Source organism: Myxocyprinus asiaticus, chromosome 38, assembly GCF_019703515.2.
Source record: "Myxocyprinus asiaticus isolate MX2 ecotype Aquarium Trade chromosome 38, UBuf_Myxa_2, whole genome shotgun sequence".
Taxonomy (NCBI): domain Eukaryota; kingdom Metazoa; phylum Chordata; class Actinopteri; order Cypriniformes; family Catostomidae; genus Myxocyprinus; species Myxocyprinus asiaticus.
Genome location: NC_059381.1, coordinates 25723761 through 25867939, shown reverse-complemented (window position 1 = coordinate 25867939; position 144179 = coordinate 25723761). Strand labels below are relative to the sequence as shown.

The 144179-nt window shown below is 39.5% G+C and overlaps 5 protein-coding genes and 1 long non-coding RNA gene across 9 annotated transcripts in view; 4 read left to right on the top strand and 2 right to left on the bottom strand.

The window, feature by feature from the left end:
* The window catches only part of LOC127429404 (pre-mRNA-splicing factor RBM22-like), a 12142-nt gene extending 10279 nt beyond the window's left edge, over nt 1-1863 (top strand). Inside the window, exons 8-11 of the mRNA XM_051678430.1 lie at nt 118-282; nt 378-466; nt 644-775; nt 883-1863. Of these exons, the coding sequence (XP_051534390.1) occupies nt 118-282; nt 378-466; nt 644-775; nt 883-1031 (535 nt within the window). The 3' untranslated portion in view covers nt 1032-1863. The remainder of the gene's footprint in view (nt 1-117; nt 283-377; nt 467-643; nt 776-882) is intronic.
* Nucleotides 1864-2017: 154 nt separating this feature from the next.
* LOC127429406 (myozenin-2) lies at nt 2018-9476 on the bottom strand. Of its 2 annotated transcripts, XM_051678437.1 has the most exons (6): nt 8698-9476; nt 8376-8490; nt 7469-7623; nt 5805-5967; nt 4957-5140; nt 2018-2280 (listed from the first exon to the last, which is right to left on the bottom strand). In XM_051678437.1, the coding sequence occupies exons 2-6, from the start codon at nt 8449-8451 to the stop codon at nt 2097-2099; spliced, it is 762 nt and encodes a 253-aa protein (XP_051534397.1). In that variant the 5' UTR covers nt 8452-8490; nt 8698-9476; the 3' UTR covers nt 2018-2096. The 2 variants fall into 2 exon arrangements, with proteins under 2 accessions (XP_051534397.1, XP_051534398.1); XM_051678438.1 differs by lacking the exon at nt 8376-8490.
* A 460-nt stretch (nt 9477-9936) lies between these two features.
* LOC127429408 (ADP-ribosylation factor-like protein 3) lies at nt 9937-17075 on the bottom strand. The gene is made up of 6 exons (XM_051678440.1): nt 16768-17075; nt 16237-16380; nt 13858-13974; nt 13448-13498; nt 11000-11185; nt 9937-10671 (listed from the first exon to the last, which is right to left on the bottom strand). The coding sequence occupies exons 1-6, from the start codon at nt 16783-16785 to the stop codon at nt 10624-10626; spliced, it is 564 nt and encodes a 187-aa protein (XP_051534400.1). The 5' UTR covers nt 16786-17075; the 3' UTR covers nt 9937-10623.
* A 14373-nt stretch (nt 17076-31448) lies between these two features.
* On the top strand, nt 31449-57986 carry LOC127429400 (regulator of G-protein signaling 14-like). Of its 3 annotated transcripts, none has more exons than XM_051678422.1 (15): nt 31449-31594; nt 33809-33830; nt 41239-41408; nt 42569-42661; nt 42848-42991; nt 46864-47058; nt 51325-51442; nt 51897-51931; nt 52014-52205; nt 52899-52975; nt 53843-53969; nt 55160-55235; nt 56621-56673; nt 56957-57059; nt 57157-57986. In XM_051678422.1, the coding sequence occupies exons 1-15, from the start codon at nt 31550-31552 to the stop codon at nt 57420-57422; spliced, it is 1716 nt and encodes a 571-aa protein (XP_051534382.1). In that variant the 5' UTR covers nt 31449-31549; the 3' UTR covers nt 57423-57986. The 3 variants fall into 3 exon arrangements, with proteins under 3 accessions (XP_051534382.1, XP_051534383.1, XP_051534381.1); XM_051678423.1 differs by lacking the exon at nt 31449-31594 and adding an exon at nt 33259-33372 and having other exon boundaries at nt 56957-57064; nt 57157-57306; XM_051678421.1 differs by lacking the exon at nt 31449-31594 and adding an exon at nt 33264-33372.
* A 2526-nt stretch (nt 57987-60512) lies between these two features.
* Nucleotides 60513-71038, top strand: LOC127429411 (uncharacterized). Its single transcript, XR_007895275.1, has 5 exons — nt 60513-60660; nt 68070-68162; nt 68290-68367; nt 69786-69842; nt 70031-71038. It is a non-coding gene; the product is annotated as an uncharacterized LOC127429411 (long non-coding RNA).
* Nucleotides 71039-78497: 7459 nt separating this feature from the next.
* Nucleotides 78498-95577, top strand: slc34a1b (solute carrier family 34 member 1b). The gene is made up of 10 exons (XM_051677010.1): nt 78498-78612; nt 78888-79031; nt 82291-82402; nt 82490-82685; nt 83317-83409; nt 83490-83568; nt 84379-84546; nt 86805-86921; nt 89141-89265; nt 94785-95577. The coding sequence occupies exons 1-10, from the start codon at nt 78498-78500 to the stop codon at nt 95349-95351; spliced, it is 1716 nt and encodes a 571-aa protein (XP_051532970.1). The 3' UTR covers nt 95352-95577.
* Nucleotides 95578-144179: the final 48602 nt, after the last annotated feature.

Here is a 144179-nt window from a genome sequence, read left to right as displayed (position 1 = left end):
GGAGCAACCCTAGAACCAAGCTATAGTTTCCCCCAGACTAATGTGTAATTTCCTGATGGAAGAGGCCGAATGCTCAACAGTTATGGGTTCTGAATTGGCTTTTGTTTTTCTATGTAGAAATCACTTCTACCAGTTTGGAGAGATTCGTACCATCACCATTGTTCAAAAGCAGCAGTGTGCTTTCATCCAGTTTGCCACACGGCAGGCCGCAGAGACAGCAGCAGAGAAATCCTTTAACAAACTCATCGTCAATGGACGGCGCCTTAATGTAAAATGGGGCAGGTTAGTGAATGGTTATAATAAACCTGAAATTTTGAAAGGTTAATATTTGTTTCACTCTATGAGTTGATTACTGAATGTTTCCATTTGTGGTTCAGGTCGCAGGCAGCTCGAGGGAAAGAGAGAGAGAAGGATGGGGTGACAGAGAGTGGAATTAGGCTGGAGCCAGTGCCAGGTCTCCCTGGAGGTAAGTGACAGAGCTTAGTTCAAATCTCTCACACACTGACTTACCATAAAGTTTGAGTAAAACAATATGGACGTGTATTTGAGAAGTGGATAATTCTTCTTGACTGTTGTGTTCACTAATACTGTATAGTTTAATTAGATTAGCATGTGATTTTGTCTTGCCATATCTTTCCAACAGCTCTGCCTCCACCCCCTATGTCTGATGACAATGCACCAGCCAACTACTTTAACCTGGTTCCTACCAGCTCTCCTGCTGTTGTAAACCTGGGATTGCCTCCTCCACCCGGGGTTGCCATGCCGCCACCACCTGGTTAGTCTCACCCAACTTACTTCCTCCTGTCCCTGCTTGTTTGGCTTTCTGTAACCCAAAGTCAAGTACTCGTTTATCCCATTAAATGTCCCTTCTATTCTCTCCAGGTTTTGGTCCTCCTATGTTCCATGCCATGGATCCCATGGCTCCGCCCATGCCCCTTCCAATGGCCATGAGGCCCCCTGGACAGGTCCACTACCCATCCCAGGATCCTCAGCGAATGGGTGCCCATGCAAGTCGCCATGGAGGCCCTTAAAAAGTCATGCTGCTTAAATACGAACAACTGAACCCGAAGTGATGTTGACATTGCCCTCATTTTTTAAATTGTTTGTGTCAATCACTTGTTAGAATGGTAATTTAGTAAGATGGAATGTGAATATGTAATGGATAAGAAAACCATTATAGCAAGTTCCAGACACTAGGAATAATGCCAGCATCTTAAAATATAAACCATGAGATTTTTTTTTAATGTTGTTTATGCTTTTGATTGACAAGTTACTGCAAACTGTCTTCTTAAAATTTTGAAAGAGCTTGCTGATTTGGCACAGACTTTTGTGTATTTTGTGTTTTATAATATGAAACGTGGATGTCTTGCATTTCTAGAATCTAGGTAAAAGGCAAGTAGGGTATTGCTGCAGCCTGGAGATCTCCAAACGGGAGCAGAAATTTCAAAAGAGGGCAGGAAAACCCCAGAAGGGGCGGTGTTACTCTAGATGGGGTTTGGGCCAACTCCAAAAAGGGTCGGCACTTCCACCCACTAAAAGGGTTAGGGTCAAATTTGGGGGCTCTGTATGTCTTTGCTGGCAGTTTGGAGGTTCTGCCCCTGTTTGGAGCTCATCCTGAAGCTATATCCTTGGCCAGATGACAGAAGAATTGGTTGCAGTGACCAATATTAACCAAATGGGGGCACTATTGGCCATTTCAGTAGTCTGAAGGCTTAATTTTTGTTTTTCATATTTTTTTGTCCTAAACCTCTGAAATATTCCAGGCTTTGCTTTGAATTCTTCACCAGTTTCCATCTGAACATCACTGTAAGGTTTAGCATGTATCTGTTTTTATAAATATAAAGAACAACGTGTTCTCTTGAACTGTTTAAATTTTTTTAATGTAAAGCTGTCTTCTTTGTGGTTACATTTAGTCCAATTCACATTTTTAAATGTTGTGGCATAATCATTTAAGTACATAACAGGATCATAGCATGTTAATAGACAATATATGTAAACTTTAATATAATTAATATAATTAGCATTTGATGGCTCAGTTCACACTTTAAATTAATGGCTCAGGCTGAGTTTATTCCTCACAGATCAGTATCTAGGCTCTACAGATCAAGAGATTCACTAGTGTACTGATTGCTCCAGCCCTGTGGCGTACGGTTGAAGTTGGGGCGGTGGCATATCCTGTCCCAGGTTAGGTTTGGCTCGGTGTGAGCTTGAAGTAGCTCAAAGCCAGGTAACGGTAGAGTCTTCACAGTTCCTGCTGTCCCACCAAACGGCATTGGAGCTCTGTAAAGATTGACAATGATTCCTTTTTATGTCCCATTTCATTGCCAAAAAAAAAACAGTCTGAACTTCCATAATGGTTAAGTGGAACTATCCATCTTTTTGTCACCCACATACTGATACATTAGCCAGGATTAGAGTGAGGTTTCATAACCCAAACCACAAATTCTGATTTAAGGCCTTACCTTAAAGGGATGGTTCACCCAAAAATGCAAATTTTCTCATAATTTACTCACTTTCGTGCCATCACAGATGTGTATGACTTCCTTTCTTTTGCTGAACACAAAGATTTTTAGAAGAATTTCAAGCTCCAAAAATCATATAAAGGCAGCATAAAAGTAATCCATATGACTCCAGTGGTTAAATCTATATCTTCAGAAGCTATACGATAGGTGTGGGTGAGAAACAGATCAATATTTAAGTCCTTTTTTACTATAAATCTTCACTTTCACATTGTGATTGAAATATTGATCTGTTTCTCACCCGAATTTATTGCATCGCTTCAGAAAAAATACACTGATGAGCCAAAACATTACGACCACTCACAGGTAAAGCGAATAACAGTGATCATCTAACAAGGCTGCATGTCAAGTTCCGGGTAGATAAGATGGTAAGCGAACAATCAGTTCTCATAGGCAACATGTTTAATGCAGGAGTAAAGACCTGAGCGACTTTGACAAGGGCCAAATTGTTATGGCCAGACATCTGGGTCACCTCTGAAACGGCAAGGCTTGTGGGGTTCTCCCGGTCAGCAGTGGTGAGTATCTACTGACAGTGGTCCGATGAGGGACAAACCACAAACCGGGTGTTGGGCGCCCAAGGCACATCGATGCGCAAGTGCAACAAAGGCTATCCTGTCTGGTCCAAACCAACAGAAGGTCTACTGTGGAAAAATTCACAGAAAATATTAATGATAGTTATGGGAGGACTGTGTCACAACACAGTTCATCGCACCCTGCTGCTTTTGGGGCTGCTTAGCTGCAGACCGATCAGAGTGCCCTTGATGACCCCTGTCCACCATCGAAAGCGCCTACAATGGGCACGCGAGTGTCGGAACTGGACCTTAGAGCAGTGGAAGAAGGTCGCCTGGTCCAATTAGTCCCATTTTCTTTTACATCACGTGGACGGCGTGTACGTGTGCACCATTTACCTGGGAAGTGATGGCACCAGGATGCACTGTGGGAAGACAACAAGCCGGTGTAGGGAGTGTGATGCTCTAGGCAATGTTCTGCTGGGAAACCCTGGGTCTGGCCATTCATGTGGATTGACACTTTCCACCTACCTAAACATCGTTGCAGACCAGGTACACCCCTTCATGGCAATGGTATTTCCTGATGGCAATGGTCTCTTTCAGCAGAATAATGCGCCCTGCCACACTACACATTGTTCTGGAATGGTTTGAGGAACATGATGAAGAGTTCAAGGTGCTGCCCTGGCCTTCAAATTCCCCAGCTCTCAATCCAGTTGAGCATCTGTGGGGTGTGCTGGACCAACAAGTCCGATCCATGATGGCTCCACCTCTGCTGCTAATGTCTTGGTGCCAGATACTACAGGACAAATTCAGGGGTCTTGCAGAGTCCATGCTTCAGTGGGTCGGCGCTCTTTTGTGGAGCACCAACAGCATGTTAGGCAGGTGGTCATAATGTGGTGGTGGCATAGTGGACTAAAGCACATAGCTGGTAATCAGAAGGTTGCCAGTTCAATCCCCACAGCCACCACCACTGTGTCCTTGAGCAAGGCACTTAACTCCAGATGCTCCCTGTAATAAGTGCACTGTAAGTCGCTTTGGATAAAAGCGTCTGCCAAATGCGTAAATGTAATGTTTTGGATCATCAGTGTATATTAAACCACTGGAGTCTTATGGATTACTTTTATGTGGCCTTTATGTGCCCTTTGGAGCTTTAAAGGTCTAGTCACCATTCACTTGCATTGAAAGGACCTACAGAGCTGAGATTTTCTTCTAAAAATCTTTGTTTGTGTTCAGCAAACAAATTAAGTCATACACATCTGGGATGGCATGAAAGTGACAATTTTTTTCGGTGAACTCTTCCTTTGAAACTGACAGTTTATATCAGGCATACGTCCTGTGACAAACATGCAAAATGTGTTAATTGATTTAAAGCTGAAGTGTGTTTATATATATATATATTGAAGTACTTTATTCAATCCCATCTTAATATGGAGAGACAACTATAAGTAAGCCATATGTGAATTCCCTTCCACAAAAAGTGTAAACTGTGTGGTGCTCAAAAAATTGCTCTGTTTGAGCATCCCAACTAGCCCAGCACAGCAACATTGGCTCAACCAGTGGTGTGAGTTGGGGGTGGGTCTATCTGTTTTTCTGTCCAATAGCAGACAGGGGGAGTGTTCAGGAAATGTGTATTATTTTTGCTGTTTTTAAAACAGCTTTCTGAATACACCCCCGTCTTGTGTTGATAGAACAAACAGATAGTCCGGCCCCCAACTCACGGCATTGGTCGAGTCAGTGTTGTTGTGTAGACCTAGACGGGTCGTTTCAAACAAACGGGAATTGTCATAGTACCACAGAGACCCTGTGTTTACAGTTTTCAAGGAAAATTAACCTACGAATTGCATCTCTGCATATTAAGCTGGGATAGGAGAAAGTATTTTAACACAGAAAAATTTAAAGCATTGGTTTCACTGGTGGTCAATGGGTACCTGTTGAAACATTTGTAGTTGGTGGGGGTGAGTTTGTAAGGTGGCTCAGGCAGCCGGTTGCTGATATTGGCCAGTAGTATCTCACTGTCAATGGGCTCTTCCTCCCAGGGTGATTGGTAAGACTTTGGGATCACAGTGACATTGAACTTCTCATGGGGAACCTCTTTCAGAGGCCCACCATAACCTGGGTCAGAGATAAGTGAGTGACCTTCCTTTAGGCTTTGGGGAGCAAATGCAGTGCTAAAGAACAACACAAACCACTGTAAGCAAGCTTCTCTCCTAATGCTCATAAACACACAACGGATTTAATAAAAAACTACAAAAATTCTGGGTTGTTTCTCACCAAAACTTATCGTATGCCTTCAGAAAAATTTGGAATATAATGCATGGACTACGTTTATGGTACTTTTGAGGCTTGAAAGTGATTCACTATCCATTGCCATTGCATTGAAAAGACTGTTATTTATTAAAAATTACATTTACATTTACATTTATTCATTTGGCAGATGCTTTTATCCAAAGCGACTTACAAAAGAGGAACACATAAGCAAATCATCTTAAGGAGACAGTGGTACGAAAAAGTGCCATATTACAAAGTTTCACTAGCATCAGAATAGTAGTATTCAAAACAGATTAAAGTGCAACGATTTGAACACAATTTATTTTTTGTGTTCTTCAGAAGAAAGATAGGTTTGGAAATATATGGGGGTGAATAAATTATAACAGAATTTTCATTTTTCGGTGAACTATTCCTTTAATCTACTCATACCGATTTATGGATTTAGCTTTATTGGGATATCCTTTACAATATAAAAGCACTCTAAAAACACACCTTATTACATATTTACCTGGTGCAAGCACACTTGGGTTTCCTTTCTTAGCGACTGTATGTTTGAGTGTGGTGACCAGGTTGTTCTTTCCACCCTCTGTGATGTAGACTTCAGATGTGAAGTGCTCTCTTCCTTTCTCTTCTTGTGTAGTGTTCTGGCCTTGAAGGGTTTCCTCTAAGAGCTGGGAGGTGTTAAAACATCATCCATTATTACTGAACCTTTTAACTTGGATTAACAGTTGCTTACTGGTAGATATGCTTCAGTGAACCTTATTAGTTGAGCTGATCAGTATGGTGTACTGCTTTACAGTCAACATGAAATGGCAACCACAACCTATTTACTTCCATAATGTGGCACATTTCTAAGTGAAACAGGGCAGAACTGGCTTTTATCCATCTGGAATTGTTTGGCCATTTCATATCAGAACGGAGCCAGACCTGAATGCAAGTTTACAGTGGATTTTTGAAGAACTAGTCCCGCTTGGAACACTGCTGGAACTCACTTTTCAGGAGGCTTTTTTACTGGGACGTGGAGGATGCCTTTGAGTTGTAGTTAATTCATTAATTATATTATGACTAAATTAAGTGAGAGTTTTCCTGTGTTTTAGGTCACTAATGTACCACATGTATTTACTGACACAAATGCATTCTTAGCATTTGTAATTCAAAGTATATTTCAGCCTATCTTTGCTCTGTTGCATTTGGACATATTGTTCTCTTGTCATGTTTGTATAAACTGGATAAGGTCTGTGTTCCAGTGAGGTTTGCCTGTTTTGTTTTGTCAAATGATGTCATTACAGGGATTGTTTGGAGTTTTGAGAGTCATGTGACTAAGTCAGAGGAACTGGATGCCAAGGGTATCTAAAAGGAGAAGAGTCCTCTTGATTTATGACTTACCTCTGACCCTTATCGGCTGACCAGTTTGACTTTGTGCTTTAAAAATATAATCTTTGAATGACTGCATTGATGTAGTTGAACAGAACACCATGTTTGGACATTTCAAGAATTATCGGTATACTGTTTACCTACCATAAGTCTGTACTTGTATGGGATGATGTCAATTCCATTAATTCCATTAACTGGCTCTATCGGTCTATTCTCTCCTCTCTACCAATAGCTGGTGTGTGGTGAGCGTACTGGTGCACTATGGCTGCCAAATCGTGTCCCGTATTGATTTGGGATGCACAATTTTTTCTTTAAATACGGGACGATCCCGTATTTTACGGGACAGGTGGCAACCCTAGTCCCAAGTGTGGAAAACTGGAATGACCCTCTTTCATCAGGCACATTTAGACAGGAAATGCTTCTATATTTAAAACCTATCTGCAATAAGTTGAATGTTAAAACAAAACAATTTTACATCAAAAATGTTTACATTTTATTTCAAATATTTTAAAATTATTTTATCTCAAATTTGAGATATATCTGAAACATAATTCAATTAAATATAGTTTACTCATTACATTTTCTTTAAATATATTAAAACACAGAATCAGCCAGAAAGGAAAGCAGTTTTTGAGGTGGAGCAAGTTTCATTTTGGTGAAAGATTACAAGTACAAAAATGTTTTTCTTTGAACATGCACTGATGAATCTAAAGACCAGGTTTGTATATTAAGAAAGTAAATAGGGTCAATTCTGATTTCATGTTGACTTTAACATGCTGAATAGAATAAGAGTCTTACATTCCCGTTTACTACATTCTCCAAGGTGAACCTCTCCACTCTTTTAAGTCTCTCCTGAAACATTCTAGATCCTCTGTTGGACAGCAGTTTGAGCTCCTCCATCATTAGGTCTTGAGGAACACTGATCTTCTTCCCCAGATCCAGATGTGCACGTGCTGATTAACACACACACACACACACACACACACACACACACACACACACACACACACACACACACACACACATATTGACATACATTTTTATAATCACTGAACTGCTAACCATTTTTGCTTTACAACGTGTTATACACTAGCAATTACAATACTATAACTAAGTACTTACATGCAGTTCTTTTGAAAGTTAGAAAATGTGAAATTTTGTGTTTTTATAGACACGAGTTCTCTTTAATACTCTTTGATCATTCATAATTAACATCATCAAAGGCATGTCTAACATGCTCTGCCGCTGTCTTGACTCTCCAAGCATGAGAGTAAAATAAGTAATTGAGTGATTAAATCATTTCATTTGACACAGGCATCTGGGTGTAACCTAAGCCTGCTGTTTGTTCTGTAACATTTAGAAAGGTTCAGCTCTCTCCCAATCAGGCGTGAATGAGTCATGATCTCCCAGAGGAAAGCATTTAGTCTCCTGCTGTCATATTACATTGCAAATTCCCCCACTGTTACGGGCACTGTGTCAAAGCGGATAAGACACACCAGTGCAGAAAGTGACATTTGGCTCTATTTTCACTTTGATGGCTGTTTTGCTTTTTTCCTCACATGTCATACTGCCATTGCTCTCAAACTGATTTTATTGAATCAGTCTTTTCCATTGAGAAGGCATGCTGTTTAAAGAAAGTGAGAATGGATCATGCTTTTTCTTTGCCGATGATTGATGCTGTCATGCTGCTTCGAATGTGTCTTACCTCCACTTGTATCTGAGCACAGTTCTACCACCTCTCGCTCTTTCTCCTTAGATACTTCATTGTAATGCACAGGCATGGTGATATAAAGTGTGTCCAACTTTCAATAAAACCGGTCCTATAAGAATAAGACTTTGTTTTGATAGTATCCCTAATAAAGAATCATACAATTTTACTCCTTCGGGTTTCATACAGTGTGGATTTGGCAGCAAAATGTATGACTCATTCTTTGTGTATAAGCACTTAAATTTATTTAAACTCTTCTTTGACCTCAAATAATGCCTGAAAAGACCTTAAATCAAGCAGCACAGATCGCAGAACTTACCAATTTAAAAATTCAGAGACTTTTCTTCAAGTAATGTCAGTCTAGTTGCTGTATCCTCTCCCAAGGCACAAGCACATGTGAGCCCATGTCAGACAAACTTTGGACCCTCTTTCTTGCCCTGGTTAGATCACAGTCTTATTATAGTGAGGGAGGCATGTAAGTAATGGACTTGGATTAGTACAGTGGACCTTTGGTATCCAGATTAATTAAAACTTGATCCACTGGTCATAACACAAAGCATGTACACTGCTGACCCGAGAAGAAGGCTGGGCTCTGAGTCATGCCTAAGTCTGTCTGCCTCCCAGGTTCAGCCCCTTCTGAGAGGATGTTAGGGGGCTGAGGAGGGACTTCATGTGGAGACCGTCCTTTACTATTTGGTGAAAATGTAATAGACTATTTGCCCTTAAATATGCTACATCTCTTTTCATAGGGTTCAATACAAGTTAAGTTCAATCAGCAGCATTTCTAGCTTAATGCTGATTAATATAAAAAATCATTTTGACTTGTTCCTCGTTTATTTAAAAAGAAAAAGAAAAGTAAAAATGCCAGTTCCAGTAAGGCACATACAGTGAAAAGGAATGGGGCCAGTCCATAAACATTAAAATACACATGGTTTCAAAAGAATAGCCTCAAGACATAAACATTATGCATGTTAATGTGATTCTAGTTTGACATCATTTCTGTTCTACAGGATTTTGTGTGATAAAATCGCTTACAGGGTTTACTGGCGTTGCTTCAAGGCAAAAAAGTTGTAATATTGGATATAACTTTGCACAGATAAGGCCAGTAAGTGATTTTATCACACTAAAATCATGTTAACACGTATACTGTTTACATATTGTGGCTATACTTTTGAAACATTGTGTATTTTAATGTTTATACTCTGGCCCCATTCACTTCCACTGTAAGTGCTTTACGGTTTAAATGTTTTATTTATTAAACAAGGGATAAGCTGAAATTATTTTTTGTGGTAATCAGCATAATGCCACAAAATGCTGTTGATTTACCTTTCTACATTATAAAGTTGCCTGTGTATACTGTTCACAGTATGCACATTTTCTGTATGCAGAGAATACCCAGATGACCTACATTTGCAAAAAATATGTACAGTTCACAGTACAGAGTTTTATAATAAAGTTCATGCAATATTATACTGTTTGACATATTATTACACACTGCATACTGTTTCACATACTTACTGAAAAAAATAATAGGCAGAATACAATGGAGTACTCATTGAGTACTAAGATAGTTTTCCATTATAAACATTGCTAGCCCTTGCTCTTGTGTGAATTAAAAAATTAATATCTTGTTAAAATCTTTAAAAACTACAGAAAATGTAATGTCACAATTCATTTGACATAATCACGTGCATGATGCACACACAGGATAAACATAGTGACTAATATCCAGTCATACAGAGACAAAAACATGGGTTTCACATATCTTCTTAGACAAAGTAAGAGAGTTTAAACTTTTGAAATGTTCCATTAGTGAGAACTCTTTGGTGTGGCAACTAGAACAGCTGAGGAAAACTCTAAGTACTTTTGATAGTTACGTGAATGAATCATCCTTGTTTTAGGCAGCTAGTGCTGCTTTTTTTTTTTTTTTTTTTTTGCATTATTTATGCCCCAGTATTTCATATCTCTCAAAACAGTGACAGGAACAGCATTGTTTATAGATTGTTAGTGAGCTTGTCTTGTCAGAGAACAACACAAATTCTCTGTGAGTAAAGATAAGAGAGGGGGAAATTATTTATGTATTTTTCAGTCTCTGTTGGCAGCCAAATTACATTACATAACATGAAAAAAGCTTGTTCATATTAGTACAAAAAGAGTGTCCCAAGGAAAATATCTACATTTTTTATATTAATACAGATGAAGAATCAGTGTGTTTGTTTAAAATAAAACTTGGAAGTAAACAGGTTCATTTCTTCTTATTTACAATGTTGTTGCTGATCCAGTTCATGCCCTCCTGAAAGAAAAGACAGTGGAACAAAAAACAGAATGGCAACTTTAATGTCTTAATTTATTCCTTACCCTGCGCTTGGCTTACTTATAGTTGTCTCTGCATATTAAACTGTGGTAGGATAAAGTATTTTAACATCCAAAAAATGACACACTTCACCTTTAAACCACCAACCGTGATATGCTAATTCCCTCTTGTCAAACAAAATGTTCTGTTACATCTTATCATTTTCCCACATTGTCATATAACTTAATGAAACTTTAATGTACGGCTAACACAAAGTAGAATTTCATATTTTCAAAGGTCCACCTATGCCACTCTTTTCTTTACTCACCTGTACACCTTCCCCAGATACAGCAGAGCAGGCCTGGATCTGCCACTCTCTGTCCCGGTATGTATGCAGGTTGAGGCCCTCAGCGATCTCACTGGCCGGGGAGGCTGTGACCAGGTCCTGTTTATTGGCAAAGATGAGCAATGGCACACCCTTCAAGTTCTCCTCATCAATGAGTTCTGAGAGCTCCTGTGGAAGACCAGGTGAGCAAGTGAACAGAAGGGAGTAAAGTGTTGTGTAATCAGCACAACATAGAGATTAAGATAATGTGAAGCCCAATTCATATACTCTATAGTATGCCAGATGAGGATTAGTACATTCATAGTAAATCATATCAGTGGAAATAGTGTCAAAATAATAGTGCATTGAAAATGGTAAAGAGTGCATGGAAGGCATTTTTTTTTTTGTTGTCTTGCCTACAACCCCTCTAAGATTACAGAAGAGGAGGGTTTCTGATGGTTCTCCATTGACTTTTCAAGAACACTTTACAATTAATGTTGTATTCGATAACATTAGTTAACACAGTAGTAAACATGAATTCACATTGAAAAATACTGTAAATTTCTACATGTATACTATTAAATTTTTATTTATTATGATAACATTAGTTAAGGGAATATTCCGAGTTTAATACAAGTTATGATCAACTGACAGCATTTGTGGTATAATGATTATAACAAAATATAATTTTGACTCATCCCTTCTTAAAAAAAGAAAAAACTTAAGTTACAGTGAGGCACTTACAATGGAAGTAAATGGGGCCAATTTTTGGAGGGTTTAAAGGCAGAAATGTGAAGCTTATAATTTTATAAAAGCACTTACATTAATTCTTCTGTTATAACTCATGTATTATTTGAGCTGTAAAGTTGTTTAAATTGTCATTTTGGCAGCCATTTTAGGATTTTAGGGTTTGTTAACATTACATCGTCATGGCAACGTTTTAAAAAGTTTTAAAATTGGCTATAATTTTTCACAGAAAATGTCTGTGAGTGATTTTATCACACTAAAATCAAGTTAACATGCATATTTTTTTTTACGTCTTGTGGCTATACTTTTGAAAAACTGATTATTTTAATGTTTACAAACTGGCCCCATTCATTTCCATTGTAAGTGCCTCACTGGAACAAAGATTTTTGCTTCTTTTAAAGGTGCACTCAGTAATTTTTTCCTCATTAAAAAAGTTGAACTCCTAAAGACATGAATTTTGCAATATATGTAGGAAATCATGAGCACTCACATTAAAATGAAATATCAGTAACCTGGTAAGGGTCTCCTCATAGGGGCTGCCATGTTAGAATCACATGACCAGCTGAATACTACTCGCTTAATCTCAGTAACCGTCCTGTTATTTGACACTTTCACTCATTGATTAAAGTAATCATGGCTGACGGTGTATATGAATTTTCAACAAAGGCCTCTGAAACTGAAAACTATTGATGTTAAATGATGCTGCATCCAAGCCGCTAGGTGTCACCGTAAGCCCAAGATGACACAAAGACAAAAGTTACTGAGTGCACCTTCAAAGAAAAGGAGGGACGAGTAGAATTCATTTTAAGGTAATCAACATTGTGGCACAAATGCTGTCGATTTAGCTTAACTTGAACCCGGATTATTCCTTTAATGCATTATGAGCTAACATGAACATACAATGAACAACAGTATTTGGTATGAAAATAAATAAATGCTGTAGAAAGTTATTGTTCATTGTTAATTCGTGATACCTAATGTATTAACTAATGTTAACAAATAGAGCCTTATTGTAAAGTGTCACTGACTTTTCTGAAGCAGAAAAGTGGCAGATAAATGCAAGACTCAAGCAGCCTCAGCAGTTTTTCAATATATAAACCTGAAGTTAAAGTAATAATGCATTTCACAGGAATGAACTGTCAAATGTCTATTTGAACTGAATTAATATTCAGAGTTTTTTTTTTTTTTTTTTACTTTATAAGTACTTATTTTTCTATTACACACTTTGTGTTGTGTATTCATAATAAATACTTAAAATTATTCAATTAACTGAAGATTGGTCACAATGGTGTCTATACCAAGAATTAGACATGCCTAGAATGGAATATAATGAAATATATCAAATGTTAGATAAAAGATTTAAAAACAGAGGAATTCAGTACAGGTGCATTTTTGCCCCCACATTTAAAATATCTGTGGCATTCACAATACTGCTATATATTTCTGTACATACTTTCCCATCACTAGTGAAGTACGTACTTTTCATATTTAGGACCCAAATTTTGGTCAGAGGTATTACACCTGAGCTTATCTTTCATTTGTAATGACAGCTACCTTTGTGACAAAATGTATCTTGCCTATGTGTGCTACAAATGAGTTAAATTAGGGGAGTTTATTTGATATGCATGAGATAAAGAGTGTTTAGGCAATGACAAATCAACAGAGGAGCTGTCACTGTCACAGATCAATTGTGTGTCCTCTTACCAGTCCTGTTTCCTCAAATCTCTTTTTGTCTGCACTGTCAATCACATAGATCTAAAAGAAAGTAAGAGAAAATGGAGACTATTATATAACAAAATGATTTTTGACTGATAGGCCTATCTCTTCCACTACAAAAGAAAATTACATGCAGTAGACATCAAAAATCTGAGTCCACTTGTGAAAATGCTTCCATTTTGCATTTGCATTTTGAGTTTTTCTTTTTATTACAAATTATTTTATTATTATAACAAGCACACACACACACACACACACACACACACACACACACACACACACACACACACACTATATATATATATATATATATATATATATATGTTAGTGCAGAGATAAACTTCATACTTTTCTGCAAAAAAAAAAAAAAAAAAAAAAAAGAAATACGCTGATCATACCAATAAATCTGTGTTCTCCAGGTATTTTTTCCAGAAGGGTCGAATCTTCCTTTGTCCTCCAATGTCCCACACATTCAGCTTCATGCCATCACAGGTCACACTTTTAATATTGAAACCCTGTAAATCACCACAGTGCAGAATTAGCGGATGATACAAAAGAAGATGCACTCTGTAGATTTTCTTTGGCAAGCCAAACTCTTGTGAAGGGCTTTTTAGACCATAAACTGTTTGGCTTAATTGGGTCAAAATCCTGACAAGACCACTGAAAGAAGCATAATGTATTTAAACTCGAAATAAACCCTGGCCTGCCTTCGAGTCTGAGCAGCCTCCAACTTCTGAGACTTTATGGTTAAGTAATCTTTAACCGTGGGATTAAAGACACTGTTGTAGCACTATTCTTAGAGAGGATCTTCTCTCCCCACATGCTTCGCTTCTTTACAGCATATAATGGCTGCTAAAAAAACACATAATGAACAACAAATTGTTTCTTATTAGAAGTGTTAGCTAGTAGTGAATTTAGCAATAGTAGATGTGCACAGCATAATGCAAAAGGATGTTGTGCATTGTGAAAATAAATCCTGTTAAATGTATACAGCTATGGCAGCTGTGGTGGCCAAAACATATGGTGACAATCATTACAAAATGTTTCACATTTCACCATATATACTATATATATATATATATATATATATATATATATATATATATATATATATATATATATATATATATATATATATATATATATACAAACTGATCAAATGTATGCCGCCCTGAATGGACTGTAAGTCGCTTTGGATAAAAGCGTTTGCCAAATGCATAAATGTAATGCTTACATGTGACTTATTAAATAGATTTTATTTAAATTTTACTTCCCATTAACTTGATGAATTTAAATTCATGCTGCAGTTCTTAGCATGCATTAGCATGTGGCTTTAACAAATCAATGGATATTAAGGAGGTGTTGAGCAAAATGTATTATTATTTTTTGTTATGCCTTTAATTGCCCACAGGATAGTCACTGCCATTAAAGTTTCTTTATAGTATTGTTGTTTTCTAAGTGCTTTCTTGTTTGTCTATGAGGATAGTAGATGAGAACCTCAACAGGCTTCTTGTTGAAAAATCTTTTTACTTTCGCCACACTATTGCATGTCAGACTGATTGCACTGTGAATTCGGTGACAATAGGTCGAAAGTTCTGCTGCTGAAATCAGTCTATTCCTGAAATGTCCACAGAGTGGCGCCAAAAGAGAGTTGTATTTTTAGTTGTTAATAAAGTAATACAGTCAACAACATTGCATTTTTTACTAACCCTACGCACTAACCCAAGCCCCAAATGTAAATCGTACTCACAATTGTTTATGTAAACATGTTTCTTCCTGGTTTCCATGGGAACATAACCCGTGTCTCGGAGGTTGCATTCGCTATCAGTAGCACCAGAAGGAAAGTTGATTACATTTTGACTGATGACAAAATGTCTGATAGGGGATGGTTCTTCTAAGTAATTCATTAGAATCGGGTTGATTTCAGGGTACATAAACATTCGGAAGCAACAGGTCGATTTCCTGAGTGATCATGTTGTGAATGCATAGTCTTATATGAGACAGATACAGTCTAAAAAATTGTGAATACCATTTCAGGTGTCAAGGGGCAAGATTTGATGCTTAGCCTCCCACAATGACAACATGACAAAAGTAACTAACATTTAGCCATCAGTTGAAAGTCTTAGTCTCAGGCCAGACAGTTAGCCCCATAGATCTGATTATGTCACGCCTGAAAGGGGCTTTTCACTATACTTCTCATCCACAGTCTGCCATCTTCCCCTCCAGGAGAGATGAACCTGATTCAGCCATTTTGGTTTTACAGTCTAGCATTACCTAAGATGCAACTAAAGATACATATTGGCTTTATGCCAGTGAATGACTTTAGCGTGATAATTTTAGAAGCTAATTTCCAATTCAAAACATTACAGCGTCACTGTGGTATTTCAACTGACTTGAAGTGCAACTGTTACACACTAATAACCAATGGCTTTGAGAATTTATCTCCTGAACTTGCTGAGGAGGAGGAGGACAGTGACAAAAAGCACAAGACATGTGTTAGCGTACTACACAAACTAATAACTTCACACCTTTCGGCAGCCTTAGCAAATTAGGCAGAATTACTCATCAGACATACTTTTAATACTGCCAGTATTAACACATCATAAGAGTTGGACAAGCAGTAAATGTACATTCTGTGATGGCAGAGGGCCATGCTGCTTTCATAACCAAATGTATCCTGATTACCATGTTTGTAACACTTTTTTGCAATAGTATGTTAATAAATGAAAATGCAAACTGCTCAAATGCTCTGATTCCTTCGTAAATGCATTTCTCACCTGAGTAGGTGTGATGGTGTTTACATCTTCAGAAGCAAGTTGTTTTAGCAAAGTGGTTTTCCCAGCATTATCCAGACCGAGAAGGACTATCCGAAGTTCTTGCTCTGTAGTGCCCTTTAGCTTCTCAATGACTGAAAACAAACCCTTGAAAACAAACATTTGTGCTTACAAGACCTGATTAAATACAGTTCATGTAGACAACATTGTGATTATTGTGGGCAATAAAGGGAAAATTAGCAAAAATCCAGTTATTTCAGGCACACAAGACCTAACCCATCACAATTAATGCATATAACATAACCAATTAGACTCAAGTGGCATTGCTAACACTCACTGTAAGGTGTTTCACAACATACGTAAAACCACAAGTCAATGAGCTTACACTGAAAGCTCCTCATAAATTTCACTCTAAAGTCAGTATGTATTATTGACACATCAGACACTGTTATTATAGTCTCTGATTAAGGAAGTCTTTTATCCAAAAAGGTCTTGACTCTCCAAACAGGCCCTTCAAACAGATCTTTAGCTTACCTTTTGGACTTCTCCCATAGTGGCGTGGATTTTGTAGTAGGCAGAGGATGCAGAGAGAGATTAAAGGGCACAGTTACATTCTATGCAGGGAATATCTGAGTGAGCGATGGGTTTCCCAGATTTGTCCAGTTGTACTAACACCTATCTCGGTCCCACTTCCACCTAAATACTTAACAGGGTGTAGTTCCTTACCTTTTCCCTTGTCTTTGAGTCTTTATGTGCCTGGCCTTTTTCGTATGTGACATAGGGGAGGATGTGGAGGTGGGTGAAGATGGGGGAAGGGGCGGATTAGCAGGCCACAATTAGCAATCTCTCCGCCAGCCTCCCCTCCACTCATCTCCTCCAGCACATCTCTTGCATTAAAGACTTACCTGGATTATCCTTAGCCACCACCTGCTTCGGCAAAGGCTTCTGAGAGTCTCCTCTCTCTGCACTCTCCTCTCTCTTTCACGGAAATCCACAGATATTCTATCAAACTTTTAGTCTTCACCATATTGTCATCCTACCTTCCCTTTTTCCCCCTTGAAATACATGTAGCTCTACGAGCTTGATTGGCTTTCACATCAACATAAGCCTATGCAAACAACCTCACTAGTTGCTTTCTCGGCCAACACAACACAAAGCACAAACAAAGTCAAGCATATACTGTGATCTATAACTCTGCATAAAATTGAATGACATCTACGCTAATATCATTCTATTTGTTTCCATGTCTCAACCTCGGGATTCATATCCTGAGGTTACCAGAGCCAGCCAGATCCAGCTCTGTTCCTGCTTGGTGTCGGAATCCACTGCTATGTATCTCTGAGTAATGATGACTAAATGTAGCTGGTGCTAGCCAGACATCACTTTAGTCTTTAATGATGGACTTCAGAGGATGAATTGATGCCAACTCCAACTGTAAGGCATCGGATAATTCATATGCCACTGCCTGCACCTGGGACTTAGGATGGACCACACCGAACCTCACCGAAATGACCTGCCAATTGAACGGCGATGCACCTCATTGATCTCTGGCTGCGTCACCTTTGTCTATTGATGGACTACACTCTTGAAATGGAATACATAGACGATCATTTAATTGCCAACAAAAGCTTTAATCAGCCAACTAACAATGGACAATGCATCTATGTGAACTTTTGCAGTTAATCCAGGATAGACTTCAAAGACATTAGTCATTAATCTTACAGTTCAGAAAAAGTATTGTTTTTTTGTTTTGTTTTTTTAACACTGGACCTTAACACTTACTTAGTCTACTAATCTTAAACCATGACCTGCACTGCACATAAATAACTAATATTGCCATTATATTCATGCTGGTTGGCCAGAGGGGAACTGACCCCCACAGTGAGCCTGGTTTCTCCCAAGATTATTTTTCTCCATTAACCAGTGGTGTTCCTTGCCACAGTCGCCTTCAGCTTGCTCACAGGGGTTCTAAATACAATTATTATTTAATTATTTAATTTTTATACACAATTTACAATCATATTTAATCAAACTACACAATGATCACTCTAAGACTTTATAGATATTACAGTTTCATTTTTTTGTTAATGCATGATTTTCTGTAAAGCTGCTTTGAAACGATGTGTGTTGTGAAAAGCGCTATACAGATAAAAATGACGACTTGTAGTTTGAGAAAGTGGTCATTCTGAATGCAACCATGCAATGCCTCTCCCATGCAGCAGAGGGCGATAGTGTCCATATTGAACGTTTATCATCCTCACTCTGCTGGAAAATCCAGCTTAAGCTGGTAGCTTTGTTTTGGAACATGATAGCTGGGTTCTAGCTGGTCAAAGCTGCTCATTAGCTGGTCCAAGCTCGTCTTTAGCTGGTCCAGGCTGGGCTTTGGCTGGTCCAAGCTGGGAGACCATCTTGTGCAACATCACAAAATTTTTCCTGTCCAGAGTTGCATTAATGTTTGGCTGAGATCTTGTATTGATGACGGGAGAGTCGAACAACTCTGTAAAGTCTTCTCCAGCACATCCCAAAGACTGTCAATGGGGTTAAGGTCAGATCTCTGTAGTGGCCAATTCATGTGTGAAAATGATTCCTCATACCCCCTGAACCACTTTTTCACAATTTGAGCCTGATGAATCTTGGCATTGTCATCCTGGAATATGCCCATGCCATTAGAAAAGAAAAAAATCCATTGATGGGATAACCTGGTCATTCAGTACATTCAGTTAGTTGACTTCATTTTATTGTCGTATGACGTTGCTGAGCCTAGACCTGACCAACTGAAGCAACCCCAGATCATAACACTGCCTCCAGAGGCTTGTACAGTGGGCACTATGCATGACAGTTGCATCGGTTCATGTGCTTCCCTTATTACCCTGATGTGCCCTCACTTTAGAATAGGGTAAATCTGGACTCATCCCTAGCAAACTGAAGTCATTTTTTCCGATTAGCCTTACTAACAAGTGGCTTTCTTGTGGCCACACAGCTGTTTAGTCCCAATCCTGTAAGTTCTCATTGCATTGTGCATGTGTAAATGCTCTTACTTTCACTGTTAAACATAGCCATGAGTTCTACTGTCGATTTTTTATGATGTGACTTCACCATGCGTTTTATTGATCTCCGATTTATGATCATTCAAGATTTTTTTCCAACCACATTTCTTCTGCGAAGCTGACAGTTCTGACACTATCCTTCCAGGTTTTAATAATGTGTTGGATATTTCTTAACCCAATTCCAGTGATTTCAGCAATCAATTTTCTTTGCTTGATGCAGGCCAATAATTTGCCTTTTCTGAAACACAGTACATCTTTTCCACGACCACGGGATATGTCTTCAGACATGGTTGTTTAAGAAATGAGAAGCTACACACTGCATCATTTAGGGTTAAAATAATTGTTGCCATCTGAAACATATTAATCATTGCAATAATGATCCAATCATAGGCTCTTAAGTATCTGCTTATTGAAATCCAAACAGTGACTTTTTTTTTTTTTGGCCAGGCAGTGTAGTATAGGTATATCATATAATAACTTGTTTTTGGAGGCCTCTTAAAAGCGTGAGATAGACTTTAACTTAACAACTCACACACTGGCAGTGGTGGAAAGAGTACTGATTTTTTTTTTTTTTTTTTTTTACTGAAGTAAAAGTACTGCTACTGAAGAAGTAATTCACTTGAGTACTAGAAGTACTGAGAAATATTATGACTCAAGTAAGAGTAAATAAGTAGTTTGCCAAAAAACTACTCAAGTAATTACGTTACAATTTACTTTATGAAAATTATATTATATATAGTATATATGCTTCCATTTTTAGAACACAAAGACATTTTTGTTCTTGAAAGAAATTGATGCTTCCTTTCACCAAGGATGCATTAACTGATCAAAAATACTGCCAAAATCATTAATTGCAAATTATTATTACGGTTTTAAATAATTGTGTTAAGTGGTATTTATTCCATTTTATTATTACCCATGATTGCAAACATATACTGTGTCACCTATTCTTTACAAAAGCATTCTAAAGTGCTAATTTGGTATTCAAGAAAATGTTCTTATTATTAGAACAATTGAAAATTGTTGCGCTACCATGCGGAAATCACAATACAGTGGGCTTTTTCCCCATTTGCTGAGGTACTGAGTTCTTACAATTTGCTTTAAACTTGCAAGTCAAATTTTAGTTTTAAAATTAGGCAAAAAGAAACACATTTCTCCCAAAATAAAATGTTCTCCTAAAGTCTATTGTTATAGAGAGATAGGTTATTCCATGCATTACTGTTTTGAAAAAAAAAAATCTCTAACCAGGGTAGAGAAGGAAGTGAACGGCCAGGTGCACAACAAAAAGACAAGTAAATCACAGTCTCTAGTTTGAGAAACAGACTCCTCACAGGTCCTAAACTAGCAGCTTCTAAATGCCAAAGACCTGCATTGCTGCAAGAGGATACTTGGACAAACTGAACTTTTTAAGAATACATTTATTTAAATAGAAAAAGCCATTTGTAACATTTTATTTGTCTCTAAATCATCTCTAAACTACATAATGTACATTGTGACTGAAACACATTCCTATTTCAGTTTTATTCTCATTCATGTATGTCCAAGTATTTTATTAAGTTAACATACTGTACAAAACTAATATAATGCAAAATCATAGAGGAGGAAATTTATCCTCTATGATACTGCAGCAATTATCCAGATATGGAATGAGATTATTAAACAAACTGTTATCAACTCCTACATGCCAATTGAATAAAATAAGGCAAAAATAAACATTTCACACAGTGTTTATTGAGAGATATGATTGATTCAAGCACTAACAGTGGTTGTTCTGTATATGTATTATTGTATTACAGTTGTAATAATAGTCTTAAATAACATTATGGCTATTTAACATATTGAGATATTATAATTAAGTACATTGTAGCATTTGGTTACATTATGTTTTGTGATTTCTCATATATTCTTTATGTAACATCCATCCCTTACGTACTTATGGCTACTAGCGGGTGTGGCTTTTCAGACAGATAAACAGCAGCACAAGGCAGTTAAGTACAGTACAGCACCGTAAGCGAGAGTGTTACCCACTAGGACAGTTTATTTTGAACAAGAGGGGCGAACGGTTACGGAATTTAACGCAGGAGTACAATATCGAACTGATGCGGATGGATAGAAGCGGAGAGCCTGTCTGTGTGCGTGATGGTACGAGGAACCGGACGGCAGGGGGAAATATATGTTTGTCAAAAGAAGATTGCAATATATATAATTGTAACTATATCAAATATTTTTAGTAAAACATGGGAACTCATTGCGTGGCCATTTTTTTGCCTCCATATTTTGAATATCATTTTGATATTTTTGTTAATTTCGGTGGCATTTTTGCCCTGAATCCCCGTTAATTTCCGACACTATAGGCATTGTATCTTTCTAACATTTTTAAAAGTTAGTTTTAATCATATAAGTAGCAAATAAACAAGGTATCCCTGCATATATGTCAAACTACATTCTGTTAATGCTTGACACAGTGAAGTTTGATCAGTGGTTAAATGTGTTCAGACAGTTCCCACATACCTGAATGAATGGCTTCTTTCCAGAATAAAATGAAATATGCAGAAAATCACAGTATTAAATTTCTTGTCTTGAAAGTCTTGAAGAAGCTAGAGAAGAGAGGACACCGGCGGCAATTTATAAGAGCTGCTGTGCCCTGTGGGCTTACGTCGTGCCGCGCACATCGCGTTTTAGTTTGTAAACAGATTTAGCGCTTAGAACCATAATCATAAATATTATGGATTTTTTTGAAAAAATAAATAAATAAACTGTAGCGAAGTTGAATACTTATCATTTTTAAACTCAAGTAAAAGTACTATTATATATTTATACTTAAAAAAGTAGAAACATTTGAAAAATGTACTCAAGCACTGTAACGAGAGTAGTTGCAATTCATTACTGTCCACCTCTGCACACTGGTATAATAGTTACTAATGGCACAAGGTGTGCTCTTTTCATGCCATTATTTTGGGAACATTTTCTTGTCTCTAGTAACAGTGCATTTAAGTAAACAACAAACATTTCTGCTACTTTATTGTTACGTAATATGAAGAATGATTCTTATCCTTTCAGAATATGTTATTTTTCTATTTTTATTTCTCTTTGCAAAAGAAGGTCTGTACAATATGTCTGTGTACTATTCAACTTTATACTGAATCTTTAAAGCTACTTTACTTTTGTACTTACGCCCCAGCCTAGTAGAGGGGGGCTTAGAGTAAGACTACACTTTTCCATAGCAGTAAAATGGAAACATGCCAACATCAGGACTTCATCTATCCCTTGCAGGAAGACTTTCTGTGGATTAAAAACAGGCCTTCCCTCCTTTTGTATTACACCAAAGAGCCACAGTGTTCCATCAGCCTGTTAATGAGAAGCAATGGTGAGTATCTCTGTCCACAGACCTGTCACAATCCAGACCCACAATGGAGCTGCTCTCTGGTGCATCTCTAGTGGCCTTATCACTGCTCTGCAGACTAACTAGACTCTATTGTTGAGCGATTGCTCCTGTAGGGATTTCATAATATTCTGGGGGATAAGAAGCCAATCTCAGACAATTACTGAAAGACGAACTAACTCCTCCATAGATAGTTAACCTACTATGGTGCAGTTGCTCATGGTGCTTCCCCTTACTGCCAGTCATCTTTTTGAAAACTTTGGTGAAACCTTGCCAGCATTGAGATATTAATCATTCTCTGACATCACGACGATAGTCCATGTGAAGCAAACACTAAATATGGTTAGACAGCGACACTGACATTTCCAACACTGCCTACTGTTAATTATAATTACATTACTTTGAGCATTCATGATTACGCTAGCCTATTAGTTGCACATATGTGATTACTCATTGATATTGATTAATCCCACAGGAAATTTAAAAAAAAAGAATCACAAATGAGATCTCATTAATTTCAAATTTTTCCTGGAGCACAATTAGATTAGATCGAAAGGAGACATGCTTCACATATTTCTTTCCTAAGCTAAAGACCCTTGTAATCTCAACAATGTCACACACAGTGCCAAAAGATACCAAAGTCTGCAAAAAAAAAAATAAAAAATAAAAAATCAGAGAATTTTAGGCCAATAATTTTTCATCCAATATATCCAACACCAAATTATATTTAGTTAGTTTAGTTAATTAGTTATGTTATCCAGTTTAATTTTATATGTTGTAAAAAAAAAGAAGTTTTTTACATTTACGGTAAAATACCGGCAGCTGTGGTTGCCAGAAATTTACCGTAAAAAATATGGTGACCATGTTTTAGGCTTTACAGGATGTAATTTTGATGTCTTTATATTTTACGGTCCAATATCATTTATTTTATTAAATGATATAAACTTGATATACTAAACTTCTGGAACAATAAATGTCTGCTTTCACTTTAAAACATATTAATAATCACAGTAGTAAATAAAAAAGGCCATATGATGACACAAGGAATAACATTTTCCTTGATCTTTTGACATATTGGTCAGAGGTAGAGGTCATAGAGGTCATTATACTGTAGATGAAATTAATCTGACATCACACTGCAGGAAACCCCGCTGCCGGGTTCTTTCGAGCAGCAGATTTCAAAGGTGGAAATAGACAGCACTGCAGTTTTAATAATCTTTTAAGCTTTATAGCGTGTAATGATGTCTTTTAAGTTATTATAAAGGAATATCTATGGTTTACAGTTAAAGTATGTGGGTTATTTTCTGAAATATCGGCAAAACAAATTTAAACTTAGTTTAATGAGCCTGTATGATATGTCAGACATGTAACAGGTTGATAAATACACATCCTCACACGTTTAACACACTTCTAAAGCCTAACAATTTGGGTGCTTAGAAATGAAAACTACCATCAGACATCAAATCAAATCAAAATCAAAAATCAAATCACTTAATTGTCACACAGCCATATACACAAGTGCAATGGTGTGTGAAATTCTTGGGTGCAGTTCCGAGCAACATAGCAGTCGTGACAGTGATGAGACATATACCAATTTACAATAACATCAAATTAACACAGCGCAATTTAAACGTCTGATATACACAAAATTACACTCAACAATATACAAATAATAACATACACTGTGCAGTATACAATATGCACAATATAGTTACACATTATTCAATAAAAATAAAAAATATATAAAAAAGTATATATAGTAGTATATATAATATGTACAGTAGGTTGTACATACAATATGTGTCTTAATTGCTTAAATTATTAACCCACATACAATAAATAATTATAGCCTATTTTATTTCAATATGAAAACTTAATAACAGCCATTTTTGATTGAACAATATTATTTACTGCATTCAAAATTAATGCAAAGACATCATTTTCGCAGTATGACATTATTTTTATTCACTTATCCTTTCACAAACAGTTGTCCATGCGCTGCGGTGGTGGAGACAGGTCCCGTTCCTCCCGTTATATCGTATATGGTGGTCTTGATCATATAAAATCGTCGTTAGATCATATTTGACTTCAAATCTGTCACAGCGACAGCACTTTGGAAATAAAAAACAGCTGTTTGCGTTTGGTGATTTCTTTGTAAAATAAAGTTAATATCCACCAATGCGATGACATGAGACGTGATGACATTGAAGGTGACCTGTGAATTATCATCATTTATGTAAAATCCTGAGTTATTCCTGATGCAACAATCTGGTGGAAATTTAAAGAAGCCCTAATCTCCAATAATCTGTGGGAAACGAGATGTTTCAACACCACAAACAACACTTTTTGGGCAGTTTCATTGCAATTTGAATGAAGCGCCTATAGACAGCAGTTCTTTTTTAGGCTACTAAAAGAACCCGGAAGGGGTTGGGTGGAGTGTTTGTTTGTAAACAGTAACTTCATCCATAAAAACATACTGTAAGTTTCAGAACTGAAAACTTCCTTCATTTTTAACCAAGCTGCAAAAATGGCTTGTTTGGAATATGGCTCTATTGGAAGGGATGCATGATAAGTCCTGGGTTCGTGTCCTGTCTCAACTGGGCCTTTCTGTGTGGAGTTTGCATGTTCTCCCTGTGTTCACGTGGGTTTCCTCCGGGTGATCCAGTTTCCCTCACAAGTCCAAAAACATGCAGGTTAAGGGAATTGGAGACTCTAAAATTGCCCCGCAAGTGTGAGTGAGAGTTCCCCAGCCACTGAGGGTTGCGTCAGGAAGGGCATCCGGTGTAAAACCTGTGCCAATTCAAATATGCGGATCACGGATGGTCCGCTGTGGCGACCTCTAACGGGACCAGCCAAATGAAGAAGAAGAAGAAGGAAGGGCTGCATGATGTTAGCCAATCAAAACAGTGGGTGTTTATATTGAAGTCTTAAAGGGCCAGACAAAAGGGCTTAAAATGAGTGTTTCAGACAGAGGGACAGAGACAGGGTGGAAAATTATTATATGACCAAATTATGACTGTTTTGTGCAAAAAAAACTATACTAACATTATAAGTGGATCTCAGGGAAGTCAATAATAAAGAAATGGAAAAAGTATGGTACAGCAGTAAATCTGCCTAGAGCAGGCCGTCCTCAAAATCTGAGTGACCGTGCAAGAAGGGGACTAGCGAGGAAGGCCAACAAAAGACCTATGATTCCTCATAAAAACTCGGCTAGAGTTTGCCAGAAGGCATGTGGGAGACTCTGAAGTCAGCTGGCAGAAGATTCTACGGTCTGATAAAAACAAAATGGAGCTTTTTGGCCATCAAACCAGACGCTATGTTTTGCGTGAACCAAACACAGCACATAATCAAAAATACACCGTCCCCACGTGAAGCATGGTGGTGGTGGCATCATGCATCAGACCCTGGAAGGCTTGTAAAGGTGGAGGGTAAAATAAATGCTCCAAAATGCAGGGAAATCCTGGAGGAAAACCTGAAGCAGTCTGCGAGATCACTGAGACTTGGGAGAAGATTTGTTTTCCAGCAAGACTACGATCCCAAGCATAAAGCCAAAGCTACACAAGAATTGCTTCAAAACAACAATGTTAATGTCCTAAAGTGGCCGAGTCAGAGTCAAGACCTCATGTGTCCAGATGTGCCAAGTTGATAGAGACCTATCCACATAGGCTCAAGGCTGTAATTGCTGCCTAAGGTGCATCTACTAAATACTGACTTGAATGGGGTGAATACTTATGCAGCCAAGTATTTTGTGTTTAATATTTGTTATAAATTTAGACTAATTGGTAGAAATGATTTTTGAATTTGATATGAAAGAGTCTTTTTCTGTTGATCAGTGTTAAAAAAGCCAAATTAATTTCACTATGATTTAATATTTAAAAACAATAAATTATAAAAACATCCAAGGGGGGTGAAAACCTTTTTATAGGCACTGTATATCACAGAACAGCCCAATGTACATAACTGATATTAAAAATAAGAAGAACCATATCTACAGTATTCCCATAAAATATAATGAAATATGATGGGTTACGCAGGGACTTCTTGGAACGCCCGATTGTTATTTTTCACCATAATTTTAACAATAGTTTACCGTAAATAGTACATGTGCACTGATGAGCCAAAACATTATGACCATTCACAGGTGAAGTGAATAATGTTGATCATCTCCTAACAAGGCCAAATGATAAGGTCTAGGTAGATTAGATGGTAAGTGAACTATCAGGTCTCATAGTCAACGTGTTGAATGCAGGAGAAATGGGCAGGAGTAAAGACCTGAGTGACTTTGACAAGGGCCAGATTGTTATGACCAGACGACTGGGTCAGAGCATCTCTGAAACAGCAGGGCTTGTGGGATGCTCCCGGTCAGCAGTGGTGAGTACCTACTGTGGTCCGAGGAGGAACAAACCACAAACCGGCGACAGGGTGTTGGGCGCCCAAGGCTCATCGATGCGCAAGGGCAAAAAAGGCTATCCCGTCTGGTCCGAACTGACAGAAAGTCTACTGTGGCACAAGTCACAGAAAATCTTAATGATGGTAACTGGAGGAATGTGTCACAACACACAGTACATCACACCCTGCTGTGTATGGGGCTGTGTAGCCACAGACCGGTCCCTTGATGACCCCTTTCCACCATCCAAGTACCTACAAAGGGCACGCGAGTGTTGGAACTGGACCTTGGAGCAGTGAAAGAAGGTTGCTTGGTCCGATGAGTCCCGTTTTCTTTTACACCATACGTCGTTTACCTGGGGAAGTGATGGCACCAGGATGCACTGTGGGAAGACGACAAGCCAGTAGAGGGAGTGTGATGCTCTGTGCAATGTTCTGCTGGGAAACCCTGGGTTTTCAATTTGACACGTCCCACCTACCTAAACATCATTGCAGACCAGGTACACCCCTTCATGACAATGGTATTCCCTGATGGTAGTGGCCTCTTTCAGCAGGATAATGATCCCTGCCACACTGCACACATTGTTCGGGAATGGTTTGAGAACATGATGAAGAGTTCAAGGTGTTGCCCTGGCCTCCAAATTTCCCAGATCTCAATCCAACTGAGCATCTGTGGGATGTGCTGGACCAACAAGTATGATCCACAGCAGCTCCACCTCGCAACTTACAGGACTTGAAGGATCTGCTGCTAATGTCTTGGTGCCAAATACTACAGGAAAACTTTAGGGATCTTGTAGAGTCCATGCCTCGGTGGGTCAGTGCTGTTTTGGTGGCATACGGCGCACCAACAGCATATTAGGCAGGTGGTCATTATGTTTTGGCTCAATAATTTTTTTTTTTTTTTTTTTACAATATTTTACCATAAAATTACATGTATTTTCTTGTTAAGTATATTATCATTTTTAACGTATATGTTAAGGTAACTACCCGTTAACCAATTAAAATGTTTTTACTGTATAATTTTAACATTCTTTTACTGTTAATGTTATGGAAAATGTTTACAACTTTGTACCTTTACTGTGTCAACAATTGTCTCATTGGTGTCAGTTGTTATTTTGTGCTAAAGAATGTTACAAGAAACATCTGTGACAAAACGAATACTTAAATGAAACATAATTTTTTCCTTTCAGAGCAATATTTGTCTCTGAATCGACATAATAATTCCCTGTTTGCCCGACCATTTCTTTCAATTTTGTTAGGGGTTAATAATTACCACATTTACTCTTTCCTCAAATGCCTTTGTTGCTGGCTGAGCTCATCTCTCCAGCTGTGTGAGAGAGTGGAATGGTGAAATGGCTTATGGCTGCACAGGCTGCTGCACTGATGAATTAAGAGGAACAGGTGTCAGCCATCACAGAACAGAAGGGGCTTTAGTGACACAAAACAAAACTGGTTCTGGTTGGTTCTCTAGCCTGGACCTGCTTTGGGCAGTTTGCAGTATTAACTGGCCTGAAATGTTGCTTTTTAAACCTATTTTCGTACAAAGCACAGCCTTCATTTTGACAGCAATTCTTGTGCAATGTCCACAGCACTGATCAAAATCTAATTACAATCAGAAGCATTATGAGACTAGAAGCCTTCCATTTAGAAAGCTTAAAGTTAAAAAAGTATTATTTTTCAATGTTATGCTACATTCTCCTATTTCCTATCTTAATGCTGATGTGTGTAATATAACTAAAATTTAATAAGATAACTAAAAGTAGGTTGATTTCCCCAAAAAGTGCAAACACTGGCTGTGTAGCCCTTTCCAAAATGCATCGGTTTATTTGAGCAGCCCGGCCAGCTTGACACGGCAACATCGGCATAACCAGTGGGGAAAGTTTGGGGCGGAACTCAGTTTTTTTTTCCTGACCAATTGCAGATGGAGGGTGTATTCGGAAATCTGTTAAAAACAATGCTGTAAGTAAGCCATTTTTAAGTTGATTTTCCCCCAAAGTGTAAACGATTTGAACCAATGGCATGAGTTTGTGGCAGGACTATCTGTTTGATCAACCAGTAGTAGATTGAAAACAGTCTATATCTGTAATCCCAAGACGACTGGTGATGCTATTGGCACAGAAATTACACACTTAAATATTTTGTATACAAAAGTAAATCAAGGCCCATGGTTGCATGACCAGTACATTTAATTAAGAAATTATTATTCACAAAATAGTCTGTGTCTGTCATATGAAGGAACATCAGTTATCCTCAAGCTTTCTAAGGTTTCTCTGGATGCTTGTTGATGTGCGTCAGCACGTTTTCCTCCTCAGTTACTTTTATGTCCAGTAGTGTTGTGTTTTATTATGTTGACACAGTGACACATTGTTTCTGTGAGCAGAAGTTTTACCACAGATTTTGCATTACCTCACTGGTCTCCAGCACACCGCCAGCTTTGTCTATCATCATGGAGACCTCTGTGTCTCACCACCAACAGAAACCAACTGTCCAGTCTCAGGAAAAGGTACTAAATTTCCTCTACACTTTTTACCTGTGGCATTCCTTCTGATATTCTGACATTAACATTGATGGGACTGTACAGCAAAGTATTTATTTATTTTTTGGGAGGCCATCAATGCCTTACCAGAATAAGAAGGAACATTTTGAACATCTACTGTGTGATAACTGTGATGGTATTTTTACTTCTTATATTTGTGTGTGTGGAATGAATCAGAGGACCTTGAGTTTTCAAGAAATTACTAGAGGGTTCTCAAACCTTGCTCGACGCAACTCTTTACGAAGAACTCTTGGGAGAAACAACACCTTGTCAGACAGTCAACCACACCTCCTCAATAAGGTAAAACCTTTGACTAATTTCAGAAGAGCTTTCATCTTTCTACAGTTGCTAAGTTACTTCCAAGCTATCATTAGCTGTAATTCTGGTAATGACATTTAAATGTTGGGATGAAACATGTCAAAACAGTAGATTTAATTGTATTTGGGAAACCAGCATAATTTATTTTCACCAATAGATGTGCAGTGTGTGTATTTGGTGTTCTGGTCATGATGGCTTGAGTGGTAATGTTGTCAAATAGCATTTCCTGTACTTCAGCAGTATTCTGTGTACCTCCTTTTAATATAATTTATTTTTATTTTTATTGGCATTTAGTTTTTGCATCAGGATAGTACCAAAAACATTACAAACTCTAGATTTTTAAATTTTATTAATAAAATGTGAGGTGAGCTTGCCTATGCAAAACTTGCTTCAATTGATTTTTCTTTATTGGGTTAAGGTCATAAACGGTTTAAACAAACTGATCGGCACACATATATTTTTCACTATTAACCTGATCTCGCTCTGCATGTGAACACTTTTACAAACGTTCCTACTGGCTTATCCAATGTGCACAAATGTTGTGCAGTGTCCGTTTTGTCATCAGAAGCAGAGAATAACTGGATTATTTCAAGTCTCATGTAAACGTGGTTTTCTTGCGTTGTCAAATTTTTTGAATAAGCTGATTTTTTTTATTGTTATCAGCGTATTGGAGTGCATGTAAATATGCTCACTGTATAAGGTCATGTAAACACCTTAAATGACAATCCTTTAGCAGGGTAATTTTAGAATTGCTTTAGAAAAACCGATTGGCACATGCAGATTTTTGCCCATTTTCTCGATTTCACGTTGCATGTAAACACCTTTGCCTGCTTACCGGCTTAGCCAATGTAGCAAGTGTTATGTGCATGACTATTTATGTTTTGATGTCACAAGCATAAAATAATCCAATGATCTCAAATTATGTGTTTTATTGTCAGATTCTTTGAATAAGATGATTTTGATGGTTATCAGCATATTGCTGTGAATGTAAACAAGCTCTACGATATTCTGGTGCCTAGATATGTCTAGAATCCCCCCACAGGGCCACTGTACATTGCCACAAGTCAAAAAAAGCACCCACCTTTATATATTGCTATGATATTCTGTTTTTAGATATGCCTGGGGTACAACTGGGTTTATGTAAGTCAAAGTAAGTCTGTGGGTCTATACTTGTAAGTTTGATCAATTTAAAAAGTAATAGCACACCTCTCTTCACTGAGCCGAACTATTTGAGGTATCATTCATTTCATGTATCATTCATACTTAGGGTTAGGGGTTTATTTAAATCCCTCACCTTAGGTATGAGCAATAGTAATAGTGATGCTTGAACTTAGCAAGCACTACTAAAAACCAAATATTACATTATTTCATTTAATTCCTGCAAACTTTTTTCTACGTAAACTACTTACTTCATTCATTATGTAATGATGGAAGAATTGTAGCCATGGGTTCACTGTAAAAACGTTCAAAGAATAAAAAAGGACTGTCTGAAATATGCCCACACTTCCTCTTGCGGCATGTTACCATGGTAAGACTTCCTGTTCGAGCAGGAAGTTATAATGTGTTCAAAGCACATCTCAAACGCACATCAGAAACAACTCACTCATGCGCTCATTAATATTCTAAAGTGTATGTGATTCCAAGGATATGTCTCTGAAAGGCAATATTACTGGAATATCCAACGGACTTAAGGTAAGTTCGAAGGGCTTCTGTCTGTGAATGTGTGTGTACAGGCCTGTTTGTGTGTATGAGTATTGTCTCTATCTTGTATTATATGATAGCATTGCCACAGATGTCTACTGAAAATGAAAATAAAAATACTGTCAAAGAGCAACTGCCAAAAATTGACACACTTGATACCAAATAGATGGAAAAAAATTCTCATAAGAAGGAAATTGAAATACTTTCTTGAATCTTATCTGCTGAAGTTATCAGGAGACGAGTAGCCTTGTGCTTCTGACTCATGTCGGGGCGGAAAATGTAAAAAAAAAAAAAAGTCTTGCCATTTCTGCTTAATTATTTCTTGCAGATCATTTAAAATATACACCTTACCACATTTCCCTCTGGAATGAGATGATCTGAGAACAATTAAATCAGTTAATATGCAACCGAAGAAAATAATTATCTATCTATCTATCTATCTATCTATCTATCTATCTATCTATCTATCTAGAGTTGAAGTCAGACGTTTACATACACCTTAGACAAATACATTTAAACTCAGTTTTTCACAATTCCTGACATTTAATCGTAGAAAACATTCCCTGTCTTAGGTCAGTTAGGATCACTACTTTATTTTAAGAATGTGAAATGTCAGAATAATAGTAGAGACAATGATTTATTTCAGCTTTTATATCTTTCATCACATTCCCAGTGGGTCAGAAGTTTACATGCACTTTGTTAGTATTTGGTAGCATTGCCTTTAAATTGTTTAACTTGGGTCAAATATTTTGGGTAGCTTTCCACAAGCTTCTCACAATAAGTTGCTGGAATTTTGGTCCATTCCTCCAGACAGAACTGGTGTAACTGAGATAGGTTGGTAGGCCTCCTTGCTCGCTCATGCTTTTTCAGTTCTGCCCACTAATTTTCTGTCGGATTGAGGACAGGGCTTTGTGATGGCCACTCCAATACCTTGACTTTGTTGTCCTTAAACCATTTTGCCACAACTTTGGAGGTATGCTTGTGGTAATTGTCCATTTGGAAGACCCATTTGCGACCGAGCTTTAACTTCCTGGCTTATGTCTTGGGCTATTGCTTCAATATATCCACATAATTTTCCTTCCTCATGATGCCATCTATTTTGTGATGTGCACCAGTCCCTCCTGCAGCAAATCACCCCCACAACATGATGCTGCCACCCCCATGATTCATGGCTGGGATGGTGTTCTTCAGCGTGCAAGCCTCACCCTTTTTCCTCCAAACATAACAATGGTCATTATGGCCAAACAGTTAAATTTCTGTTTCATCAGACCAGTGGACATTTCCCCAAAAAGTAAGATCTTTGTCCCCATGTGCACTTGCAAACTGTAGTCTGGCTTTTTTATGGTGGTTTTGGAGCAGTGGCTTGTTCCTTGATGAGCAGCCTTTCAGGTTATGTTGATACAGGACTAGTTTTTATAGATACTTGTCTTCCCGTTTCCTCCATCATCTTCACAAGGTCCTTTTCTGTTGTTCTGGGATTGATTTGCACTTTTCGCACCAAACTATGTTCATCACCAGGAGACAGAATGCGTCTCCATCCTAAGCAGTATGATGGCTGTGTGGTCCCATGGTGTTTATACTTGCTTACTATTGTTTGTACAGATGAACATGGTACCTTCAGGCGTTTGGAAATTGCTCCCAAGGATGAACCAGACTTGTGGAGGTCCACAATTCTTTTTCTGAGGTCTTGGCTGATTTCTTTTGATTTTCCCATGATGTCAAGCAAAGAGGCACTGAGTTTGAAGGTAGACCTTAAAATACATCCACAGGTACACCTCCAAATCAGTACACCTCCTATCAGAAGCTAATTGACTAACTGTCTAAAGGCTTGACATAATTTTCTGGAATTTTCCAAGCTGCTTAAAGGAACAGTTAACAGTGTATGTAAACTTCTGACCCACTGGAATTGTGATATAGTCAATTAAAAGTGAAACAATCTGTCTGTATACAATTGTTGGAAAAATTACTCATGTCATGCACAAAGTAGATGTCCTAAACGACTTGCCAAAACTATAGTTTGCTCATTTTAAATCTGTGGAGTGGTTGAAAAAATGAGTTTTAATGACTTCAACCTAAGTGTATGTAAACTTCTGACTTCAACTGTATATATCTGTCTGTCTGTCTCTATATTTTTTAATAAGTATATTTTATGACTAATCCAGCAGATTACAGCTCTGACTGATATCATTTCATTTTCACCCACAGACACTGGCTGTTTCAGATGGCGGTGAGTAATAAATTACTAATGATTTTTGAGAATAGAGAGAGGATGAATGATATGTTCCCTTCCACTGTATATCTTCAAAGAGACTAGGGGAAAAACTGTTTTCATGCTTTATCCAATTGGCTTTTGAACGGCTATTATGCAGTTACACATCTGAGTCTATCACTATCATTGACCTGTTTACATCCTGTTTTGGGCACAGGTGTAACCACATACATTTCCTCACTCTCTTCAAGTGTCATTGTGAGACAGAGAGCAGGAGAGAAAAAAGAAACAGGTAGACAGGCAAACAGACAGGCAGACAGAGGTATAGAAAATCATGTGACTGTCTAGAAATGAATGTATCAGTACAGTAGACAACCATAAGTAGCACCAGCAAATCAAGGCCACTTTGACCTCACTTTACTGCCAATTATCTGTGAAGTGTTGATGCTAATCATTCATAAAATGTGACTTTAACCCATTCTTGGGGATTACCTTTCATTATTACATATCAATGCCACTAAGCAGCTGTTGAGGTTAGCAGGGGGCATTTATTCTTTTATAAGTACTGGGACACAAGTCCCCCATCATGTAAAAAATTGTAGTATATGAATTATAGATATCAACATTTAAATTTTCACAAATGTAAATGATAATTCTTGATATCAGGAATGGAATTACTACTAGTGAAAATGCTAATGTTTAATAACAGTTAATACATTTGCTCTAGTAAATATTCTTGTAAAAACGTTAATCACAGGAACACACATTCTTGATATTAAAAATGGAATTAAAGTTTTGAATTAACATTTTTATTTGTGCAAATGTATTTACTGATATCGTCCTGGTTAATTTCGTAACCTCCGTTCCCTGATGGAGGGAATGAGACATTGTGTCGATGTAGTGGCACTAGGGGTCGCCCTTGGGAGCCCCAAACACTTCTGATCTTTGAGAAAAGGCCAATGGGAATTGACGAGTGGAATTTGCATGCCACTCCCCCGGACATACGGGTATAAAAGGAGCTGGCTCGCAGCCACTCATTCAGGTTTTGTGCTGAGGAGCCGAGACAGGGTCCTGGCCATTTCATCGGGTAGTTCAGAGTTGTGGGAGGAGGGACACAACGTCTCATTCCCTCCATCAGGGAACGGAGGTTACGAAAGTAATCAGGATGTTCCCTATCTGTCACTCACTCGACGTTGTATCGATGAAGTGACACTAGGGGTCCCTATACGAAACGCCACAACTAGCTGAACTGTGTTACGTGGACTGGCGGTGTGAGACGGGCAAACCATTGTGTGCCTCATAGCCAGCACAGCTGGCCGTAACGTAACCTCCCCCAACACTCTTATGAGCGTCGTACAGTTCCCCGCACCTCGGGGACAATTCGACTGCCCAAAATGAGGACAGGCCGCCCCAGCCATGGCCGCTTCTCTTCTTTTTTTCTCCCCAAAAAAGAATGGAAATCTTTCAGCTGGAGGCCATAAATGTCCACGTCGGGGGAGGGGGGGTCCATTTCCAAGGGGAAGACACCGCGGAGACCACATCCTGCCCAAAGGGGAGGCAATTGTGTTGAAATACGTCACATGGTCTTACCGAGTCTTGTCGGCAGTGTCGCATGTGGAGAAGTCCCCGTAGTAGGTCCTACCCTGAGGAGATGGAGCTCTACAAACACAGCGACCGGTGGCAGAAACTATGCCCAAGGAAGATGCGGGTTTACCAACAGGGAAACCGTCTCATGGAAGACACATCGCATGGGGTTACAAACAGGCAACCAGTGCATGTGGAGCACATACCCCAGTACAGGGCCTAATAGCATACGTACTGGGCCGGCATTGAGTTTCACTGTGAACTCGCCTTCCACAGGGCTAAGGAGGAAGGACATCCAGGGTCCATGATCTCGTGAACACAGCTGGGGGGTAACAAGTGCATGTCTCCCCCTCCAGGAGGGGAAAGGCGCTATACGCAAGTGGTACACCTGGCCAGTTGTCCGCCAAATTACCTGTTCGTACCTAACAACACACGGGACAAACCAGCTCAACCTGGAGATTGAGGAACCTCGCAAAGATATTGGGTGTTGCCCAGCCCGCTGTTCTACAGATGTCTGCTAAAGAGGCGCCATTGGTCAGGGCCCAGGAGGCCACCACACTCCTGGTAGAGTGTGCTAGTAGCCCCAAGGGGGCGGCACATCCTGGGCGTGATGTGCCAAGGTGATGGTGTCAATGACCCACTGGGCGATCCTCTGTTTGGAGACAGCGCTCCCTTTCCGCTGTCCTCCAAAGCAGACAAAGAGCTGCTCAGAGTGTCTAAAGCTCTGCGTGCGATCCAGCTAGGTGCGCAAAGCGCGCACCAGACACAGCAATGAAAAGGCTGGGTCTGCCTTCTCCTGGGGCAGCTTCGCTTGCAGTTTCACCACCTGATCCCTAAACGGGGTTGTGGGAACCTTGGGCATATAGCTCGGTCGGGGCCTCAGGACCACGTGAGAGTATTCCGGACCGAACTCCAGGCACGTGTTGCTGACAGACAACTCCCGCAGGTCCCCTACCCTCTTGATGGACGTGAGCTCAGTCAGGAGGGTAGTCTTCAAAAGAAGTGAGTGACTCGCAACGACTTGAGTCACTGCTGACTCCAGAAGAGGCGGCGGCGGGCAAGTTGCGACATGCGACGCAAGCGCACTGTACCCTACCATCGCCGTGTTGTCCGTCTGGACCAACACGTGCTTGCCCTGGATCAACAGACGAAACCTCCGAAGGGTGAGCAATATTGCGAGCAACTCGAGGCAGTTAACATGCCAACGCAGTCGCGGCCCTGTCCCAGAACCCGTGGCTGCATGCCCATTGCACACATTGCCCCAGCCACGCTCTGAGGCGTCTGTCGTAACCACGATGCGCCTGGGGTACTTGCACTAAGGGGACTCCTGCCCGCAGGAATGCAAGGCCCATCCAAGGGCTGAACAGGTAGCAGCAGATCGGCGTGATGCCCACCTCATGACTCGAGTCTCATTCGCATCGACCCGAGAGGCGTCACCACCGTCGAGGATGCCATATGCCCCAGGAGCCTCTGAAAATGCTTCAGTGGGACTGCCGTGCTCGGTTCAGTCAGTTCAGCACTGAGTGCATGCGCTCGTGAGGCGTGCCATCATAGAGACTGAGTCTAACTCTAACCTGAGAAAAGAAATGCTCTGTACTGGGGAGAGCTGCTCTTTCCCCAGTTGACCCGAAGCCCCAACCGGCTGAGGTGCCTGAGCACCAGGTCCCTGTGTGCACACAACAAGTCTCAAGAGTGAGCTAGAGACAGCCAGTCATCGAGACAGTTGAGGATGTGGATGCCCATTTCCCTTAGCGGGGCAAGGGCTGCCTCTGCGACTTCCGTGAAGACGTGAGGCGACAGGAACCGACCCAAGGGGAGGACCTTGTACTGGTGCGCCCAGCCCTCGAAGGCGAACCGAAGAAAGGGCCTGTGCCAAAGAGAAACCGAGATGTTGAAGTACGCGTCCTTCAGATCTACCGCCGTGAACCAATCCTGATGCCGGACTCTCGCTAAAATGCATTTCCACGTCAGCATCTTGAACAGGAGTCTGTGCAAGGCCCGGTTCAGAACTCGCAGGTCCGGGATTGGCCGCAACCCACCGCCTTTCCTTGGTACGATGAAGTAGGGGCTGTAGAACCCCTTCATCTGAGCTGGAGGGACAGCAAGGAAATATACTCTTTTAGACTATCGAAGTGCCCAGGGGCGTTCTCTGCACTCCACCGATGCACAAGGGGGAGAAGCTGCTGTAATGCGCCATAAATCCAACAGTTTTTTTTAGAGGTGAATGGAACGGCAGAGGATTCAGCTTGCTGAACACAACCGCTCGGCTCCGAAGAAAAAATCTGAATGAGTGGTTGCGAGCCAGCTCCTTTTATATCCGTATTTCCAGGGGAGTGGCATGCAAATTCCACTCGCCAATTCCCATTGGCCTTTTCTCAAAGATTTTGAGAATTCAAACGCCCTTGGGAGCCCCCAAAAAAGATTTTGGGGCTCCCAAGGGCGACCCCTAGTGTCACTACATCGACACAACGTCAAGTGAATGATAGATAGGGAACAAGAATTAGCATTATCTAATTAGGATTAACTCCCCTATGAGAATTATAGCAAAAACAACACTAAAGCATACTAAATGATGTGTGACTAAGTGTTTTAATGTACTGTTAGGGTTTTGAAACTCTTTTGGGTGGAAAATATTTCTACCTCAAGTCGTTCAAAAGCTGTGTATGCAAGCATTGACCTCATTCATTGCTGGCAAAGATAGGATTCATTTGGAGGTTTTGTTCGGAAAATATCAATTTTATTCAGCGCTTTGTTTGTTCTCAAAAGAGTGATTCAGTCGTTAATCTGGCATCACTAGTTATTCTAAACAGCCAGTAAATCATTATTGAGATATTGTCCGTGAAAATGTTTCTCGGGTTGGTATATGGTAATCTTCCCATTTAAAGGATTTATTAAAAAAAAATTACTAGGGCACAGTGCGGCGCCCCTGGAGTGTAGTTTTGGAAAAGTAGTATTGGAAATAGTTGTAGATGCCTAATACATTCAAACTTATTTTTTTTGGTGTACCCTGAGGAGACAGATTAACAGTGCAGAAAAATGAATGGTAAAAAAATAAAATGTTTGCTGACAAGCTGACATGAAAGTCGATCTCAAAAATCCCCACTGCCAAAGTAAGAAAAAAACGCTAAGCTGAATCAGTTCATTGATACTTGACAAAAGACAGAGGCACTTGAGATTCACCGACTGACATGTTTGTACACTGGATTTTATATGCACTGTGATATGTGAAGCACCTTTGTAGTGACTTGCATTGAAATGGTAAACATTGCTATAAAGGCCCTTCACTTTTAGAGCCTAAAATAAATACATAGTATATTAGTAAATATACAGTGGCCAAAATGTATTTGGACAGTTTTGGACTCTTAAGCCACACTTAAAATGTACAGTATGAATGTCATTGCATTAGACAACAAAATTCCAAAGAAACTGGCATCTGCTTGTTTAAGACTTAAAGGAATATTCCAGGTTCAATACAAATGACAGTTTTTACAATTGTTTTCACACATTTCTCAATACTGAGAATGCATTTTCAAAACTCTTCACACAATCATCTCTACCAACATTCATACTAGCACAACAGTTAATCTTTCATCCAAAATGCTCTACAACCATCACAACACTTCATGCATATCTCAAAATAAATTCATTTTACCTAAACACTGGCAAACTGTTTCTCCTAATAGAAATACTCTGTCACTCAAAAACACATGACCTAATAAACACAAACAACAGGAATCATTACAAGAAGTTTAATTTAGGCTTACTGTAGGGTATGCTTGTCTTTTTACATATGTAAACCAATATTCTGTTACAAAGCAAGATAGGCACTTCACTGTGTAGAATGTACTCCATTCTACACTAACAGTATGGAATGAATCTCAAATGCTGCAATTTTCTTCAATTTGCTTTACTATATTGTCACGTTTGCATGTGGCACAATAATTCCAAAATAACAAAAAAGCTCAAACTGAAAAAAGTTACATGTAAGTAGTTCTGCAATTTCAATTTACAGTACATCATACTGTCCACTGTAATGTAGGTCTGTTAGGTTCACTTGCAGAATGCATATTTTACCTGTTTGTTGAAATATTCGCACAATTGTTGCCACTGTTAAGCATGGGAGATTTGGCTGCAGTCTAAGGCAAGCTTCTCTCAAAGATAGACCATGGTTTATCACATGATCAATAATAGTAGCCCTTATCTCATCAGAGACTACAGTTCTTGGTCTTGCCCTCATTGGTCTTCGACCACACATTTGCACTCCTCTCCTTCTCCTGCCAACTCCTCTTTCTCTGTTACCTACTTGTTGATCCATGCTTGCAAAAGGAACTGTTCCAAAAACTTATTTTGTAGAGATGGTAATGGCATAGAAGACAAAACACCTGGGTAGGTCTTCAGCTGAAACGGAAAAGTTTTTTTTTTATTATTATTATTATTATTTATTTATTTATATCATGGATATAAGTATAGTATTATTATAGAAATATAGAAAATTCTTTAAAATTTAGATTTGTGTGAGGTTTTGAACTGTAGTTTAACAGTATTGAAAACAGAACGCAAACAAGTGCAAAAAAGCTTCTTTTGTATAAAGTTTGCTGGTTGTTGTGAGTGAGTGACAAAAGATTTCATGATTTTTTAAAGATGTGGTCACTGAATGGATTTTGTGTTAAAGCAATGAAAACTGATCCACAGTTTAGTCCACATAGACTGATGTTTTGCAGATTGTATCGAGTTTTGAAAATGTGTTCTCAGTATTGAGAAATGTGTGAAAATTATTGTAAAAAATTGTAAGCTTAACCGACAGCTTTGTAGCATAATATTGATTCCCACAAAAATATATTTTGACTTGCCCCTCCTTTTCTTAAAAAATAAAAATAAAAAAAGCAAAAATCTGGGTTCCAGTGAGGCACTTACAATGGAAGTGAATGGGGCCAATTTGTAAATATTAAAATACTCATAAGTATTTCATAAGTGTATCCACAATACATAATATGCGTGTTAACATGATTTTAGTGTGATAAAATCACTTATTAAACTTTTCTGTGTAGAGTTATAGCCAATTTTACAACTCCGTTGCCATGATGATCTAATGTTAACACTTAAACCCTAAAATGACTGTAAAAATGACAATTTTATAGCTGAAATATTACGTTTTAACAGAAGAATTAATGTAAGTGCTTTTGTAAAATGATAAGCTTCACATTTCTACCTTTAAACCCTCCAAAAATTGGCCACATTCACTTCCATTGTTAGTGCCTCACTGTAACATTGACGTTTGCTTTTTTTTTTTTAAAGAAAAGGATTGACGAGTCCAAATAATTTTTTGTGGTAATCAACTTTATGCCACAAAATGCTGTCGATTCAGTTCAACTTGTATTGAACCCGTAAAATTCCTTTAAGAACAAACCTAACATTTTAAAGCCATTTTTGCAATGACTTTTGAGCAGCTGGTCCCCAGGTGATTTAGTGGTTGTATGAAGTCATTTCCCCTCTGGTTCACACAGGTGTCCTAGCAGAGTAACTACATGTGTAGTTCATCATATTAACTATATACATGTTCAACTAAGATTGACAACTAGAAAGCATCCAAATACTTTTATCTTAATTATGAACAATATATCTATTGTTTTATAGTTTTAAACCTAACAAAAAAAATGCCATTTAGTTTTTGTAGTTGGCTTGGGATATTGTGTTATATAGTACAAAAACATGCCTACATTTCTAAGTGTGGCTGCAGTGTCCACTGTATAGCTAAACAAAACAAATAAAAATGGATTTTACTGCATCAAAATGTTTCGAGTTCACCTGTCAGTGCCATTCAACATCGTCTCATGGGTGTTAGAACTGAATATGCTGGAGATCGATGAGCGTACAGCTACACAGTACTCCAGCAGTAACTCCAGCCTGCCCACTGTACCTGGCGAGGGGGCGAGAGGGGTGGGTCAGGTGGCCAGCTGGGCCGTCAGCTTTGAGAGACTGCTGGAAGACCCCACAGGCGTGCGCTATTTCACAGTGAGTAAACAAGCACCATTCATACCCACAGTCACATTGAGAGTATGCATCGAAAATTAATGGATAACTGGGGAAGGTATTGATTTACTTTGTTGATTGCAGTGTAGGTCTATCTCACTAATGGTTCTTCAAATACTATATAGAGTTTACTGGGTGGAATATTTGCTGTAATGAATTATATATTACTTCACATTGCTTTACAATGGTATTATCACATTAACCTTCATGTTCTGCTGAGACTGACTTTTGACTTTTTATGTTTGGGGTCCCAATGATGTATGTAGGTATAAAAATATTGCAAGTCCTTTCAAAATTAACATCGTTTCTGGGGTCTCTGAGACCCCAAACATAAGTAATGTAATATATTTTATTGAGGACAATTGAAGTCTATTACAGTGTCAAGTTTATTTTTCTATTTAACTCATTCTCATAAGATTAGTAAAAGTCAAGAAGTATCAAACAGATACAAAGTTCAGACTTCAAAGAACATAAGTTAAAAATAAACCATTGCTTGGTTATATTCCAGCAGATTCCAGACAGGCTAGCTGTCTTTCTGTGCTTTTATATGAAAAAAGCAGAAGCGGTTTCCTAAAAATAAGCCAGTTTTTACGCACACGTCATATCCTTCTGCACTTACTGACTTCTTAATAAACAGAGTGCTTAGGAGAGCTGTTAACATATTGCTTGGCTCTCACCTGCAGCTCTTTTAGAACAATGTTTCATGTTTGTTTACCAACCACGCAACACAAGTAATTCAATGCCAATTCATTGTGAAATGAGTAAAACCAGAAAAAAAGTGGGGAGGAGAAAAACAACCCACGGTATGAGTCACTGTAATTATAGGGAAATGAAGAGGTGTGGAGCTTGTTTTATCAGGGGGGCTGAAATGGTGGAACAGTTTGCAGGGAAAAAGAAAACTGGCATTTGACTATTTAGGTGAGAATGCTCTGAGACTGATAAAACTGTGAATTCCTGATTTGGTGGCCAATGGAGATGCCAGCCAGAACACCCAAAAGAAATTGTCTTTATTTGATTTTAATAATGATGCAGCTGTGTATGTCCATGGACTCTAGTAAATTCAGGCTTGGCACATATTCTGGTATCAGTGCAGATGGTGCAGATGAGAATCTGAAATGTGAACTGATCTGTATTCAACACAGGCGTTTCTGAAATCTGAGGTCAGTGCTGAGAACATCTTATTCTGGCTAGCATGTGAAAAGTTTCGCAAGATACCTGCCAATCAAACTGAGCAGGTAAGTCACCACAAATAATGATGGTCCCATTCTACTTTAACATTATAGTTCCTTATCTTTCTTTATTTCTGCAGAAAAAATTAATTATACACATATTTGTGACTTGCATTTGTACCAACATGTACCGGTACATACAAGTGACAATTATCATGTGTTGGTATAAAATTGTGCCTTTTCTTACCATAGTTGAAGAGAGAGGCTCTCTCAATTTACAACAGCTTCCTGTCCAGCAGCGCGACGAGTCCCATCAATATAGATGACAGGGTACGAGTGGAGGAGAAAGACATACAAAACCCCCATTCTGACATCTTTCAAAAGGCCCAACAACAGGTATGTGACATAATACCCTAACATAGAGTTTCCAAATAGTGGGTTCACATATCCCTATAGATTGTGATAGAAATGACAATGGCAATTAAATAATAACAAAAAGATTTTTCAAATAAAATGAAAACTATACTCTGATTTAAAAAAGATTTTAGTGTTTTAAGCTTCTGCCAGACTTAAAGGGATAGTTCACCCAAAAAGGATCATTTACTCACCCTCATGCCATCCCAGGTGTGTGTGAATTTCTTTCTTCTGTAGAACACAGGGATTTTTAGAAGAATCTCTCAAATCTGTTTGTCCATACAATGCAAGTGAATGGTGACCAGAACTTTGAAGCTCCAAACATTTGATATAAAAAGTCACATCCTTGCACATACATGCATCAACATATTTCAAAATACAACAAAATGGTTTTATTTACTGTATATGTTCATGACCATATATAAGGGTTCTGTACGGAAAGGCATATAGCATATTAGCGTAAGGGTTGGGGTAGGGCTAGGGTTAACAGTGTACTTACAGAGTAGCTACAGATGTAATTTAATGCAGGTACTTTAAATGCAAGTACAATGCAACAACACTTATTTACATAAAAAGTACATTGTATCAAATGTTTAAAGCATGATTTTTTTCATGGAAAGGTAAGCAAAAAAATTGTCCTACACCCTGAGAGATATTAATGAAATAAGTATCGTAAGATATCTCACCTGTCTCTGTGACAGCTCTAGACTCTGTAAACAGCAAACAAAAATGTGTCCGCGGACAATAATGCTCTCGACCTGTCAATCATTTTGCACGTTCTCATAATGTTGTAGTTGCAGCGAATTATTGAGACTTGCTGCCATTTTTAAGGCATGTTGTTCATAACAGTTGTCAGTTGAGGGCGCTATTTTGCTGTTGTTGTTTTTTAACAACCGTTTCTGCACGATGTCTGTCTCAAAGCTCGTTTGGTATCTCTGGAGTGCGGGTTTTGGAAAGAGGGGGCGTGGCTAATCCAAAGGCTCAGTCTCTTGTAAGTAGAACGGCTGAAATCGCTTACAGCACCTTTAAGTACATCGTAGTTAAAGACACCATATAAGTGGGTTCCATTATTTCAAAAATAATACCTACGATACAGCAACAAACATATTTCATGTATCTTTTATCTGTTTATATTTTATTTATTTTTTATAGGTCACCTTATTTTTGGATCATTGGTCATCTACTCTGTAAACACTGCTGCAGGTGTCATGATGGCATTGAGATGGCTTACATGATGGCTCATTCACAGACTATTTAATGTTTTAAGATTAAGTTCGTTTTGATTTGGATGTGACCAAAAGTGGTGATATCGGAGTCAGTTAGTTGTTTACACTATAATCAGACCATCCACTTTCTTTAGCTCATCCCAATCATAGCGATCTGCAGAGACCTGCTGCAAGCATGAGAGGTGGGCAAAATGGGCATTATCGTATTGATAGAATGATAGCCTAATGAGTGAATCAGAACTTAGTGGAGCCAATGCCTCCTCTCCTGTGATGTTTTGCCTATATTTTGAGGTTACCCCCTTGCATTCACGCCATGCTTTTAGGAGTTTAATGAGAGACACTGGCTCCCTCAGAAACTTTTTCCGCTGATGTGAAAAGGGTCTGTCTGTGTCCTGCAAGACTACTACAAGACATACACGGCACGCCCCTTACGACAAGTTACGGCCCCTGTAAATAACAGGTGAAATGCTAAAGTTTTGCAACAGCTGAATGCCACATTCATACACTGTATTTGCTGTGTTTGAGTATCCCTACCCCTAATCTTTACCCTAACCCAGTGGTTCTAAATTTTTTTGGGTCACGCCCCCCTTTGAAACAAGAAAAACGTTCACGTCTGACGCAGGACCTTTTCTAGGTTTAGGCGAACTAGGCGGTCACCTAGGGTGCCACCAACAGCTGGGACCCCCCCCCCTCCAAATAATCTAATCAAAAATAATTTTGTTTTTACTGAAAAAACTACTTTTAAAAGAATAAATTACATTTTCTTTCATCTTCATTTGACAAAAAAGGTTTTATTTACAAATACAATGAAAACTGAATGAAAAGTTACACTTCACTCCAGGGAGCGCTTGGCCACTCAGAAAACAGAATCCATCATTCATCCGCATTTTACTACCAGAAAGTTTTATATCTCATTGGAGACAATTTTACTCAAGAATAGTTATTTTTTTAATAAAAACTGGTAATCGCAAGGATTCATACCTATGAATGGAAATAAGCTTCAGCATTCTCTATAAAATAATTTTTTTAATCCTCATCCAGTAATAATAAATGACTGTGATTGTCGCATCCTAGCCAGCGCTGAAAAAAGTAACAAGTATCACGTGACAGCGCCGTCTACGCGCTGTTTCGGTAGCGGTCAGGACCTCTGGATAATAATTTGCACCTGATTAATGATACTGATAAACTTGAATAAAAACAGACCTTTCCGCCGTCATTTACTCACCCTCGTCGTTCAAAATCAGTTGATTACTTTTTCATCCGTGAAACACAAGATTATGGAAGAGAGGATTGTGAAAGTACACATAAAAACGCCATTAAAGTTGTCCATAACACTCGTGCCTTAGATTTAAATTCTTCTGAAACCAAATGATAGTGTTGTGTGAGAAACGGTCCGAAATTTAAATGTTAATTCACCTCGTCACTCATTTGAAACTGGCACGAATGCAAGAATGACCTTGTTTACATGAACGCACCTGACATCAACGCTTTGGGCTGTTGAGAGCTGCGCGCGCAGAACGCACTGCGGTACCAGGTGAAAGTTTATACAAGGCAGGAGAAAAGGCAGAGGAAAAGAAATTGCGCACATCAGTTCTTATGTGTATTTTCACTATTTTTGTTGAATGTGTGAAAGTGAACGAGATTTGAGGGCAGGTCAGTCTTCCGTGCACCACTCGCCTACGGGGCAAGCCCCACACTTTGAGAACCACTGCCCTAACCACAGATATTAAGACAATGAAAAGTTTATAGCTAAAATGCTAACCGGTTAGCTTGTGAGCAAACTGGAGAAAACAGAACAGAGAAATGTTTAATGTCACCATTTATATCTTCGGTTTAATAATATGATATGTGACATATAATTTAAAAGTTATTCTGTGGTTGTTCCTTGTCATGCCGGATGCAGACAGATACATTGGTGCTGTTGGACAGTGTTGCTTTGGATATATGACTGTTATATACACTATCTGAGCTCACATTTCATAATAATGTATTTGTTTTATTTATGTATAGTCAAATTTTTACCGAAACCTTTTTAAAGGAGGCACTACCTCCCTTGCCTCCTCTAAGAAAACGACACTGCTGCATCTCAAAAGCAAGCAAGTTACTCTCTTTCTACACTGCTAGTGATGTGGTGTGAAAAACCAGACCACTCCTATTACCATTAACAAATTGGTCTTCACTGCAAGCGAGCAATATCGTGAGCACCATTTTAAGTGTGCTGTACAATCAATGTCAAATGCTTTCATCCTTGACAACGCGACAACAAATCAGTAGAGACTGAGATTTTGCATCACTCTGGCAAGCAAAATAAGATCAAAAGCCAAGGAAAAATTATATGAAAGCAGATGCTGTCGTAGTTGCGCTATTTAGTGAAGCTTAAGGACAAAGAAATGTATATTACTGGGTATATCTTTTCATTCTACGCTCAAAAGTGACAAAGAAGCTTTTGTAATGTTGTATGCATTGAGGCAAACCACTTTAGTTTGAGAGAGACAGCAATCACGACTCAATTATCCAGTGCTACTAAAGGCAATTAAATCAAGAGCCCACACTCTTTTGACTCCCTCTTGAGAAGTGTCCTAACATATCTTCTCATTTCCCTTCCACCCTCCCTCTCTCCCCCTACAGATCTTCAAGCTGATGAAGTTTGACAGCTATACTCGCTTTGTGCGCTCTCAGCTCTATCAGAGCTGCATGCTGGCTAATGTGGAGGGCAGGCCTCTGCCCGGGCTGGACTCTCGTGGCAAACCCCTCACTTCAACAAAATACACCAGCAGTACTTCACCCAGACAGCAAGCCAAGACCGACAACAGAAATAAGGAGGTATGGAACCCATGAAGGTGCTAAGTCAAGGTTGCACTCATGCCCTGCAGATGGATAGGGTAGACTGCTGAAAAACAAAACTTAAACCAGGTTAAGATGGTTTTCTGGTCTTAGCTGGTTTACAGTAAGATGAACAAGCTGGTCTTCTGCTGGTTTAGCCAACTGTCCAGTTGGACTCTCAAAAGTACACAGAAGTGCCAAAATTTTTGGCACTTACAACCAGCAAACCGACCAGCCTAACCCGCAAACCAGCTCAGGCTGGTTTAACCATTAAATGGATACCTCGGATCTTTAGAGACACGGGACCTCATTTCACCCCCTGTGCCTCATCCATTTTTTGGTGTTGTGCCCACACCTCTTTAGTATTCCTCAATCTATCTCTTATAAATAGTGTGACACAAAAAAAAAAAAATTTGCAAAAAATAAATAAAATAAAAATAATAATGGTTTAAGTACCAAAAATGTATAGGGACCCAAGGTATATAAGAGTATAGTTTTTTGTTTTTGCGCTTCCATAAATTATATTGTTTTATAATTATTACATATATATAAGTTTACTATCACAGGATATCTATTTCTTTGTGTATTACAAGAGAAATTGATACTATATTCATACATATAAATACTATATCATGTTGACTTTCTGTGCAACAATGAACTATCAACAATGGTGAAATATCAGTATTTTATATGAATATACACATACATAATATACAGTTGTGCTCAAAAGTTTGCATACCCTGGCAGAAAGTGTGAAATTTTGGCATTGATTTTGAAAATATGACTGATCATGCAAAAAAAAAAACAGTCTTTTTATTTAAGGATAGTGATCATATGAAGCCATTTATTATCACATAGTTGTTTGGCTCCTTTTTAAATCATAATGATAACATAAATCACCCAAATGGCCCTGATCAAAAGTTTATATACCCTTGAATGTTTGACCTTGTTACAGACCACACACAGGTTTACATGGCAATTAAAAGGTTAATTTCACACACCTGTGGCTTTTTAAATTGCAGTTAGTGTCTGTGTTTAAATAGTCAATGAGTTTGATAGCTCTCATGTGGATGTACTGAGCAGGCTAGATACTGAGCCATGGGGAACAGAAAAGAACTGTCAAAAGACCTGCATAACAAGGTAATGGAACTTTATAAAGATGGAAAAGGATATAAAAAGATATCCAAAGCCTTGAAAATGCCAGTCAGTACTGTTCAATCACTTAAGAAGTGGAAAATTTGGGGATCTCTTGATACCAAACCAAGGTCAGGTAGACCAAGAAAGATTTCAGCCACAACTGCCAGAAGAATTGTTCGGGATGCACAAGGAGCACAATACTTGTTGACCCTCTCCAAACATAGTGCTTATGGTTGTGACCATAAAGCTCTATTTTGGTCTCGTCACTCCAAATTACAGTGTGCCAGAAGCTCGGCGGTGTGTCAAGGTGTTCTCGGGCATATTGTAACCTGGCTTTTTTGTGGCATTGGCTTCTTTCTGGCAACTCGACCATACAGCTCATTTTTGTTCAAGTATCGTCGTATTGTGCTCCTTGAAACAACCACACCGTCTTTTTCCAGAGCAGCCTGTATTTCTCCTGAGGTTACCTATGGGTTTTTATCCCGAACAATTCTTCTGGCAGTTGTGGCTGAAATCTTTCTTGGTCTACCTGACCTTGGCTTGGTATCAAGAGATCCCCGAATTTTCCACTTCTTAATAAGTGATTGAACAGTACTGACTGGCATTTTCAAGGCTTTGGATATCTTTTTATATCCTTTTCCATCTTTAAAGTTTCATTAACTTGTTACACAGGTCTTTTGACAGTTCTTTTCTGCTCCCTATGGCTCAGTATCTAGCCTGCTCAGTGCATCCATGTGAGAGCTAACAAACTCATTGACTATTTATACATGGGCACTAACTGCAATTTAAAAAGCCACAGGTGTGGGAAATTAACCTTTAATTGCCATTTAAACCTGTGTGTGTCACCTTGTGTGTCTGAAACAAGGCCAAACATTCAAGGGTATGTAAACTTTTGATCAGGGCCATTTGGGTGATTTCTGTTATCATTATGATTTAAAAAGGAACCAAACAACTATGTGATAATAAATGGCTGCATATGATCACTATCCTTAAATAAAAGACAGTTTTTTGCATGATCAGTCCTATTTTCAAAATCAATGCCAAAATTTCACACTTTCTGCCAGGGTATGTTATTTCTTACTCAAGGTGGCACTGATGTTTCAGTGATTGATTTGATTTACATTTGACATTGCTATTTGACGAAGAAACAACATCGAAGTAAACTTATAGCAAGTGTAACACATGAAAAGTATATGACTGTTGTCATTTGGGTTTATTACTGAAATAATGTAAGTTGTGCATATATTTAGACTCCATGAGTGCCTGAGAAAATACACATAAGTTACACATACATTACACATGTGTAGATTATTTGTTATGTGTAGCTCAATATGTGTTTAACAGCCAGCATCTCATGAAATTTCAGTGTGAAATTAATGAATCCTGTTCTTCATTTGCCCTAATTTGTTGCCCTAATTTGTTGCAAATATATCAAAATATATTTTATTTTATTGTTTTCTAATTGTCTTCAAAATATTGTTACAGTTTACACTATCTGGATATTTTGTACATCCATTTTTGATAGATATATGTGCCGGGTCTCTAAAGACCCGAATATTTAAGATTGTTTGGGTTAAGATACATTGTTCAGCAGGGCAAGGCCTGGGGATTAGTTCAATCTCTCATTAATTAATGTTTAAAAAGTAGGGCTGTCAATCGATTAACAAGGCTTCCGATTTGGCAACCCCCCCCCCCCCCCCAGCTGGTGGTGGCGCTCTAGGTGACCGCCTAGTTCGCCCATGCCTAGAAACGGCCATGCGTCAGACGGACACTTTTGGAGCATTTCACTTTGGATGCGTCACATCATAAACAGCGTTTTTAGGATGCTGTATCAAATATAACGTGGTTTGAAACTTAGAAAAACACATCTCGAGATACCTGCATTCGGAGTTGCGCTCCCTCCAGCTGTGTTTGAACACAAGAATTCTTCTGTAATGGGAGCCAGCTGGTAGGTAGCTGTGCAGTATGTAAACCTCACTCCCCTGGCCTCAAGAGGTGCACTAGCGACTGACACTAGAGACTGTAGCCTTTAGCCTCCTCGTAATCATGCCCACTTCGCATGCTGGACACGGCAGTTCTAGTCCTGTTCGGAGCGAGTCGAGTAGCACCAGTTACAGTGGTGCCATGACCCGGATGGGAGTGAGGTTTAGGGGGGTGAGTGTGACGGTGGCCAGTTGGTAGGTAGCTGTGCAGTATGTAAACCTCACTCCCCTGGCCTCAAGAGGCGCAATAGTGACTGACGCTAGAGGCTGTAGCCTTAAGCCTCCTCGTAAGCGTGCCCACTTCCCATGCCGGAGACGCCGGTTCGAGTCCCATTCGGAGCGGGTCGATTAGGACTGGTTACACTTCCATATCTTCAGCTGTCTGCTGTGGTTTGTCATCTGTACAGCTACATGTTGCCTGTAGAGCTGGAGTTGCGCCTACTGCCCCCTGCTGACTGAGACTCGTAAAAACACGAAGGAGGTACTACAACGTAGGATTGCTCTAAATGATAGGAAAATTCAGGGGGATGATTAATTGTGTTAATTTTTTGAACACGTTTTTTATACAGTTAATCACAATGAATTAATGCATTAAATCAACAGCCCTGGTAAAAACATAAAATAATGGCAACTTAAAGGTGCTGTTAGCGATTTTAGCCGTTTTGGAACTTTTACGAGACTGAGCCGTTAAATTAGACATCACCCTCCAAAGATAGCATCGAGACAGAGTGCATCTTCTTATGGTTGTATAACACACCAGTAACAAAATAGTGCCCTCAACTGACAACTTTTATGAATATGACAAGAAACCTGAATGTTCAACTACTACACTATGAGAACGTGCAAAATGATTGACAGGCAGAAAGCAAATCAAAATCTTCTAATTGGCTTATCAAAGAATGTGTCCGTGGCCCGCACACATTTTTTATGTGGTTTAAACAGTCTAAAGCTGTCACAGAGTCTGGTGAGATATCTCAGGACACTTATTTCTGTGATATTTTTCAGGGAGAAGAAACATTTTCTGCATACCATTCCATAATAAAATCGCTTACAGCTCTTTTAATTTATGGACTCTATTTCATTGTTCCAATTTCTAGCACAGAATAATTTCATAATAGGAGATTAAAATTAATTTGTTCTTTTCCAGAGGTTAAAGGTCAAGTCAGGAACAGCAGAGTCTGATGATGGGGTAGAGAGGAGAAAGGTCAGTCTGCAAGGCTTGACTGGAAAGGACAAGCGGAAAGAGAAGAGAAGCTCCTGGGGAGGTGATTTTATAATGTCAGAACACAAATGACAGTTTTTACATCAAATTAAATCACTTTTATTGTCACACAACCATATACACAAGTGCAATGGTGTGTGAAATTCTTGGGTGCAGTTCCGAGCAACATAGCAGTCGTGACAGTGATGAGACATATACCAATCTACAACAAACATCAGATTAACACAACACAATTTAAAGTCTAATAGTACACATAATTACACACAACAATATACAAATAATAACATACACTGTACAGTATACAATATACACAATATAGATACACATTATTCAATAAAAAAAAAGTATATATAGTATATATAGAATGTACAGTAGGTTGTAAATGGGACGAACTGAACTATTAAGACTAAATAAATGTAGACATTTTCTACATTAGCCTCAGACTCTGATTTAGATCATGTATTAAATTATCTGTTCTCTGTTGTTCGCACACCCAGAATCCCCAAACGCGTGTGGATTGAAGAGTTTAGAGGTAATTTGCCACTAAGTCTGCCAATACAAGTGTGATACTGTACCTGCCATTCCAGTATGTTAATAAATATCTGTTGTTGCAGGTTGAGAAATTAGTAGCACACTCTGCAGAAGGAAGGGCTGATAAGTACTGCTGTGTCTTCCTGCCTGATGGCACGGCCTCTCTGACCCCGGCCCGACCTGGCCTCACTGTCCGCAGCATGCTCACCGGCTTGTGTGAGAAAAGAGGCCTTCCTTTGAAAGACATCATCATCTATCTGCAAGGCAAAGACAAGGTAAGACCAATTAGACAATAAGTTCTTGACATAGAGTTTCTGATTTACCCATATGCTATATGCCAAAACCTAGTGAGCTTCCAATGGAGGCATTTTAAGGCATCATAGGTACACTTTGATGCTAAGACTGTTCCAAAAGTTAGGCAACTTAAATATGCTGCCTCCTAATCCTTTTAGCCAAATTCTAAGGCAGCATTACATGTTTCCTTTACAGAGAAGGAAATCCAAGCATTGCGACAAGCTCAGTTAAAAAAATCAAAATGGCGGACAGAGCAGGTAGATAGATATATCATTAAATAAACATTTATTTCATTCAGTACTGAAAAGCATGAATAAATATTGTTCATTTTAATGAAAAATTGACAATTTTACACAATATTGTGATTGCTGTGTATTTTTATCCTTATTAGAATATTGTATCTTTAGCTTAGCAACATGCTAGCATCAAACACTTTTGGAATCAATTGCGAATTCATTCTCCCGTGCACTTCGCTTTAGGAACATTATTTGTGTTCCAAATCAGTCACTTACTGTCACACAGTTGAGGGTGACAGTTAAGATGGTACCTTAGGCAGCTGCCTATGTAGACAATAGGCTGCGAAGTAGCCCATTAGGTTTTGGAACAGAACTACTGTCTCTTCATCCTTTTTTTACATTTTTATTACTTTTTATCCATATCATGTCATGGTATAGAAACCCCTGTCTTTGGACCAGGACAGCTCTTTGCTGAAGGACCAGCAGGTGTTTTTAGAACTGAGGGTTACTTTTGCGTGAGTACTGTGCAAACAGAAATACTATTTTTGTCAGCAAACCTTCCTTGGTTCTGTTTAAAGTGTAAACAGTCTGTTTTATCTGTTGTCATCAGATAAAAACAGCTGTTGTCCGTTACTCACCCTAATGTTGCTACAATCCCGAAAGACTTTCTTTCTCCCATGGAACACAAAAGGTGAATTTTGAAGAATATTTTGGCCACTCTTAATTAGGACAGTTTTAAAACACCATAAAGTATCATAAAAGTGGTTGATGCAACTTGTGCACTATTTTGTGCATTATGTTCCAAGACATCTGAAGTAATACAATAGCTTTGTGTGAGGAAAACACAAAGCTCAAGTGAGCTCTTAACTACTGCCTTGATAAACTCGAGAACAGATCAATTTGATTAGAAAACGTATAAAACAGATCTTCCAGTTTTGTGAACTGAATCAAGCAATTCAAAAGAACAATTCATTTATGAAGTAGGCTTTGCTACCTCTCTCAAGAAAATCTTAGAGCTTAGGAGAGCTAGTGTGGATGTCAAGATTTTCTTTAAAAGACAACAAATGTTGGGTCTGTTCCTCACACAAAGCTATCATATGGCTTCAGAAGACTTGGAATGGAATGCACAAGTTGTTTGAACTACTTTTATGATACTTCTTTTTTTTTTTTTTTTGTCACTTTACAGCTCAAGTCCAAATTCACTTTCATTAAATGCAAAGAGTGGCCATGATATTCTTTTTCAAAAAATTATCTTTTGTGTTCCATGGAAAAAAGAAAGTCATAAGGGTTTAACATGACATGAGGGAGAATAAATGATGATATCATTTAAATTTTTAGGTAAACTATATCTTCAATGTGTGTGAGTTGTGTGTCTTGTTCAGTGTGAAGGTAGCATTTGCAGGTAAGACAGTGGCTGTTGTGGTGAAGTCCAATAAGACCCTGCAGGACGCACTTGCCACAATGCTTCAAAAATACCGCCTCAGGTCACAGGACGCCACTGTCACTATGGTGAGTGATGCTCTAGAGCGACCAGAACAAATGCTTCATTTTGTTCTTTGTTAAACAGTTTGACATTTTTTGATGGACCACAGTTGTATACAAGCAGAGATTTTTTTTTCTTTCTGGTTATTAAATTGCTGCTGAAAATCTAGGACACTGCCAGTTTTCAACATCTTAGTGTCTTTCAAAGCCCCTAGAAAACTCAATTTGGTTGATATGCAAAAGATAACTCTTCTTGTGATAGGGTATAGAGCGCAACAGTGACCACCCACTTTTCCAGCAGACTGGGATCTGGGAGTATATTTCTCATTCATTTTCTTCATAAGCATTTCAAAAAATTCTTCAATGAAGACTTTTTAGCCTTGAACCAAACCAAAGCAATAAAGAATGTGTACTTTATGTGTTTTGTGAAGGAATTAACTACTCATCTCATAAAGCATTACACCTGAAATAGCCTAATCAACAACGGTATAATATAAGTAATTGAATATAACTATAAAATACCATATATTCGAAGTTTATTACACTATATACAAAAGTTGCTTGATATTGTAGCGAGACTCGATTACGTCTTTTTCAGTGCTTTATGGGAGTAGACGGTCATGGTTGAGTTGTTTTGTCATAATTCCTGTTTCCATGTTAAAGGTGCTTTAAGCGATTTTAGCCGTTCTGTAATTTCCACAAACTGAGCCATTGGATTAGCCAAGCACCCTCTTTCTAAAACCCAGCACTCCAAAAATACCAAATGAGTTGAGACCCACATGAGCAGAAGCAGTTGTCAAAAGCAACAGCAGCAAAATAGCGCCCTCAACTGACAACTGTTATGAACAACATGGCAAAAAAATTGAAGTAAGCCTCAATAATTTGCTGAAACTACAATAATATGAGAATGTGCAATATGATTGACAGGTAGAAAGTGTCAGAGACAATTTATCTATGTAGAAAATAAAAAGGAACCATACTGCTGCGCTCTGTTTAGAATTACTATAGTAATACTGCGCACTAAATGCTAGTAAGAGAACCGGTCATTTAATATAATCCTGATTACTTCTTATTTATAGTTCTTGGAAGGCAAAAGTGTATTGATATTCCTTAAATATTATATTTTTCTTCTTCTTCTTGAAGGTGCCTAAATCCAACACTTCTGTTACGTGATCATATTCTCACACCACTTTAATCATTGTGTTCTTTATTCTCAGAGTGGAAGTGGACAGATCGTAAATATGAACACAGCTGTCACCTCTCTGGCCAATAAGACACTAATTCTTGATAGAGGTATGGATATTAGGTCATGCTTTGCATCTTATGGGTTGCACCTCAGCAATACTAAGCATCCAGATTTACCAGAGAACTAATACTTGCCATAACTACATGTCCCTGAATGAACAAAGATCTAAGGCATTGCCTAGAGCCACTGAATTGACTGAATGGGAACATTAGTATCCATTCATCTAGGGTTAGATGTACACACAGTAAAGATGTACTATAACAAACTAATACTTCTATGAGCAAAAGTTAATTATAAATCTGAAATTATTTTGGGAGGGATTCTCATAAAAACTTAACCACTAAATCAATAAACAGGTTGAGTTTCAAAGATGTATAAAAAAACAATATAACAGACAATTGATTTTCTTAATGCGAGTATATTATAGAGCTATATAAACCAAAAGTGCAATATCAGAATCACAAACTCAGAATAACATATCCCATAAACCAATCATACAAACTGAACCCCAAATGTATACAAAACAAAATTAAAAATGCAAAGAAAATATAGTTCTGATCAGAGTCTGGAGAGTTGCATACTTTGAAAGTGATGAAAACTTCTCTGAATTAGTCCGTAGATGAATGATGAAAATTTGTATTCGATGTTGATGCAATCAGTTCTTTAACATCATTAACGGTCTGAACCAAAATCCTCTTATCCACACGATAACTCCAGAAACAAACAGTAAATAGTCCCCTCTTCGTGAGTAATATCCATTTTAGATGTCACAAAGTTAAGAGACATAAAGCAGGCAAAGTCGTTTCTTTCAGTCTTTAAAATATGCTAGGCAATAGCAAATGCATCATTAGGTACAAAAAAAGGTAGAAACAGGAAAGCCTTTTTAATAGAGCGTGAAGCAGTATGTTTCTCAATCAAAATATCAGTCACGTTGGTTTGTATCCACGTGCATCCATACTTTTCTCTTTCCAACAACCTCACTTCCTCTACTACATCCCTGTATTTAAACCTAACCCACAGCAACATTAGATTTTTTGCAACATTATAACAACAGAGGTAACGCTTAACTGTTACAGTACTTTAAAATATATTGTGTTGTGCTTTTGGCAATTTTCTTTGAGCTTTTGCTTGAATGGATCAGAAATTATCTAAGTGATTTGCGAGAGCCTCAAGAGTTCTGGCCACTGTGGAAAACATGTCAGAATACATTTGTGATGTTGTGGGGCCCTTCACTGTTTCCATGTGCAGCATTAAACCTTTCACACTGGACAGCGTTCTGAGCCACTGTAACTGAATGCATAGCTAGTTTGGTTTTTAAATTTGATAAATATGCAGTAGGTAGGTGAAATGTATATATCATATTTCTACATTGGAAAATGATTGTTCCTTCTTGCTTTCTGGAATCAGTCTTCTTAATTAATCTATCTCACAGGTGTTGATCAGGCCAGCAGCTCAAAGGGCACCTTCTCACCTTCTTCATTACAAGTGAGTATGGCTTTACTGCTTTAGGACGATAGAACTTAATTGCTCTGTTCCAAAATCTAGTGATCTGCCTACCTAGACAGCATTTTAGGACATCATAAGTGTGCTTCCTACACAAAAACTTTTCCAAAAGGTACCTTCTTTTGGCAAATTCTAAGGCAGCATCACATTTACCCTTTGCAGAGAAGGCAATTCCAGAATTACATGATCAAATGAAAAATTAGTTGCTGAAAATGTAGAATGTTCCAAATCATTCACTTATGAAGTTCTATGTATCCATCACCAGGATCGAAGAGGTGCTGTGGATGCAAACATGTTCCCTCCAGGAATTTCCAGATCAACTGCCAGACAGAGGAACCCTGGATTGAGGAGAACATATGACATGGAGGGTGAAGTATAAAATTGCTAATACTTGCTAGTCTGTTTCTTATATTCCAACACATCTGTTTACTTAAAAGTGTATTTCTGCACTGGTGGAATGTTTAGGTTTGGTGGAGTTGTTAAACCGAGCTCAGTGTTGCAGTGCTGATGATCAGAGAGGTCTCCTGAAGAAAGAACATCTGATGATACCTCAGTTTCTCCAGTTAGGGGATGAAGTGGAGGAAACAGAGACAAGCAGATCACTGGAGTCCTGCTCCAGCATGGGGTCTTTCGAAGCGAGTGCTCCTGCTGCTTCAATACAAGCAGACCCATTAGAGGAGAGACTGTCTGAAAGTGGGAGCTCTAATCCAGCTCGAGAAACTGTGGTGTGAGCTATAGCTGAATGGTCGTGTTGCATCACTTGCTTCAGTGATAAGTCACACAACATAATACAGGATGTTTGAGTAATGTGAACATGTGATGGTATTTAAAGTCAACATGAAACCAAAATTGACCCAATTCACTTACTTAATACACAGTCCTGGTCTTATTGTGCATAATTCATTGGTACATGTTATTCAAAAGAGAAAAAAGTTTGTCTTCATATTCTTTTATCAAAATGTAAGAACTGGCTTCGCCCCTAAAACAGCATTTTGGTATAAAACCACTTTTCATGATCCAATCAATTCCGAATGGATAAAATGAAGTCCCCCCATTCTCTTTGAATATCCGATGTTCTCGGAAGTACATTATATTTTGGAAGTAAAATGGGTTGCGAATGCCATTTCATTTAGACTTTAATTATGGACACTTGTCGTTGGGACTTTTTTGATAACAGGAAATGCTATGAAATATTGTTTACAGTAGATGTGATTCTGCACAATGTTAATGCCCAGCTGCTTGTATTTATTTCAAATTGATTGACCTAACAACAATACAGTTTGTTTTCATGAAGACATGGCTTGCATTGTATACTTGCTTTAAAGGTTTCATCGAGGTTGTTGAAACCTAAACCACAAGTTCGAGGTTGACAAATGGTGTAAATCAGTGGTAAAAAAAGAATAGGTCTGTTCTTATAGGGTTTTGGACAGCAAAGACAAAAACAATGCTAAATGCAAGTAATTAAATGCGACTTAACATATAAGTAAGGGACAATCCATGGCTAGTTGTGCGTTAAATGATTTTAATGTGGAGGAAAAGAACCTCCTGATGCGAAGCGTGTGCATTAATCATTTAACGCACACATAGCCGTGGATTATCCCACTTATACCATGGTCACTTGCCAGCATTGATTAGTTATAGCTGTTATTGATTTTCAAAGCACAAATTTTGACATGCTGAATAAAAATAATGGTTAACTTTATGTAAAGGTCATTAAATTTAGAGTTCTGCCTGTTCTAAATCGGTCACAGAGGTAAAGTAGTGTGATAATATTACATTTATTTGAATGAATTAAATAAAAAGCTGTACGAATAATTGGAAAAATGGACGTGAGTTCTTTCAAAACTGTGATTTTAAATACTCAATCCAAAAATAATAATAGCCACATAATGTAGAAGAGTTGGCACTCCTCCTTATAGGTACACATGTTGAGCAGTACAGCAATAGTAGATGATTTTTTATCATATTACAATTTAAATCATCTTGCCTCCTCTTACTGGACGGTGAAAGACACATTTAAAAGGTCCTGGTTACCTTCTGTCCCCCTCATTGCAAGACAGCTTAATGTCAAACCATACTTTCCTTACAAGCGCTTTTGGAGAGTAATACGGGGGCTGATGAACACTGTTGTCTTTTCCGTGTTTCCTGTAACACTTCACATTTGATATAAAGACGGCACTGCATGACTTCATGATGTTGTTTTGTGATGTGACGTGTCATGTAATCCCAGTTATGAGACTATATTAGCGTCCAGAGGTTGTTTGAACAGGGGCATAAAACTCTCGCACACATGGTAAACAATGTGTCATTACAGAGGACAGCAGAGAAGGTGCATTCATATAGAATGGTGAATACAACTGACTGGAACTACCAGTGCATTAAACAGTTTTAACGCACACATTCCAGCCAGTCAGAATGGAGGATTCGAACCATGGTATAATAATGCGTAATAGAATGGCAAAACTAATAGGCTTTTTTCCTTTTAAAAGGAAGGAGAAAACGCTTCCTGTACTTTGATGATCTCCCATAAAATGGTCTACCCGTGAAATCGCCATGTTGCTTCCGAAAGTTCATGAACCCAGAAATCGACCCCATTTATCCAAACTATTGACAAGTGCCATCGCCCATCAGACATTTTTGCATCAATTCAAGCATGAACATACTTCTCACTAGTGCTACTGATAGCGCATTGTGCAAGAAACCTCAGAGACACGGGTTCTGGAAACCAGGAAAGTAATGTGGAAACCAGGAAGTAACTGCGTTCACATAAACAATAGTCAGTGTGATTCGGAGGTTGCATTTTGGCTCTAAAATTACATTTTTACTCCACTGATGGTTAGGCTTATGGTTGTGATTTGGTTGATAAAATATGCATTCCTGTTGACTGTATTACATCATTTACAACTACTCTCTTTTAGAACCCCTTTGTGGATATTTCCCCCAGCAGAATTTTTGTCCTTCTGTTACCAAATTCACATTGTGATCAGTTAGATCAATCTTTTGTCATTGATGTAAATGGCCTTGCATGCAATTCTACTTTCAGGTATTTGGGGACAAATTTATATTTTACTTAGTAGAAACTAACTAAATGAGGTAGACAGGTTGCATGACATGCCCTCATCCTCGAAAACCAAGAACAAGACAAAGCAAGATTAAATACAACCCAGACTACATTAAATACAGGTTATGGGTTTGTTTCTGTGTTGGGTTGCCACTTAATGTTCAACGCAAAATCTGGGTCATAAAGCAAAGCCAGTTCAAACCACATTGGTATTTCTGGAGATCTATAAAGTGGGTCATAATAACTTCAAAGTAGCTATTAAGTATTAAGCAGCTTGTGAGGACAATAATGGCAGGGCTGTAAGAAGCTCTATATATGCTATACAGTGTATTCTGTCTCGCTCAGCCTGGGCGTCTATTCCAAAGACATGTAATTGTCCTGAAGGTGAACAAAGAGAGAATGACAATAATGGAAGGAGGTAAAATAGGAGGGAGGGAGAAGTTAGTAAGGAGCTAATGCATGTTGTTTAGTCAGCAAAGAAAACACACACACACACACACACAGTCTTCCTCTTTCTTTTATGAACCTTGTCCTCATGAAACTCTTCATCAGAGGTTATTTGCTCTAAATCATTTTGGTTTCTGAATAGACACTGGCAAAAATGTAATTGGTCGGTTTTAGAATCCAACTTAATCAGGACTGCCTCAGAGGACCAGCCCCACAGTTACAGAAATAATAGAGAGAGAGAGAGAGAGAGAGAGAGAGAGAGAGAGAGAGAGAGAGAGAGAGAGAGAGAGGAATCTGGAAGGTGAGGATTCTGCCTTACATCACTGAGCATCTCTGAGGATACGGCTGTTACATTTCCAACTGGTTTGCAAAGGGCCATTTTCTGTTGTTTCAAGCAGTACCTATACAAGTGTGTGTCTCTCCTCAATGAGTATACACTGAAATAACAACACGTTTGCAAGGTAAGACCACTTTAACAAACTCCAATATACAATGGATCTAATATTTCATGTTTTATTTGTGTTCAATTGTTTAAACATAGTTTAGTATGTTTAATAAGCCATTTCCCTCATGGGGACCGCTGGCTGGTCCCCACAAGGTAGGTTTTCACAGGTTATACAATGTAGTATAAACATGGTTACACACACACACACACACACACACACACACACACTACTTTCTTTCCACGCAGGTAAACACTTAATGTTATTTAATATATAAAATGCTATTAAACCGTAGCTAATAAATGGATGTTTTTAAAACATTTTTCCAACATTACGTTGTGGTTGTGGGAATTTTAAAATGTCCAGTTTTCAATGCGAGTAGGCCTTTATTTAGGTTAACTTTGCTAAACAATTTGAAAACTTCCAAAAAACTTAATTTGCCAACCTCATAATCAGCTTTTACAATTTGGCATGGACTTTTTCAAAGGAACTTAATTTGAATTCAAGGTATACATTTTTATCAGTATGTTTGTTCCCTTGATGAACCCATTGGTGTTGCTAACACCATGCTGTCCAGTTGAGCAACAATAGTTACATATTGCTAATATTATACAACAAAACATGCTATATATTATATTAATTAAGCTTGGATGACAAACACACACATGTTGGTGCAGCTATCATTATGAGGACTCTCCATAGACATAATGATTTTTATACTGTACGAACTATAGATTCTATCCCCTAACCCTCACAAAAAACTTTCTGCATTTTTACATTTTCAATAAAACATAGTTTAGTATGTTTTGTAAGCAATTTAAATTATGAGGACACTAGAAATGTCCTCATAAACCACATTTATAGCATAATACACTTGTAATTACCAGTTTGTAACCTAAAAAAAAATTCCTTGTAAACCACCTTAACCCACCCCACACACACACACACATACTGTGTGTATATAATATCTGATATTATAACATATGACTGAAATTCTACTTACAAACTGAATTGACACAAAGTGAAAGGTTACTTTTTTTAAGCTTTTTAATGCTATGAATCTCTAAGAAATTTAATTTTTCTATAACGTGCGTCATATGATCATACGGTCAATTATATGTATGAATTAAGATGTCACTTGATATCTGCCTTCTTACCTGACAGATTGCACAATGACAACTACATTCTAAGATAACATTCAAGATAAAACTACTCTCATTAAATGAATGTCCTGTGGTCTATTAGATTTTGTTAGAGCGTTCAGGTTCCTTCCTGACCAAAACTATGATAAAAATCTCCTGTAATTTCCTCTTAAACATTTAAAAGTTTTCAAAGTTTTTGCACAACATGCTCAAACCAGATCGGAGATGAATCAACAGATTGTATTTGACATGGTTTACTGTATGCAACGTCATTGTCTTTCTTGACTCATCTGTGATAGCTTACTTGCCTTGCCTTTGAATTACTCATTAAATAAGATGCAAACTACAAGAAAAAGGGTAAAGTCAGATAATGCTAATTATTTAATTTAATCACAAAGGTTCAGGCAATATGAATGAGTCATGGTAATCATTTTCCATTACTTATATGAATAAACTCAGTAGCTTGTTTGTTTACACTGTAGCATTGGGCATTCTTAATGTTTTCTTGCACACTGTGCACAAGCATGAAGTTTCACTATTCTCTCTTATTAAAAGATGAAAAATCACATTTTGAGACAGAGATCCTTGTAATCTAAATCCACCCGGAGGGACACCGCCCATCAGTCTCATTCGTTCCTTCATCTGTCAGGCTCCTGGTACGGGCATGTTGCCATGGTAATACTGTCTGGTGATGCAGTCGGGAGAGATGTAGAGTCCTAATTTGCTTCAATCCTGGGTTGGATTTTTAATGGCTGCTTCCACATCACGCACTTGTTTGAAATGACTATTGGATGCTGATTATGGATGCTTTTTTTGTGGTCACTTAAGTGCAGGGTTGAAAATAGAGTGCATTTTTTTTCTATATGTTTTCTCACTCGATTTTCCACTTGCATTTCTTTTAGAAACCTTTCTTGCTCTCTCACCCTCTCTATCTATCTATCTATCTATCTATCTATCTATCTATCCATCCATCCATCCATCTCTCCCTCATAGTCTCTCTCCAGCAAATGCACACACCTTTCATATGCTAACCATCTGCCATCTGCTACTGTAGGTGCTGACATTTGCACCAAACTCATATTTAAGGTCAGACTTTCCTCAGTTTGTAGAGTGCTGCTTAAACAAGGAGAGCATTTGGAAGATCGCATAAACTCCATTTTCATGTTTCTAGATCATATTTCAAAAGAACTTAACCTCCCTTCCACTATTATGTAGAGTGTTGCATGGTCTATATCTAGTAGACTATCTAGTGCTTCTCAGCTGGTTTTGCTTCAGGACCCTGATTTTGCATTAGATATCAAGAGGTGGCCAAAGAACCAAACATTTTTTATTGTACAAAAGTAAACAAAAAGTCCTTAAAAATCAAACTGCATGAACTGCACAAAACCAACAATATACTAAATTATTTACATGACATACAGTAGGCTGAATAGGCAAGTTGACATTTTTGCAAATGCATAAAAACTGCAGAAGTGGGATTTACAATTCTGTACAGTACTTGATACTGTAGTTGGAATGTTTGGTTCCTAAATGCCTAAATGTTTTTAGCAGACAATAATTCACCACACAAAACACATTGTGGTCAACACAATGTTATTGTTATTGTTGTCTGAAATTAACCTGGATAAATTTGGCAACAGGAGGTTGAAAGTTGCTGATGATAAAATTGGTCTGTACTTACATAAATTCTAACCACTGCCCCCAAAGGCCAAAGTTGGAAGTGATGTTGACTAGTTTTGTAGGCAATAAGTCCACAGGGGCACAGCAAAAATGAGTTGCAATTTTATTGTAAATGAAGTAATAGTCAATAGTCAACATATTTTGTAAATTGTACTCTCTAACCCAAACCCCAAAACTAAACCTAACCCTAAGTGAAGTAAAAATGTAATTTTAAAGCGAAAATGCAACTTCCGAATCACACTCTCCATTGTTTAAACTATTGGAACCAGAACCCACATCTCGCAGATTGCTCACACAATGCACTATTCAGGAGCGTCGCAGGGAAATGTGAACATTTTTGAAATACAAAAATGTCTGAAGGGGGAAGGCGCTTGTCAGTAATTTGGTAGAAAAGGGTTGATTACAGGACATTTGGAAACAGAATGTCAATTTAACATGTGACCATGTTGTAGTTAATGTAGGTTGTAAAGTAGGTTGTTCATGGTTTTCGATGGAGAGAAAAATGTATAATTGTTATATTATGTTTTATAATGTTATAACATTGTAAAACATCATCATGTTCTAAAATGTCCAGTGCTTTGATGCGGTACTTTACCTATCCTTTATTAGCAATTTAAGAACTTTCAAAGGTGTTGATGACTGATATCAGTAGAAGGAAATACTAAAGACCCGATTCACACTTTTGAGCACACAAAATTACTTCGGACTTTGCAACGGATCAGAATATGATGTCATACGCGAGGGCTTTTGGTTTTTAATAAATAATAAATCACAAATAATAAATAATATTACATTCAAAATATTAGAATATACTGTCTACTTACTTTCCAGCAACAATAAAAACACATTGCTGTGAAATATGTGTCCTCTGAATTGAGCCAAGAGGTCATGAGCTCGCGTTTCCGGTCTCCTGCATTTGAAAGCATTTGAATGGGAGTGAATGGAGCGTGAAGTGGTGTGTGACTGCCACTCAAGCACAAAGCTCAAAGAAGCTGCTGTGAGGCAAAGTTTGTCAAAGCCTGAGAATATTAAAGAAAAGGCATTTTTGCAGTCAAGGTTCCAAACAGTCAACAATAATGGAAGTTCAAACTGGCTGAAACAGAATGAGCCCGGAGATTGGTTATTTGAAGCGGCGTGCACTCGGCTTTAGTTGCATTATGATGTGCATCTGGTCTAATACTTCATTGTGTGTGTGCGCGCATATTTGCATTGCTTTAACCCCTCTTTGTAAGTCCCGCCTTCTCGCACACCAATTGGTCGATTATAAGAGGCTTGCAGCAACTATTGGCCAAATCCCTGCCTATCAATCTCTCTGCGAACATGCAAAGCGCTGTTGTGTTCAGCATCAAACAGTTGCTTGACAGTAGCAGCAAATGACAGCAGAGTGGAAACAATGCCCAAACAAAAGTGCAAATTTACAGAAGATTTGCACAAAATTCCCATGCTTTCGTCCAGGTCGAGATCCGTGGAAGCAGAATGTATGGCAAAGCTGGCACTTATGTATCAGTTGCTAATAAATGTGCAAGTGATTTAGAAGCACACATTAGCTCTGCGAAGCATAAAGGGTCAGCAAAATGTGAATGTGCATCAGATAAATTAACGGACTACTTTTTGTGACCAGGTAAAATTGTTATCACTTTGCTTAATTTTCCATGGCCATTCAAAATAATAGTAATAGTAGATGAAGGTACACTCATGGCATCAAATATTTTATTTTAGTACACGGACATTCAAAAGAATGTTGGAATTTTTTATTTATTTATATATATTTATGTTATGCTAATAGAGTGTCTTTTTCACTGTATTAAAATTTGAAACATGGTTTTGAACCATATTATTCCACCCTACCCCCGGCGAAAAAAAAGGTGCCCTCTTTTTGGAAAACCAGAATATGGTCACCCTATTTCTACAAAAGCATTTTCAGATATGATGAGTGGAAAATGAAAAAAGACAAGTCAAAGGCTTATTTCCACTTCAAAATATTGGTGCTTTGGTAAAGTGGGCCCTTTGTGCTGAGATGATTCAGTGGAATACAGGTTGAAGGACGTGCAGTCTACTGTTCCAGAATGTTCTTGGACGTATAGCACAAATGGAAAGTTTAAAAATACTTTTATTATGAGAAAAGAAAGAGACCATGGAGCAACACTAAAGACATGAAACTACAGCTATGTAGGAAATCGGTTGTAATGGTAAGTTTAAACAATTAGCCACAGGAGGCAATGCGTTAAACATGATCACATGGTAAATCGACATGTTGTTTCCGGAAGTGAGCAACTTGTGAGAAACAGGTTCTGGACCTGTGGGAACCAGGAAGTAATTGTGTTTACATAACCAATGGTAAGCGCGTTTCGGAGGTTGTATTTTCGCTCTAAAATTTCATTTGTACTCCACTGAGGGTTCGGTTTAGAGTTGAGGTTTGGGTTAGAGGGTAGAGTTAATCAAATATGCATTCCTGTTGACTATATTACATAATTTAAACAAAAATACAAGTTTAGGTGCCACTCTGTGGACATTTGACTTAGAAACTTAAACTCACACGTGCCTCACTGACTTGTCATCTTCCCACAATGCAACCTGGTGCCATCACTTCCCCAGGTAAACGGTGCACACGTACACAGCCGTCCATATGATGTAAAAAAAAAAAACGGGACTCATTGGACCAGGTGACCTTCTTCCACTGCTCCAAGGTCCAGTTCCGGCGCTTGCGTGCCCATTGTAGGTGCTTTTGACAGTGGACAGGGGTCATCATGGGCACTCTGACCGGTCTGCGGCTACACAGCTCCATATACAGCAGGGTGCGATGCACTTTGTGTTGTGACACATTCCACCCGTAAACATCATTGAAAGTTTCGGTGATTTGTGCCACAGTAGACCTTATGTCAGTTCAGACCAGACGGGATAGCCTTCGTTGTCCTCCCACATTGATGTGCCTTGGGCACCCAACACCCTGTCGCCGGTTTGTTGTTTGTCCCTCCTTGGACCACTGTCGGTAGGTACTCACCACTGCTGACCAGGAGTACCCCACAAGCCTTGCCGTTTCAGAGATGCTCTGACCCAGTCGTCAGGCCATAACAATTTGGCTCTTGTCAAAGTCGCTCAGGTCTTTAATCCTACCCTTTTCTCCACATGTTGACTACAAGAATTATTTGCTTACCATCTAATCTATCCAGACCTTGACTTGTGGCCTTGCTAGGAGATGATCAACGTTATTCGCTTCACTTGTGAGTGGTCATAATGTTTTGGCTTATCTGTGTAATTCATAATCCTAAATGTAGGAGTTTGCAGTTGCCAAGCAACATAAAAACTGTCCACATTAATATAGAATGTGCATCCAATTGTTTGGCAGCAGTGCAATGCATAAAATCAGGAATATATGGCTCAGGAGCTTCAGTTAATGTTCACATCTACCATCAGAATGGGGAAAAAGTGTGATCTCAGTGATTTGGACTGTGGCATAATTGCTGGTGCCAGACAGGCTGATTTGAGTATTTTTGTAACTGCTGATCTCCTGGAAATTTCATGTACAACAGTCTCTAGAGTTTACTCAGAATGGTGGCAAAAACAAAAAACATCCAGTGAGCAACAGTTCTGCAGATGGAAATGCCTTGTTGATGAGAGAGGTTAACAGAGAATGGCCAGACTGGTTCGAGCTGACAGAAAGTCTACGGTAACTCAGATAACCACTCTGTACAATTGTAGTGAGCAGAAGAGCATCAGAATACACAACACATTGAACCTTGAAGCGGATGCGCTACTGCAGAAGACACCACGTTGGGCACTTTATTATGTTTATGTTTATGTTTATTTTATTTTAAAAAAGGGACAATGTACAATAATTAACATGAGAACTTATGCCCATCATGTAAATGCACCAGATTTAGCCATACAGGCTAATTTTCATCTGCAGTCCCTGGCAGGTTGATGGCATAGAAAACATACAACATATTAGGATCATAATGTTACTAATAAAGAGCTCAGTGAGTGTATATCTGACCACAGAATGCCTTGATTGACCAATCAGAGTCAAGTATTCGAGAGAGCTGTGTAATAACAGTAAATATTTTGACACTTTTCTGTAATAACACCCCATTCCCCTAAAAACCTAGAGGCATTTGAGTCGATAGGGATTTTAGTTTTGCCTAAATATTGCTTCATTTTAATGTTAAGAGAACTATCTGCCACTTTGCTGTTTTTGGGATATGTAAATTCTGCCTTGTGTTGACATGCAGTTTCCAGGGAGCCATATCATGCATTTGCAATGTGTCTTTCCTGCTTCACTTTTGCCTTGCAAATAGTGTCTTAATCTCATCTACGCCTACCTTTTTTCCCGCCAGGAGCAATTTAGAATCATTTTGTTCAGTGACAAATATTCTACAGACATGGCTGAAAATGTGGAGAAAATGAACCGGCATCTCTAACAAAGACCCTTGCTTTACTGAGCAGCCCATAATCTCTATGGGCCAATTATTGATACATTTTGACACAATAACTTCCTATCAAATAACTGAGAGACAGTCTGAAAAGAAATGCTTCTTTCTGCATTTTTATCATTGTTAGCTTTGATTAAAAAATTAATTATGTTGTTCTTCTCTGTTATATTTGCAGGGAACCTATAGTGTTGACTACATTGCCCAGGGAAACAGCTGATTTACCATCTTAAGGGATCAGAGCTAAGACATGGAGAGGACAGAGAATAAAGTGAGTGGAGAATGAGCCAATTGTTCAAAGAATCCCCCAATACAGTGAAAATAATCTTAATAAAAGGCATAGATATTTAAATGCTACATACAGCACCTTTATCTAACAGTATGTTTATTCCCTCAAGGAATCCACCATCTCTCCACAAAAACAGACAGTCAAAAATAGATCCAAGTCCACAGATGAGGTACAGCAAGCCAAAAAGGTAATGGACTCAGTTCAGATCCATTGTAATTGCCTGTAGTGAACAGCACAAACTGCATCCAATGAATAACACTTCAAATGGAACAACCCACAGACAGCTACTTTGACCCACACATTTCACACTTACACCTTTGAGATCTTAATGACATAACATCACTAGTGCTTCAAAGAGGGCGATGTTTCAATTGGTAAGAGCAGCAGGAGTCTTCGTGTCACTCGACATTTTCTACAGCTGTCCAGCACCATCTAGTGATGTGGTCAAATAATGTGTGTGTGTGTGTGTGTGTGTGTGTGTGTACTTTACTTGGTGACAAATTTGTCCCATATAGTGAGCTAAATTTGAAAACCCTTCCTTTGGGGACATTTTGAGACATCTTCATTTGGAAAAAATATATAAATTATATATTTTAAACAATATATATATATACAAATTATATTATAAAATTATATTTAGGTTTTGCAAATATATTTGGTCCCTGCCATGTAGGCAAAACCTGAAATCACCTATCAACAGACCCCATGAGGAAACCAGCTTAAAGGGATAGTTCACCCATTTACTCACCCTCATGCCATCCCAGATGTGTATGACTTTCTATCTTCTGCAGAACACAAATGAACGTTTAGAAGAATATATTAGCTTTTTAGGTCCATATAATGCAAATGTATGGTGACCAACATTTTGAAGCACCAAACAAATCACAGAAAGGCAGCATAAAAGAAATCCATAAGACTCCAGTGGTTTAATCCATGTCTTCTTAAGATAGCTAATCGATTTTGAGTAAGAACAGACTAAAATATAACTCCTTTTTCACTGTACATTTTGCCTTTAGGCATGATCATGATTGCAAGCTCAATTACATTTCCTAGTACTTGACGCATGCGCAGAGCACTAGATAGCACTGGGAAGTGTAATCAAGCAAGGAAGTGTAATTTGGTCCAAAACCGATTGGATCACTACAGAAGACATGGATTAAACCACTGAAATCTAATGGATTACTTTTATGCAGACTTTATGTGCTTTTTGGAGCTTCAATGTTTTGGTCACCATTCACTTGCATTGCATGGATCTAAAGAGCTGAGATATTCTTCTAAAATATTAATTTGTGTTTTGCAGCAGAAAGAAAGTCATACACACCTGGGATGGCATGAATGTGAGTAAATGAGAGAATTTCCATTTTTGGGTGAACTATTCCTTTATTAAACATACTAAATAATGTGTTAAATAAAATCAAAGGTTTCTATGAAGGTTAGGTTTAAATGTAGGGGTAAGCATTATGACATAGAAAATATCAATAGCTCAGTATAAAAACTATAGAAGCCAATGGAAGTCCCCACCATAGAAGACAAAATGTATGTGTTTGTTTGTGTTAAGAAATCCTCTTACTGATTCTGATGTCTCTTTTTGTCCTCCCGCCACAGGCCTTTCAAACACCACAGAAATCTCTCCCGGCTAAACCAGAGGCTGAAAAACTACAGGTAAACATGAAATGATTGATTATGGACTGCTTTTACAGCTACACTTTTAAACAATAGATCAAAGATTAGACCAAAGACGAGAGAGTGACACTTTTGCTGTCAGAGTCTCTTTATTATGTGATGCATGCTTTTGTTTGCTGTTTGATGTCTTTGATTATTTTGTGTCTAAAGATTTGTGTATTTTATAGGAGACCTCAGAACTGAGTGCCTCGTCGGAGGAGTTCAAATGATTGCTGGATTCTAACTTTTGGGGTTTTGAGATTTAGATCAACTGGAATTATGAGTAACAAGGGATTGTTCAGTGCGTCTGTGCATACCATTTTGACTTAGTTTTACTCAGTTTAGTTGGCACAGTCTCAAGTGATTTGAAGGAAAACCAACAATAATCATGTGTAGCTCATTTGATTTGTAGGAGTCTGATAATGTTTGTGAAATAAGTGCAGAACTGGATATCACAGTGAATTGAATCTATAGATGTTGTGAGCCAATGTCTAATTTAGAGTGACATGTTTCTTTGTGTTAGATGTTTGTGAATGGTATTGAGCCAAAACCCTTCTCCAGGCACCTTTGTGTCCCTAGTGCAACACACTCTCATGGAGAAATCATACAGATTTGTACAAGTTGGCTAAATCATATGAAATGGTAAGAGTTGGGTCATATGAAGAATTCATATGACTTTGCAACAGCCAATCAAGTAACATACTCTTTATACTTCAAATCATCCTTAAAGGCTCTACTCTATAGTTAGGTTTAGATATGGAGTTTGGGCATAAAATTAATTAGCATGTACACAATGTCTAACGTGGAACTTTCGCTTACTCCCACATTACACATCCAGGTATTTGCACATCTAGAATATGTATGAATTCACACAAAACTAACTTGTACAATTTCATACGATTTAGATAACTTGTAGCCAACTCATATGACTTGAAGGCCATTTTCTTTTTTCCTCTGTAATAATTTTTCCACTGTTTTTGAAATTAGTTAAGGAGTTAGGTAAGTTTCTTTGTATTTTGGTTTAATTTTATTTTCTTGATTAGGGAATTCATATTCTTCTTGGGAATTACATGGTCTATTGTTTGTTATTTTGGCCATACTCAACTCTGAAATGGTTTACTATCTCTGAAGTTAAGACCAACGGCTTTGAGTGTCACGTTTATGTTGCCCCTAGACGGGACATAACATAATTAATAGACAGATACAAATAAACAAACAGTTAAATAGTGATGTTGGTGATTAATCTCTGAATCATTCACATTTCCACAATTAAATCGCAGTCAGCATGTCTATTCTAAGCACCAAATGTTACTGGCTTTGTATTTCCAAATGTATCCAATGCCAACAATGGCAGTGTTCCTTCTTGACTGGTAACAGACAGATGCCGAGAGTTCACATCATGAGCTTTCACTTCGAAACTATTTTAGCTTATTTTTAACTCAAAATTACTGCCGCTTGGATCATAAGAACTTTTTCTCCATTGTCATTTCACCACAGTCTGCTCACTGCATGGGAACTGATTAATTTTAAAGGCCAGATTCCCACAGATTCAGCCCCAGAGCAAAATGCAGGGTACCAAGGCTAATTTGAGTTTCAGAAAATAATGTGCTCACAGTGACACTTTATTAGGAAATGAATCAACTCTGTCAACCTATAATGTCCTTGTTATTGAGTGCACATGTTTGCCAACTGGCCAAGTTGCCACCAGGCACAAATATATGAAAAGCTATTTTTATTAAATTCACACTGTTGAAAGTTATTTAAAAAAAAAAAAAAAACAATAAAAAAACATCTGGAGAGGATAAATGAGAATTATAATGATGTATTAGGTACATAAAGGTTTTGCAAAAGCTTTAGAGCATTATAAGCATTAAAGTATTATAAGAATTTTCTGTCAGGTCAGTGAGAGAGTTTGTAAACAAGATAAATTGTGTGCGTGCATACATGCTCTACATGTGTTTATTTCTTAATTTGATGCTTCTTTGAATTGCACAAGCAAGTTGATGGGGAAGAAATCATCGGGATGACAAGCAACAAGGTCCATGTGAGATCATCTAATTGCTGGGGCTGTCATTAAAATCAGAATCTGAAATTCTTGAAAAAAGAAATGTTGGCCTAAATAGTCTGGAATAATCTTTTATTATTGTTTCTTTAAAAAAAAAATTAGCAATGAAACAATTTTGTTTTATAATGCGATTAATATTTGAAAAACTTTTTAGGTGAGTCAGGTGTTGTAACCAACATGCAGGTAGCCATTCTGTTGACATATGGGGAAAAAAATGACTCTTTTAGACCCTCATGACTGTGTGTGAAGTTAATTCAGTTTTTTATGTAATACAATTTATGTATTTTTTTTGCAGAAAATGCTATATCTTTGTGACAAGTGGCAAGAAAAAGTATGTGAACCCTTTGGATTTACCTGCATACAGTCATGTGAAAATATAAGTGCACCCAATGGAAATTGTTGGCTTTTTTTTTTTTTTTTTTTTTTTTTACATATTTGTACAAGTAAACATTTGATCCTCTTTGAAACAGTGCTTATTAATAAAGTTGATATACTTGAACAAAACCACAAGGAAAATTGGCATTTTCAGTAATTTATTCAGCAGAAATATCAATAGATCTGATATTCTTCTGTGGAAGCTAGTATTGCCCCCTTTAGCAGAAATAACTTCTTGTAGGCATTTTGCACAATTGTCCACCAGTCTCTGACACTGGCTTGCTGAAATGTTTGACCACTCTTCCTTGCAAAATTCTTTCAGTTGCAAGACGTTTGAGGGTTTTCTTGCATGTACTGCCCGTTTCAAATCCTCCCACAGCATTTCAGTGGGATTCAAATCTGGGCTTTGACTAGGCCATTCCATAACCCGCCATTTCTTCTTTTTGAGCCATTCCTAGGTGGATTTGCTAATGTGTTTAAGATCATTATCATGTTGAAAGGTCCACTTTCGGTTCAACTTCAACTTTCGGACAGATGGCCTCACATTATCTTCAAGCACTCTTTGATATGATGCAGAATTCATAGTTGAATCAATGACTGCAAGCTGTCAAGTACTTGAGGCAGTGAAGCAACCCCAAACATTTCCACCACCGTGCTTCACAGTTGGTATGAGGTTCTTCTCCTGAAAAGCTGTCTTTGGTCTGCGCCAAACATTTGTATTGTTACTGTGGCCAAACCACTCTATCTTTGATTCGTCTGTCCAGAGCACATTATTCCAAAAGGCCCGGACTTTGCCTATGTGTTCATTGGCAAACTGTATTCTTGCTCTAATGTTCTTTTTAGACAGCAAAGGCTTTTTCCGGGCACGCCTCCCATGCACGTCAAATTTGTGCAATCTCTTCTGATTGTAGATGCATGCAGCTTGACACCAACAGTTGCAAAAGTTACCTGCAGATCCTGTGATGAAATTTTGGGGTTCTTGGAGACTTCTTTTTTTATCAAACGGTCTGCTCTTGGGCTGAATTTGTTGGGACGGCCAGTCCTGGACAAATTGGCAGTCATTTGATATCTATGCCACTTGTAGATGATTTTCCTTACAGTGGAATTATTTATTTCAAATAATTTGGAGATCTTTTTAAATCCCTTGCCAGACTCATAGTCATTCACAACCTTTTTTATGAAGGCCTCACAGAACTCTTTAGATCTTGGAATGATGACACCACACACCTCAATAGCAAAGAGAACACCAGACACTAGATATGAGAGGTTTAATTAAGACAGGTTCCACCTGCACTCCCTAAGGAGGTTCTAATCATTGGCACCCAATCTTAAAAACACCTGATTCTAATTTTATGGATTTGAAGGTGTGATAAATGTAGGGGTGTACTTACTTTTTCCACAGAAGAATATCACATCTATTAATATTTTTGTTGAATAAATTATTGAAAAAGTAAATTTTCCTTGTGGTTTTGTTCAAGTATACCAACTTTATTAATTGGCACTCTTTCAAAGAGGATCAAATGTTTGTTTGTCCAAATATGTCAAAAAAGCCAGCAATTTCCATGGGGTGTACTTATTTTTTCACATAACTGTACACTACCGGGGAAAAGTTTTGAAACACTTACTCATTCTTTATTATAGTTTTTTTTTTCTTCACATTTTAGAATAATAGTAAAGTCATCAAAACTATGGAATAACATAAATGGAACTATGGGAATTATATTGTGACTAAACAAAATCCAAAATAAATCAAAACTGTGTTATATTTTAGCATCTTCATAGTCACCCTTTGCCTAGAATTTGCAGACATGTACTCTTGACATTTTCTCAACCAACTTCTTGAGGTATCACCCTGGGATGCTTTTTAAACAGTATTGAAGGAGTTCCCATCTATGTTGGGCACTTATTGGCTGCTTTTCTTTATTATTTGGTCCAAGTCATCAATTTCAAAAACTTTTTTTTTAAATTACATTTTAGTTTTATAATGAAATAAATTAATATGGTGGCACAATTATATTTTTGTCTACAAAACTAATTTAAACATTTAAGCATATGCCTTCAGATCAAAAGATTTTTAAGATCATGAGAAACATTTCAGTCAAGTGTTTCAAAACTTTTGACCGGTAGTGTATATGTATACATTTGTCTTAAAATCGGGTTTGATTTTCATCTAAGTTACAATAATGAATAAACACAATCTGTCTTAACTAGTAACACACAAAATACTGTATTATTCTTGTACATATTGAATCCATCATTCAAACATTCACACTGTAGGTAGGCTAATGACGTCAACAAAAGCTAATTAGTGTCAGGAGTTGGCAAACCTGGAATACTATTAATGAAATGAGATTGGAGGTGTGAGTTAGAGCTACTATGACTTATAAAAAACACCAAAAAAAATTGAGTTTTCTATTCACAAGAAGCATTTGCTGACGTGGACCATGCCTCACAAAAAAGAAATCTCAGAAGACCTATGATCAAGAATTGTTGCTTTGCATAAAGCTGGAAAGGGTTACAAAGTTATCTCGAAGAGCTTAGATATTCACCTGTACACAGTTAGACAAATTGCCTATAAATGGAGACGATTTAGTACTGTGGCTACTCTCCCTAGAAGTGGCCGTCCAGCCAATATGACTCAAAGGGCACACCACAGAGTGCTCAATGAGGTAAAAAAAGAACCCCAGAGCGACAGCTAAAGACTTGAAGGAATCATTGGAACTGGTTAACATCTCTGTTCATAAATCTACTATACAGAAAACATTAGACTAATAGGCATTGTGTCCATAGCAGGACACCACGAAGGAAGCCACTGCTTTCCCACAAAAGCATTTCTGCATGCCTGAAGTTCACTAAAGACCACCTTGACACTCCACAATGCTACTGGGAAAATGTATTGTGGACTGATGAAACTAAGGTTGAATTGTTTGGAAAGAACATGCAGCACTACATATGGTGTAAAAAGGGCACCACATATCAACATGAAAACATAATCCCAACGGTGAAGTATGGTGGAGGGAGAATCGTGTTTGGGGCTGCTTTGCTGCTTCGGGGCCTGGACCCTTTGCCATCATCGAGGGAAAAATGAAATCCCAAGTTTATCAAGATATCGTACAGGTTAATGTCAGGGTGGCTGTGTGCCAGCTGATGCTCAGTAGAAGTTGGGTGATGCAGCAGGACAATGACCCTAAACACTGAAGTAAATCCAATACAGAATGGCTTTGAAAAAAAAAGAAAACCCACCTTTTGGCCCAGACCTTAACCACTAGAGATGCTGTGGAATGACCTCAAGAGATCTGTTCACACCAGACATCCTAAGAATATGGCTGAGTTGAAGCAGTTCTGTAAGGAAGAATGGTCCAAAATTTCTTCTAAACATTGTGCAGGTCAAATCCGCAGCTACCGGAAACACTTGGTTGAGGTTATTGCTGCCAAACGAGGATCGACCAGTTATTAAATCCAAGGGTTCACTTACTTTTTCCATAGCACTGTGAATGTGTAATGGGATGTGTTCAATAGAGACATGAACGATTATAATTGTTTGTGTGTTTTTAGCTTAAGCACATTGTGTTAGTCTAGACTTGTGACTTTGATGAAGATGAGATCATATTTTATGACCAATTAATGCAGAAAACCAGCTTATTCCAAAGGGTTTACATACTTTTTCTTTCCACTGTATATATATATATATATATATATATATATAATGTATGAAACCAACATGGACACTAATATTGCATTTCTACAAACATGATACACATGTTTAAAATAGATTTTAAAAGGATTTCTGATTTTTATAGAAATCTCAGACAGTCTTATTTGTCAATGACCATTGTCTATTTATGCACTATGCACAAGTTATGTATGTGTGTGTCTGAAACTAGAAGATATAATTGCAAAGCACAGCAGTTGTTTCTCTGAAAGTAAATTACCATTAATCAATGTCTTAAATAATCCCACCACTTGGTGTCCCACTGTCCATTCCCTAGACCTCTCAGAGTGACACGACATGAGCAAAGCTATATTGAAGATCACAAAGTGCTCTGTCACAGTTAAATCATTCTGAATGCTTCAGATCATCTGAGGCTTTAGGAAATATCAGCAAATAAACAACTTTGACTTCCCCACGTTTTTCTATTTACAATTTAACTATGCAGTGCATAACGAGTGACTTTGACCACAGACTGAGATGCCATGTATAAATGAAGCCAGATAAAAGCATAGGCCTACACACACAGCCAGATAAGAAGAACATCATTACTATATCACAAGGTACGTATTAAGAAAAATGAATCAGTCTGCACTATTGTGCACTATTCTGATTAACAACCATGCAGTTTTCTTGTTATCACATACGCTGCATTTGATTTTGCTCCCCGATTGTTCTGAGAATCAAAACTGTGATTGTCAAGACTGTTATTTTTAATCAGGAGGATGGAGAGAGAGAGAGAGAGAGGGAGAGAGAGAGAGAGAGAGAGTTGCAACTAGCAATTCAGGGTTATGGGATTCTCAGTTTAAATGTTCAGGGATAAAGAATTAACTTTATAGTTCTTAATGTTCAGTTCTTTTAACAGCATTGATAACACTGTGTAACAATCTTTTTTTTTTCTTTTTTTTTTCTGGGTAGTAAGTGTTATTTCCTAATTGCTTATGCCTCAAAAGTATAGAAAATGGCTATTATTCCCCACAAACTTTCCTTTTGTGACCAAGACAGTGATTTATTGAAATTTACCTATTTCCAATGAGAAAACGGGCGAATGTGTGTCTTTTCGTTCACATAAAAGATAAAAAAGTTGTCAGAAAAAAAGCAACATATGAATCCAAATTAACATGTATTTATACTAAAGTAATATTCAAAGCCGTCTCTTCCCCTGCCTCACTCGGTGCACCTCAAAGAGGATTACAACAGCATCAAGACCTTGCTGGACACCTTGAAGTATGATGAGTACGGCTGGGAGGTCATAGGAGACTTCAAAATGGTGGCATTCCTGATGGGTCTACAAGGTGCCTTTGGGACAGCAGGGACACCAAGGCGCACTACGACAGGTGGGACTGGCCACAGCGGACCGAGTTCTCTGTGGGGAGGAACAACATCAAGTGGGAGCCACTGGTGGACCCCCGGAAGGTGCCGATGCCACCACTGCACATCAAATTGGGCCTTATGAAACAATTTGACAGAGCTCTAGATAAGGAGTCGGCAGCCTTCTAGTACCTTCAAGACTTCTTCCCTAAGCTGTCTGAGGCAAAAGTCAAAGCCAGTGTCTTCGTCAGACCACAGATAAAGAAGGATTTTGGATACATATGCTGACTTTATGTGAACGAAAAGACACAAATTCACCTGTTTTCTCATTGTAAATGGGTAAATTTCAAAATATCACTGTCCTGGTCACAAAAGCAAAGTCTGTGGGGAATAATAGCCATTTTCTATACTTTTGAGACATAAGCAATAAGGAAATAAAACTTACTACCCAGGAACAAAAATTGTGTTACGTAGTGTAATCTGGATGCAATTCCATCTTTTTCAAAAAGAGGCTCCAAATTAAAAAGCATAAAAAAGTTGTAATAAAGTGACAACGAGACATAAAAAACTAATTTCATTTCCATAATGTTTAACTGCAGTGAGCAAAGAGGGAATTGGATAAAATGTGTTTTTGATTGCAAGGGGGATTCTTTTATATAAAACTGGACACAGCATTATGTCTGTGAGATCATTTTTAAGGATGTTTCCCATTATATTCTTTATAACTGCAATTACATATACTGTTTTTTTTTAATTTTTTTATTAATGGTTCCTGTATAACGTTATCTTGCGGGAAAGTGGAGGATTAATTAAAAATCAATTATTGCAAACAATTTGGGCTATTTAAAATATAGCTAAAATTAATAAACCTGACAAGAAAATTATTATTATTTTTTGTATTTATTTTTTTGCCTATGTGGATCTGTGGCATCAGATGACATAACTTGAGCCATAGAAGTGGGACTATTTTTACCTGTCTTACAACATTTTAGACCAGTCCCTGAAACATCAAGTGAGCTATGTTTTTCACTTGAACCTTTTGATTGATATAAGATTTGCTTGATAGGCTTAACAATAGATATTTCTATATCATATATGTATTATAGTGAACTAAAGAGACACATTCTAACATAAAATTTGTATAACACAAAAATTCTAACCAGACTCCTCTGTCCAGAGCCCTTTGAAGGGGATAATGGGAAAATACACCGTCCTCATCAATATTTGCAAGATTCCCCTTCTTCTCTTCTTTCTCTACATGTTCATCTGTTCTCTGGACATCCTCAGCTCAGCCTTTCAGTTAGCTGGCGGTAACCTTTAACAACTTTTTGTCAGTTGTAAATTTTCCATTCTTCACAGACACATTAACTACTGTAAACTTCCTGTTTCCAAAAGTAATGTTAAAAGTGGGTTACTTTGTGACCATATGTTTACTAATCTCAATATAACTTCTTCAAAGTGGAAACATAATTTATAAGACAGAGCTATAATAATTAAGCATGCAGTATTATTTGGTAAGATTAAATTAGACTTGTCTATGTGCTTTGATAAAGTCCGATAATGTCATTATTGTATCTCTGGACAGGTAAGGTTGCAGGGGACATCTTCAAGGACAATGCGGTCCTATCTAACCCTGTGGCAGGACTGGTGGTGGGAATACTGGTCACTGTCCTGGTCCAGAGTTCCAGCACCTCCACCTCCATTGTTGTCAGTTTAGTTTCCTCTGGATGTAAGTCAAACGCAGCCATTACAAACTGCAGATAATGATTTTCTTACAGCCACAATTTTTTTCTTTAAAAAAAAAAAATATCTAAACATCCTTAAAGGAATATTCCAGGTTTAATACAAGTTAAGCTCAATCGACAGCATTTGTGGCATAATATTTCTTAATGTCCCTCCTTTTCTTAAAAAAAAGCACAAAATGAGGTTACAGTGAGGCACTTACAATGGAATTGAATGGAGCCAATTTCTGGAGGGTTTAAAGGCAGAAATGTGAAGCTTATAATTTTATAAAAGCACTTACATGAATTCTTCTGTTAAAACTGAGTGTGACGAGGAGGAGGGCATGGCCGGGCCGTGAGGACGCACGCCCGGCGCTGAATTGTCCTAATCAGCCGGGAGGGGGATAAAGATGAACCGAAGCACCAGTTCGATAGAGAGAGAGACACACACACGCGGCCGCTGTGTGTTTATGTTTGTTTAAGTTGATTTATGTCATTAAAGTTATGTTGCTGTTCTGCCAGTTCCCGCCTCCTCCTTGCCCGTCCTGTGAACCCTGTTACTGGTGCCTCCGGCTCGTCTTTATCCCCCTCCCGGCTGATTAGGACAGTTCAGCGCCAGATGTGCATCCTCACGGCCCGGCCATGCCCTCCTCCTATTCACACTCATGTATTATTTGAGATGTAAAGTTGTTTAAACCGTCATTTTTACAGTCGTTTTAGGGTTAGTTGAGATTACATCGTCATGGCAATTAAGTTGTTAAATTGGCTATAACTTTGCACAGAAAAGATTTGTGAGCGAATTTATCACACTAAAATCATGTTAACATGCACATTGTTTACATCTTGTGACTATACTTTTAAAATAGTGAGTATTTTTTTTACATTTACTGATTAGCCCCATTCACTTATTCAGTCCCAGTTTGCATTTTTAAGGAAAACAGGGGCAAGTCGAAATACATTTTTGTGGTAATCAATATTATGCCACAAATGCTGTCAGTTGAGCTTAACTTGTATTGAACCCAGAATATTCCTTTATCTTATTTTATCTCATCATCTCATCTTATCTTATCTTTTTTTTAATTTATTTTTTACGTTTTTGTTTTTTCATGAAAACAACACAAAATACTGATTAAAGGGGTCATGACATGAGGAATACAATTTTCCTTGATCTTTTGACATATAAGAGGTCATTGTACTTTAAAAACATACTGTAAGTTTCATAACTGAAAACTTTCTCCTTAATAGAATAAAGAGCATTTATTTTATCCATGCTGCAAAAACGGCTCGTTTTGAATTCGTGGAACTTGTGACGTCACAAGGGCCAAATACATCTGCATATGACTGCCTCCTCAGCCAGACATCAATGCCTATTTTTCATCATCGCACCCTTGGCCCCGCCCACTGGTGCTCAGTCAGTCACACAGGTAAAGAGGAGAGAGATTGGGCCTGTCATGGGAGATTCATTCTAAGTGGACTTATACAGGACACCTTCATGTGCCTGTCTGGATTTAAATGTTTTTTTACATAAACATGCACTACTCAAATGGCTCTGACCGTTATCATACATCTCGCACTGCTTTTAAAAGATGCAACGTCAAGTTATAACTCTAAAAATGATCCCCCATTCAGCTGCGTTGTCTTGCTATTATGCTGTTGTGCTGTTTGGAAGGCGTCCTGGACCGTTTTTGCACCCATCGGTGCTATTTTTAATTGTTGATCTTTTATAAACATGTAAACATCTTTGACCATTTTGATGCATTTCCGGCAATGTGTGCCACATTTTAAGAATGGAACAAGCACAACTTTTTAAAATGTGTCTCATTCTGCTGTTGCCACTGACTGGGAAAAAACACATGCCGTTCTGTGTGTAAACAAATCGGGAAAATGTGAGATATGAAGACCAGCACCTCTGCTTTGGCATGTTGAAGCCGGTTGAAGCACCCAACATCACCGTGTATTGTGAATTACATTTGAGTATTCAGAAGATTTCAGTGTGAATTCAGTGAGGATTTTCAGTGTGTTTGTGAAACAGTCACAATATGATTTAAACTTTGCAAAGGATTTGTTATTGAAAGATGGGGCAGTTAAAATTGGACTACTGGATGACAGAAACATAAGTAACCAATTTAATTCATGAATATTTCATATGTCATGACTGTTTGATAGTTTATGCTGTGCTTGAGTGAACAATTTAATACGTTCTGATGAAATGTGTTGGGTGTACGTTATGTGTTAACACTGAAATTTGTATTATAATGTTGTGTGCAGTTCATTCATTTTCTTCGGCTTGCGTTTCAAATATGCCTGTATTGGAAGGGCTGCATGATGTTAGTCAATCACAACAGTGGGTATTTACATTGAAGTCTTAAAGGCCAGACAGCTTAAAACGAGCCTTTCAGACAGATGGTCAGAGACAGGGTGGACAATTACTATATATGACTAAACTATGACCTCAGGGAAGATCAAATTGTTTTTTTTAAAAGAGCATGTCATGAACCCTTTAAGATTTGTGGCAAAATCTATCCATCAATTTATCTATATTACTTTATTAATCTTACAAGGATGAAAAAAAAATAAATAAAATTGCTAGTTGGGGTTAAAAAAAATTTATAAAAAGGAAAAAAAAGTATTTTTCTTCCCCACTGGTAAATAGTTTATTTTTTTATAAGCATAAACCTCACTCAATTTTATTAGATTGCTCTCAGAACAAGACTTAAAATCTTATATCATTTTTGTAAATTTATCTTGATTTAAAGCTGAACTGTGTAACTTTGTTGGTGTTAAAATACTTAACACCAAAGCTTAATATGGAGAGACAACAATAAGTAAGCAATTTTAGGTAAATTTTCTTAAAAACTGCAAATACATGGCGCTATGAAAATTGCTCTGTTTGTTTCAGCAACACTGATTCAACCAATGGTGTGAGCTGGGGCGGGGAGCCGGAGACTATATGTTCGACCAATAGCAGAAGGTTCAGAAGGCTGTTTAAAAACAATATTTATTTTTGCAATTCCGTTCAGTGGTGCAAGTGGCACAGATATTACACACTTCTGATTTAAGGATGTTTAGATATTTTACTGGAAAATAAGACAAAGATACTGATTAAGAAAATAAATTGCAGCATAGAAATATCAGCCCTGAAAACGGACTCCAAATTGTGGTCAATAGTAGTTCCCCATGACATTTTCTTAACTTCATTGCCTAAGAACGAATGTTGCACTTAATGAAATGTGACTCAGATTGGTATTGATTCTCTGTTCCATGCAGTGTTGGATGTTGGATCTGCCATTCCTATCATCATGGGCTCTAACATCGGTACTTCTGTCACCAACACAATCGTGGCTCTGATGCAGGCAGGAGAGAGAGAGGAGTTCAAACGGTAGAGAGAGCATACCTCACACTGTCACCCATTTAAACATCAAGTCTGGAGCTCTTCGATGACAAAGTCTGTTTGGGTGTGTTTCAGGGCGTTTGCGGGTGCCACAGTCCATGACTGCTTTAACTGGTTGTCAGTGCTTGTGTTGCTGCCACTGGAAGTCGTCACTAGTCTGATGAAGCTGGCTTCTGAGGCAGTAGTGAAAAGTTTCAACATCAAGACTGGAGAAGATGCACCAGAGCTCCTGAAAGTCATCACAGAACCCGTCACCAAACGTATTATTCAGGTGCAGTATTATATTGTTCAAGGCAGCTAATGTATGTGAAGTTCACAAAAAACAAAAATAACACACCTAAGACTGAAATTAAACAACAAAGTTTGAATGTCTATATTAAATATACTGAGTGTGTATGATAATCGGATAGTTCAGAAATTTTTGCATCAATTAAAATAAGATCCCTTGCTAGCCCTACTGATAGCATGTTGCACGAGCCACCTCCAAGACACAGGTGGTTAGGTTTAGGGTTGGGGTTTGGGTTAGGGGATAGGGTAAAAAAAAAAAAAAAAGAAATGTATTCCTGTAACTGCATTACATAATTTACAACTAAAAACAAGAAATTGCTTTCAGTGCCCCTCTGTGGACATTTCACCCGGAAAATGGAGCTCACCCTATATGTTCAGCAACACTTCCAACTTCGGCCACTGGGGGAAGTGATCCGAATTTCAGTAAACAGGCCGATTTCAGCAGCAAAACTTTCGACCTTCTGTTGCTGAATTCATAATGCGATCAGTCAGATTTTGAACTATACATTTAAGCAGTTAAGTTAGAACAAACTCTTAATGTTTGAGGAATATCAAAACAGTGCTAACCCCGTCTCTCTTTAACAATTTGGATTTTACCATTTTTTAACTTTTAGCTGGATAAGTCAGTTATTGTAGGCATTGCAACAGGACAAGAGATGATGTGGAATAAAAGCCTGATTAAAGTTTGGTGCAAGTCTCCATTAATGGTGAGTGTCTGTTTGCCTACTGATGAAGTCTTTGACATACTTTTGAAATAGATATCATTATCTAACTCTTTTATCTACAGGTCCAAGAGAATGTTTCTTTAGCAGTCTCAAAAAACTCCACAATGCCAACTACATCACTTCACATCAATGTTGAAAAATGTGAGTTGAAACTCTATCAAAGTTTAAGGAATGAAGGAATGGGATGGACAAAGGCAGCACTATGAGCCTTCCTTTGATCGATCAGCCTTTAGTCATTTTATTCATAAGCTTTTAAATAACACATTACTGATATCAAAATGTACAGTATCTGGCTTCAAAATTGGAATGCATAAAATATTTTCATACTGATGCCTTATTCAAACAATGCAAACTTTTTGCTTTGAAGAAAGAGATTCATTTCTTAGTACTTCTGAATTCTGTTTGCCTCGTCTTTATTTACTCGGAACTCTGTCTGGGCTAATAACTGTCATTATTCTGTATTAGTACCGGCTGTCATAGAGACTGCCACTGAGTCATATGCTTGTTTAAAAGACTAACTACACATTCAAGATCAACAACAGTTTTCAGGTTGTATTAGGAAACAGGATGTTTTTAAACTTTGAATGAGCTTTTGAGTCATCCTGTTTCATATAATGACTTGCAGGCAATCGGCTGCATATTTTTAATTTTTCCACATTTATATCCGGAGAGCAAAAGAGCCACCTTTTGTGAAAGAACAAATAATATCTCCATATTTATCAGGGGAGAATCTATGGCTCAAGACCCCAATTATATGTGTCAACCTCATTTCCAAAATAAATAATGGTCATTTGTAAGAATGTGGAATCCACTTTCTGGTAACACATCCCATAATCACCAAGTGATGGGCTCATTACTGTGAATGAGCATGCATGTCTATCAAACTGTGATTGACAGCTGCATTTACACAGGAGACTGGAGACAGAACTGTGTATGTGCGTCTTTGACCAGGTTCTCATCTATTTGTGGAAACCCAATTGTCTGATCTGGCTGTGGGATTGATTCTGCTGGCTTCCTCACTGCTGGTGCTCTGTTCCTGTCTCCTGCTGCTGGTTAAGCTACTGAACTCCCTTCTCCAGGGCCAAGTGGCCAAAGCCATTCAGAAAATCATCAACACAGGTGAGAACTATAGTACCTATTCACAGGATACAGTTCAGATGATTGTGAGGTACCGTGTTCTATGTACAAGCTAAGGAGCCTTGTACTATACTCCTTTAAAATTAATGCCACTTTTGTTGGTTTGATATTTTGTTATATAATGCTAAGACATCTACACAGTAGACACTTTTCCACTATCGGGCCAGTGACAGCCAGGGCTATCAACTGTCTGCCAGGCTCAATGGCCTTGGACCATGAGCTGCAAGAAAAAAATCGATCTGCATTCCCACCAAGGACCAATAGCCCTGCAGCACTGCCCTAAAACCCACTCTTAATACGCCGTCCTGGTGCCATCGTCACACACTCTGCCTATTTCACAAGCAAGAGGGAAACTAAAAGCTGAGGTATCATGTTATATCATTTTCTAGAATATTGAGTTTATATTGTATGTAAACATTAGCTAGCTAGCAAGATAAGTTAGTGGTGACGACTCACCGACTGTAACTGCCATGGTTTTACGAGTTGTCTCTCCACAAACAGTGGGACGATGTCTCAGCACACCATCCATGATTTCGAACCATGAAAAGTTCTTCCTTTGGGCACCACTTTGTCCACTGTGTGTTTTAACGGATTTGTACTGTGCCCGCAATTTAGTAATTTTTCCTGAACCTGTAGCATTGTGCGCTGAATACATAACCTGGCAAGTTCATCGATCTTGGGGATGACCCTCTGAACTGATTCAGCAAAACTCTGCCATTGACCCCACCTCAATCCCCAGTTGGCCTTGTTTGGCCCAAGAGTAATCGGCGGGCCACACACTACAGGCCTCAAAGAAGCCAAGAGGCACAATAATAACAGTGGGAAAGCCCCAGAAGTGACAGTGGGAACGCAACTGGCCCTGGCATGCACTAGCACACCCTCATTTGGCCCGATAGTGGAAACACGGCTATTGTAAAGTGTGGCTCATCCTCAGAACAAATAGTACTGTTTAAGGTACACTGTAAAAATTTCAAGGATTTTACAAGATTTAACAGTAATTTCTTACAATAAAATACTGTTTTCAACACTTTACTGTAAAATCAGTGCAGGCTAGGTAATCTTCTGTCACAACACAACAAATTACTGTGAAAAAAGAAATTTGATTATCGCACTGCATTATGGGAAAATTGTGTTACGTTTGAAGTCACCATTATAGTGTTTGGTGTTCCCTTTTGATGGGACCTTATCTTATTTATTTCTAATTACATTTCTCCCAGTTGGTGCAATTGTGTTTAAGAACACAATTTCTTGTACTGTCATGTCTGCAGAAAATAGTTAATTTAGTGGTTGAATTTATGTCAGCCCATGAAGTGTGCACAGCACCATGTGATGCATTTAAAAGTAAAACATTTTTATCATTTTAAATGAACAGTGAGGAAGAGATGTTTGCAAAGCTAAGCTATAATGTGTTTGGTTTTATCGCTAATTATTTTTTTGTCATGAGTTTTCAGTCAGGCATGCAAGATATCAACACTTAGCATAAAAATCGTGACAATGGACAAACACTGTAGATTAAAAAAAAATAAATACAGATGATCATTGTGATTCCACAATACAGCACTGCTACATTGCAGTAATTTATTGGTCCTGTTAACTGTGAAGTCACAGTATACAGTTGTCTTTTAATTGTAAAAAATTGTAAAAAAAATACTGCTGTAAAATATACTGTGAAAGTCATGCAACTAGTAGCCAGGAATTTACTGGAAACTCACACTACATTTTTTACAGTGTACAGGGGCCGTCACTGGGGTGGTACCCTCAAGGTGACCTTTCTGTACCTCGTTTTGGGCACATAACTGTACCCTAAAGACCTATTGTGTTTAAAGGTACATTTATATGTTTTGTTTCTCTGGGAACAAGAAATATACCTTTTAAACTCTTTAAGGGTACAAATATGTACCCAAAACAAGGGTACAACCCCAGTGACAGCCTAATACCTTAAGCAGTACTATTTTGAGAGTGCTAAAGTTTCCAAATATTTTAAAGAGTGAGGCTGTTGTATTGAAAGTGCCTTAAAACCCTTTCCTTTTCCCCTGTGATGTGTTTTTTTAAGGAACTGTTGGCAGTATTTTGAGTTCTTGCAGGAACTTATGGGTTCGCTTTAGGCTAGGCTTTGTAAGTTCCTCAGAAAACTGCCCTTTTTGTGCCTAGAGGTGTGCCAGTCTGAGGAACATCAAAGGGTACCTCAAGTGTATTTCCATAAATTTATAAGATGTTAAACAAAAACACTTTTTATGCAGACCTTCCTTTTCCATTTGGCTGGTTGACAGGCTACCTGGCCATTCTGGTTGGGGCTTGCATGACCTTTGTGGTTCAGAGCAGCTCTGTGTTCACTTCCGCAATAACTCCTTTAATTGGTAAGTCATTCCTCTCTTGCATTACCTTACACCATGACCAGGTTGAGCTCATGGGCAAGAACTTCAGGGAGGGGCTTCGATTTATCCTGTACACATTAGCTGTGCACCAAGATTAGCCAATATGTTCATTTCACTCAAGAGCTCCATGTCTGAGTAATGCCCTTATTATTTGCATTTAGAAACCACTAAGTTTTAGAGGTTGTTAATCTTTAGCCCTCACGGTTAAATATGTTAAAATATTGTCATCACAACAACATTCTGCAGTGACAATTTATATATAAAAAAAATAATTAAAACAAATTTGGCCAATTTATACCAAACCAGCTTCCAACATTGTCAAAATCACGGTGACTGACAAGTTATTTATCAACATACACAGTTTGAATGCTGACGTAATCTAACTAAAGTGATTCAAATCCGATTCCGCTCCACCGGCAAAGAGAGAGAGACTGGCATACACTTGTCATTGCACAGTTCACGCATACTTTTGATGAGGCAGCTTTCTTCACTTTCGGATACTTCTGGAACACTGTATTGGTTCAACTGCGTGTTCTTCTGTATGGGTCCCTTTGTTATTTGTCTATTAAATCGTTTTACACTCTTTTATTGTTTGTGTCTGCATTCGACAACGTTACACAAGCACAATATGCCCTGTGTTTTATAACTTTTTTAAAGCAGCATATTACTTTCAATATTGTGTGACTTGAAGAGGTAAGGGTTAAAGTTAATTCCTCATCCTTAATAATAGGATACAAAGCAATGTTTGTTCATTATCCTACTTAGTCTAATTCTGCTGACTTCATGACTGATCTTCAATATCAATCTTTTCTAACTGTGAATAAAGTCAAATTTCCATCTTGAAAGAAGAATAGCACGAAACCCACTACAGGTTTTAAAACACTGTTATTTTACTTGATAAGCTTGATAACACTGCAAACAGTATATGGTCATTCTACGACTATCATATAAGTCATACAATGCAAGTTATAACTACTTACATAAACATTTGGACTTGTGTATACCAGAACATCTCTTTATGGTTCAACACGCATCTACAAGCAACATAGAATGGCAGTGACAACAAGCCAGCACGACCTCATCCACTTTCATTCATTTCTTGCTTGTTTTATTCAGGTTCCAGGGCTTTTGTAGATCAGTGGTTAGATGGACCGATCAGACGTCTGCATTTTCATTTTCTTGGTGTAAAGGGCAAAAAGGCTTGTTTACCTATATAAATGAATATCAAATTCTAAAACTACTTCGTATTATAGCCCTTACCAGGAATATACTTTAACATCTGTTGTTGTTAATACTTGAGGACTTGCTATTGGCTGTTGTCATTGCATAATTAATGAGGTACATCTGTGCAGGTTTTGGGGACTGTTTGGGGGTGTTATTAATTAATATTTAAAAGTTATTGGGGGTTATAGGTGGCTCCAAAAGTGAGTTTATTTTTAACCCAAACCACAGCCTTAAACCTAACCATCAGTGGAGTAAATATTTAATTTTAGAGCAAAAATGCAATGTACGAATCAAGCTTACTTTTGTTTATGTGAACACGAACCAGGTTTCCTTGGGACCAGAACATGGAGATTGAGCATACAATCACTTTAGCACCACAGGGAAAGGTGAAAGGTGTGAATGAATACAAATGTCTTTTGGGGGATGCTGCTTTTCATAAATCCGGCAGTATAACATCGATTCCAGGGCACATGAACATTCGGAAGCAGAGATATATGTTTGAGATTGAGAGAAGGAGGGAAAGAGAATAGAAATAGAGTGTGGGAGAAACAGTGGCAAGAGAAAAGAGATCTTCATTTGATGCACTGAGCCCACTCTAATCCACCTGCTCCTCAGAGAGATGGAAGAGTGATAGTCTAACATGGCTCCTGGATTTATTGTAATTAGCTACACAGTGATTAAACTTTCTAGTGAGGCATGACAGCTAGATTATGGCTCCAAAGCATCCTAATTACAACGCCTGGGAGACCACTAATCCCATAGAGTTTTAGAACCACCATGGAAGCCATTATTTGCGCAGCCTACATTTTCTAAAAAGCAAAAACACTGGCAGCCTTTTCAAACAGATATAGCCTTTTCAAGTTCTGTCGTGGTCATAACTGGTCATCCAATTTGCTTTCTAAAAGATTAGATTCACCTTATAACACAGTCTCATTAGCGACAGAAATCTTAGTGTTTCATGTTCATTGCACTTTCAGGTATTGGCGTGATAAGTATTGAGCGTGCCTACCCTCTAACACTGGGCTCCAATATTGGGACGACTACTACAGCCATCTTAGCTGCATTAGCTAGCCCAGGAGACCAGCTAGCTGCTGCCTTTCAGGTAACTCCATTTGCACAGACTTCGCCACTTGGTTAAAACTCAATTTACAGACCAATAACGCAGATATTCAATTTGAAAAGCTAATAAATAAACTGGTAATTCACTGAGAATGAATTGCGCACTCTGATAGTGCTGTTTATTTGCACACACTCTCTGTGATGTTTTAGCACTGGGGTCGGCAACCTATGTCACCTATGGAGGGGTAATCACTGGCACGCCATCAACGGCGAGAGAGGAGTAGACTATTTTATTTATGTAAATTCTGCACCTGCATTCCAATCTACATCTTGATGTAATCCTTCATGAGCTGAATGGGAGGCTAAACAAAAAGTTTAAATGTAACGAGACTGCAGTATACCCAACAGACTCATGCAGTGCGTGCAAGCCATTCGCATAACACGAGCCGGCAGCGCTTCAATTTCGGTTAATCGCACGAGTAAATGTGCCCTCTTTGCCTACATTCCGTGTTTCGTTTGTTTCTTTTTGCTTTCAGAATAACACGTAATGCAGTAAGAAAAACGCCACTATTAATCTTTGAGATTTCCAACCCAGCATACAGGTACACCCTCCTTAACCATGATCACACTCAAAATTACATTAAATGATTAAAAGAGAAAAAATAAACCCACATTGTGCAGTTCAAAAAACACACATGGCAAAATACAAATTATTCAAAATACAAATTAAACCTGGAAATAAAGTTTTAGGATTTTGCAGGTGCAATTCACCAAAAAGGAATAAAAAGTTTGGCCTGTGATGTGCAAATGGCTTGCACATGCAGCGTGAGTCTCGTCACACTTTAGTAGTGTTTAGCTTCTCATTCAGCTCATGAAAACACGCTGCGTGAACATGAAGAAAGATTACATCAAGATGTAGATTGGAATGCAGGTGTGAAAAACTTCATATAAATAAAATAGTCTGCTCCTCTCTCACTGTTGCTTGTGTGCTAGTGATAACCCCTCTGTGTGATTTTGAAAAATGTATGACATAATATAAGAAATACAGGTGCTGGTCATATAATTAGAATATCATCAAAAAGTTGATTTATTTCACTAATTCCATTCAAAAAGTGAAACTTGTATATTATATTCATTCATTACACACAGACTGATATATTACAAATGTTTATTTTTTTTTAATTTTGATGATTATAACTGACAACTAAGGAAAATCCCAAATTCAGTATCTCAGAAAATTAGAATATTGTGAAAAGGTTCAATATTGAAGACACCTGGTGCCACACTCTAATCAGCTAATTAACTCAAAACACCTGCAAAGGCCTTTAAATGGTCTCTCAGTCTAGTTCTGTACGCTACACAATCATGGGGAAGACTGCTGACTTGACAGTTGTCCAAAAGACGACCATTGACACGTTGCACAAGGAGGGCAAGACACAAAAGGTCATTGCAAAAGAGGCTGGCTGTTCACAGAGCTCTGTGTCCAAGCACATTAATAGAGAGGCGAAGGGAAGGAAAAGATGTGGTAGAAAAAAGTGTACAAGCAATAGGGATAACTGCACCCTGGAGAGGATTGTGAAACAAAACCCATTCAAAAATGTGGGGGAGAACCACTACGCACAGACGTATGCAAGACATGGGTTTCAGCTGTCGCATTCCTTGTGTCAAGCCACTCTTGAACAACAGACAGCGTCAGAAGCGTCTCGCCTGGGCTAAAGACAAAAAGGACTGGACTGCTGCTGAGTGGTCCAAAGTTATGTTCTCTGATGAAAGTAAATTTTGCATTTCCTTTGAAAATCAGGGTCCCAGAGTCTGGAGGAAGAGAGGAGAGGCACACAATCCACGTTGCTTGAGGTCCAGTGTAAAGTTTCCACAGTCAGTGATGGTTTGGGGTGCCATGTCATCTGCTGGTGTTGGTCCACTGTGTTTTCTGAGGTCCAAGGTCAACGCAGCCGTATACCAGGAAGTTTTAGAGCACTTCATGCTTCCTGCTGCTGACCAACTTTATGGAGATGCAGATTTCATTTTCCAACAGGACTTGGCACCTGCACACAGTGCCAAAGCAACCAGTATCTGGTTTAAGGACCATGGTATCCCTGTTCTTAATTGGCCAGCAAACTCGCCTGACCATAACCCCATAGAAAATCTATGGGGTATTGTGAAGAGGAAGATGCGATATGCCAGACCCAACAATGCAGAAGAGCTGAAGGCCACTATCAGAGCAACCTGGGCTCTCATAACACCTGAGCAGTGCCACAGACTGATCGACTACATGCCACGCCGCATTGCTGCAGTAATTCAGGCAAAAGGAGCCCCAACTAAGTATTGAGTGCTGTACATGCTCATACTTTTCATGTTCATACTTTTCAGTTGGCCAAGATTTCTAAAAATCCTTTCTTTGTATTGGTCTTAAGTAATATTCTAATTTTCTGAGATACTGAATTTGGGATTTTCCTTAGTTGTCAGTTATAATCATCAAAATTAAAAGAAATAAACATTTGAAATATATCAGTCTGTGTGTAATGAATGAATATAATATACAAGTTTCACTTTTTGAATGGAATTAGTGAAATCAACTTTTTGATGATATTCTAATTATATGACCAGCACCTGTATTAGCGATCACTTTTAGCCTCTGAAATAGTTTAAAATGGCTTTCCAATGATCAAAATATATTAATACAATTTATTAAATGTAACATTGTCTTTGATAAACTGTGAAAGATGCCAGAAAGATATGTTTAAGTTGCACTTAAGAGCGGTTCAAAGCTCTCATTAATTTACGAACGTTTTTACGAGCTACTTGGATATCGATGCTTTTGGGAAACGCACTTTAGAGATTAAGTACTACTTAAGTGCTACTAACGTCCTACTTAGTGCTTTGGGAAACCCAGTGATTAACTGTGTTAACTCATTTTGTACAACAGGACAGGTTTATTGACCAGGAAAATAAAAAATGGCACTCCATGTCAACGCCGGCCCCTGTTTTAGCACCTGATTCACTAAAGAAATTGTGTAAATCGGATAACGTCGCAAACACGGACAAACAATTTGTGCTCAACACAATTTGCGCAGTGCAGTACCTGATCTTGCAGGTAGTTCTGAGTGCTCAACGTGATCTCATGAGTATTCGTAGGTATTCCTACATAAAGTGTGGTTCTAGCACATAGTAATTTTGCTGATATTTGCATAAATACTGAAATGCACAACATTGAAGTATTGAAAGCATCTAAAAATGTAATCATTTTTCAAATTAACCATTTTAAAGATGTACAAATATTTCTGTATCTTTATATTGAATTCATGGAATTTATCAGTTGATTTTATTGTATTATAATCAATGAGATGAATTAAATGTTCAATGCCATTACATTTATTTAAACACAATGTAAGCACTTACCTAATTTGACATTATAACGGTTTCATTCTGTTCTGTGTGATATCTGGTAACTTATTTCAAGGGATTATATCACTTTAACCAAGACTTTAAACTTTAAAATGATAAAATGAATAAACATTCTATCATCATTTATAATTAATCATACCATGGTCTGTTCGAATACTCGATTCTTATTGGCTGGAATGCATGCGGTTCAAACTGTTGTATGCACAGGTAGTTCTGGTCAATTTTATTCGATTCAAAATTAATGCAATGTTTGTAACCATAGCAACATAACATTACAGAGCAAGCGGAGTGAGCAATGCAATTGAAAATATTTCCTAACCACTTTCATCAGCATAGCTAATATAATGGAATTCAGCTTGTTTTGCACAAAGGGTTGAATTGTGAACTTTAATTTGCTGAAGTTTTAAATCTCAAAACAATTATTTTCTCTGGCTGCTGTTCAGTCTCTGTCGTGCACACGTTGGGTCTTTCTCGTGCGGTTTTCACTTTTGACAGTGACTGGTTCAGATGACAGTAAGAGAGAGTGTTTTCAGGCGATGCAAAGAGAGCAGCTTGCCCGTATTTCTCCCACATCTGGCTCAGTGCTTGCAGCTAAAGTCTCAATTCTCTGTACAGTAAATCTGCTCCATTTTTTTGCCCTGGACATGTGTCGTGCGTATAAATAAGCATGCACTGTGATCGGTTTCTGTAGTAGGATGTGCAGTCAAGTCGAGCATGTACCTCCTGGAAATTTTAGCCACAGGAAGTGGAGAAAAACATTTGCAAAGTTTCAGGAAGTGGGGGGGGGACAGATACAGCATTAATTGCATTCTTTTTTTTTTTTTTTTACGCATTAAACAGTCAACTAATAATTACAGAAATTAACGCGTTCAATTACCCAGCCCTAAAATACTGTAATGTTTTATGTGTTTGTTCATGTGTTTCATGTCATGTGGTCCCCGGTCATGTGATTTCATGTATCCCTCCATGTTCATGTGTCTTGTTTTCATTGGTTTATTGTCTTGTTACCTTGTTATCAGTTCTGTCTTGTCATTGTTATCATTGTCATGTTTCTCCCTTGTCCATGTATTTAAGCCTCATGTTTGCCATTGTCCATTGTCAGGTATTGTTAATGTAACATTGTTTTTGAGAGTAACTTTGCTGGATGGGACATGACATGACTTGACATGACATGACACGACACGACATGACACGACATGATATGTCATTGTATTTTGTTCATGTTGGGAGTTATGGATTTGGAATTTCACGTTTGATAATAAAACTGTACTTGGGTTCATCACATGTCATCGTCTTTGTCATTGCCAGCGACAGCGTTACAAATACGTAAAATTACATATTTTAAAATGGTCCTATAAATAAAACACCTTGTAAAATATATAAAAAATAAACAAAGATAAATATATGTCTGAATTCCTTCCCCAGATTATTCTTGACAAAACATAACAAGCCCAATGCTTTGACAACTGTTTCTGCCATTCATTCAAAGTAAGCCTCAAAGACTCAAATAGCCATAAAGTAATATTTTTCATGACTTATTTTGCGTTTCTGCATTATTCAGCAAGGTGTGTGATCTGTGTCTAATAATACTGTGATAAGAAGTGGACTTCCAGCAATTCATGGCTGTATAAATAAATTTAGCAAATTACTGTGTACTTCTAATAGCTTTACTGTTTACTGATTTTATAGACATTGCTATTGTAATTGTTGTTACTTTCTGTTACTTTTCATTTGGTGATTATTCAGAGCTCATCTTATTTTTAACATGTTGTTTTTGGTTATCATCACCATTGTAATTTGTTAAATAACGAAGCCCACGCGCAGTGATCACACTGATTGCGTAAACAATGACATACTGAGAGCAACATGACATGTCAAAATAAAAGTAGCTGAATGTCAAAATTATTATGAAATGTTCATGATCTCTGCACTTTTCACTGTGTACCCTTGACATTGCCTGTAGGATGGGCCGATCCAGCATGTTAAAATAGACATGGAATGCTACACTTAAATTAAACAATATGTAACAGAGGGTCCCAGCTCTGTCTCTCTACCCACCAAGGGGTCACTGGCCTAAGAAAGGTTGAAGGTTTTATTAATTTACCTCACTGTGTTCAAGTTCCTTCCAATACAAGTTCTGCCTATTTTCTTCCATAGGTTGCTCTATGTCATTTCATCTTCAACATTCTGGGCATAATACTTTGGTACCCACTGCCTCTTAGCCGTATCCCCATCTGCATGGCACAATTTCTGGGTGCACAAACAGCAAAATATCGGTGGTTTGCAGTGCTGTACCTGATTCTCTGCTTCCTTCTACTGCCGTCCATTGTCTTTACCCTCTCCATCGCTGGTTGGCAGGTCCTGGTGGGTATCTGTGGACCATGTGTTGTTTTCCTAGTCTGTATTGTAGTGGTAAATATAATGCAATCACAAAAGCCTCACCTCCTGCCATGGTGGCTGCGCACATGGGACTACCTACCTCTCTGGATGCATTCACTCAAACCAATGGATGCCATCATTACAAGAGTGACATTATGCTGCAGGAATGGCCGGAGCAATGATCAGAGCTGCACGTCTCCTGAGGATCCCCCACAGTTGTCAGTATGTGACGAGAAAAATAAGGTGCCTATGGCATATAATAACCCAGCTCTGATTTATAAGTATGATTTTGAGATTGGGGCTTTTGGCACTGACATGCAGAATGGAAAGAGCAGCCGACTATAGACTATATGGTCCTTAAAATACATTTTGGTTAAAATTTGCAAATTATTGGGACATTGCACCTCAACAATTAGCTTTACATTTCCATTTAATCAGTTCACTTTAAAAAAAAAAAAAAAAAAAAAAAAACACTGAACTTCCTTGACCCCCATGAGTCATTGTATAATTTGACCACTAATAAAAATGGTACTTTCTTATTATGATAAAACATCTTTAAATAAATATTGTGTCTGCACGTTTTTGTGTGTTTCTGAAACTAAGCTATCTGACACAACTGCAGAAAGGTAAAATTTTTATATTGATAAGAACTCGCCAGCCATTGAGCCATTTTTACTGAATGCGCCACAGAATTTCTATATTCACTGAATATATATGAACATGGTTGTGGTAATTGCCTGTCATAGATTCATGAAAAGTCAAAGATCAAACTGAGTGCGCCTAGATGAAAACTTGCAAACTGACTTTCTTTTGTGGCCCCTGTGACTTCTTCTGTCAAGTCAATTTTAAAATTCACTGATACAGTTTACTGAAGCAATGACATGCATAGTCAAGCATATAAATAGCTGCAAATTAAAGCATGCTTTTCAAATTGGAACGGTAATTTCACATGGTATTAAACAAACTTCTCTTGAGTTACTAAAAAAGAAGTGGTATTTTAATGGAAATACCTTGGATAAAGTAATAGAATACACTATAAAAGACATTTTACAGCATGTATGTTGCACACTCAAATAAACTGAGTTCCAGGCGCACAGGGTTGGGGAGTAATGGAATACATGTAATGGGATTACGTATTTAAAATACAAAATATAAGTAACTGTATTCCACTACAGTTACAATTTAAATAATTGGTAATTAGAATACAGTTACATTCAAGAAATATTTTGAATACTGAAGAGATTACTTTAAATTATATTGTCATTTGTATAATTTAATATTTAGTCCTTTCGATAGAAAACATTTATACATATAAATGATGCGATCCAAAGTGCATTTGAACAGCGGTGAAACACTTTCTTCCCTATCTGTCACTCACTCGACGTTGTGTCGATGTAGTGACACTAGGGGTCACTCTTGGGAGCCCGAGACACCTCTGGTCTTTGATAAAAGGCCAATGAAAATTGGCGAGTGGTATTTGCATGCCACTCCCCCGAACATACGGGTATAAAAGGAGCTGGTATGCAACCACTCGTTCAGATTTTCTCTTCAGAGCCGAACGGTCATGCTCACTGAGCTGAATTCCCACGACTGTTCATTCATCTCTGCTGGATCTGATGGTGCATTTCAGTGGCTCCTCCCTCCTCTGCACTGGTGCACTGCAGAGAATGCCCCTGAGCGCTTCGGTGGAAATAAAAGAGTATATTTCTCTAAAAGAGTATATTTCTCTAAAAGAGCAGCACACACGGAACGTCTTTTTAAAGACGCGTCTTTTTAAAGATGCCTTTCCTTTGTGTGTTATTCCTGGTTACGCTCGTTATCTCTCGCCTTCTGATGGTCGCGATCACTGTCTTTTGTGTCTGGGTACTGCTCACGCGGAGACAGCGTTCGTGGATGGGTCATGTACTCATTGTGAGAACATGTCCATGGCAACGATGTGGTCGCGGCTTACCTTCATAAGAAAGCAAGCCACCCCAGAGGCTCCCCGCCTCGGTCCTTCTACCCACAGGTATGAGGCCAGTGCGGCTAGCACTGGGGGTGATTTGGGGACCCCAATGGGACCCCAATGGGACCACCTCGGCCGGGTATCCCCCCACGGACCTCCCATTCCCCAGCACGCTCGTCTGCCCCGATCGGGCTTCCGGATGAGTCCGCCAGCTTGTCTCATGGCGAGTTCAACCTCTGTGATGAGCTCTCGAGCGCAGCATCGGAGTGCAGGCTCATTCAGTCGGATGCGGAAGCCTCAGCTGGGCTCCTCCCTTTGGGTGCGGTCGCCCAGTCACAGGCTGATGCGGAGATGACGACATGCTTTCCCGGGCAGCCGCGAGCATCGGGCTAGAGTGGAACCCTCCGCTCTCCCCTGAACCCTCACGGCTCGATGATTGGTTCCTGGACTCGCGGTGCCGCTCAAAGCCATGCCCCGTCCCCGTTCCTTTCTTCCCGGAAGTGCATGAAGAGCTGACAAGGTCGTGGAAGGCACTTTTTACTGCCCGGTCCCGATCTTTAAGCTTCCCCGCCCTCACTACCCTCGATGGTGGGGCGGCCAAGGGCTATTCGGCAATCCCCTCGGTGGATAAAGGCGCTCGCGGTGTACCTATGCCCGCAGAGTGCTGCCACCTGGCACGGGTGCCCAAAGCTCCCGTCCAAGGCCTGTAGGTTTACGTCGTCTCTGATGGCCAAGGCCTACGGTGCTGCTGGACAAGCCGCCTCAGCCCTACATGCCACGGCTCTCCTGCAAGTCCGCCAAGATGCTAAAGGAACTGCACGAGGGTAGTTCCGCCCCGGGATTGATGCAGGAGCTGCGCTCGGTGACCGACCTCGCTCTCCGGGTGACGAAAGTCACAGCGCAGTCTCTCGGGCGGGCGATGTCCACCTTGGTGGTCCTTTGGCTCAACCTGGTTGAGATGGGAGAGGCCAACAAGGCACAGTCCTTGCTGCCCCCATTTCCCAAGTTGGCCAGTCCGGCGACACCGAGGACTTTGCCCAGCAGTTCTCAGCGGTGAAGCAGCAGATGGAGGTTATCCGGCACATCCTGCCCCGGTGCGGCTCAAGATCCTGCACCCCATCTGCTCATCGCCAAGGGCATCCCCCTGTGGTGACTGCACCGGCTCCACCGCAGCCTGCCCCTGCGGCTCGGCCCCAGCGTGGAGCCCACCGCAGGAAGCAGATGCCACCCTTCTCGCGGCCGCCAAGAACCCGCGAAAGGCTTCGAAGCGCCCCTGAGACGGGTGACCCAGGGACGACGAAACCCGCTGCTCTGGAGCTGGTAAGCAGACAACTCCATCCCCCGGTCGAGGGCCGGGAGGAGAATATTTTGTTACCTTTGCATTTAATTGTGCTGCATGCCCAAGTGGCTGCAGTCCCCAAGAGTTCAGCAAGAGCAGTTTCCTTGTTCCCTGGGTCACATATCCGCTGTGCACGGCCGTCACCATGACCACTGTCTACCACTCTATTTGGCAGGTTTGGCACTCCAGCGGCAGTCTCCCCACCCCTGAGCGCCCAGCTGTGGCACAAATCCGCCCCCGATGTAACAGTCTCCACGGGTCACGAGAACAGGCCTCTTCCTCCCCCATCCCAGGCTGTTCTGGGGGTTGTCACAAGGTAAGGTAAGTACTTCGATGTCCCTGAACTCAGCACGGCCATGACATGGTGTGGCACCTCAGGCTCTGCCCCGCCACGAGGCCCCACTTGCCGGTACGTCTGACGAGATTGTCCCTCCGGCCGAGATGAAGAAGGGGTTTTACAGCCCCTACTTCATTGTACTGAAAAAAGGCGGTGGGTTGTGGCCAATCTTGAACCTGCGAGTACTGAACCGGGCTTTACACAGACTCCCGTCCTAGATGCTGACACAAAGACGCACTCTAGCGAGTGTCTGGCATCAAGATTGGTTCACAACGGTAGACCTGAAGGACGCGTACTTCCACATCTCGATTCTACCTTGACACACACCCTTCCTACGGTTTGCATTCAAGGGTCGGGCGTATTAGTACAAGGTCCTCCCTTTCGGTCTGTCCTTGTTCCCTCGCGTCTTCATGAAGGTTGCAGAGGCAGCCCTTGCCCTGCTAAGGGAAGTGGGCATTCGCATCCTCAACTATCCCGATGGTTGGCTAATCCTAGCTCACTCTCGGGATGTGTTGTGTGCACACAGGGACCTGGTTCTTTTGCACCTCAGCCGACTAGGGCTTCGGGTCAACTGGGAAAAGAGCAAGCTCCTCCCGGTTCAGAGCATCTCTTTTCTCAGTTTGGAGTTGGACTCAGTCTCGTTGACGGTGCGCCTCATGAACGAGCGCGCACAGACGGTGCTGACCTGTTTGAAGGTGTTCAAACAGAACACAGCGGATCCACTGAAATTTTTTCAGAGGCTCCTGGGGCATATGGCATCCTCAGCGGTGGCCACTCCACTCGGGTTGATGCATATGAGACTGCTTCAGCACTGGCTTCAGACTCGAGCGCTGCCCCAGGACGAGGCAGACCCAGCCCTGTCATTGCTGTGTCCGGTGCGCGCTTTACGCATCTATTTGGATCGCACGCAGAGCTTTAGGATCTCTGAGCAGCTTTTTGTCTGCTTTGGTGCACAGCGGAAAGGAAGCGCTGTCTCCAAGCAGAGGATCACCCACTGGCTCATTGACGCCATAGCTATGGCATATCACGCCCAGGACGTGCCGCCCCTGGTAGGGCTTCGAGCCCATTCTACCAGGGGTGTAGCAGCCTCCTGGACCCTGGCCAGGGGTGCCTCTCTAACAGACATTTGCAGAGCAGCGGGCTGGGCAACACCCAACAACTTTGTGAGGTTCTACAACCTCCAGGTGGAACCGGTTTCGTCCCAGGTAGTGGCACGCAATACAAGCGGTTAAGCCCGGGACAGCCGGCCGGGTGTATCGCTTGCACATAGTGCCTTTCACCTCATCTGAGCTGAAGACGTGCGCCATTAACTCCCAGTAGTGTTCACAAACTATTTTCCCTGGTTGACTTCCTCCGAGCCCTGTGGCAGTCGAGTTTTCGGAGAGACTCGCTCCCAGCCCAGTACACATGCTAACTAAAAGCCCTGTTCTGGGGTAGGTGCTCCGCATGTGGCGGTTCCCTGTAGGCAACCCCATGTGATGTATATCTTCCGCTAATTCGTTTCCCTGTTGGCAAACTGCATCTTCCTTGGGCAGATGCCCCTCTGCCACAGTCTCCATGTTTGTAGTAACTCCTCCCCCGCTGGGTAGGACCTACCATGAGACTTCTCCACATGATCGGCAAGACCATGTGACGTATTTTCCACTTAAATATCCCCCCTCTCTCTGGGCGAGGTGTGGTCTCCGCGGTGTCCTCCCCTTGGGAGGGACACCCCCGACTAGACCTGGTCGGCCCAGTCAGATAATCCCCCTTTTTTTAGGGAGTGGAAAAAAAGAAGGGGAAAAGAGGCCACAACTGGGCTAGCCTGTCTCTATCTTTTGGGTAGTCGACTTGTCCCCAAAGGGCCGTTCGACACTCATAACTATGTTGGGGGAGGTTACGTGTCGGCCTGGTGCGCTGGCTACGAGGCACACAGTTGTCTGCTGTCACACACCGCCAGTTCACGTAACACAGTTCAGCCAGTTGCTGCGTTTTGTATAGGGACCCCTAGTGTCACTACATCGACACAACATCGAGTGAGTGACAGATAGGGAACGTCATGGTTACTTGCGTAACCTCCGTTCCCTGATGGAGGGAACAAGACGTTGTGTCCCTCCTGCCACAACGCTGAACTACCCGCTGAAATGGCTGGACCTTGTTTCGGCTCCTCAGCATAAAACCTGAATGAGTGGTTGCATACCAGCTCCTTTTATACCCATATGTTCGGGGGAGTGGCATGCAAATACCACTCGCCAATTTTCTTTGACCTTTTATCAAAGACCAGAGGTGTTTCAGGCTCCCAAGAGTGACCACTAGTGTCACTACATCGACACAATGTCTCGTTCCCTCCATCAGGGAACGGAGGTTACGCAAGTAACCATGACGTTATGATGTGTTACATTCATACGAGCAGACAGAGAAGTAAGTTTGGAGCAGAAGAAATAGAAATAAACCTTGTGTAAATTGTCAGCTTTACACTAAGCTAAAATGCTATTTCTAGCCATTTTACATGCACGTTACCAGGCACGATCATATGTTTTATCAAGAAAATTCACGTTCAATCATAATTTCTTTTTTCTAGTAAGACCTTTGATATTAGGGCAAAAATCGTATTCTTGATGATAATTTTTTTATTGTTTTCCTGTAAAAATATATAAAAATCCTTAAAACAAGATCAATTTGATTGATCTTGTTTTAGAAACACCACTGCATAAGATAATTAGGTTTTTCCGAGAATGTATTTTTTGTCTTACTGTACTGGCAGAGTTTTTATAGTCAAAACAAGTGATAAAATCTACCAGTGCTGAAGAAGTAATCCAAAGTATTTAGAATACGTTACTGACCTTGAGTAATCTAACGGAATATGTTACAAATTACATTTTACAGCATGTAATCTGTAGTGGAATACATTTCAGAAGTAATCCTCCCAACCCTGCCCATGCAGACGACGTGGGAGGCAGGTCTTTTCTACTCTCTTTGAAGAGTTTGGTGTCTAGATATCGCAGGATGTCACTATTTTTCAAATATCTGTAATGACAATTTATTGCAGTTATGAACTTATTAATATAGTGTGTCTCTGTACTAGGAGTAACATAAAGACTATTAATTGGTCAGTAATAAGTTTATTAAAATGTTGCATAATTAAGATAAATGTGAAAATGAGGAAATTACTGAGCTATGACTTTTGAAGAATGCTGATAACAGTGACTTGAATAGTGGATTATTAAAAGGAACATCTATGAGCACAACTACTGAGTAGGGAAGACCAGGGCTAGCTGTCTCACTTTTTACTCCAATGAAAATATTTCAGGGTAGTGTTGTCACAGTGCCAAAATGTCAGTAGTTGGTACTGATACCAGTGAAATTTCATGGTTCTCGATACCAGTTTCGATACCACAGCAAAAATATGATAATGTGCTATTGAACACACCAGTTTAGTTATTTTTTATTATTTAATCATTATTTTAATAATTATAGTTTAATAATTATTATTATTTTCCAGAACATTTTTATAAAGTTTAATTTAATTTCATCATCAAAATGGTGTCTAATCAATAAATTCTTAAAACTTTTAACAAATGAAAATAGAACATTTCAACAAGTCATTGCATTTTTTTTTTTTTGCCAAACTTTTATTCAACAGCTTATGATATTTTGATTAATTATTATTGTTACTATTATTATATTATTATTATTATTACAGTGAATATTACATTTTACTATACAGTTGAAATCTGTTTTTATTACATTTCTTCAATTTCAGGCATCTAGATTTTATTTTGAATCGCGCTTTTATTATTACGTGTATTTTTTGCTGGAAGCTTCACTTTTCCAGATAAACAGTTCACAACATGGTCCAGTGTGATCTTTTTTTAAAAATTATTATTGAACAATTTGTCATGTACAAACAACATGGCAACAACAATAAATCTTTGCATTATAACAGTAGGATCAGGTGCATAAAAGGACAAATTAAAACATACAAGAAATAATAATAATAATAATAATAAATATATATATATATATATATATATATATATATATGTGTGTCATATGCTGGAACTGGCAATGATGGCAATGACAAAGACGATGATGAGATGAAGAACCCAAGTGCAGTTTATTAAATAAACGTGAAATCCAAAACCCTAACTACAAAACAAAACAAGAACATGGACATGAACTAGACTTGACTAGATTTTGCACATACCCTTTCACATTCAATATTAGACCACTACACAATGGAAAACATGAGGCTTAAATACATGGACATGGGGGAACATAAACCAATGAACAAACAGAACTGATCACAAGATAATTAAACAATAAACCAATGAAAACATGACAAATGAACATGGAGGGAAAACAGGAATCACATGACAAGGGAAACAGGAACTAAACATTTCAAAATAAAAGACATGAATCAACAGAATACACATGACATATCCCCCCCACTAAGGGGTGGCTCCTGACACCCCAACACATAAACAAAACACGTAAAACATGACATAAATTCAAAGTTCTGTAGGGAGCGGGGGGGGGGGGGGTGTCTTGAGGCGTGGGGCGTGGCGTGGCGAGAAAGGGCGAGGGGCATGGGACCAGGGCAAAGTCCGTGGGGGGTGAAGCCATGAGAGGCTCGAGGGGCGGAGCCATGGAAGGTGGAGCCGTGAGAGGCTCAAGGGGCGGAGCTATGGAACATGGTGCCCGGATAGTAGCCGAAGACTCGAAGGGCCAGGGTGGAGCCAATGGCAGGGAGGACCAAGGCAGTGCTGGAGGCTTGGAGGAGCAAGGTGGAGCTGAGGGATCGGAAGACTGAGGTGGAGCCGGTGGGACTGAGGACCAAGGTGGAGCCGTAGGGAAGGAGGTCCCCGGTGAAGCTGACAGATCGGAGGGACGAGGCGCAGCCAGAGGATCGGAGAGCCAAAGCGGAGCCAGGTGACCGACAGACCAAGGAGGAGCCGGAGGGACGAGAGACCCCGGCACCACTACTGCGGCGGCCATGACGTGGAACTCTGGCTCAGCATCCGCCTCCCCCACAGTGAATGTGGAACCAATGATCCGTAGGGCGAGGTCGATATATTGAACCAGGCTGAGGGAACTGCGACCGCCAGGCATCAAAAAAGAAATGGACTCATTCAATCCAAATCTGAAACAGTCTTTGAGGGCAACCTCATTAAAGTCCACCTGGCAGGCTAGACTGCAGAAGTCCTCGACATTGTCCTCCAGGGGACGATTGCCCTGACGAAGGCGCAGAAGTAAAACTGCTGGGTTCATGGGTGGTCTAGTATTCTGTAACGTATGCTGGAACTGGCAATGATGGCAATGACGAAGACGATGATGAGATGAAGAACCCAAGTGCAGTTTATTAAATAAACGTGAAATCCAAAACCCTAACTACAAAACAAAACAAGAACATGGACATGAACCAGACTTGACTAGACTTTGCACATACCCTTTCACATTCAATACTAGACCACTACACAATGGAAAACATGAGGCTTAAATACATGGACATGGGGAAACATAAACCAAATGAACAAACAGGACTGATCACAAGATAATTAAACAATAAACCAATGAAAACATGACAAATGAACATGGAGGGAAAACAGGAATCACATGACAAGGGAAACAGGAACTAAACATTTCAAAATAAAAGACATTAATCAACAGAATACACATGACAATATATATTTAAGGGGCTAGGGCTTTTTTTTGTATCTTCTATTATGCTAAAAAGTTTTATTGCATTTTTATTTTTCAACACCTTAAGGGCTTTTCCCAATGTGATCATTGAGGACTGAAAGTCACGTCTGAAATCTCACCTCTTTACACTGGCCTTTGAGTCAGAGAAATGAAATGTAGGACATAGTTTTGGAGTGTTTGTATTTTAGGTTACTGGTGTTTGTGTATGTGGTCATTTTGAAATGTTATGTTTTACATTTTATTACTGTGAAGCACTTTGGTCAACTCTGTCGTTTTAAATGTGATATAAATAAAGCTGAGCTGAGATTAAAGCATAAATGCTGTGATTTTAATTATATAAATATATATTTTACATGTGCTGCGTGGTTCACAATGGATTAGCGCTCTGCTCTTTTTGTCATCTCATACAACGTGATGATTCTCAATGTCTGTGGAGTTTCTAGTGGATGAGTGGTCAGATTTATTTAAAGAGGTCATGAATCGAGAAATCAAATTTTCCTTGATCTTTTGAAATATATGAAGTCATAGTACTATAAAAACTTACTGTACGTTTCAGAACTCCAAAAAAAGGCTTTAATGAAACCATCATTTCTAAACGACTCGTTTTCTAATTCCTCATCTGTATTATGTAATAGAGATGAATACATCAGCAAAAGTCTGCCTCTGTATAAACAGGTCAATGCTTACATCTTCATCATCACCTCTTTGGCCTGTCCACAGGTTTGCGGTTAGAGTGGTGATGAGATGAGAGTCGGCACGGCAGGGACAAACACAGGAATTATTGGAGCAACAGTAGGTTCGAGATGCCTGCAAAGTTTACAAAACGTTGTACAGTGTCAGGTTGTGGAAAAATAGACTCTTTGCATTTAATTCCTAATGATCCTAACATTAGGAAAGAGTGGCTGGCGTTTATTTTTAAGTCCCGGATTGCATCAGTAAGACAGTGTTTGTTTGTTCGCTTAATTTTACTGTGGATTCTTTTTCAAACAAGACACAGTTCAACGCAGGCTTTGCAGAGAGACTTAAATTAAAAGTTGATGCAGTGCCAACTATATTGGACCCGACAGTAATGTCGCAACAGTCAAGTGTGAGTATCCATGTTAATTGTATTGCTTCATATGTTACAGACTGTTAGATATGTTCTTGAATGTTTTCACCAAAATTTCCAATCTTAATATTAGAACTATTCATGAGAAACTATTAGCTGGATTTAGGTTGTTTAGTTTTCTTTTGATTTTATCCTAGTGATTTCAGTCGAACATGTGTATTAGTTTTAATGCGTGCTTCGTGTATCTTGTCACATCCAGCTTTCAATAATAATTGCCCGTAGCATGTTGTCATTGTTTTACTTGAATATTGCTTTCAGAGTGCCACTAATATACCTTTAGAGTACTGATAGCAATCTATTTAGACAATCTCTTTCCTTTTTAAGGAAAACATGACTCATTGTAATGAATAACAAATGCATTTGTCACTACACTGAATATATGATGAACGATGAATATATGAAGAACGACAAACACCGGACGGTTTACATGTTGCACTGTAAGTATATCCTTTGACAGTTATATATGTGCTATCACCAAGTATTTAAACTTTAGTTGGCACTGTCATGCATTACAAAGCATTTGTAAAACACAGAAATGTTTTACAAATGTAAATTGTCCATTTCAGTGTAAAAGGAGTCACAAAGCATGTGTTCAAAATAAGCATGTGAGCATATTAAAGCAGCCTTGTGTTAGTCATACTGCATGCTGGTACCGGATAGAGGCGGTGCTTGGTACTACTGGTGCTGCAGAAACACTGGTATCATTACATATTTTTTATTTTAGTACCGACTTGGTACCAAAGTACCTGTATTTTTGACAACACTATTTCAGGGTAGGTTTTAAAACCCAATATCTGAACAGCCACACCTTAAAGTCACATTCCAACATCAAATGTAAAAGCAGATATAAATTATGCACATCACAACCCAATACATGCTCTAAAACATTTGACATCATTTTTAATTTAAATAAACATTTTTAATAATTGTCCAGTCACTTTAAGTTAACTATTGGGGACATTTTTTGCCATCACATGTAGAGGCATTTTTGCACTTTAATTTCTGACTCCCATGTTGCGGAAAACATGGACAGAATCACGGAATCATAAAAACAATTAACTGTAAAATGCAGAATGTCATGGAATTTGACATATTAAACCAGAAGAGACTGATATTTAATTAAACAAATAGCCTATACAGTCTGCATGAGCTGTGTGATAAAACAGTAAGTGAATGCGAGAAGCCACTGCTTACATCCTAACCTCATCAATAACATCACGTGCGCTCTGTGTGTGTATTACTGCCAAAGACCAGAGCACTTTATTCACTGTGAAGCATGTAGCACATGCAGACTATATATTTATACAATTAAATCATAGACTGGGTTTCCCAATAACGTTGCAACTTAAGCTTTTATGATCATCTTAACTAACATTGCTCATTATTTTACGATGAATTAACACCTGTTTCCCAAACCAGCATGTAGATCGCTCATTATAAAGTACAACTTTTGTCCATTGTAACCGGAGCTGTCCACAGGTGCTGAAATTCAAGCCAAATATTCTGCGCTACATCGTGCAACCAACAAAATGTTGAGGTAACACAGATCATAGAATTATATACAGTATAGAGAACATATAAGTTCACTAAAAAACACTCACACAAATGTATTTGTATATATATTATTAACACACACGTGTTAACTCTGTAGCGTTCTCAAAGAAGCACACTAGAGTATCAGGACCATTTTTAAAGATTTATTATTTGGGCAACTGTAAGGCCGATGCCATTGCCGTACTCGCAACATGGTTGAGCGCACGATAGGGAGGTGAAATATGCACTTTTGATGCATTCATAAGTCCTCTGGAGGACTAAGGTTTGCCCCTTCTAAGTTCTGTGCAGTTATAGTTTTAACTGCAATGCTGCACAACATTGCACTGCAGACCTGGACCTTCCTCTGGAGGAAGAGGAGGATGACCAAAAGGATGTTTCAGAAGCAAGGCACCTTATTGCTTACACATTTATGTAATTTTATTTTTCTCCAAATATTTTTTTTTTTTACTAATGTTAATGTTGGGTTAAGTGTTTATAGATTACACTGAGTTATAGATTTTACTTTATTTTAATTATTTGTTTTATTGAAAAATTTTCTTTGTCACTTTTATTTACTTAACATTATTAAAGTATTCAAGTGTTTAATACTGCGTCTGTCACTTTTTAGTCCACCACAATAGGAAGACTGAGAGGGAAATATTTGTTTAAACTGCACTTAATGGATTTACGAGTGGTTGAAAGCTTTAATCATTTACGAATTTTTTTACATACTACTTAGATAACGATGCTTTTGCGAAACATGTCGAAGAGATTAAGTACTACTTAAGTGCTACTAACGCTCTTCTTAGTTCTTTGGGAAACCCAGCCATAGCCTTTTGCAGTTTAATAAGCACATTAGGCCATATAGCAAACTGCTTTTCCGGAGGTGAGAAGTGAAGCCATTTTCCAAAACTTCAAAATAAATGCTCCATTTAACTAGACACATGAAATTGAAAAAATGTGACAGAAATGTATTACTTCTGTAAAGACCAACCCCATTGTTTACAAAAAATTTAGCACGGTGGCCTGGGTAGCTCAACGAGTAAAGACGCTGACTACAATCCCTGGAGTCGCGAGTTCAAATCCAGGGCATGCTAAGTGACTCCAGCCAGGTCTCCTAAGCAACCAAATTGGCCCGGTTGCTAGGGAGGGTAGAGTCACTTTGGGTAACCTCCTCGTGGTCGCTATAATGTGGTTCTCACTCTCGGTGGGGTGCGTGGTGAGTTGAGCATGGATGCCAAGGAGAATAGCGTGAAGCCTCCACACGCGCTATGTCTCCGCGGTAACGTGCTCAAAAAGCCACGTGATAAGATGCTCGGGTTGACGGTCTCAGATGCGGAGGCAACTGAGATTCATCCTCCGCCACCCAGATTGAGGCAGATCGCTATGCCACCATGAGGACTTAGAGCACATTGGGAATTGGGTATTCCAAATTGGGGAGAAAAGGGGAGAAAAAAAAATACACAAATTCAGCACATGCGCAGTAAGTGGTGGCAGAAAGCCCGCAAACTGTTGTGTTATATTTGACCGATTAGACAGTTCAACGTACAACAAAAAACCATCATAAATACAGACATTCTTAGCTATGCAATTATATAATAATATGAGTTAAAAACATACCTGTAATAATGTTCGCTATATATATTTGCTGCAAAGCCATGAGTTGAAATTATCTCCTCAGTCCAGTCAGCTCTGTTGAAGGCTTGAAGTCACAGCCATCTTCGAGTTCTATTCAGCAACAGAATCCGATAAAATGTACCATCTGTGCAAGGTTTTTGACACCACTTTCTTTTGAGAATCAGAGGGCTTAGAGCCAGGGAAGCTAGGGATTCAAAGGGCTCAGAGGTCCAGGCAACAGGAAACTCAGAGGCCAGGGCAACATGGGACTCAGAGGGCTTAGAGGTCTGGGCAACGAGAAATTCAGCTGTCAGGGTGGAAGGAAACTCCGAGGTCAGGACAACAGGGGATTCAATGGGCTCAGATGCCAGGGAAGTTGGGGACTCAGAGGGCTCAGAGGCCAGGGTAGCTGGAGACTCAGAGGGCTCAGAGGCCAGGGCACTAGAGAGCCAGGCACGAGGGGACTCAGAGTGCAAAACACTAAAGAGCACGGTTATAGACAGCAAGATACTAGGGGACTCTGAGGGCAAGGCACTAGAGATCATAGTGCTAAGGGACACAGCGAGCTGGCACTAGGGGGCTTGGAGAACAAAGCACTAGGGGACTTTGGGAGCAAGGCATCAAAGAGCAACACAATAGGAGATTCTGTGAGCAAGGCACTAGAGGGCTCAGAGAGCAAGGTATAAGAAATCAAGGCACTGGAGGACTCAGATGGCAAGGTACCAGAGAGTAAGGTGCTAGGGGACTCAGGAAGCAAAGCACTTGAGGCAAGATGCTTTGACCTCACTGCCTGAGTCCCCGACCACTTTGACCTCACTGCCTGAGTCCCCAGCCGCTATGACCTCACTGCCTGATTCCATGGCTGCTTTGACTTCACTGCCTGAGTCCCCGGCCACTTTGAACTCACTGCCTGAGTCCCGACCGTTTTGACCTCACTGACTGAGTCCCCGACCGCTTTTACATCACTGCCTGTGTCTGAAGGACAGTCTGCTCCTTCTGTCTTTTGTTTTCTCCCCTCCCACCTGCGCTGGTTGTTTAAAGTGGAGATCAGCTCACGCACACTGAGTCCACTCTTTAGGCTTGGTGTCCTTCCTCAGTAGCTCAGCAAGCCAAGACGGCCAAGGCGACTGCCAAGTTGTAAGTTTTTGTCAGAGTAGCCTTCTCTTTGATGAACTGCCTTACAGGGCTGAAGGACTCCATCTACTCTGCTATTTACCGATAGCTGGGGGCCAGTTCGTGTGCACCAGGGTGTGTCCTCATGCTTGGGGCCTGCATGCCGCACGTCTGGGGGCCAGACCTCTTTCAAGCCCCTGCATATCTAGCCTGGGGCCACACAGTACCCAGTTTCCATCCATCACCACAAGGAGGCTATGCATGGGGCTTGCTGTGGAGAGGCTATATACAGGCGGGAGAGACTGAAGCACTTGGCTTTCCTTTCACGGTGCTGAAAACAGCGGTGCTAGCCAGCAGCGAGGGCAGAAAGTGAGACACTTCGCCAACACACTAGTCGCATCACACAGCTGTTTGACAGACACACAAATAGAACACTGAACATACAGTATATGGCGGCCCCTGGTGGTTGCCGTGGAACCCCTGACAGCAGTCTGCACGATTAAGCTGTGCTGAAGAGAGCTCTTTACCATTAACATACAGTATTGTGGATCTCTCAGAGGCTTGGTAGAAATGTCAATTAAAAATCTCAGAGAGTACATGTTTTAATGACCAAATAATTCAACGTAAGTCACTGTCTCTGTTATGGATGCTAAGTGATGATGGCAGTATGTAAACATTAACAGTACCTAAAGGATAAAAATATTATTGGCTTAATCTCAGTACAATATTAATTATAAAAATAGGGGAATATGATATGTCCACCTTATTTAAATTTTTTTAATAGGTTTAATATTGTCATTAATAACATATATTTAAAGTTTTCAAAGTAAAGTAATGGAGCATAACTTTTCTCATAACAGTTAATGAAACATGCTCATTCCTAGCTTGTCATTTAATCCATCAAAATCTAGGTTTTATTAGGACAGATCCTGCTCGCTCCAGGGTTCTGATTTACCAGCATATGTTCTTTTGAATTTTACAGATTTTGTCTAACTTTGTGTTTGAGACTGATCTCAGAGAAAGTCTAAAGTATAAAAAATGACAGGGTTTTTATAGAATCAATGCTTTCACATGACATCTGGAAGAATTTTTTATGGCTGTTCTGAGGTGAGACATAATTGCAGGCATAATTAGTTTAATATGCTTGCTTTAGCTGATGAGCAAGAATATATATATATATATATATATATATATATATATATATATATATATATATATATATGTAGGGCTTTACTGGTTGTTTAGATCAGTGTTACTATCAGAAATAATTAATAACTACAGAAATAATTATTAATTAATATTTAATCAATTGAATCTAACTCATTAAAACCTCATATGGGGCTCCAGTAAATGTAGTGTGCTACGTTTAGGAGCAAGTTTGGTTATTAGCAATAATTAATAATTATCAAAGATAATTATTAATTATTAAAATCAATAGAACATTGATGAGAATCAATGTTAGCTTTTTTAAATCCTTTAAATCAACAATTATCAAAGATAATCGTTAATTGTTAACATCAATGAAACATTAATTAAAATTAACACTAGCTTATTGATCATTCAAATTCAATCATCAAAGATAATTATCAATTATCAAAAATCAATAGAATATTAGTAAGGATTAACATTGATGGGGCACCACCCTGAAATCAGGGACTAATAACCAAATAGTAAAACAGTCTCAATATTAGATTGTTTTCTTAGGAAAATCGACATCCGAAGAATATCGATTTTCGGGGGGAAAAAACAATGAATGAAGGTTTGAATCCGAGCACTGACATCCCGTCAGCATGACACAGGTGTATGCAAAACAAACCATAACACTTCTCTTTGTAATATAAACAAAGTTTATTTATGCAGTAATATCAATTAATAATTAATGCAGTGCAGTCAATAAACTTCTGACTTACAACTACAAACTAAACAGTGATATGATTAGATATGGAAATAAAATAATCCTATAACACATAAGGTGTGTGTGTGACAGTGTGCGTGTGTCAGTGTGGTTAGTACGAGAGAGAGAGAGAGAGAGAGAGAGAGAGATGACGGCCCTAAAGCCGATTTCGCGATAGTGGGAGAGAAAGCAGCTCTCAGTTTATCACTCAGAGACGCGGTTTTACGAGCGGGGCTTGTAAACAGTCCTGCGTTCTTTGACTCTTAATGGATCAAAACAGCTTGCCGGTCTCACCCGCGATGGCGAAATTGCACAACAGTCCAATTTGGTTGGACCACAATACTGCAAAACAAATGTGATAATTAATACCTTGAGTATTAATAATGAGCGGACATGACGGTCCGTAAACTGTACAAGCAAAAACCTTGAAACACAAGAATAACACACTATAATATTCTATCTCTGCCCAGACGTAAACCTCTTACTTGAATCGCATGAGGACACAGGTAGAATGTGTTTTCCTCTGTCCTTTAAATCTGACCCGGTTCCTTGAGGCTTGGGTGATGACGGGAAGCCGTTTCCTTGCTCTGTCGGCGGGCGGTACGGCTGTTGATTCTCGGTGGGCTGGCGGAGAACTCAGAAATGTCGACTTGATTGCGAATTGCTCTGCATTCTCCTTCGGATCCGTTAGAGTGTTCAGTCGAACACAGAGTAATCTCAACTCGTCCAGCGAGATGGAGATTGTATGGCCACAGTTTCAAGTCGAACGTTACTTCCTTTGCAAACAAAGTCGCTGGAAGCAAATCTCGAAAAAATTTCAGAGGTATTTCAACTCCTGATGATGTCATGTTTGAGGGACGTTCTGTTGTGTGCCTCATCCAATAGGAGTTGAGAGTTCGATCCTGTAGTGAGCAAGGCTTCATGGATTTGTAGTCTGTTTTGGACTCCCTTTGTTTGATTTTGGCGCGATTTTTATCAGTAAGATTTACGACTTAGAAGGTGGGGGCTTGAGTTATGTTTTTACGACTGTGTTAGGCCTGCCTTTGTCTTCTATCTGAATACATGAGGCCCAACATATATATATATATATATATATATATATATATACATTCCCTGGAGAGGAAGTTTTGAGTTCTGAAACTTACAGCATGTTTTTCTAGTACAGTTACCTCTTATATGTCTAAATATCAAGGAAAATGTTATTCTCCATTTCATGACCCCTTTAACTTAGCATATTTGAATGCACCAAAATTCACTGACTTCTTGAAAACATGAAACAGGTGGTTTAATGTTTTGATTTCATTTATATTTTTGAATTTCATTTATTCAAGCAATAGAGCACAACAGTAGGGTTCAAGAAGTAAAAATCAAATTATTTTCTCCATAGAGAAACGTCATGGTTACTGGTGTAACCTCCATTCCCTGATGGAGGGAACGAGACGTTGGTGTCGATGTAGTGACACTAGGGGTCACTCTTGGGAGCCCGAGACACCTCTGGTCTTTGATAAAAGGCCAATGAAAATTGGCAAGTGGTATTTGCATGCCACTCCCCCGAACATACGGGTATAAAAGGAGCTGGTATGCAACCACTCATTCAGGTTTTACGCTGAGGAGCCAATATAAGGTCCGGCCATTTCAGCGGGTAGTTCAGCGTTGTGGCAGGAGGGACCAACGTCTCGTTCCCTCCATCAGGGAACGGAGGTTACACCAGTAACCATGACGTTCCCTATCTGTCACTCACTCGACGTTGGTGTCGATGTAGTGACACTAGGGACCCTATACAAAATGCCACAAGGCTGAACTTGCTGTGTGCCTCATAGCCAGCACACCAGGTCAACACGTAACCTCCCCCAACACAGTTATGAGTGTCGAATGTCCCTTTTTGGGGACAAGTCGACTACCCAAAGATAGAGATGGGCTTAACCCAGTCGTGGCCTCTTTTCCCCTTCTCTTTTTCCACTCCCTAAAAAAAGAAGGGGGATTATCTGACTGGGCCGCCAGGTCTAGTCGGGGGTGTCCCTCCCAAGGGGAGGACACCGCGGAGACCACACCTCACCCCAGAGAGGGGGGGATATTTAAGTGGAAAAATACGTCACATGGTCTTTCCAACCATGTGGAGAGCCTTCAAGGTAGATCCTGCCCAATGGGGGAGGAGGTACTACAACATGGAGACTGGGGCAGAGGGGCTCTGCCCAAGGAAGACGCAGTTTGCCAGCAGGGAAACAAATTAGCGGAAGATATAGATCGCATGGGGTTAGCCTTACAGGGAACCGCCACATGCGGAGCACCTACCCCAGAACCGGGCTCTTAGTTAGCGCGTGTACTGGGCTGGCAGTGAGTCTCTCCGAAAACTCGACTGCCACAGGGCTCGGAGGAAGTCAACCAGGGAACAACTTTTGTGAACACTACTGGGAATTAACAGCGCACGTCTTCAGCTCAAAAGGAGGTGGAAGGCGATATGTGCAAGCGATACACCCTGCTGGCTATCCCGGGCTTATCCGCTTAGGTTGCGTGCCACTACCTGGGACGAAACCGGTTCCACCCAGAGGTTGTAGAACCTTGGAAAGGTGTTGGGTGTTGCCCAGCCTGCTGCTCTACAAATGTCTGTTAGAGAGGCACCTCTGGCCAGGGCCCAAGAAGCCGCTACACCATGGGTAGAATGGGCTCATAGCCCTACCAGGGGCGGCATGTCTTGGGCAAGATATGCCATAGATATGGCATCAACAAGCCAGTGGGCGATCCTCTGCTTGGAGACAGCGCTTCCTTTCTGCTGTGCACCAAAGCAGACAAAGAGCTGCTCAGAGAGTCTAAAGCTCTGCGTGCGATCCAAATAGATGCGCAAAGCGCGCACCAGAAACAGCAATGCCAGGGCTGGGTCTGTCTCCTCCTGGGGCAGCGCTTGCAGGTTCACCACCTTGTCCCTAAAAGGAGTGGTGGGAACCTTGGGCACATAGCCTGGTCGGGGTCTCAGGATCACGTGAGAATAGCCCGGACCGAACTCCAGGCACGTTTCGCTGACAGAGAACGCTTGCAGGTCACCTACCCTCTTGATAAAAGTGAGCGCAGTCAGGATGGCAGTCTTCAGGGAGAGTGCCTTAAGCTCGACTGACTGCAAAGGCTCAAAGGGGGCTCTCTGTAGGCCCTGAAGAACTATGGAGAGATCCCATGAGGGAACGAGGGGCGGTCTGGAGGGATTCAGCCTCCTAGCGCCTCTTAGGAACCTGATGATCAGGTCGTGCTTCCCTAAGGACTTACCGTCAACTGCGTCGTGGTGTGCTGCTATGGCAGCAACGTACACCTTCAAGGTGGAAGGGGACAGCCTCCCTTCCAACCTCTCTTGCAGGAAGGAAAGCACTGATCTGACTGCGCATCTCTGGGGGCCTTCCCGACGGGAAGAACACCACTTAGCGAACAGACGCCACTGAAAGGGATACAGGCGCCTCGTAGGGGGAGCCCTAGCCTGAGTGAACGTGTCTACCATCGCAGGTGGGAGACAGCTTGGGTCTTCCACGTCCCATCCAGGGGCCAGACATGGAGATTCCAGAGGTCTGGGCGTGGGTGCCAGATGGTGCCCCTTCCCTGAGAAAGAAGGTCCTTCCTCAGGGGAATTTGCCCGGGGGGAGCTGTCACAAGGAGCGTGAGGTCTGAGCATCACGTCTGGGCGGGCCAGTAGGGTGCTTACCAGGACGACCTTCTCCTCGTCCTCCCTGACGTTGCACAGGGTCTGTGCAAGCAGGCTCACTGGGGGAAAACGCATATTTGCGAATGCCAGGGGACCAGCTGTGTGCCAGCGCGTCTATGCCGAGGAAGGCCTTGGTCAGGGCGTACCAGAGCGGGCAGTGGGGAGGATTCTTGGGAGGTGAATAGGTGCACCTGTGCCTGTCGAATCGACTCCAAATCAGCTGGACCACCTGAAGGTGGAGTCTCCACTCTCCCTTGAGGGTAACCTGTTGTGACGGCGCATCCGCCGAAGTGTTGAGGTTGCCCGGGATGTGAGTGGCTTGCAGCGACTTGAGGTGCTGCTGACTCCGTTGGAGGAGACGGCGGGCGAGTTGTGACATACAGCGGGAGCGCAGACCGCCTTGGCGGTTGACATATGCTACCGCTGCCATGCTGTCTGTCCGAACTAGCACGTGCTTGCCCTGGATCAACGGCCGGAACCTCCACAGGGCGAGCAGAATTGCCAGTAACTCGAGGCAGTTGATGTGCCAACGCAGCCGCGGACCCGTCCAGAGGCCAGCGGCTATGTGCCTGTTGCCAACAGCGCCCCAACCCATTTTGGAGGCGTCTGTCATGACCACGACGCGCCTGGAGACCAGTTCTAGGGGAACACCTGCTCGTAGAAACGAGAGGTCGGTCCAAGGGCTGAAAAGACGGTGACAGACCGACGTAATGGCCACGCGGTGTGTCCCCTGGTGCCATGCCCATCTCGGGACTTGAGTCTGGAGCCAGTGCTGAAGCGGCCTCATATGCATCAACCCGAGCGGGGTGGCCACCGCCGAGGATGCCATATGCCCCAGGAGCCTCTGAAAAAGTTTCAGTGGAACCGCTGTTTTCGCCTTCAAACAGGCCAGCACCGACTGGGCACGCTCGTTCGTAAGGTGCGCAGTCAAGGAGACTGAGTCCAACTCCAAACCGAGAAAAGAGATGCTCTGAACCGGGTGGAGCTTGCTCTTTTCCCAGCTGACCCAAAGTCCTAGTCGGCTGAGGTGTGAGAGCACCAGGTCCCTGTGTGCGCATAACACGTCTCGAGAGTGAGCTAAGATTAGCCAGTCATCGAGATGGTTGAGAATGCGAATGCCCACCTCCATTAACGGGGCAAGGGCAGCCTCTGTGATCTTCGTAAAGACGCGAGGAGACAGGGACAGGCCGAAAGGGAGGACTTGTACTGATACGCCTGACCCTCGAACACAAACCGCAGGAAGGGTCTGTGTCGAGGAAGGATCGAGACGTGAAAGTACGCATCCTTCGGGTCTACCGCCGCAAACCAATCTTGATGCCGGACGCTCGCTAGAATGCGTCTTTGTGTCAGCATCTTGAACGGGAGTCTGTGTAAAGCCCGGTTCAGTACTCGCAGGTCCAAGATTGGCCGCAACCCACCGCCTTTTTCGGTACAATGAAGTAGGGGCTGTAAAATCCTTTCTTCATTTCGGCTGGAGGGACAGGTTCTATCGCGTCCTTCCATAGGAGGGTAGCGATCTCCGCACAAGGTAGCAGCGTTTTCGTCTTTCACCAAGGTGAAGTGGACACCGCTGGACCCGGGCGGATGCCCGGCGAAGTGAATCGCGCAGCCGAGTCAGACGGTCCGGACCAGCCCTCGTGACGGACTGAAAGGCGCAAGCCATGCGTCCAAGTTCCGCGCAAGGGGGACCAAAGGGACAACGTCATCGGATGTACCGGCAGGTGGGGCCTCGTGGCGGGGTGGAGCTCGAGATGCCACACCACGTCGTGGCCGTGCTGAGTCCGAGGACATCGAAGCACTTACCTGGCTCCTTGTGACCACCCCCGGAACAGCCTGGGATGGGGGAAGAAGAGGCTTGTCCTCGTGACCTGTGGAGACTGTCACATCGGGGGCGGATTTGTGCCACAGCTGGGCACTCAGGGCGGGAGACCGCCGCTGGAGCGCCAACCTGCCAAATGGAGTGGTGGACAGTGGTCGTGATGCCAGCCGTACACACCGGATACATGACCCAGGGAACAAGGAAACCACTCTTGCTGAGCACTTGAGTACTGCAACCACTTGGGCATGCAGCGCAATTAAATGCAAAAGGTAACAAAAAGATGAAGATCTGCTTACCAGCTCCAGAGCAGCGGGTTTCGTTGTCCCTGGGTCGCCCGTCTCAAGGGCGCTTTGAAGCCTTTCACGGGTTCTGGGCGGCTGCGAGACGGGTGGCGTCTGCTTCCTGCGGTGGGCTCCATGTGGCGGAGCCGGTGCAGTCACCGCAGGGGGACGCCCTTGGCAATGAGTAGATGGGGTGCAGGATCTTGAGCCGCGCCGTGGCAGGATAAGCCTGCTAGCATCCATCTACTGCTCTACCATCGAGAACTGCTGGGCAAAGTCCTCGATGGTGTCGCCGAATAGGCCCGCCTGGGAAATGGGGGCAGCAAGGAATCGTGTCTTGTCGGCCTCACCCATCTCGACCAGGTTGAGGCAAATGTGGCGCTCCTGGACCACTAGTGTGGCCATCGTCTGCCCGAGAGACCGCGCCGTGACCTCCGTCGCTCGGAGAGCGAGGTCGGTCGCCGAGTGCAGTTCCTGCATCAATCCCGTGGCGGAACTACCCTCGTGCAGTTCCTTTAGCGCCTTGGCGGACTTGCAGGAGAGCCATGGTGTGCAGGGTGGAGGCGGCTTGTCCAGCGGCACCGTAGGCCTTGGCCGTCTGAGACGACGTAAACCTACAGGCCTTGGACGGGGGCTTTGGGCACCCGTGCCAGGTGGCGGCGCTCTGCGGGCATAGGTGCACCGCGAGCACCTTTATCCACCGGGGGATTGCCGAATAACCCTTGGCCGCCCCACCATCGAGGGTAGTGAGAGCGGGGAAGCTGAAAAGATCGGGACCGGGCAGTAAAAAGTGCCTCCCGTGACCTTGTCAGCTCTTCATGCACTTCCAGGAAGAAAGGAACGGGGCGGGGCGTGGCTTTGAGCGGCGCCGCGAGCCCAGGAACCAAACACCGAGCCGCGAGGGTTCAGGGAAGAGCGGTGAAATCCAATCTAACCGACGCTTGCGGATACCCGGGAAAGCATGTCATCATCTCCGCGTCAGCCTGTGACTGGGCGATCGACCCCGAAGGGAGGAGTCCAGCTGAGGCTTCCGACTGGACGAGCCCGCTCTCCGATGCTGCGCTTGAGAGCTCATCACTTTCACGGGCTCCGAATAAGAGGTCGAACTCGCCGTGAGACGAGCCGGCGGACTCACCCGGAAGCCCGATCGGGACGACGAGCGTGCTGGGGAATGGGAGGTCCGCGGGGGGATACCCGGCGGAGGCAGTCCCATTGGGGTCCCCAAATCGCCCCCAGTGCTAGCCGCGCTGGCCTCAAACCTGTGGGTAAAAGAACTGAGGCGGGAGCCTCTGGGGTGGCTCGCTTTCTTACGAAGGCGAGCCGCGACTACAACGTTGCCATGGACATATTCTCGCAATGAGAACATGACCATCCACGAACGCTGTCTCCGCTTGAGCAGTGCCCAGACACGAAAGACAGTGATCGTGACCGTTAGAAGGTAAGAGATAATGAACACAACCTGGAATAACACACAATCGGAAAAGCATCTTTAAAAAGACATTCCGTGTGTGCGCTCTTTTAGAGAAATATATACTCTTTTAGAGTGGAAAAATGCGCTTTCAGAAAATATACTCTCTAGTTTTTCTGCCGAAGTGCCCAGGGGCGTTCTCTGCAGTGCACCAGTGCAGAGGAGGGAGAAGCCGCTGAAATGCGCCACCAGATCCAGCAGAGGTGAATGAACAGTTGTATTCAGCTCAGTGAGCATGACCGTTCGGATCCAAAGAGAAAATCTGAATGAGTGCTTGCATACCAGCTCCTTTTATACCCCTATGTTTGGGGGAATGGCATGCAAATACCACTCGCCAATTTTCATTGGCCTTTTATCAAAGACCAGAGGTGTCTCGGGCTCCCAAGAGTGACCCCTAGTGTCACTACATCGACACCAACGTCGAGTGAGTGACAGATAGGGAACTGATTTTTAATGATGATGAACAGATTAATTCCCTTTGAAAAATTACACCAAGATCCACAAATCAGGGAATTCACAAGGTGCTTTTCCACCATCGGGTCAAACATTTCTGAGCACAGTTTTTTTTTTTTTTTTTTTTTTTTTTTTGAGAACAGTGAAAACTTTTCCAGTTGTATTGTCACATTCCCACTGCTGATACCATAAGCATGTCAATCTCCCTATACTCTTAAAACATATTGTTTTTATACTTATAATAATTACCATCAATCAATCTAATTATCATTCACAATGTCTTCATAAAGACATTAAATACACAGTCATTTGTCATAAATACACAAGTCCCCCTTTGTCTTTTTTTTCTTCCAATTTTCATATAATTTTTTTTGGTTCAAATCAAAGTTTGTAAAGTTGTGATTCACCTCAGAACTAGTTGGCTTGGTTCATGGCTTAGAAAACTTTACTGAATGCTTTTTTTTTAACCAGTATGGACAAAATTAGTATGAAAACAACTTCAAGAACCAAGGCCGCTGAAACACTTGGCAGTCACTGTTGCACTCTGTTGCAGAATCAGCACAAATCTAAACAGTTCCCATCAAGGATGAATACAAAGACCCTATGCAACGCATTCTTCCAAAGTCAAAACTTGAAGTTATTAAAGTTGTTATGTCAAGAATAAAAAATGTATGATTATCATAAAAGACTGAAAACAAAGTTTTAAAAGTCTGTCAATACTGGTGTAAAAGTTCGGGAAAGAAGGATGCAGGAACCGGAGTAACAAACAACAAAACTTTATTCAAACTGAGAACACACACACACACACACACACACACACATGTTGGGTTTTCATGTTTTATGAGGACTCTCCATAGACATAATGGTTTTTATACTGTACGAAATTATATTCTATCCCCTAACCCTAGCCCTAACCCCTAAACCTAACCCTCACAGAAAACTCTCTGCATTTTTACATTTTCAAAAAACATAATTTAGTATGATTTATAAGCTGTTTTCCTCATGGGGACCGACTGATTGTCCCCACAACGTCAAAAATTTCAGGTTTCACTATCCTTGTGGGGATATTTGGTCCCTACAATGTAGGGAATACCTGGACACACACACACACACACACACACACACACACACACACACAATGAATAAACTTTGCAGTACACATTAATATTCACATTTTTGCCAATGAAGCATTACTTTTTAAAACCTTTGCTCCTCTACACATTCAAAATGAAAGTTCATTTTAATGCATAGATGCAGAATGTGCATTTATGTTACAAAGTTCACTAAAGTCACTATGTTTGCCACATTTTCCTTCCTGTCATCAAAATCTCTATTTTGGCAGGATACTTAATGGGAATTGGCATACAAATTAGGTTCTTTCTCCTTTAGTTTTGTATCCCTTCAGAGATTATACAAAATACAAGATATAGCTGAATATACTACCCTCATTAATGTACACCAGGTTCCTTTTAGACCATATTTATTTAAACTGAACAAGACCAGAGAACTCAAGATCCAGTATGTGAGTTGTATGATATATTCCTGCTTCTGAACAATATCCTTCTGTCCTTATGACAGTGAATCCACCAGATGAAATCACCTTCACAGTTAAATGAGCTGCACTCCTAGTCACCTCCCCCTCACTTTTATGTAAAGTGCAGTGCATGTTCCAGCCTCCTACACTGAGCATGTTACCAGCAGGCCCATAGGGAAGGAAAATATAAACTGCTTCACATCACACCACATTATTTCTTTGATGCTCTGAGCTTGGAAAGAATGGCGTGCAGCTTTATTCCAGTTCATTAGATGTTATGAATATTATATTTTACACTTTCATTTCTGAGGCAGAATATAAAAAAATATATATATAATTTTCTCCCAAATCTTGAAGGCATATTTGATTTTATGGAAAATTTCCATTAACCCGTGAGCTTATATTAGCTTCTTATAAAGGTGAACTGCAACTTCACAACTGTTTGCAATATATTGCCAAAGACTTTAAGTAATTTCAGTCATGACAACTCCGAAAAGATTTAGCATGTTAATGTGGGTATGACATATAGATAGGATATTGGTCTTGGCGGACTAGATCTGCTACATTACTGCTGCTGTGAGCAAGTACGGAGACTTGCTAGTGCTAGAACATACACAGACATATTAAATTAAGCATGTGCACATGTTGCTGCACAGTTACAAAAACACAAGACATGCTGCTGCACAACTAGACATAAATACAATCCCCATGTTGCAGATCTAAACAAGTGAAGCTGGGGAGGAGGAGGGTTTCAGAGAAAACACTCACAGCGCACTGCAGTAAAACCGGCTTACTTGCAAACTGAGCAAATTTAAATGTTAGGCAGAAAGAGAGTACGAAAGTTGATTGGCTACCCGCTACCCAATAATCATAGATAACAAGTTCAAAGAATCTATCAGCTTGCACCATTCAGAGTTTCATGCCAGAATTTAGTAATTTCTGTGATGCCATTCTGAATGATTTGCTGTCATTGTTTACTCACCCTCATGTTGTTCCAAACCTGTAGGACTTTCTTATGTGGAACACAAATGTAGATATTAGGTAGAATGATAGCCTCAGTCACCATTTACTTTTAATGCATCTTTTGGTGAATGGTGACTGAGACTGTCATTCTGCTTAACATCTCCCCAATATATACCATTTCATCTTACACAGTGAAATCTGACCCACCATGGCTTATTTCTGCTTTTTAATCCACCCACATTTGGAGCCATAGATGCACATATCATTGTGGAAGAGGAGATCCAATGTCACATTTCGATGCTTGTGTATATTTGAATTTCATGAGAAGGCCCATTGACTTGTAAAATGGAAGTATTTTGCTACACTAGCAATATCATGAATTGCACATTAAGCCCCTTTTAACTGTTTTACAGAAATGCTCTCAATGGTATTTTCCATACCTGCGGTGGTAACATAAATTTATTTGCTGTTTTGAAACCCCTCTGGTTCTTATTGTTAAGCATGAAATATTCACAAATTTAAGAATGTTGATATTTAAAGAGAATTTATTGTTGTTTTACATCAGGGGTCGGCAACTTTTTTGACATGGAGTGCCATTTTTTATTTTCCTGGTCAATGGCTGTGCCAACCTCGATCACGAAATTCTGTGGAATCTTAAATATTTCTTATGTCATACATTTTTCAAAATCACACAGAGGGGTAATCACTAGCATGTAAGCAACAGCAAGAGAGGAGCAGTCTATTTTATTTAGATTAAGTTTTTCGCACATGCATTCCAATCTACATCTTAATGTAATCCTTCCTCATGATCACGCAGCGTGTTTTCATAAGCTGAATGAGAAGCTAAACACTACTAAAGTGTGACGAGACACGTGCAGGCCATTTGCGCATCACAAGCCGATCAACTATTTAGCTATTTTCGGTGAATTGCACCTGCAAAATCCTAAAGCTTTATTTCCAGGTTTAATTTATATTTTGAAAAGACTCAGATTTCTTAACCCCATGATGTGGGTTTATGTTTTCTCTTTTAATCATTTAATGTAATTTTGAGGTTGTGACTATGGTTTAAGGAGGGTGTACCTGTATGCAAAATCTCAAGAATTAATAATGGTGTTATTCTATATTATGTCTGTTTTGTTTAGCATCCCATTCAGCTCATGAAAACACGCTGCGTGATCATGAGGAAGGATAACATCATGACGTAGATTGGAATGCAGGTGCGGAATTTATATAAATAAAAGAGTCTACTCCTCTCTCGCCATTGCTGCTGTGCCAGTGATTACCCCTCCGAGTGCCAATGCTGGCACGCGTGCCATAGGTTATCCAGGGGCACCATAGGTTTTACATAATGTATCTCACCTCAATTAGCCCTTTTTGTTAAGACTTTGTCTTATGTGACTGAAGAAGTGATTTGAATTAGTTTTTTGCTAGAGCTACAACATACTGATGATTCTTGGATAAGAAACTTCTTTATTGTGACTGACTCTAAATAAAATGACACCTCTGCTCAGCGGGGCATTGTTTTCAAAGAATCTCCATTCATGATTTGCTTTCCTTAGAGCGAAATAAGAAATAAGACACATATAAGATGTCATGAAAATTAGGCAATCACAGCCTGCCTAAGCTGCTGTAGATTTAGAACACATTATGTAATAAAGTACAAGTTTGTTTCTGTCTGCTTGAAGGATAAATAAAGCTGAATAGTCTTCTCTTTTCAAAAGCATGCTGCCGTGCATATCTTGCTGTGTTGTAATCAACATGCACCTGTTCCATTTGGATTCTCTCATCCATTTATTCTAGATTGTGGTTTCAGAGGTGTTATAAAAAGCCCACAATTAACAGATCTTCTATAACAAAACAAAAAAAAAAAACACAGACTTTGTTTGAAATGGTATGCATGTAGCAGTACTACCATTCTAAACCTACATTAAATCACTTGTACTTAAAGGGATGTGTTACCAATAATTTTGTATTTTATTTTATCATTACTCACCCCCATATTGTTTCAAACCCATGTGACTTTCTTTACAAGGAATACAAATAGTGAAAATCCTGGTCACCCTTTTCCATTTAATAGTGAATGAGGACTAGGCTAATCAAGATTTAAAATGACCAAAAACAAAAACAAAAAACACAATAGAATAAAAGTGACTCATACAACTTCTGCATTATATTTCTAGTCTTCTGAAGTCTTTGAGTAAGGAAAAGTCTAAAATTGAAGTCATTGGTAACACTTTACTATAAGGTTCCATTTGTTAAAGGTGCTGTAAGTGATTTTTTTCATGGAAAGGTACACAAAAAATTTTCCCACTTCCTGAGAGATATTACTGAAATAAGAGTTGTAAGATATCTCACTGGTCTCTGTGACAGCTCTAGACTCTGTAAACAGCAAACAAAAATGTGACCGCAGATCGCAGACAATGACGCTTTCGACCTATCAGTCATTTTGCATGTTCTCATTGTGTTGTAGTTGCAGCGAATTAATGAGCCATACTGCCATTTTTAAGGCATGTTGTTCATAACAGTTGTCAGTTGAGGGCGCTATTTTGCTGCTGTTGTTTTTAACAACCGTTTCTGCACAATGTCGGTCTCAATAAAGCTCATTTGATATTTTTGGAGTGCAGGGTTTTGGAAAGAGGGGGCGTGGCTAATCCAACAGCTCAGTCTTGTGGAAGTAGAATGGCTGAAATCATTACAGCACCTTTAACATTAGTTAACAACATTAATTAAAAGGATAGTTCACCCAGAAATTAAGTTGTAGGGATTAATTTTATGATGCCTTTAAACAATTTTTGGACCTTCAAATTGCATTGACAAAAAGCATTGTATGGACCTATAGAGCTGAAATATTCTTCTAAAAATCTTAATTTGTGTTCGGCAGAAGAAAGAAAGTCATACACATCTAGGATGAGGGTGAGTAAATGATGAGAGAATTTTCATTTTTGGGTGAACTCTCCCTTTAACATGAACTAATAATGAACAATACTTTTAGTAATACATATAGTAATACATTTTTAAAATCAAAAGTTCTATATGTTAACATTAGTTAATGCACTATGAACTACCATGAACTAACAATGAACAATTGTATTTTTAACAAAACATTATCAAAAATTAATAAATGCTGTAAAAGGGCATGCTGAGTGATTCCAGCCAGGTCTCCTAAGCAACCAAATTGGCCCGGTTGCTAGGGAGGGTAGAGTCACATGGGGTAACCTCCTTGTGGTCGCTATAATGTGGTTCTCGCTCTCGGTAGGGCGCGTGGTTGTGTGTGTGGATGCCGTGGAGAATGGCGTGAAGCCTCCACACACGCTATGTCTCCGTGGTAATGCACTCAACAAGCCGCGTGATAAGATGCGCGGATTGAGGTCTCAGACGCGGAGGCAACTGAGATTCGTCCTCCGCCACTTGGATTGAGGCTAGTCACTACACCACCATGAGGACTTAGAGCGCACTGGGAATATGGCATTCCATACTGGGGAGAAAAAAAATAAATAATTAAAATAAATGCTGTACAAAATATATTGGTCATGGTTGGTTCATGATACCTAATGCATTAACGAATGTTAACAAATTAAACTTATTGTAAAGTGTTACCAAGTTGTCATTCATTGAAAACCTTGACATCTGGCCTACCCCTCCTTAGCATGTTCATGAGATTTCATGAGAAAAGTAATGATGTCTGAATCATAAACAAATTGTTCCTTTGATTCTGATATTTGCTAGTTTATAAGAATTAATAATAAACTTGTACCAGACTGATCTCACATTGAAATCGGAAACAGTAGGTTGACTTTTCTTTAGCTAAAATCGGTCTGTGCATTTTGACATTTTAAACACTGCCCCCAGTGACCAAAGCAGTAAGTGTTTTTGGCCATATGGGCACGTGTGCTGCAAGCAGAGCTCCAAAAATGGGCAAACCTCCAAATCGCCATTAAAGATTTAGAGAGCCCCTTACCTAACCCTTTCTCTAACTTTAACCATGATTGGAAGTGGCGCCCCCTTTTGGAGTTGCTGCAACCCCATTTTGGAGTAACCATGCCCACTTTTGGAGTAACTCCGCCCTCATTTGGAGATTCCGACCCCAAATGGAGGTCTCCCTCCGGCCGCAGCTATATCTACTTGTCTTTTCTGGGTATAATGTCCATGGAGAGGCGACAAAAGTGAGTTGTGAAGCAAGTTGTTTTCGTTAGGCTGTAGCCTAATACAGTGAAGAGGAATGCATATTTTATAAACTGAACCCCCCCATACCCCAAACCTAAACCTAATCATTAGTGGAGTAAAAATGTAATGTTAGAATGAAAAATACAATTTCCAAATCACACAAAAAAAACAGTCTCAGAAGGTTTCACAAAAGCAAAGCGCATTAATGTAAATTTTTGAAGCCAAGTAAACCTAATTTTACCACACTTATGCAATCGGTTCTGCATTTATCTGTGGATTACTGCTCCATCTTCAGTGTAATTATTGCTGGCAGCAGGGGTGGATTATGACTAGCAAGGGCTCCAAGGGCCAATTTTCTTTCTTTACCCTCCATTGTGAGAGCTTTGAAGAGCTGAAAGGTGTGGGCTCAAAAATAGAGCTCATTTGGTAATTTTTTGGGAAATTCTGTTTGGAATGACCCTACAACTTGCCTACCATTATTATTCTTCCATAAAAAAAACCCTGCTAAGGCATCATTTAAGCCTTTTCAAAGTGTCCAAAAATCCCCTAGACTACATAACATTGACAGAATATTTAAATGAGATATGAGTCTGTTTTGGAATATTTGTAATTTCAAACTTTAGCTGTCAAAACTTTCACACAAGCCCTTCAAAGGTGCTGTAAGCGATTTTAGCATTCTGAAGCTTTCACGTGACTGAGCCGTTGAATTAGCCACGCCCCCCATTCCAAAATCCATCCCACCAAAGATCATTTTGAGACCAAAACCGTGCAAAAGAGCAGCATTGATTGTTCCTGTGGCTGTCAAATTCAAAAGTGGCTCAACTGACAAACATGATTCATAGCCTCAATGATCCGCTTCAAATACAACACGAGAACGAGCAAAATTATTGACAGGTGAAAAGCGTAAATGTCCTCAGACATTTTTGTTTGCTGTTTACAGCTGTCACAGAGACCGGTGAGATATCTCAGGACACTTATTTCATTAATATCTTGAAGGGAGTAGGACATTTTTTTGCATATTTTTTCATGAAAAAAAAAATCACTTACAGCACCTTTAATCTGCTTTAAGATGCTCTTTCTTTCTTTCTTTCTGTAAAAATGTCTAACTTCAAGCGTTTAAAACTATTTAAAACTTTTAAAAGGTTTTGTCAAACCAACATTATAGTTTGTCTCAACTAAATTTACTAATCTAGTTTAATCAGTACTTTTGAACCACACAAAGTAAAATATCAATATTTTCTTTTTCCCAACCACTTAAGTCAATTATTTTTTTGTAATGTAGGGCAAACATGCAGTTGTAGCAATGAATAGTATAATAAACATTTTTGTTTGACAGCCCTTTTATTCAAAGAATAAAGCTTAACCATATAAAGCCTAACATATGAAATAATAGTCATAAAATTATATATTTTTAAACCTGTTTAAACCTATTTTTCTGTAAAATAATGAATTTAAAGCACATGTTGCTTGAATTCAATAAATACTAATTTTGAAATATCAGTAACAATATAACTGCTATTGTTAATTTTACTTTATCAAAATCAGCAGAGATTTCACATAAAAAAAGATGAGTGCATCAAAATATGAAGGTAGCTATTTTGGAAATGATTTTACAAGGTCTTCTACTTCCAGAAGAGCAAGGAAACTTTCACCAGGCGGCGTTATAAGATTAAAGAAAGGCTAAAAAAATGTCATTAGAAACAGGAAGGCAAAAGGGTCCTATAAGAGGGCTGGGGGACCTCATAGTCACAGGGGCCTGTTGAACTGTAGGACCCACATATTTAAGCATATACAAACAGTTGTTTTCAAAGTTAATGGGCCTCGAGACCTTGCAGCCCAGGCCCCCTTACTACCCATCCTACCAAGCACTGTCTAAAATCAGGGTTGGGTCCTTCCTTCCTACAATTTTATGTATCTATTTCTGACTGGTGTGTGGTTGTGGACCTGGGATCTGAATGTGCAAATCCTACACAAACTGTGACAAACATACTATAGTGCTAAAAGTGATTTTGTTTTTCTACTTGATATCCTCCGGATTTGAACAAAAAAAAAAAAAATTATAGCAGCAGACCTGCAGTATCCATAAGGGATTAAATTTAATGAACTTCACATTAGCTTTGTTTGATCCAGGCAGACGGAGCCCTCAAGCTGAACAAAAGTCAGGTTACTTTGCTTTGGGACTTTCAGCCAAGAAATAATAACATCTAACAATCAATGTGTTTGTGGAAGGAGCAGAGAGGCCAGAGAGCTGATTGGCTATATGTTTCAGGCCCCAGGGGAGACCAGGCGACACAGACACAATGTCTATGAAGGCAAACATACAGATACACACATACTGTAAATGCAATTGCTATAAAACATCAAATGAAACTCAATAAAAGATACATTATCACTAAAAGATTATTTTAACTAAGACAAATAATCAATCATCAAGACAGACAAACAAAAGGAACACAATACATACACAAACTTCGAAACCCAAGACAACAAAAACAAAAACAAAATGTTTTATTTCTTTCATATTTCCTACTGAAACATGAAATTGCAGTAGGACATGTCAAACAGCTCATCCCTTTTAAAAAAAATAACCAATAGCCAAAGCCACACACACATACACACACATACACAGTGCCGGTCCTAGCCTTTTGTGGACCATAAGCAAAAATATGCTTGGGGGCCCCCGTCAGTATGTTCGTAACACTGCTTATAATGTCTTTGACATTTTGGGGGCCCCTGGTGGATCGGAGGCCCTAAGCAGCTTGCTTAGTTGGTGGACTGGCACTGCACATACATAACCCTTTTCCACCGTGCTGCTTTTGTGCAGAAGGTAATCAGCTGGGGAAACTGAAAAGTAATCTCAAAACCAAGTCTGACCGCATTTTAACTTACTTTTTCCTACTGAACAATGATCTAACTGACATACTTTTAAATAACTGACATATTAATACATAACCATCCCACAAACAACGGTACTTATGATGAGGCTGGAGCCGTTGAGCAAGTCCAATACAAATGAATCACAAACAAGTGAGTAAATGATCACAATATGCCAATGTTTTTAATCACAATACACTAAATATAAAGAATAAAGAACATTTACTCATGCTGCACATCCCAAGATAAAATTCCAAAAAATGCCTGCATAAAAATATGAATAAACTTCAGCCACTTTCATTGAATTCAGCTCCCTCGTCCTATGCAGAAGTGATCATCCTTATGCCCTATATTCCCTTCAAAGACAATTACTCTCCACTGTTAGAACTTCAGGGGGCTGAAAGGTGATAACGATCATTTGAAACTCTTTTTAAGTCTTTCTTATTGGAAATTCTCTTTGAAACGACCCTACAGAATAGATTGTTTTACCTTAAAAGTGCCCTGCAAAGGCATCATCCATGCGGATACAACACAGACATGAGTGCTGTGCTGATGTAGTGGGAGGGTATGTTCTCGTTTATTTGACAGTAGCTGGGTTTCCATAAAATGTTTTAGCATTTTTTTAAGCGCATTTCTAAAAATTTGACTAAAGAAATATGGATTGCTGCATGTTTTCATCCACAAGGTAGCCGCCATGGAGTAGCTGAATGACCTCCTTTCTTCGGGGAGAGTTTTATATGCAGGATTGGAGCAACTGTACCTTGTTTTATTAAATGCTGCCTGGAGACGCAGCAGAATAAGTGTAATATCTGATATCAGAGGGCTGAAATGGCTTCAATGCCCACACCATGCCAGGCTCCACACAACTGGGAGTGCCCCCACTCAAAACTGCTCTGGCGGATTGTGAGGGCCCACTTTAATGATCAGCTGTGGGTTAAACACTTCCAAATGTCAAGGGCTTTGTTCAAGAAATGTTTGCCAAGATGGCCCTTTAGTTGGGCCAGTCACATCAAGCTATCACACACTCGTAACACATGCACGAATGGCCAAAACACATCATCGTTTTGCAAATAAATTTTTCCAGCACCTTAATGCGCATTTGAACTTGTGCGAAACTCTAGAAAATCCACCTCCCCCTGCGCATTAAATTTTAAACGACATCAAGTGTTTCCATTCAGGATGTCTTCATTTAGGATGCGCAATTACAAAATGCACATAAAAATAGTTTGATGGAAACCCAGCTAGTTTCTCAGCAGCTTTGTGACATCCTTTTTTTATTTTCCTGAGTGTTTTTAGCTGGGAGAGAGAGAATGCAGATTTTAAATGCATATCTGCTGAAAGCAAATTTTGTCAAAGTTTAGAGGTACACTAGCATATATAAATTATATTAAAGCTAATAGACATGGGCTAAACATAACAATACTTTAATTTTTCATTTTTTGCCAATGTGTGAATGGCTTGTAATGCAACTTAAAAAATGAGCCCTTCCTGGACTTCCTAGTTTGCCTATTAAAGCCTGTAGACTGATTTTCATGTGAAGGGAGCGAGTCCGTTTTGCCGGGAAAATCCAAAGGATGTGACGTTTATGCGCGATCCAGAGAGCCTTCTACTGAATCCCGTCTGGCTAAGCAGGAATGTGATCGTGGTTAAGCAAAAACTAGAGTAAACATCGGCAGGGCATTTGATTCCTGGAGGGACATTCGATCCGGTTTTGGGGATCAAAACCGACCCTGAATTGGCGTTCTTCTTATTGGACAGGTAAGCTTGCATAACTGCAAAGCATATGAAATATAGTGCCATAAGGATTGATCTGTGTAATTTTATCTAATTTGATCTTGCCTGCTAACACTGACAAATTGCAAGCTACCTTGCTACGTAACTTTCAAATAATTTCAACGATCTTCTCTTTATACTAAAAGTCAGGTATACAGGATAAATTTAAGCAAATAGGCTGGTTTCTTGATCGTAGTACAACATATGACATACAAAACATACAATAGTGCAACATAAGCGTGCAGTGCAACAGTAAACTGTCTGGTATATTTCGGTAGTATGTAGCTGTATGTGTGTGTATCAGTATGCTATGTTAGCTGATAAGTAGTTTTAGTTTAACAATCATAACTGTGTAATTTTAATTATGCTACCTCATCTGTCAGCATGATGCCGGTGGATCACGTTCAGTCTCTTTGTACGTTACGTCATTGTTTTGGCTGATGCTCGCTCGCTCGCTTCCCTATGGAGTGTGTGCACAAGCGCCAGCACTAGCAACAGGTAGCTGGCTGCAGTTCACTTAATGGCCACAGGTGTCATTAATAACAAGGGTTTCTGAATCTTACATACTGCACCTTTAACACTACAATCCCATTACTCTCAAAAATCTGTATAAAATAATAATAAACAAAATACCTTAGCACGCACTTTGAGGATCTCATAGCAACTCAAACAAGCAGTGAACTGGCCTAATGGAGTTTATTTATTGAATAATCATGCATGAAGTAATATCAATACAATATAGGAAAATTTTAGGGAAATTACCAATGAAGCCTTAAAACAACCAAGTTTTCTTGACAGGCTTTCTACGGTGCTCTTCAAACAAGAATATGTATATAATTGAAGATTTGAGGTCCTCCTTTTAAAGGTGAAATCTGGCTGTTAGTTCGAAGTATGTACACTACCGTTCAAAGGTTTGTGGTCACTTGACTGAAATGATTTTCATGATCTTAAAAACCTTTTGATCTGAAGGCGTATGCTTAAATGTTTGAAATTAGTTTTGTAGACAAAAATATAACTGTGCCACCATATTAATTTATTTCATTATAAATCTAAAATTTTATTTAAAAAAAAAAGTTTTTGAAATTAATGACTTGGACCGAATAATTAAGAAAAGCAGTCACTAAGTGCCCAACATAGATGGGAACTCCTTCAATACTGTTTAAAAATAATCCCAGGGTGATACCTCAAGAAGTTGGTTGAGAAAATGTCAAGAGTACATGTCTGCAAATTCTAGGCACAGGGTGACTACTTTGAAGATGCTAAAATATAACACAGTTTTGAATTATTTTGGATTTCTTTTAGTCACAACATAATTCCCATAGTTCCATTTATGTTATTCCATAGGTTTGATGACTTTACTATTATTCTAAAATGTGAAAAAATAAATAAATAAATAAATAAATAAATAAAGAATGAGTAAATGACCCTAAACTTTTGAATGGTAGTGTATGCCAATTCTCTGTAGGCTGTGATGTTTAGGGTCTATGAGAAACTAGAATATTAATTTTACTTTCCCAATCTGCCTCCCACTCATTTCTCAAAGGATGAGCAACAAAGGTCAGCTTCTCCACGGAGAGCCTTTCTTAGTGTGAGAGAAATCCATGTAAGATCCATCAAAGGTTTCATTCATTTCAAGTCTTCAACTGATTCAGTGCACTTGATGGACAAGCAATGAGTCTCAGTTATTTCAGTCTAAAGAACGTGTTATTGTTTCTCATTACGAAACTGTAATCTTTTGTACCGTTGATGAATATGACAGTTAAATCACAGTGTTGGCTAAATGAATGGTTTTACTCAATGAAAGAGCACCAGGTGAAACAACTGATCTGGAGAAGGTAAAGTGATTGTCATGAGGTAAACTTTGTGAAAGAGAAACTTCTGACTGGTGTGTAAAACTTGAGTAAGTTAAAAACCAGTGATTCATACTTCACATCAAACAAGCTTCAAAACATCTTTAGAGTCATCCTGCAGTTGAAGCCCTATTGCATTCCATTTGTTAACAGCTCAAGAGATTGTGTTTATAAACAGTAGGAAATAGCAATCCTTTCTCAACTAAATCTCAAGCTTATGATCACCTTGTCAAGCGGGTTTCTGAAGGTTTAAATGAGCATCTGTAATGGTTTTCTTCAAATGGCTTTTTAGAAACGTTTAATACCACACTGATATATCACATACTTGTGGAGGGAGCTATACAGACAAAGGGAAGAAATAAAACTAAATTTGATTTTAACATTTGCAGAAGACAATGTGAGTGGTTCTAAAAGTTACTCCCACATGCTATGGTATTGTGAGTGGTGGCCAGATTGTTGCTTTGCGACTGCTAAGGTGTGATGAGTGTTTTTTGGCGTGTTGCTATGCAATTGCTAGGCTGTTTCTAGGTGGTTGCTCACTAGCTCCAGTAAAAACAAATCTGATATTTTGGTCTCTAAATAACTCGGGTTCCTCTTTCAATGTAAATCTGTGGGATTTTTTTTTTTTTTTTTTTTTTTTTGCCATAAAATAAATACATTGAACAATACATTTGTCTGAACTGTTTATGTTTTTGGTTTAACTGATCATTTCAGTTATTCTACAAAAGGCTCAAAGATGTGATGTTCATTATAATTAAAAGAATATGTTCACTTCTATAGATTGCAATAACATTAAATATTAGGTTAAGCTGTTCCTTTTTTTAGGACATACCAAAATATTATGAATATATTACATAACTGGACCATTGTGGCTTAGCTTGGGACATTAGGAGGATGTAAAGACAATGTTGTGATTTAAAGGAAAAGTTCACTCAAAAATTCGAATTCTCTCATCATTTACTCACCCTTTTGCCGTCTCAAACTCGTATGACTTTCTTTCTTTTGCGAAACACAAAGATTTTCTTTTTTTTTTTGAAGGATACATGATGTCTGTTTGTCCATACAATGCAAGTCAGTGGGGTCCAAAGCTTTCAAACTCCAAAAAGGAAAAACAGGCAGCATAAAGGCAATCCATATAGACTCAAGTGATTTAATCCATGTCTTCTAAGGTGCTATAAAGTGGATTAAACCACTTGAGTCGTACGGCTTACCTTCATGCTGCTGTTATGTCCTTTATTGAGCTTGAAAGTTCCAGACCCCATTGACTTGCATTGTATGGACGAACACATATCATATAACCTAAAAAAAATTTGTTTGTGATAAAAAGGTGAGTAAATGATGAGAGAATTATCTTTTTTGGGTGAACTATCCTTTTAATGGCAATTAAATTATGGGCCTATGACACTGCAGTTACATTGCAATGAGTCATGAAATTACCAAAATATTAGTCAGTCTTCTGTGAGGGGCTTAATCACAATTAACAAGCAGAATTGACATGCAGAGATGAAACCACTACCCTATCACAATATATCAACATATATTGTCAAGATGGATAATTTAATTAGAAAAAATCCCGGATCAAAAATATCTCAAGCCTCTTCATCACCGATCACATCATTCAATCCCTGAACCACCAGAATCCATGCAAATAGGATATACAAAGTTGTCATCAGAAGAAGGATGTGTTTCTACTGCGGACATTCAGGTCACCAATGTGCTGCATGCCCCAATAAAACCAAGACCTCCAACAAAGGAGTAAGTAAGGGAATTTCTCCATTTCCTTTTAGACAAAGCTTCAAACTACCACTAACAATAGATTTTAACGGTAGTCCTCACTATGTTTCAGTGTTAGTGGATTCTGGGGCAGCTGTAAATCTGATCTATCATGAACCCATCACTGGACTCAATATACCTACATTACCATGCACACCATCCATCAACATAACTGCCATCAACAATGAACCCATAGGAACAGGCATTACACAACAAACTATACCTCTGACTATACGGATTGGTCTATTCCACACTGAAAGGATTTCATTATATGTAATATCCTCCCCAACGAACCCAATCATCCTTGGCCACCCATGGTTAACTGTACATAATCCCAACATATCCTGGGCACAAGGTGAACTCATTAAGTGGTCAAGTTATTGTCAACAAAACTGCTTCCAGTCTGAAATCACTCTGCCATGTCTCTCCACCAGCATAGAAAGCCCTGATGTTCAAACCAAGATTCCAGAAGAATTTGCAGAATTTGCTGAAGTATTTAATAAAACCAAAGCAACCCAACTTCCCCCTCACTGTCCTTGGGATTGTGCCATTGAACTCCTGCCCAATGCAGCTCCCCCTAAAAGCAAGGTATACCCACTATCACTTCCAGAGACTTAGGCTATGGAAAATTATGTCCACGTCCCCTGCTGCAGCCAGATTCTTCTTTGTGGAGAAGGATGGTGGTCTCAGACCCTGCATTGACTACCACGGCCCCAATTCAGTGATGGTCAAGTATAGATATCCACTGCCACTAGTTCCTTCTGCCCTAGAACAACTGTGTGAGGCTCGAATTTTCACCAAATTAGACCTCCGAAGCGCATACAACCTCGTCTGAATCAGAGGAGATGAATGGAAAACGGCCTTTCTCTCCACAAGGGGGCACTATGAATATGAAGTCATGCCATACGGCTTTGCCAACTCACCAGCTGTATTCCAGTCTTTCATAAACAACATTTTCCGTGACCTTCTAAACCAGTGTGTCATTGCCTACATAGACGACATCCTTATTACTCATAAACCAGAGCACAACACGGACCCTAACCTTCCATTCATTATAGAAGTTGATGCTTCTGACTGTGGAATAGGAGCTGTTCTCTCACAAAGACATGGCACACCAGGCAGAATGTATCTATGTGCTTTCTTTTCCACGAAGCTGACCACTGCAGAGCGGAACTATGATGTGGGCAACAAGGAGCTTCTCTCCATCAAAGCTGCATTAGAAGAGTGGCTACACTGGCTAGAGGGGGCAGCCCACTCATTCCAGGTAATAACAGACCACAAGAATTTAGAATACATTAAGAGTGTGAAACGTCTGAACCCTAGACAAGCACGATGGTCATTATTCTTCACAAGATTTCCATTCACAGTCACATATTGACCCAGCAGCAAAAAAGCAAAGCAGATGCCCTCTCCAGGAGGTATGACCCTTCACATGCCCCTAGTCACCAAGACTCCATTCAACCACCATCAGTTATTATCGCCCCCATCTGATGGGACATCATGGAAGAGATTCAGCGTCAAAAACAAACAGACCCAACCCCAACAGCATGTCCTCCTACCAAACAATACATACCATGTACTCTCAGACAATGCATCACCCAGTGAGTCCATGTGTCTCTCAGCACCAGACACCCAGGTATCCAAAGAACTATAAGGCTAGTTCGTAATTCATTCTGGTGGCCGAGTTTAATTCACGATGTTGCTAACTTTGTCAAGTCTTGCTCCATCTGTGCACAGTCAAAAACCCCCAGAGAACTTCCCGCTGGACTACTTGAACCACTCCCCATTCCACAGAGACCCTGGTCCCATCTATCTGTGGATTTTGTCACGGATTTCCCTAGTTCTAACAGTTTCACGACTATTATAGACAGATTTTCAAAGTCATGTCTTCTTGTTCCCCTTAAAGGTCTCCCTACAGCTATGGAAACTGCTAACGCCTTGTTTCATCACATTTTCAGAGTTTACGGAATACCAGAGGACATTGTGTCGGACCAGTGTCCCCAGTTTACTTTATGAGTATGGCAGGCATTCTGCAAACAGCTAGACATTAACGTCAGTCTCACCTTAGGCTACCACACACAGGCTAATGGACAGGTGGAGAGACTCAATTAGGAGATCGGTCGCTATCTCAGATCATACTGCAGCCATGAACAGGAAAAATGGAGTGATTTTCTTCCATGGGCCGAGTATGCTCAGAATTCCCTCACCCATTCCTCCACAGGACTCACTCATTTCCAATGTGTTCTGGGCTACCAACCAGCCATGTTCCCTTGGTAAGGTGAACTGTCAACAGTACCAGTAGTGGACGATTAGGTCAGGAGAAGTGAGAGGGTGTGGGACAGCACTCATGTCAGGCTCCAACGTGCCATCCGGGCTCAACAAATTCAAGCCAACCATATGAGACATCCCCACCCCAACTACCAGCCAGACCAGAGGATCTGGTTGTCTTCAAGGGATCTTTGATTGCGACTACCCTGCAGGAAGCTCAGCCCCAGGTACGTAGGTCCAATTCATATCCTGAGACAAATTAATCTTGTGACTTACAAGCTGGAGCTTCCTGCTAACTACCACATCTCTCCTTCCTTTCATGTGTCATTGTTAAAACCGGTCCACCCTGCATCTGGCCCTGAAACCACGGAAATGGAACCTCAACCACCTTTGGAGATTGATGGAACTCCAGCATACCTGGTCAGAGAAATCCTAGACTCAAGAAGGAGAGGGGGCCAGATGCAATATTTGGTTGACTGGGAGGGATACGGACCAGAGGAGAGATCGTGGGTAGCCGCCAGAGACATCTTAGATCCCTCACTGACCTGTGAGTTCCATCTAACGCACCCCAATCATCCAGCACCTAGACCAAGGGGACGCCCTAGGAGAAGAACACCAAGAGGTGTTCGGGGGGTGGGGTGGGGGGATTCTGATTCTATAAGCCATGCATTCACACTCCCATATTGTGAAGTATTGCCAGTTCACCTGCCTTACCAAGCATTTATCAAGTGTATTCTCATTCTGCCTCATGTTATGATCTTCTGCCTGTTTATTGGATTCACGTTTCTGGATTTACCCTTTCTGTCTTGTTGACCTTATTGGATTGTTTGCCTTTTACCTACCTCTGCCTGTTGTACTGACCACGTTTGAGCCTTCTGATTTGGATTTGTTCATTAAACTCTTCTGCATAATGGATTCTAACCCAACCTCCAGTCTGAATTCGTTACAGGGTTACATTGCCATCCTATATTCAGGATGTAAACTGAAAGATTTTTTTAACGCAGGTCCTTATATGACCCTTTTTTTTTTTTAATAAACCATGCATTGACCGTCATGAAAGCAGATGGTGACATTATGCTGAGACTGGTGCCAAGCATTTTATTAATGTAGCAAAAATGAAGTAAGCACACAAAAACACCATTAGATAGTGCTCACAACATAACTGCAGCGGCACTGTGCACCAGAGTTGTAGTGCTGGCCAGCGTGTCCAGGAATGATAAAGTTTGCTGGATAAAAAATCTGCTCATGTCATCTCCAAGCATGCACATTTGAAGCTCTGTTAATTCAGGTATTATACTAAATTACTTAGAATTCTGCTAGTAATATCATGTTTGTGTTTAGATTAAATGCAAATACACTCAAAAAACGAATTTGTAACACTTAGTTTTTGCAAGCAATTTAATTAAGTTAAATCTAATTAATTCAGTTTCCTTAAACCAACATAATTTATTTGGATTAGGTCAAATTGTCAGAGAGTGAGACAGAGACCCAAGAGCAGAGGAACAGTTCAAAGGATTTATTAACAGTAAATAATAAACATCAGCAGAGTCATGAGGAATCCTCAGTGAAGGGCACTTCCACAGGCGAGCGCAAGCCATGAAGGCGTGGAGCAGAACAACGAGCAATCCTCCGCTGAAGAGCCTTTTGCACAGAGAACTAGGGCACAGCAGACTGGAGGGTAACCACTCTCCCAACACGTGGGCAGAGACGAGGAATCCTCTGTTGAAGATTCGTGAGCGCAGGGAACAAGCCTACAGCAAACTGGAAGGTAACTACACTCCCGACACGCAGGCAGAGAACGGGCAACCAAACAGATAAATTAGACAGGACCAATTAGGCTGAGAGAGTGATGTAAGTTACTTCAAATCAAACAGCTTTCTATAATGATAACACACAACATACTACAGACTACATTCATTCACTACATTCAACAATCCAGCAAAGGATACACTAAACGCTAATTCGGCATGCCAGTGGCACCTGAAAAACATGAGGAAAAACATCAACACAATTAGACCAAAACAAACAGAACTTGGAACATGAGTGTCCGGATTCCAACACAGACCAAAACCGAACCAGACAGGAAGTCGGAATCCAGACACCATGCTCTGGACACGAACAAGACCGACCGAAGAGTGCGTGGCGGTAACTCACAACCGGACCCATACGTTCACACAAAGAATGTACACGAAATACAAGACAGACAGGAAACAATGATGTCACAGTCCTGTCAGACAAAAACACCAACAGGACCGTGACACTACCAAAGAGCGCACGGCGGTAACTCGCACCCGGACCCGTGTTCTCAACACAAAGGCAGGACACGAAACACAAGACAGAACATGGGGCGATGATGTTACGGTCCCTTCAGACAAAAACCCAACCTGACAAAGTGACAGGACTGTGACACATCAATTTACTATAGTTGGTTTAACTCAACTTTATTTAGGTTAATCAAGCTTATTTTTGTTGGTCTAATGTAATTTTATTAAGTTACTAAGGTTTATTTAATTAATTGTTTTATGTTGGTTCAAATGAATTTATTTTTGTAATTGTTAATATATGCCATGTGAGCAGGTGTAAGGATAGTGAAACTGTTGCACTGTCAGTTTGATAGCAGCTGCTTATAGAGTAGGGATGGGCAGATCGGTCTTAAAGTATCGATTCTTCTGATACTGATGTTATATCAAAAATATCGATCCTTACACAAAAAAAAAGATTTTTTTTAACTCGGGATATTATTATTTGGTTACAATGAACATGAACAAAAGCTTCAAAGTAAAATAAAAAGGATTAGGCTATATTAGCAAATTCTTGTGCATGATGGGAACTATTTGTTCTGCTCATCTTAACATTTATGCTGAAAGACACAAGCAGACAACTGCTTGTGCCATCACAAGGCTTGTTCAAATAAGAGGGATCAGTGCCTTGTAGAGGTAATGATAGAAAATCAAAGAAACAGCTTCTGGAATAAATTCACACTAAATAACAACATACCTAAACGTGACATTTCTCATGAGTTTGTGGGTAATTGTTTTTAATAAATAATTAAATAAAATAGTTAACCATGGTTTTACTAAAGTAATATTGTAGTAACCATGTGTTTTTTTTTTTTTTTTTTTTTGCATTTAACCATGGTTTGTTTACTACAGTAATATTGTAGTAGTAAACATGGTTAATTGTGTGGTAACTATGGTTTAACTAAATACCATGGTTAAACTATAGTTACTTTAGTGAACCCATGGTTAATTTTTGTAAGGGTAAATAGAAGTCTAATACTTTTCCATTTAGGCTATCAAATGTAAAAAAAATAATGACTTGAATTATTACTAAAAATCATATTTTTAAATGACCCATTTTATCCCAAGAAATCGCAAAAAAATCTATTTATTAGAAGTATTGTATTTGTGTCAGTATCAACAATATTGGACTTGAAATTATTGGTATCGTGTCGAATAGAAAATAAGTGGTATCACCCATCCCTACTATAGAGCTAAGCAGCATTCAATTCAAGCATCACTTCAAAGCACAAGTCCGTTCTCAACCAAAGCACAAGCACCATTCTCCACCACAATGGTAACCCCCCAAACTCCAGCCAAACAAACACTACTTTTAAAAAATGATAAAACAGAACAATAAACATGAACAAAACTCTTATCTTGCTCAAAAATGCATAAATTAACACTTAGTTTCAACATTTGTTCACACCATCCAGTCCCCTGCAAAGCATGCTGGGAAATCGAAATCCCCTAGCCAGTTTCATCAATGCTACAAAAAATATACATATAGACCTTACTCAAATGGATTAAGTAAAATTACATTTTAAAAATGTAATTGAATTTAACGTAATGAATTTACAGCTATACTATGTAACTTTTTTGTTAAAAAATAAAATGATATTAATGAGAGAGTGCAACAAAAATCCATCTTCCAAAGCATGTATTTACTTTACCCAAATACACTTTGATAAACCTATAATAATGATATTATATTATAAATATTTTAGAGCTGTCAGGACGGATTTCGCAGAAAATTGCATACATACATCGTTCACCCGTGTGTGTCATGTCATATTCGTACACAGAGAGAATAAGTTCCGGCTACTGTAGTGTGTGTGGGAGTAGCTGAAGCGAAAGTTTGTTGTTGCAACAAACGAGAAAAATTGACCATGGATAATTCAAAACGGCAAACCTCCAGGGAATCACCGGTTGTAAAAACAAAGAAACCTCGAACGCACTAGCACACGTGTGTATTATTCTTTATAATGGCAATTTATATAAATAAATCCTTTATTCCTAGGCTTGCCAAGGACATGTGAGAGTTGAAATGATGTTGACCACTGGTTGGTAACAATGACAATCTATAAATGAGTTAATACCATGATCTATTTGGCCAGAATATCCTGCAGTTATAAAAACTTTATAATGTTTGACCTTATCAGACTAGCAATCATATGTCTAATGTTAACTTTTTTAACATAATTTATTTCAAAACATCAATGTTTCCAATAAGTCAAAACAACAGCATACGATATGGCACTTACCTGCTCAGATGACATGTTTTCGGATATCCATCTTGTCCTTTCTTTCGTTATTTATTTGTCCATTCGCTCTAAGATGTCCTGTATTCTTGTGTACACCGGTGCCTCGAACCACATTCATCCACGCAGAGGAGCAGAGCCGAAGCACAACCAAAACAATGTTCTTCCACAAGATGCATGCAGTTTTATTTTTTAACCGCTAGAGGGCCAAAAGTTAGTGTAGCTTTAAGTTAAGACAAAAATGTTCTAGAATTGTGTTGCATTAGTTCATTTTAATCAAGTGAGAAACTGTGCACATTTTTAGCACTTTCTTTATCTTTTACTTTTTGCACTATATCATGCAATAATACACTGACATAGGCCTAATCAGAATCAGAATCAGAATGAGCTTTATTGCCAAGTATGCTCACACACAAGGAATTTGTCTTGGTGACAGGAGCTTCCAGTACACAACAATACAAAAACAGCAACAAGACTTTTAAAAAATTATTAAAATTGAATAAAAAATAGATAAATATTGAAAAGAAAAAAGTATATATAGAATACACAATATATATATATATATATATATATATATATATATATATATATATATATATATATATATATATATACATGCATATATACTGAACAAAAATGTAAACGCAAAATGCAACAATTTCAAAGATTTTACTGAGTTACAGTTCAAGGAAATCAGTCAATTGAAATAAATTAATTAGGCCCTAATCTAATCAATGTGTATGGAAAATTTCTGGGATCTTTTATTTTAGCTCATGAAACATGGGACCAACACTTTACATGTTGCGTTTATATACATACATACAGTTGTGCTCAAAAGTTTGCATACCCTTGGAGAATTGGTAATATATGTACCATTTTTAAAGAAAACATGAGTGATCAGGCAAAACACATTTATTTCTTATGGGATTCATATTCAACTTTAGGTTATAACAGAATGGCACAATCATAAAACATGGCAACAAAGAAAAAAATTGAAATGACCCCTGTTCAAAAGTCTGCATACCCTTAGTTCTTAATACTGTGTATTGCCTCCTTTAGCATCAATGACAGCGTGCAGTCTTTTGTAATAGTTGTCTATGAGGCCCCAAATTCTTGCAGGTGGTATAGTTGCCCATTCGTCTTGGCAAAATGCCTCCAGGTCATGCAAAGTCTTTGGTCGTCTTGCATGAACCGCACGTTTGAGATCTTCCCAGAGTGGCTCGATGATATTAAGGTCAGGAGACTGTGATGGCCTCTCCAGAACCTTCACCTTTTTCTGCTGTAACCACTGGAGGGTCAAATTGGCCTTGTGCTTAGGGTTATTGTCGTGCTGGAAAGTCCAAGAGCGTCCCATGCACAGCTTTTGTACAGAAGAATGCAAATTGTCTGCCAGTATTTTCTGATAACATGCTGCATTCATCTTGCCATCAATTTTCACAAGATTCCCCGTGCCTTTAGAGCTTACACCCCCCCCAAAACATCAGTGAGCCACCACCATGCTTCACGGTGGGGATGGTATTCTTTTCACTACAGGCCTTGTTGACCCCTCTCCAAACATAGCGCTTATGGTTGTGACCATAAAGCTCTATTTTGGTTTCATCACTCCAAATTACAGTGTGCCAGAAGCTGTGAGGCATGTCAAGGTGTTGTCGGGCATATTGTAACTGGGCTTTTTTGTGACATTGTTGCAATAAAGGCTTCTTTCTGGCAACTCAACCATGCAGCTAATTTTTGTTCATGTATCGTCCTATTGTGCTCCTTGAAACAACCACACAGTCTTTTTCCAGAGCAGCCTGTATTTCTCCTGAGGTTACCTATGGGTTTTTCTTTGTATCCCGAACAATTCTTCTGGCAGTTGATGGCTGAAATCTTTCTTGGTCTACCAGACCTTGGCTTGGTATCAAGAGATTCCCAAATTTCCCACTTCTTAATAAGTGATTGAACAGTACTGACTGGCATTTTCAAGGTTTTGGAAATCTTTTTATATCCTTTTCCATCTTTATAAAGTTCCATTACCTTGTTACGCAGGTCTTTTGACAGTTCTTTTCTGCTCCCCATGGCTCAGTACCTAGCCTGCTCAGTGCATCCACATGAGAGCTAACAAACTCATTGACTATTTATACATGGACACTAATTGCAACTTAAAAAGCCACAGGTGTGGGAAATTAACCTTTAATTGCCATTTAAACCTGTGTGTGTCACCTTGTGTGTCTGTAACAAGGCCAAACATTCAAGGGTATGTAAACTTTTGATCAAGGCCATTTGGGTGATTTCTGTTATCACTATGATTTAAAAAGGAGCCAAACAACTATGTGATAATAAATGGCTTCATATGATCACTATCCTTAAATAAAAGACATTTTTTTTTTTTTTTTTTGCATGATCAGTCATATTTTCAAAATCAGTGTCAAAAGTTCACAATTTCTGCCAGGGTATGCAAACTTTTGAGCACAACTGATATATATATATATATATATATATATGTATATATACATACACACACACACACATGCATACATGTACCTACATATACATATACATACATATACACACACATACACATACGTAGTGCAAATCTAAATACAAATTGGTTATGTACAGTGCAAGGGAATGTAGTGGCAGAAGAGGTAGGATGTGTTGGATAATATTAAAAGACTAAGCTGTGTATTGCACATTAATTATTGCTCACAGGGGCAGTTTTAACTTCATGAGATGGATAGCCTGGGGGGAAAAACTGTTCCTGTGCCTGACGGTTCTGGTGCTCAGAGCTCTGAATCGTCGGCTAGAAGGCAACGGTTCAAAAAGGTAGTGGGCAGGGTGAGTGGGGTCCAGAGTGATTTTTCCAGCCTTTTTCCTCACTCTGGAAGTGTATAGTTCTTGAAGGGGGGGGGGGGGGGGGGGCAGGGGGCAACCAATAATCCTCTCAGCAGTCCGAACTGTCCTTTGTAGTCTTCTGATGTCTGATTTTGTAGCTGAACCAAACCAAACAGTTATTGAAGTGCAGAGGACAGTCTCAATGACCGCTGAGTAGAACTGTATCTGCAGCGCCTGTGGCAGGTTGAACTTCCTCAACTGGTGAAGGAAGTACAACCTCTGCTGGGCCTTTTTCACAATGGAGTCAATGTGTGTCTCCCACTTCAAGTCCTGTGAGATGGTAGTGCCC

Coding starts and splice junctions, on each gene's coding strand:
- LOC127429406 (XM_051678437.1), bottom strand. CDS start 8,451: ATGCCTGTGCATTACAATGAAGTATCTAAGGAGAAAGAGCGAGAGGTG. Junction 7,624..8,375: donor GTGCTCAGATACAAGTGGAG/GTAAGACACATT, acceptor TGTGTTAATCAG/CACGTGCACATCTGGATCTG. Junction 2,281..4,956: donor AACTACAAATGTTTCAACAG/GTACCCATTGAC, acceptor CAATCTTTACAG/AGCTCCAATGCCGTTTGGTG.
- LOC127429408 (XM_051678440.1), bottom strand. Junction 13,975..16,236: donor ACACCATCACACCTACTCAG/GTGAGAAATGCA, acceptor GGTGATTTACAG/GGTTTCAATATTAAAAGTGT. Junction 11,186..13,447: donor GATTTGAGGAAACAGGACTG/GTAAGAGGACAC, acceptor GGTCTTCCACAG/GAGCTCTCAGAACTCATTGA.
- LOC127429400 (XM_051678421.1), top strand. CDS start 33,316: ATGATGTCAAGCAAAGAGGCACTGAGTTTGAAGGTAGACCTTAAAATA. Junction 47,059..51,324: donor CCGACAACAGAAATAAGGAG/GTATGGAACCCA, acceptor GTTCTTTTCCAG/AGGTTAAAGGTCAAGTCAGG. Junction 55,236..56,620: donor GACACTAATTCTTGATAGAG/GTATGGATATTA, acceptor TCTATCTCACAG/GTGTTGATCAGGCCAGCAGC.
- slc34a1b (XM_051677010.1), top strand. CDS start 78,498: ATGGGAAAATACACCGTCCTCATCAATATTTGCAAGATTCCCCTTCTT. Junction 79,032..82,290: donor CAGTTTAGTTTCCTCTGGAT/GTAAGTCAAACG, acceptor TGTTCCATGCAG/TGTTGGATGTTGGATCTGCC. Junction 83,569..84,378: donor TCACATCAATGTTGAAAAAT/GTGAGTTGAAAC, acceptor GTCTTTGACCAG/GTTCTCATCTATTTGTGGAA.